General features: G+C 34.6%; 3 protein-coding genes across 6 annotated transcripts; 1 reads left to right on the forward strand and 2 right to left on the reverse strand.

Annotated features, from left to right (window-relative positions):
• Positions 1 to 15,570: 15,570 nt before the first annotated feature.
• Positions 15,571 to 55,371, reverse strand: LOC137835246 (putative leucine-rich repeat receptor-like serine/threonine-protein kinase At3g14840). Of its 2 annotated transcripts, XM_068643653.2 has the most exons (24): positions 55,094 to 55,371; positions 54,810 to 54,972; positions 48,234 to 48,305; positions 48,063 to 48,131; positions 47,206 to 47,277; positions 47,040 to 47,111; positions 46,756 to 46,827; positions 46,576 to 46,647; positions 46,426 to 46,497; positions 46,278 to 46,349; positions 46,056 to 46,127; positions 45,793 to 45,864; positions 27,064 to 27,126; positions 26,897 to 26,962; positions 26,775 to 26,810; positions 26,648 to 26,688; positions 25,426 to 25,799; positions 25,129 to 25,324; positions 24,899 to 25,042; positions 17,370 to 17,488; positions 17,073 to 17,283; positions 16,737 to 16,974; positions 16,401 to 16,551; positions 15,571 to 16,210 (listed from the first exon to the last, which is right to left on the reverse strand). In XM_068643653.2, the coding sequence occupies exons 1-24, from the start codon at positions 55,191 to 55,193 to the stop codon at positions 15,836 to 15,838; spliced, it is 2,994 nt and encodes a 997-aa protein (XP_068499754.2). In that variant the 5' UTR covers positions 55,194 to 55,371; the 3' UTR covers positions 15,571 to 15,835. The 2 variants fall into 2 exon arrangements, with proteins under 2 accessions (XP_068499754.2, XP_090158152.1); XM_090302026.1 differs by lacking the exon at positions 46,278 to 46,349 and having other exon boundaries at positions 55,094 to 55,312.
• Positions 55,372 to 68,268: 12,897 nt separating this feature from the next.
• On the forward strand, positions 68,269 to 70,704 carry LOC137834079 (uncharacterized). Its single transcript, XM_068642145.2, has 9 exons — positions 68,269 to 68,427; positions 68,522 to 68,789; positions 68,863 to 68,936; positions 69,030 to 69,170; positions 69,242 to 69,246; positions 69,404 to 69,536; positions 70,089 to 70,268; positions 70,363 to 70,440; positions 70,507 to 70,704. Exons 1-9 carry the CDS (start codon positions 68,269 to 68,271, stop codon positions 70,702 to 70,704), a joined length of 1,236 nt encoding a protein of 411 aa, XP_068498246.2.
• Positions 70,705 to 95,878: 25,174 nt separating this feature from the next.
• On the reverse strand, positions 95,879 to 139,099 carry LOC137835243 (putative leucine-rich repeat receptor-like serine/threonine-protein kinase At3g14840). 3 transcript variants are annotated; one of them, XM_068643649.2, is made up of 24 exons: positions 138,815 to 139,055; positions 138,564 to 138,723; positions 133,247 to 133,318; positions 133,078 to 133,146; positions 131,730 to 131,801; positions 131,565 to 131,636; positions 131,271 to 131,342; positions 131,091 to 131,162; positions 130,941 to 131,012; positions 130,793 to 130,864; positions 130,569 to 130,640; positions 130,306 to 130,377; positions 110,840 to 110,902; positions 110,673 to 110,738; positions 110,551 to 110,586; positions 110,424 to 110,464; positions 102,564 to 102,937; positions 102,267 to 102,462; positions 102,032 to 102,178; positions 97,633 to 97,751; positions 97,335 to 97,545; positions 96,997 to 97,234; positions 96,688 to 96,838; positions 95,879 to 96,500 (listed from the first exon to the last, which is right to left on the reverse strand). In XM_068643649.2, the coding sequence occupies exons 1-24, from the start codon at positions 138,912 to 138,914 to the stop codon at positions 96,117 to 96,119; spliced, it is 3,003 nt and encodes a 1,000-aa protein (XP_068499750.2). In that variant the 5' UTR covers positions 138,915 to 139,055; the 3' UTR covers positions 95,879 to 96,116. The 3 variants fall into 3 exon arrangements, with proteins under 3 accessions (XP_068499750.2, XP_068499752.2, XP_090158151.1); XM_068643651.2 differs by lacking the exons at positions 131,565 to 131,636; positions 131,730 to 131,801 and having other exon boundaries at positions 138,815 to 139,099; XM_090302025.1 differs by lacking the exons at positions 110,424 to 110,464; positions 110,551 to 110,586; positions 110,673 to 110,738; ... (11 more) ...; positions 138,564 to 138,723; positions 138,815 to 139,055 and adding an exon at positions 103,792 to 104,308.
• Between the last annotated feature and the right edge of the window lie 5,080 nt (positions 139,100 to 144,179).

Consider the following 144,179-nt stretch of genomic DNA (forward strand, 5'->3'; position numbering starts at 1 on the left):
TTCCAATAGTTTCCTTACTACAAGTACCAAAGAGGTCTAAAGTTTGGACTAGGGCACAAATCAATTTTGCATTATAGTACAAGAACAGAGAACATATTTAACCTTTTTCTTCAATTTTTTTGTTTTTATCTTTTTTTTCGGTTGAAATCATTTAGTTCATCTTGAACCTCCATGTATATGTTATAGGTGCTCCAATGGTTATATTCATGTGTTCTTTTGATTTTCTTGAGTCTTCTTTAAATTTGTTTGGTGAAATTTGGAGGTTTCAGCAGTAAAGTTTTGAAACCTCTAAGAGCTTTCCAAGACTTCTATTGTGGTCATTGCATCTACCCTATTTACCAAACTACATAGTGTTTCCCTCGTGGTAGATTGGGGAATGGTGAGATAAGACCACAATATTATGGGAATTTCATCGGGCCACCCACCTTTGGCTTTTTTAAGTCTCCTGCGCAGTCCCCTTAGTAGCACCCTGTTAGCCGACTTTGCCTGTTCGTCTATGAATGCTCCACTGAGGCGAAGAATTGCTGAATATCGAGCTTCTGACAAAGTTCACCCATTTTTCAACTTGCAAATAGAGTCCCATTATCTGAGACTAGATGTCGTGGTATGCCAAAGCGACACATAACATTCTTCCATACAAAGTGTTGGATCATCTGGGCCGTTATCAAATACACAAGTTTCGCTTCAATCCATTTCGTGAAGTACTCTACGACGGCGATAAGATATTTCAATTAGCAAACTGCTAAAGGAAAAGGTCCCAAGATGTCGATTCCCAACGTAAGGAAAGGCCATAGGATGGATATGGAATGCAACTCTTCCGTCGGTGGGTGATGCTAATCGACTTGCCTTTGGCATTGCTCCCACTTCCTGGTGTAGGCCATGCTATCTTCTTTTATTGACGAAAAATAATATCCTGCTCGAATTACCTTTAGGGAAAGGGCTTTTCTGAAGCTTAGACATTCTTCGCGTGCACTAATCTTTGCTTATGCAACTAAGTAGAGGATGAGAGTATTCGTGTCGAAAAAGGTGACCATCCACCAGGGTGTACGAACTTGCATTCTTTTTTATAATCTTTGACTTGATAGGTATCAGACATAAGGCATCATCCAAATGTGAATCATGGATACCTGTAGAGTTTCAAAGTTGCTTTCCTCAAACTATTCTTGTGTCCTCACTCTTGAAGTCTTTAGCGTCTCCTATATCATTGTTCTGTGTGTTCCTCCCTTTCCCGAACTGGCTAATTTGGACAGCTCGTTGGCTCGAAAGTTTTGGTCTCTGGGACATGCACAAGGTCAAAGAGAAAGAAAAATTCCATTAGAGTCTTGACATACCTAAGTTATGAGGCTAACTAAGGGTTTTTTGCTTGATATTCTTTGGATACTTGACCTGTTACGAGTAAAGCATCGCTTTATGCTAACAAACCACGTGCCCCTAGCGTTTTGGCTAAGCACATCCCAACCATCAATGATTCATATTCGACCTGGTTATTACTGGTTTTGAATGCAAAGTTGATGAACTGCTCAAGCAACATTCCATCAGGTCCTTCCAAAATGATGCATGCTCCACTTCGTTGAAGGTTGGACAATCCATCCACGGAGAGGATCCCCACAAAGTCTTCTATGTTGGCTTTACTTGACCTATTACGAGTAAAGAATCACTTTATGTTAATAAATCGCGTGCCCCTAGCGTTTTGGCTAAGCACATCCCAACCATCAATGATTCATATTTGACCTGGTTATTACTGGCTTTGAATGCAAAATTGATGAACTACTCAAGCAACACTCCATCAAGTCCTTCTGAAACGATGCATGCTCCACTTCGTTGACGGTTGGACGATCCATCCACGGAGAGGATCCCCAAAAGTCTTCTATGTTGGCTTTGAAACTATTTGGGGTAAGCTCTACGACAAAATATACCTGCCCTTTGATAGGGCCTCGTGGTTCCTAGTGGATGTCGAACTCTGATGACCATTCTCCCTTCCAAGTTTGGTTTATGAAAAACCTGCTTTTTTAGGCTGATTGACATTAATATTATAGTGCAACTTTGGAAATAATGTCGTAACTGTGGTGCTGTAAAAACCACTACTAAGACAACTTTTTCGATGGCTTGATAACGAATCTTCGCGCCTTGTAGTACTTTACTGATGAAATATACTGGTTTGTGAATCTTCTCTTCATCCTGCACAATAATTGAGCTAATACCTCGATAGGTAATCGAGAAGTACAACTAAATGGGGAGTTTTGGAGTGGACTACCTTTCACTCAGGATGAAGTTCATTTTGATAGGATGAATTTCAGTTAATTATTAGGTAACTAGATTTTTTACAACTAAATGGGAGTTTTGGAGTGGACTACCTTCCCATGCCGCTTCAACAAATCCTCAAGCGCTTCCAAGACAAGGAAGTGTTGGAGAGCTTGAGTGGCAATCTCTTCCACGACTGTGTGGCCCATGACCTCGGGGGCTTCCTAATCGCATCCAACCTTGCGCTAAGTAGGGCTCAAGAGGCGGAAGTACTCAAGGATAGGTTGGCAGAGCTGGAGGAAAAATTGTCCCTCAAGACCAAGACCTTCGCCAACTTCGAGACCGCTATGTACAACGAGCTGGCAAGCCTTCGCCAATCCGAGAAGGACATCAAGAAAACTCTTTTTGACAAGAGTTATGAGGTTGTCCAACTGGAAGCGAAGATCTTGCCTCTTCTCAACAACGTGGTCGAACTAGAGGGGCAGGTCAAGGAGATGAAAGCGAAAATGACTAAGCTGGAGGAGAGCGCCACCCAGCGCGAGGTCTTGCTGAGGCAGGTTGAGGGGGAGCTGGCCGAAAAGGTTGAGCTCTTCAAGAAGACGGAGGAGGAACTCACCAATGATGTTGCCGATGCTTACTGGGAGGGGTTCCCAGATGCCATCACTCAGTTTGCATGTGTGCATCCTGAGGTGGATCTTGCCCCTTTCAGTGAGTCCAAGTGCCTTGTTGATGGGCAACTTGTGCTGCGAGAGTGATTATTTTGTAACTTTATCTTCTTGAAGGACAATTTGCTCTTTGTGCATATAACTCTATAAATATTTATCTTCTGTTTAACTGCTTGTCTTGCGTGTTTCTACCTTTACTTGTCTTGAATTCTACTAACAGGGCCCTCGACCTAGGTTCGCCTTTTAGGTAGCACGTTCGCACGAACCCCATAGCTGGTTCGACCTCTGTTCGAGGGTACGCTCCTTTCGTTGTTCTTGATTTTCTTCTTGCAAAGTAAGGTGTCTCTGTTGATCTCATTCCTGCCTTCCTTAGATCGACATGAATGCCTTGCTGGCAATGCTGGGCAAACATACCGCTTTCAACCTTGGTCCTGCAACGCGAAGGTAGGGGTGAACTTAACTGGTGAGCCATGGTGTTCGACCCTGGAGTTACTACGCAAGAGGGAGGTCTCCTAAGTGATGAGAATCAAATAAAGGAGGCTTTTATTAATGGAGGAAGAGGACATCCACCCTCACATTTGAAGTTCTTCCTTCTAGTCTTCTCAAAATTAAAAGAAGACATAAAATAAAGATGAGGCCCAAGCCCAAAGCCCAAGCCCAAGAAGGCCAAAGCACAAAGAGCCCAAGTCCATCCCATGAGGGGCAAGGCCAAGCTTTGAAATACTCTTGTATAGTTTTAGGAGGTGTGGTTATTAAATAAAGGTGTGTGAAAATGTAAAATAAAGTCACATTGTCCATGTGACTTAGGAGAGTGGTGTAGGTGTAGTTTTTGGGAGGTGTCATAGTAGAAAAAGGTCACACCTCCCATGTGACTTGTTTTTGGTGGGAATTTCAAATGAGTTTATTTGAAATTTCCCACCTATTTTTCAGCACCTTAGGCTATAAATAGAGGTGCTTCCTTTGTAAAATTCAGATTGGAATTAATCTAAGAAAACTCTACTCAAATTTTGAGTGAACTTTGGAGAGCTTTTGGAGCCTTCTTCTCTAGTCTTATCTTGATGGATCATTGGAGTCCTCAAGTGGCGACATCACTCTCATCTAGGAGCATTCCACACTTCTAGTGGCGAGATCATCCAACATTCTTCCATCTTCATGAGCACTCTCTTCTCCTTCCTTTCTTCTCTTTCAATTGTTCATGTTGTCTTGTGTTCTTGAGTTTTGGTTTGGTGTTCTTGCTGTTTTTTTTTTATGAGTTTTGGTTCAGCAGTTTTATATTTCAGTCCATTCATCTTGTTCCTTTGCTTTTCTTACTCTTTTGTTCGGTTCAATTTGACTAAAATTGGTTCATCCAAATGAGTTTGGGATTTGGTACTAGTTTTTGGTGAGTTCTTGTCTTAGAACAATGATCCAACTCTAAGAAAAGTGCCTCTATAATGTCCAACTCAAGGTGATTCCTAAGAAGGTCAAAAACCTTTCTCTATATGGCTAGTGGAATCACATCACTAAGGAACCAGACTTCCCCTATCTTGGTGTTTCTAACTTGAGTGAACGACTCTTAGCGACCTCATCCTTGATGTACAAAGTCAAGGGACAAGTCTGAATAATTGACCGCAACCTTGCTGTAAAAGTCAAGGGACAGGTCTGAATAACTGACCGCGACCTTGCTGTAAAATTCAAGGGACAAGCCTTTAACGTTTGAACCATTCTGTTCTTAGCCTTGGTAAACTTACGTATGATGGAGGTTCACCATCGAACCATACTATTCCCGACCTTCGCGCATTACTTCAAGGGAGAGGTTCGTTAATTGGAGAATCGTACTATTCCTCGCCTTGGTGAACTTACACAAGAGGGGCTCATTGGGGAAACCAAACTACCTCTGCTCTTGGTGTATCACTTCAAGGGAGAGGTTCACTAATCTGCAACGCACACATATTTCTTAACTGAATAACTAAAATTTTATTTGGGTGACCTATCAAGACACTTTAAAATCTTTATGTTCAACTCCTCTTTGTCAAAGCTTTTTCCAAGACTCATTAGGTGATTCACAATGTGAGAAAAGCGTCTCTGCACAACAGAAATTGTTTACCCTTTCTATTTCGTTCAAATAACAATTAAAGACAAGAGATATGTGGGAAGCCTAAGTCATGAAGGATTCGTGCATGTGGTGTGTATGACGCATAAAGGCGCAACACGTGCGGATAATCCTAGGAGGCGCTAAGGCCCACTAGAGTTACGATTTTCAGGGAAGCTGCATGCATGGCATGTGAATACTTAGGTCACCCACGAAGCAGATGGCGCTAGAGATTAGGTGCACAAGTTGGTACCCAAGCGGCCACTCTGTCATTCGTTGCACTCCAGTTAAGGGAAGTTCATGTGCCAGATACGCTAAGATTCTATGAATAGCGATGCAAGGATATTCTCCAAGGAACCCTAGTCGAGGGTAACAACGCAAAGGTAAACCCTAGTTTAGCCTATATAAAGGGTGTCAAAATAGGTACACAGTTTCTAAGACTGAAGCTAATATACACACTTGTTTCTTTGCCCCAATATTGACTTGAGCGTCGGAGTGCAAACGGCCGCTAGGGTGCCCCTTTGTCTTTGCAGGGGGAGATTTCTTGATCAAGAAGACACGATTCTCAAGCAAGATCGAAGGGCCAAAGCAGCTATTGGAGTCAACCGACGAAGCAAGTCAACCGACAGGAACAAGGAATAAAAGTTCCATTTTCAATTGCTTCTCAAATTCCTTTATCTGTAGAATGCTTAAAAATCTTCATTCTAACTTTCCAAAATTGATAGTTTACACCATAGAATAAAGGTGGTCTATTAATAGAGGCTCCTTCCCCAAAAGGTAACCAGTCAGCCATTAAAACAGTTTTGAAAAAACAGAACTTGAATAAATTTCAAGAACCTAACTCTTAATGCCAATTGTTAGAATTAATGGCTTAAACAAGGGGGAGGGTGAATTGTTTGACAAAATATTTTCACAAAGATTGGCTAAGAATGAAGATTTATTAACAATCACAGAAAGAGCAATCAGGGAAGCCAAAAATCAAAGTTGTTAAAACTGTTTGCAGAAAAACAATCGGTTAAAATTTCATTTTAACCTATTGTTTATAGCAGCAGAGACAAAAATCACATCAAACAGTTGTACTGAGTGAGAGTGAGAGAGAGAGAGAGAGAGAGAGATTACACAATTAATTTATACTGGTTCACTCAACACCTGAGCTACATCCAGTCCCTAGAAAACCACTTGGTATTCCACTAGCAATCAATCAATAGACTACAAACACTCAACATCACAAAGAGGTGATCTTGACCACACAAGAACACTCACCCTCTTTGCCTTTCACACAACCACTGTCAGAACAACCTCTGACCTTACAGATTTACAAACTTACAAGTATAGAAAGGAAAACAATTACAAGAATTAAAAAGGAACAGATTACACCTTGATAAATCTTTTTCAAGAAAACCTCTCTCCTTATTTTTAATTTTTTCTTCCTCACTTCTTTTTCTTTTCTCTCTCTATCTCATCTCTCTTCCCCTCCGTCTCATATTTTTCTTCTTTTTCAGTCACTACATTAATGCAATGCTCTTTAGGATTAGGTTGGTTGTTGACTGAAAACTGGCCACTTTGTATCTCTGCAAATTGTTTGGCCATTTGTCCCATTTGAATCTTTATATTCCTAATCGTTGCCATGCTATTTTCTTATGTGATCACAAGCTTTTCCAGGGCATCTTCAAATTTACTCATTCTTTCAGGCATGGACGGATCCTCACCTTTAGGTGAATTGTTCTGATAAGTATAGTGACCATTATGGTAGAATTATACGCCTTAAACAAGACGGGGGTGAATTGTTTATGAAATATTTTCATGAATATTGAAGGTAGATTGAAAGACAATGAAGAATCAATCAATTAGAAAACAATTCAGCCAATTAGAAATCTGTTTTTAATTTGATTGTAGAAAATCAACTAGTTGATTTTGAGAAACAAACGATTGTTTATATCAGCAGTGTTGAAAATCAAAGCAAAAGCAGTTATAAAGAGGGTAAGGATACAAAGATTAACATTGAATGTTTACACTGGTTCACTCTTTACCAAGAGCTACATCCAGTCCTTAGCAACCATTGCGAATTCACTGTAATCAAACCATGATTACAAACAACACACCAAAGTGGTGATCTTGAACCCTTGAAGAACACACACCACCTTTGGCAAATACCACACAGTTTTCAAAACAACCTCTGAAACTTCACAAGACCAATTCACACAAAATTATAGTGATCAAGAAAGAAAGGAATAGAGTACACCTGGGTACAATCAAAGATTGAGTACAAAAAATACAGAGAATCATATTCCACACTTGAAGATGATCCAAAGGCTCTTTGCATTCTTAAAAACTGATTTTGATTGATCTTTCTTAGTTAGTTAATGATCAGAAGCGTAAAATAACATTTTTATACTCCAATCAGTTGGTCAAAGCATTTAATTCAAGAACCAAAAACAGTTTGAATCATTTAAAACAAATTTCCACAGCTTAACAAAATTTTGTTAAGGTTTTCAAAAAATCAATCGATTGAAATCACAAATCAACCGGTTGAATTGGCTTGACACCAAAGTCAAACAAAGTCCAGCTTTTCAAATCCTTTTCAAAATCCACTAAGTATAAAACAATCGGTTGAATTTTCACTTTCTTTAGAAAACATATCTTTTCAAAAGGATTAAGATTCATTTAACCTTGGATCATCACAAGGAGTGGATTAACAAATCCAACTACTTCTAGACACACACACAACCAGCAGCAGGGATCTTCATGCATTCCACTTGGATTTGGAGACATCAAAGAACTTTGTTCAACATATTAGGATGATCACCTCCACAAAAATCACACCCATTGATTGACTCTGGCTTTGAGATGAATGAACAACATGTAATTTTTAGGGCAATTTAGCCATTTGTGCAGTTAGTTGCTCAATATGTTGTGTCAGAATTTTATTTTGAGCCAAGACTGCATCTTCTAACAACCCTCTCTTCTGAATACCTTGTCTATCATGTTAGGCTTGATAATCGGTTGATGTCAATGCATAAATAATCCTTCTCGCTTGTTCTACATCAAGAGCCATCATTGTGTCGCTAGCTGCAGCATCTATGAGCATCTTTGTGTCAGATATGAGACCATTCAAGAATATGCTCAGTTGAGCAATTTCTTCAAACCTATGATATGGGCATTTTCTCAATATCATTTTGAATCTTTCCCATATCTCACAAAAAACTTCATGTGCTCCTTGTCTGAACATAGAGATTTTAGACTTTGCTTTGATGTTGCGAGAGATTGGAAAAAATCTTTGCAGAAAGTTTTCCTTTACATCCTCCCAACTAGTGAGGCTCTGTTTGGAAAGTAATTTTAGTCATTCTTTACCCTTACCTGCCAATGAAAAAGGAAACAAGCGCATATAACCATTTTCAATATCACCTGATTGAAAGCCCATTGTTCCCACCAGTTCATAAAATGTATCCAAATGTGAATATTGATCCTCATGATCCATTGCTGTAAATTGATGGGTACTGATGAGAGTGAGAAAAACGGGTTTTATTTCCAAGGCCTTGGCGGTAGCAGGTATCACAATACTAGAAAAATACCTTGGCCATTGGTATATGACATAATCTCCAAGTGTCCTCTTAGGAGGGTGTGCTTGTTCTTCTGCCATGTAGCTTTTTTTCCTGAAGGATATTAGTGAGGAAAAAACATAGTATATTTTTCATTTAAAAAATTAAAAAAAAATAAAATAAATTAGAAGATTAAATAAAAACAAATCTGCAAAATAAAATATACAAAAATAAAACAATAAACAAAATTAAAAACAAAACAAATATAAACAAACTCAAGAAATATAAACAAGAACTATTAACAAAAAATAAAAACAGTTAGAATATTTACCATATTTAGGAATTCATACTCAAAAATCAAAGTGTTCCCCAACAACGATGCCAAAAACTTGATGACTTTTTACGGCAAGTGCACAGCGTTGTCAGAAGTAATAATTTGTTCTTAAAGACAGATATCGATCCCATAAGGAACAATTGAATTATCAAGTACAATATTCGCTAAATATAAAACTAAACAATAAAAAGTTGGTTTGAAAATTGTTATAATGGCAAGAATTAACAAGAAAACAAATCAAAGAGTAATTGATTCAATTGGAAATATAGGGATTAAGTTTCATCTTTCTCACTCTCATGTATTTTAATTAGCATGTTAACATTAAGTTTTTTTATTGAAATTGATGCCCGTATAAAATTCATTTATATCGATCTCTCGTATATAAAATTCTTAAGAATATTTCCTAAATATCGATCTCTCGAATACTTATAAAAACAACTCAGAGTCGCACTCAGACATTAACATTTCAAGTTTATCTCTAGCACTGAAATATGATACGTATTGTTGATTAGGTCAGACCCTAAAAATACCTCTCAATCAGATTTAAGATTCTCAAACATGTCACAACTATTTATAAGCAAAACAACAATACCAATAATCAATCAAGAACAAAATATTATATCATATTTAAATATCACCTCAATGCATAAGAGTTCAGACAAATTACTGTCAATCCCAAAGGATAGAATTAGCCCTGCATACTTCTAGCATCTTCCATTCTCCCAAATGTTACAAATCACTCAATAGTATTTTCCTCTCAATCTGGCACACTAGGGTTGTGCCTCTAGCCCCCTATTTAACCTAATTTACTAGGGTTAGCTGACTTCCCGCATCACACTAATGGGCTTAATGATAAAAACATAAAATTTCCCAATTTCTCTGACGCATTCTCGCTCTAGCGAGAAAGGCGTCGATTTTTTATAACGCCACTATGGGCTCGCTTGAGCGAGAACCCCTGTTGTTGAGTTGAACTTTTTGTGCTTTTTGTGCATTTTTAGGCCTTTCAACTTTCTCCTTTTAGCTTATATTATTCCTCTTTAGCCAGTCATCTCCATTCTTTCTTAAAATCCTGAAATTAACACCAAATTTGGGAATAAAATGATTTTATTCAAATAAAGATCATAAAAATATAAAAAGGTATAAATTCATAAATAATGGATTATTTTATATGTATTTTAGAAATTAATGCTCATAAATACCTATATTTTAATATGAAATATTACTGAAATTAGGCACTTATCAATTATCCATTTCTAGTTGTCTAAAATCATGTTGTTTTCATATATGTCATAAAATCAAGTAGTCCTTTCTTTGATTTTTTGTTTCTTGTTTTTTCAATGAACATCCATGTGGTTTGAGTCTTTTCGTGTCTTTTGTGTGCTTTTCTTTTTATGTTTTTGAGTCTCTTATCTTGTTATTAGATCATTAAAAAGTTCATTAGAGTTAGGTTTCTATTATGTCTTGAGTTTTAATTCTTTTTTTCAAATCCCTTAGGTTTCTTCTTTTCCAGTTTTTGTGAATTTTTGTCTCTGTTGTGAGAATTTATTGTCGATTTTTATTTTGGTAAAAAAATCTGAAAAAATTCACAGGACCCTATTGAGATGTTTTTGGTATCCAGTTAAAACAGAAATTCCAAAAACAAAATAGAAAAAAATTTATAAACAGTAAAAGTCATGACTTTTTCAGCCGAGAATAAACTATTTCAGTGTGGTGTTGCTCTCAATATAAAATTTACTGCACCTTATTCCTAGGGCTTTTTGACCTGAAATTTGTATCACACCTTTAATGATGTGTTTTGGAGTTGGGATAAAAATTTCAGATTCAAACTCATTATAATATTTCCCCAATAAATTTTTGAATCATCTCTGATAGTGCTGAAAAACAATTTCAATCTCTGAATACTGGTACTGTAGTGTTTTATTTATTTCTCTCAGAATTTGTTTGACCTAAATTTTTATTTATTTTTATCAAATATTGTGTTGATATTCTGATATAAAAATTTCATACACAAAATATTTTGGGATGAAGTTTCACAAATTTTGGAAGTTTCAATGTCTGTTTCATTCTATAATTTTTTTTTTAAACCTATTCTAGTGTTATTCTTAGGTTCCATATTTGAGTGCTCACTGTTTTTGTTAGCTTTAATTGTTGATTTGTGTCTTAAAATACTCCTTGCAGTTTTCAAATTAATCCATTTGAGTTTAGCAATTTTAATTGAGCTTTTCTTGATTTTTTACTTGTTGGCCTCATAAGGTGAAATTCATATTGAGTGGATGTTTGGTTTTGAAGTTGTGAAGCTAATTTCTACTTGATGATTCATAGTTAAAGGCTAAAAACAGTGATTATTTGGAGAGGGAAGTAATTGAAAATAAGAATCAAGTTCATATAAAGAGAAGGAAGATTTGACAACTTGAAGAAAAGAAATTCATAAAAAAAAATATTTTTAGCTTTGTATCACGGAACCTTTGTGTACAAGTTTAATTTTTTTTGCTTTTCTTATCATGCTTATTTTAGTTGGTGGGAAAAATGCTTTCAAAGCAATTCCATGAAAAACATTGTGATAGCTAAATTCGTTAATTAGTAGTGAAAGTGTGTCAAGGGGCTTTAAGTGTCACTTGCACTTTCACATAGGACACGTCTAGTTTTCTTTGCCTTTAATTCCTTCTTGTTTAATTTCTTGCTTTCCTTTATTTTTCTAAGTCTTTGTGGTACCTAGGTGATTTCTCTCCGTTTGTAGTTGATCTTCCTTTGATCACTAGGACGCCTTGCATACATCACATTTAGGAAGAATTTGTTTTGAAGTTTCTTTTGAGGAAAAACTTTGTTAAGACTATCTGAGGTAAGCTTTAACTAAGGGAAGACTTGATATTTAAGCAGTCCTAGTGACTCGCCTCTCTTTTCTTGGAGTGAACTTGGAGACAATTTGACTTGTTGACTTTGATTGAAACTTCACCAACTCTAAAACCTATTTGTGAAAATATTTTATCACTTCTTTGAATTAATTTTTTTGTGTGAAAATCATTTCTTTTTAATTTCAAAATGAGTGATCATAATCATGCATCTAGTGTTCAAGGTAATAATAAGAACATAGAAGATGACTATGGGTGGAAAGAAGAGGCTAGGTTATTGAGAACAAAAATAGAAAAACATAGAGAAAACACCGATAGAAAAATGGATGAGATGAGAGAAATGTTTGGACAATTAGTTCTCAATCAAAACATGGGAAAAAGGCATGAGGAAGAAAGGCATAGGTGTAGAAGACATCCTGACTTTGATGAGCAATCTGAGAAAGAGATTTTGTATCAACTCCACGGAGTTCAACAAACAGATAAAGTTGCAGAAGAATATAGACAGAAAATGGAGTTACTTATGTTTAGGGTAGGAATAAGGGAAGAGCCAAGAAAAACCATTGATAGATTCAATAGTGATCTAAACCTTGAAATTCAGGATAGGGTTGAACTTTTTCCCTTCAATTACTTTAAAATGAAATAGTTCAACAATGTGTTAGGATAGAACAAGGAATTACAAGAATTCCTACCATTAGGGAAGACTATTAGAATTAGAGGCTATAAACAAGAGGGGGTGAATTGTTTAATGAAAGATTTTCGAAAATTCTGGACAAGAATGAATATAAATGCAGAATCACAAAAAAAGAAATTAGATCAGCCAATCAACAAAACTGTATCGACCAGTCCCTGGGCGTTGACTAAACCATTGGTGATGTTGGTGCCACGTAACAAGCGATTAGACGCGCGCATTTTCCAGAGTTTAAAAGCAAGCGAAGAAGCGTAAGCGACGTTAAACCCTAGTCGTTGATCAAGACACATGTAGATAGATAAGATAGGCCCGGAAAGACGTCACTTTGGCGTCGTATTTACGTCCTGTCGGACAGAGCCACATAGATCACCCAGGGCAAGGACTTAGCCTCTTCGCTGAACCACTGGTGATGTTGGTGCCACGTAAGCGGGTCCCATGAGCAGCGCGAGCCAGTACCTCGCAAAGCACGTGCGCCAAGGAGCCGAGAGTGGTCAGAAATCGGTCATCAGGATGCACCGACTTGCCACTAAACAGTGTGGAGAGGTCGGACATCGGAAACCCAAGCACTAGAGATGGGCCACGAGAAGTGGATCCCAGATCACACACCAGTTATCAGTAAGGGAGAAGCCTAAATCACGAGTGCCCATACATGTAGAGTGGACGACGCATTCAAGCGTGACACAAAGTATAAAAGCCGCTGGAAGGATATGGCCAGCAAGGGCCACGATCAGGGGCGAGCTGCATGCATGACACGTGAACAGCTAGGGCACTCTCAGAGGCGGCTGATCCCAGAGATCATGTGCACGAGGAGGCATCCAGGTGGTCATCCCATCAGAAGTTGCACTCCAGTTAGGGACCCCCACGCGCTAGGTTATCCTAAGAGTAAGATAACAACAGTGTTGGGCCCGTCCATCAGAAAGGCCCATTTCAGGTAAACAGGAAACCCTAGTTTTCAATCTATAAATAGTAAGTTAACAAACTGGGCGAGGGAGAATCCTCTTGCGTCGTTACACACACACAAGAGTAAGAGTATATAGTTTTTTGTGTTTCCTAGCCCTAGTACTGACTTGAGCGTCGGAGTGCAAACAGTCGCTAGGGCGCCCATTGTCTTTGTGTTTCAGGTGTTCATCACAGGGACAGCGTACGCGAACGCAAGGACTCTGGACGTGAGCGTGACGTAGACGTACGAAGGCGTTTCGAGTCAACCGACAGGAACAAAAACTGTTTTAATTTGATTCCAGAAAATCAATTGATTGTTTATACGAATCAATCTATTGTTTTTATCAGCACTTTGGAAAATCACAAATCAAACTGTTTTAAAAGCAGTGACTGATAGAGAGATTTAACACACAAGGATTATATTGGTTCACTCTTAACCTGAGCTACATCCAATCCCCAGAAATCCTTGGGTATTTCACTAAGCAATCAAATACAGATTACACAACACAAGCACCAAATAGGTGATCTTGAACCCTTCAAGAACACTCACCCTCTTTGAAACATAGCGACTATAGGTCAGAACACCCTCTAACTGTACACACCAGTTTCTTACACTTTTACAAAATGAATTGAAGAACAAAAAATAATAGGAAGGATCACATCTGATACAAAAACTAATACAACATAACCTACTCCACTCTTAACCAATGCAAAGCTTTTAGCAATCTTTGGAAAATCTTTTTATCTTTTGTAATATGATCTCTCTCTCTCTAATTAGAGATTCAAAAACCAGTTATATAGCCTAAAAAATAGTCGTTTCAAACTATCAATTAGGGGCCAAAATAGATTTGAAATAAGCAAAAACAGTTTTAACTGATTTAACCAATTCTGTTAAGTTTTTAAAAAAATCAACCGATTTAAAGTGTGAATCAATCGATTGAAATGGTTTTGACTGTGAGGTCAGCCAAATTCAACTTTTTCAAATCCTTTCCAAAACTACGAAGTGGAAAACAACCGATTGAAACGACAAATCAATAGGTTATTTTTCACTTTCTTTGAAAAACACTTTTCTTTAAAGAGCTTGATTGATTTAGTTTTGGATTAAGCTACTGATTGACAAATTCTAATCTACCCAGAACCCATGCCCATAAGCAACAACCTAGTCTTCAAGCAATCTTCATGGATTTGGAGACATCAAAGCTTCAAGCTCAACAAATATTATCTTAACACATCCTATTCTAGAAAAGAGTTTAAAAGGGAGGAACACCCCTCCAAATCCAGGTATGAAAGGTCACACGAGGAAGAAAGAGAAAAAAAAATAAAATGAAAAAAATAGAAAAGTCTTTGTCTTGAGATGAACCAGATATTCATAACATTTTACCTTCTGAAACAAACCTTGTGAGGATGTGCTTGAAGAAAAATTTATGTCTTGAGCTAAAACAGATATAGATATAAATTTTTCCTAAAAAAGAATACATATATGCTTGATTCAAAAGGAAGAAGAAGAGCAAACCCTCAAAGAAGAAAAGTCTCTTATGACACCCCTGCAAGCATAGTTGAGAAAGAATCCTTAACGGGGGATTGCAATACTTTGAACTCTTCTTTTCAATTATATAATGCTCATTCTTCTCCACAAAATCTCAAAAACAACACTTTGTGATGTTGTTGCCTAGCTTGAGCAATAAACAACACAAAGTGAACAAAAATATTTTTGAAAAAGGTTCTATGTTTTTCTTTAAAAAAAATTATAAAAATAAATGACCTTATTTCTGTTTTCTTTTGTTTTAATTTTATTTTAATAAAGAAAATTATCTCATGTTTGTTTGATGTCTATTGTAGAATAACATTTGATCTAGGAGGAAAATAACAAATAAATGAAGGTTGTTGTCATTGAACATCATTCAGGATCTGAGGACAGATCATTCTCAAGAGGGAGGGAATGATGAAAACTCATCCAATCTCAAAACATTTGGCTAAGAAGATTGGAAACAAAAAAAAATCTTAGAACTTATTTCAGGGAGAATCAATGTTGTCTGCTCTTCCATTTTTATCTAGTTTTATAAACATGATATAGAGTAGTATAAGCTTGTATTTGGGTCATTTTCTTGAACCATGTTTTAGGCCCATTTTCATGGGCCATGTATTGGACCAATTAGAGTAGAGTAAATAAAAAAAGAAAAGTCTAGCTAGAGTTACAATTGGACCTCTTAGGATACCACTTGTTATTATAAACGACATTCTATGAGTATAGAACCAAAAGAATATCAAAACAGGGAACGTCATACAGAAAGGTTTCGAGAGATTGAAATACAAAAGAGAGTATTTTACAGAATATCAAAAAAAGCCTACGACAACCAGAAGAAACCCACCTTATAAAAGCAATCCTTAAAAGAAATAACTAACAATAGTTATTTCAGTTATTTCTTACGTAACTAATTACAAAATATTCACAACAAAAGGATATACCTAAGTATAAAATGCATATCATCTGCTAAGTGGTGATAATTAACTAATGACTATTCTCTTGGAAAGAAGAATCCATGTTGATAGAATATAGACCTATATCAGACATAAATGTTGAAGTTTCACCCATTGAGATGCTCTCTTCTTGAGTTATATTTTTCTTTCTCATACTGTAATATTGTTGCATCTCCAACTTCTTTCCATCTAATATTTCACTTGTATCTACTACCACCTCTGGAACTTTAGTTTTTCCTTCAAGCATGCATACAACAGAAGCCATGGTGGGTCTATGCATTGGAGAAACTTGCGTACATAATAGAGCCACATTAATCATTACCACTACTTCATCTTTTCTGAAATCCTTACCCAACCTCTCATCAACAAGGTCCATTAGATCACTTTGTTTTTTCAAGAGATGCACCTAGAAAAACAAAATAGAAACAACTTAGTTCTAATATAAATTAAAATCAACATATAAACTTATGGTTGTTTTGTTCTTCAAATGGTGCACTACATTAATACTGAATGATATTTTTAATAATGAAACAAAAAAATTCTCAGATACAATCATATGGGCATGGAAGTTGGAGATCCATGAGAGTAAAACTTACCAAATGAACGAGAGAGAAACATCCTTCCTTTGGCCAATTCATGTTATTACTTTTTCCGCTAACAATTTCTAGTGCAACAATACCAAAACTATAAACATCTGCTTTATCAGTTAAATAACCATGCATTGCATATTCTGGAGCCATGTATCCACTGCAGTTGTTAAAAACTCACATTAACAGTTGAGAATGCAATTTTAAAGTCAAAATAAATTTAGCAAAAGAATTTGGTTATGCATCTAACATATTTGAAGTCATAGTACATGTAATCTTCAAATATAAAAGGATGAAATATTACTAAAATTATTCATAAAAACATACTAATATATAATAACTCACTAGGTGCCAGCTACTCTGGTAGTTATGTGTGTGTTGCCCTCTTCATCAAGTTTGGCCAAACCAAAATCAGATATCTTTGGATTGAGATCTTTGTCTAGTAACACATTAGTGGCCTTGATGTCCCTGTGAACTATCTTTAGCCTTGACTCTCCATGGAGGTAAGCCAAACCTCTAGCAATACCAACACAGATCTTTTGCCTTGTTGACCAATTCAGCTTCAATTCAGATTTTTCTGGTTCTGCATTTTTATTTGTCACAAAAAGTAGAGGACATAGTATATTGAAATTTTTAGATTATTAATAGAGTTAACAAATGTAACACAAACAAAAGAATTACCAAATAAAGCACGAGCAAGACTGTTGTTTTCCATGTATTCATATATTAGCATCAACTGATTTCCCTCCATACAACAACCATATAGTTTAACTAGACAAGGGTGTTGCAAAGCAGAAATCATGCCAATCTCATTTACAAACTCACGATTCCCTTGTTTTGATTTAGAAGAAAGTTGTTTAACTGCTATTACCGTGCCATCTGAGAGAACACCCTGCATTTTAAGCTTTGATTAAAGTATTGCTTTTTTTTAGGAAGTTATGAATAAGTCATGTACAAAATGTTGAAAATCGAGAATACCTTGTATACAGGACCAAAACCTCCTTCTCCAATCTTGAAGCTAATATCAAAGTTTTTAGTTGCAGCTTTGATTTTTCTTAAGCTAAATAAGCCAGTTTGAAAATCTACACCCATTAATTCTGTTGAGACCGAAGAAAAGCATAAATATGTTGTGACATAATTAAAACCATAATTCCTATACTACCTATATTATAAGATATTATAAGTTATGCAAGCAAATGCATAAATAGTTGGGAAAAATATTGCCAAAAAAAAGTGAAATTTATGTCACAATAGATAAACTTGCTACTTTAAATAGGCTAAGAACTAATTTCAGTTTCAAAATAAGCATTGTTTAAACCTTAATAATTAGTGTCATTCAATACTTTTTATTTTGGTAACAAGGTAAACACCATATTTTTTGTCCTTTATTAATTCTGGAGTCGGTAATAAGCAGATCAAAATGGTAATTTAGTATCAAAACTTTTTTTCTTTATTTTCTCTTAGAGATGTCAAAATACGATATTGGCGATCAAATTTATGTAATGGAACAAATTAAGGATGATCATATCTTTAAAAGAAAGTGTTAATAACAATATATATACAAACCTATTAATATATTAGAAATAGATCAAGTCTAACTAATAAAAGCTAGCCTAAGCGAGAAGGATTTGTTTAGAGAGTATTTTGGATATATTCTTGAAACATCTTAACACCTTTTTTATGCCTACGACCAAAAATTTGATGTGAAATTTATAACTAGATATTACAAAAGGTTCTATCAAGGTCCAATAAATATCCAAGGGCGCATTTCACCTACTCTAACTAGTGTATTAATTCCATGGTTTGTTTTAGTGCAATAAGGTAGATCTATAAAGGTGTAAGGTTTATTCTGTGTAGGAATGTATATAGGGCTTAAATACTGGGGACAACCACAGAAAATATTATGGTACAGTGCAAAACTTTTAAATTAGGGGATCGGTGTGGTGTTAGACATATAAAGCACAAGGAACGCTGAAGATCAAGTATCAAGGCACATTAGCTACAATCATTTGTCAAAAACTAACAGTCTGAAGCTTAAGTTTTGGTCTTGGTTAATTAGCAGTAGCAACTTTTGTGGTTGTAGGTTCACTAAAGAAGGTTTGGTGGCTACAAACATGTCTCACTACAACTTATGTTATAACTTTGTCTAATGTTGTCTTTGAAGTGAATTATTTGGGAGGGGGAAAGTGTTCTAGTGTAGGAAATAATATAGGTTTAGTAATCCCAATTTGTGGAGTACTAAAGAAAACAATAACCTTTGTAAATCTTCTTTTGCAGTTTTCGGACTTTTATGTATTGCAGCATTGTTGGCTTATTTTTTTAAAGTTGATACTTATTTTTTGTATAGTTGATACAGATTTATCAATCTTAAACTCTTCTTCTTTTATACAGGTTAAAATATCCTTTAAATACTTTAATTTTTTTGTTAATAGAAAAGATTAAAACTTTACTAGTTACCATTTCCTTATGAATAATCAAAGAAAATGTTGAATGTGTGAAACATTACTATATCAATCATCAAGTTTAAACATGTGAAGTTACTAGATAGACACAATTACCAAAAAAGTGTGAGATTTGTCAGAAATTTTTCTTGAATAAGATTAAAAAAAAAACACTCTGAAAACGTTGATCGATCCTTTTGACGAAAAAGAAATTAAGGATGTCATTTGAAATTGCGATAGTTATAAAAGCCCTGGTCCAGACAGAGTAACTTTCAATTTTATTAAAAAATACTGAGATTTACTAGAAAAGGATGTGCTAGGAGCAGTAAATCACTTTCACAGAGAGGGGAAGATCCTGAAGGGTTGTAATGCTTCATTCTTAACATTGATCTCAAAGTCTGAGAATCCTCAATCACTTGAAGTGTATAGACTCATCTCACTCGTAGGATGTTTGTACAAGATTCTGACCAAAGTGTTATCAAATAGGATTAAAAAAAGTTATTGAGAAGGTGAAAGATGGGTCACAATCGGATTTTTTGTCTAATAGAGGATTATTAGACAATGTCCTTGTAGTGAACGAGGTTTTGGAAGATTTGAAAATAAGGAGGAAAAACGAGGTGATTATGAAACTTGATTTTGAGAAGGTGTATGACTCGGTGAGTTGGGAGTTCTTATTTTACATTATGGGAAGATTAGGGTTCTAGGGAAAATGGATACAGTGGATTAGAGCATGCCTTGAATCAACTACTATCTCGATTTTAGTAAACGGTAGCCCGACAAAAGAATTCAAACCATCTAGAGGCCTTAGACAAGGGGATCTGATGGCACCGTTTTTGTTTTTGATTGTTGTACAAGGACTGGCTAGGTTAGTAAAACAAGCGACAAGAAAAAACTTGTTCTCGGAAATAAAAGTTGGGGATAAAAATGTGGATGTGAATCTACTCCAATTTGCTTATGACACCCTTTTTGTATATGAATCAAATGTGCAGAATATCATGTGCATTAAGGGTATATTAAGATGTTTTAAATTAAGCTCTGGCCTTAGAGTTAACTTCCATAAGAGCAAAATTGGTGCAATTGGAGTAGACAGGTATGAGGTGAAAAGGTATTCAGAAATACTCCATTGCAGCCTAATGGATATATCATTCACATACTTAGGCCTACATATTGGTGGTTATCCATCTAAGTGTTCCTTTTGGGAGCCTGTGTTATCGAAGATAAGAAAGAAACTTTCAGTATGGAAGGGGAGGAACCTTTCCTTCGTGGGAAGAGTTTGTCTTATAAAATTTTTCATCAATGCCATACCACTATTCTTTCTATCCTTTTTTAAAGCCTCGATTGGAGTGTTTAAGGAGATCACAAAATTACAGAGAAAGTTTTTGTGGGGATGGGGAGCGGAAGGGAGAAAAATCACTTGGACTAGCTAGGAGAACATTTGTAAAGCGAAAGATGAGGGAGGCCTAGGTATTAGGCGCATTGATTTGTTCAATAAGGCACTCTTGGAAAAATGGTTATGGAGAATGGGATCCCCATAAATTGGACTTTGGAAGGATGTCCTTGAATCAAAGTACGGTTTGCGGAGGCTGACAAACTCATCTGCACCGAAACAAAACAGGTATACATCTAGATGGTGGAATGATTTATCCAAAGTCATCCTTTCAAACCAAGGTGACAATTGGTTCAATTTGAATATGGTTTGATAAGTTGGATCTGGGGAGAAGGTCAAATTTTGGGAAGATGAATGGCTAGCCAATGGTCAACTCAAAGAAAGATATGAAAGAATATACAATAACTCTAAGCTTAAAGAAAAGTCTATTGGTAGTTTTGGAAGATGGTATACAGAAGGGTGGGAGTGAAAATTTAGTTGGAGGAGAGAATGATTTGAGTGGGAAAAAACTATGATAGACGATTTTATGGCAAGTATATCACAGGTGTCACTACACCCAAATAAAGAGGATTTACGACTATGGAAGACCCTCCATTATACACATTGTCGGTAAAATCTGCTTATAATAAGTTAGTAAATCATAGATCTAGGGGGTATCGACGGTGTTTGAATATCTTTGGAATTTAAAGGTTATGCCCTCGGCTCTGTTTTATGTGTGGAGGGCCCTTTCAAATAGGATAGCAACTAAACAAAATATTTACAAAAGGGGCGTGACATTGAGGGATACTTTATGTGTTTTATGTGGGAGGGAGGAGGAGACAACTTCACACATCCTTGTTTCATGTAAGGAATCAATTAAAATATGAAATATGTGTTTTAGCTAGATGGGGATTAGTTCGGTGAATCACAATGAGTTGATTTATCATTTCGAACAATTCTCTTGCATATGCTTTAATTAAGAAGGCAATAAGTTATAATGAGTTGATTTATCATTTCGAACAATTCTCTTGCATATGCTTTAATCAAGAAGGCAATAAGTTATGGAAAAGCCTTTGAGTCTCAGTAGTATGGTGTATATGGAAGCATAGAATTAGGGTTATTTTTAACCAAGCAAAGATATATGCAGAAGAAATTTTTACTTTGGTACAAGTACAATCATGGGTATGGATGAAACATAAAGAAAGGAAAGTCAAATTCTCTTTTTCTAATTAGATTTTATCCCCTTTAACATGCATTACATTGCAACAAAATAAATTTATAAATGTGTAATCAATCTTTTTTTCAATATTCACTGCATGTATGGTAGGGTTGTGGTAATAATTATGGGCATGTATTGTATCTTTGAACTAGTTGAGAGGTGTGGAAGGTAGTGTTTCTTGGTGCAGGTAAAGCTGGGGGAGCAGTGAATAACATATGTTAGAGGAGAATGCAGAGAGAAAGAATTTGGAAGGAGTACGCTGAACCTACTCTTGCTGGAAGGATATGGCACAGGGAGAATGTTTAAAGAGAAAAATCAAAGATAGAATGCCACTGTTTGTGCTGGTCAAAGAAGGCTGGAAGTGACTTAATGACCAACTGAGGAAGCCAATTTAAGGCTTTACCCAGAGTATTTATATAGAATTTGAATCCACAAGAGAAGGGGAAATAGAGGTGTTTTAGCAGCTGTCAATGTGAGGGACTAATGGGAGCATAGGTTTTATGAGTACCTGTAATTGGAGGGTGGGAGATGTAGGAGAAAGAGGCATGTTCTTGGATTTTTGAACTGGTGTTGTGATGGTGGCAATTGGAAGTTTGGAGGGTGGGGTTGGGATGGATTTATTGACAGCAAGTGTTATTCATTTGTATGGCGTTTAGGTGCGGCAGTTGGCCTATTCATATGGAACTTTAGAATATCAACATTGTGGCCTATTCATCCTCTACTTGCTTAAATGCAATTTCCAACACTTATCATATCAGAAACTTTTGAACCCCTATAGAGGAAGTAAACAATGTTGTTAAGGAAGCACGATAGTTGGAAACTGGTCCTAAAAGAACGCAGCTTTGGTATTTCTAAAGCTGGTATTAATTGGAGATGTTTCATTGATTTGGGGATGAAAATTGTTGCTTTGGTGTGATGACTCTTTTTTTCTGTGATACATGTTTTAATATTTCTTAGGGGCAGGGAGTTGTACTTATGTTTTTTCTGGTATGGGTACTGATGTTATCTGTTTTTGAATTTTTTTTTACTTTAGTTAGCAACATGTTATTTGTTTAAGGATCCAACATTCTTAAAATATCTCATTTTAATTCATTTTTATTTTTTGTTAAGAAAAAATAACAAAAGACAAAATTGAAATTATTTAGCCATATAATCATGTGAATAACTTATAAATGGGAGAAATAGCGTCATGCAATTTGTTTTCATCAAAATACATTCTTCTCAGGCATTTTTTTAAAGATTCTCAAGATACCAATAGTAATCACTATAGCATTTAAACATTGATTGTGCCCGACGTGTGGAATGAAGGACGAAGCCACAAATCACCTTTTTTTCACATGCAGGAAGGCTTGGGGTATTTAGAATATGTGTAATAGGTGGATAAGAGTAAATGTTTTGCATCACACTCCAAAAATGCCACTTTTGAACAATTTAATATGATAGGTCTGAACAAAAAATAGCAGGAGGTATGGAATGGAAAGTTGTGTGGATGGTAAGTTTATGGGTTTTATGGGTCATAGAAATATCATCATATTTAACAATGAGGTAAACGATAGTGTAGAGATTTTCATTGTGGTTCAGTTCAGAAGTTGGAGGTGGTAAACAAGTAAGGTATATAAAGCCAATTTCAGCTATTGGGATTGGTGCATTTGTCCTGTAACATGCCTTTTATTTTTAAGTGAACACTGATATGTAACTCTGTCATATGTAGGTGACCTAAAAAGTATGCAGTTCATTGCTTTGAGTAATAAACAATTATGTTTGGTGTGTCATGTTCTGTTGCCTTTTTGGACTAACTGTTGACCAAGAAATTAGAGTTTCGTTTCCAAGTGGATATACTTTCAAGTTCTAGGCTCCACCTCAAAGCATTGAGCTACAATCCTGTAAAGGAGACGAAGCCTTATTTTGCCCTTCCATTCTGTTGCAAATGACTTTTTCATGAAGGAAGAAGTATAAGCTAGTCTGTCTACTTTTGGTTTTGAGTTGCTGATAGTTTGCCTATTTTATGCAGCATTGACATATGCAAAGTGATGGAAGGTAGTTAGTAGAAGAACTTTTTATACTAGGATTTCCGTACAGTTTTGAACTAGTTTATTTTGTTGATGCAGCCTCATAGGTGTATTGGTATGAGGGCTGTTATTGTAGGTTAAGTATGTTGGGCGCTTTTGGTTAGTTTCAGTCCAGTAATCTTGTACGTTTAGGGGATAGGTAAAAAATGCAAGGTACGAACCTATTATGTGGTGGAGAGATTTAAGGAAGTTGGTATGAGGAATGGGGAGGGAAGTTTGAAGATCGTTTGAATTTGGAGGTCGGAAATGGGAGAGAGGTTATGTTTTGGTCAGACAATTGGATAGTCTTAGAAGACTTGAAGAGCAGATTTCTAAGGTTATATTCTTTGTCTGTTAATAAGGAGGCAGTTTTATGTGATTGTGGAATATGGGAGAACGAGACGTGGGAGTGGAACTTAAGGTGGAGAAGGGGTTTGTTTGCTTGGGAAGAGGAGCAAGAAAGTCAACTTTTAGAGTTGATCTCTAATAAGACACTAGAGATCGAAACAGTGGATAGATGGGTTTGGAAGGATAGCGATTCAACAGAGTTTTCAGTTAAGTCCACTTATGGGTTTTTAAGGGGAGAAGGTAGTGAGGAAGACTTAAGAAGATATAATTTTTTCTAGAAAATTAAGGCGCTCCCCTTAGCTCAAGTCACAACTTGGAGAGTGATTGAAAACAAGGTTGCTTATAGGGTTAATCTGAAGAGAAGAGGAATCGGGATCGAGAGTAATCTGTGTTGCTTGTGTAGGAGGTCAGAGGAGACAACAAATCATTGTTAAGGGCTAATTTTGAATCTTTGTTATAACTGGTTAGGAATAAGATCAGTCGATTGTATGGATCCTGGGTCTCATTTTGAACATTTCAAGATTCTGGATGCACCTATTTCAGTTAATCTTATTATGGGCAACTTGTGGATTGCGTTGGTTAGTGAGATATGGAGGCACGGAAATAACTATTAATTTAAAGGTGGAGTGGTTGATCATACTGAAGTTTTCTCTCTGAGATAGATTAAGGTTTGGTCCTGGATCTCATCAAAGATACCGTCAGCTAATTTCTCATTCTCTGATTGGTGTCTTGAATCCTTTGTATGTATGCATTCAGTTTACTTTTATGTAAAAGGTTGATTCTTGGGTTTCTTTTATTATTGGTAGAAATAGGATAGACACTAGGAGGTCTTTTGATTGATATGTAGATGGAAAGGTTTCTTTGGAAAAATCATTTTGCTGTATAAGGGTTGGACCACCCCTGAAGTGGCCTCATTTAATTTCATTGCTATTTAACATTCCTTCAACGCTCCACTTTTATTTTATTATTTTTTGTCTGATAAAAAAAATATTTACTCTTAAATCTATCTATTCTATGTTGGTAAAATAAGTTTATGGCAATTCTTTTTTTATAAATGATAATTATTATAACCTCTTAGTGCTTACCTTTTTCTAACGATACCTTTCTTCTTAAACATCCTCTCCACCAAGCTATGGCAAATATTATGATGATAACAAGTGCTCCAGTTATAATTGCAACAATATAATGCTTAGGTACACCATCTTTATTTTCCTCTTGGGGTGTAAAATCTGTTTCATTATGACAAAAATAAATTAGTTATATTAGATCATGAGGTGATGGGCGAGAAAAACAATGATGGAGAAGTAGCACTAACCAGGATCAACAGATATAGCAGATATGAGAGGACCATGAACTGATCCAAATGGTATACCAGTAGTCCCTTTTCCAGCCCACTGCAAGCGAATCTCTAAGGTACTGCTATTTACTGTAGCAGTGAACTTTTTTATGATTGCTTTACCAACTCCTCCTGCTTCTTTTGCAATATTGAAATCCTTCAGCACCAACTTTCTCTGCAATATTTCAATCCAAACACAAATGGCTCATGAAGAACAAAAGGAAGTTGTTAACATTAGCATGTGGTGGACAATGGTAAGATGATAAAACCATGCACCTGAACATAGATGTCAAATACACGTCTTCCCAAGCTGCTATATGTTTGATCATCAGTGAACATTATTTCTGCAAAATGAAGGCTTATTGTGTAGCTTCCATTTCCCATGCAAAATGCATAATATGTGAGAGAAAGGGGAGAAACACGTGCATCCATATATAATTCGCCATTGTTGATGTCAAGCTTTGTTGTATTAGACCAAGTATAGTAGTCCACACGACCACTATCAAAGAAATGACCAGTGTTGCTAAATACCCAATTTGATCCTGTTCGACGAAATCTTGCTGGGCCAGCTTCTTGTGAATCATCATCATATTTTATGTTTCCATTAGATATTAACTTCCCTCCACAATTTACATGGAGAGAGTATAAAGCTGGGACAACCAAAAAATGGTGAAAAACCAATGTAAGGAATCAAGCATAATAAGAAGATTGTTAGAAGAAAAATATTGAAAGCAAATTTTACTTTTTCTACTAATGTATAAAAAACTCAATTTTTTTTATTTCATCTTAAGTATGAAGGGAAAAACTAGAGAGTCTAACTGAAATATACAAGCCTGGGAATGGGAAACTAGTAATTTCTTTTTGTCAATATGACAAAGATAACATACCAAAGTTTATTTAATAGTACTTGACAATTACATCGCTTTCATGAAAAATAAAAATCGGAACATGATTAATATCTGTGATTCAAAATTGAAAAGAATAGTAAAATCTTTGTTGAGGAAAAGAATAATAAATAAAGAAAAGAATGAGACCCATCATTTGTTTTCTTTCTTTCTTTCATTTTGATGTGCTTTTGCCTATCAACCTTTTATTAAAAGGACAGTGATATGAATCACTAATTCTGGAAGTAAATATTTAGTGTACAACCATTAGTTGGAAATAATGAAAATCAAACTGGCACTTTATCGAACAAAAATACAAAACAAATGTAATCAAAATTTGCCGATGAAAGAAAGTGCAATCAAAATTGATACAAAGACCCCGTTACGTAGTTGTAATTGGGTTTGTAATTCATAGGAAATCATTGACAAATACCATCCATGATCATGACGAGTGGAATTATTCAAATGACTATAAGCATATGTTGGAAAGTGATTATCTAGGCAATATCATATCAACATACTAAGATATTTATATCATATTAAAATTGGACAAGTTCAAATAATAAAGCATTAGATAAATATTAATGTTTGAAACTTATAACATATAAACTTACTTTTAGGACAGTTAATGTGGCCTAAACATGAAACCATTCCCCTGAGAAAATAATAGACATGCTAAGTCAGTAGCATAAGATATACTTATAGATGAGATTAATTTAGCAGGAGTAATACAAATCTTACGAGTCATTTCCCTTTAAAGATGATGCAAACAAGTTCCTAAGGCACGTAGTAAACGGACAAGGCTCAGATAATATCTCAAAATTTTCTCAATAATAGAAATATGATAAGGAAAAGACTCTTACACACTTCCCTGTTGACATGTCAATTGCTCTGGGTTTTCGATGCTCAAATTGTTATATGAGAGATCGCTGTGAAAATTTATGCATGTGATCAATTCAAAACCACGGATGAAAGTAATTAATAATTTAATTTAACAAATCATATATAAGTTGCACATCGAATTACTTACGTATAATCTGGCCTGTCTATCCAGTTGGGCAGTGGTCCAGTGAAAAGATTTCCTGTTAAATATCTAAGTAAAAACAATTTAAAAAAATCAATTTACAGATTCATAAATTACTGATAAATTATCCATTTGATGAATATAAAACTTATTTCCAAATTATTTGATGTTTTCAAGAAAGATATGTATAACTTAAAAGGGTTTCATCTTATTAATATATTTTAATCTAGACAAGTCATGGAAAAAATAGTATTTACTAATCTCTCTATTTGTTCCCTTTTAAATATTTTTTGTTTTTATTTTTTATTTCCAAATTTTAATACAATATTAATTACTTTTTTTCATTTATATCCTTACAATTCACTTAAAATTTAATCAGTTTGCATAAAAATAACCATTTGGTATGTTTTATGGGTTTGGTTCCATGCAGGTCACTTATGCAGGATAAAGTAGATCACATGTTGGTAGAGGTATAGTTTCTAACTAAAGATCATAAACCATTTTGATAATTTTCTTTTCCTATTTAACATATCGATTATTTTTAATTAATAGAAAAAAAATTTGGTGAAATAGTCACATTATGTATAATATCACCATTTTCAATACTAACATACAAATATATATAATAAAATATATCATATTTAAATTAAAAATATTAAAAAATATATTTAAAATTTTGATATTATTAATTGTGAAATAATTATTTTTTGAGATATTAAAGTCTTTTCATTCAATTTAAACAAGACAAATGTTTTGTAAAAAGAAAAAAAAAATTCATAATTGCTATATTTAAGAAAGTAACATTTTCAAGAATTAACCTTCTCGAATTTTTTATATTATGATTTCAAAAAATCATTTATATACAACATATGAAAATCTATTTTTTTTCAAAATAAAATGAAAATTTAAATAATAAAAGTCATAAGTCATTATTAATAATATATTTTATCAATTCAATTATTTATTTATAAAGTTTATAATTTATGAGATTCATAATTTTCAAGCATACCTAGTATCTCTTTAAAATAATTCAGAATTTAAAACATTGAGCATGAAAGTTATAAACTGGAAAAATAGTTATATTATTCATATAGTAAAATTTAATAGTATTTACATCGTTACTTCTTTCTTGTTAGAATGTTAATAGATATTCTTTAGAAAATTCCTAAATTATTGCAAGAAGTCCACAAAATTTGACCTCGTAACTTGATTAATAAAGTACATATGCATAATAATATAAAACAATTATATGAAATATAATAAAATACTATCATTAAAAGAATCATAGAATTTATAAAAATAAAAGAAATATTAAAAAAAACAAAATGATTATATGGATTATGAATTTCACTATCATTTATACAAAAGGTTTTGTGTGCATTCATTTGTATTTGACAACCCTTTTGCAAGATTTACATTCTCTGTCGGCACCACCACAAACCTCTCTTGGCTAAATACGTTATACACAGTCAACTCTACTTCAAGAAAATTTAACCAGCCATATTTTAGGGTGTTCCTTGTTTCAACGGTCTCATCAGGAAGGTAAAATTCAACCAATAGAAGGGCTACCACTTATGTAAACATGTGAGCTTTGTGTTTTCCTATTAAGGGGTGGTACATGAGGTATGTATAAAGTGACCTCAATGGAGGAGACCAAGGTACAATTATCTAATCTCAATGTTACTGTAGTTAGCCAAAGTAAGTGGTGACCTAGGAATAGGTGGTGACCCGCTACCAACTTTCTACACAATTAATTAATTTTATAAATTTTGAGGTTTATGTTGTTCTTGTGTAGGATGGTGCAGTGCATGAGGTATGTGAAAAGTAACCCTAGTAGATGACACGAAGGTCAAGTTCTCTAATCTGACCATTAATGTAGTTAGAGATAGTCATATTAAGTGGTGACTTGTGTATAAGTGGTGACTTACTACCAAGTTTTTGCATAATTAAGTAACTTTATAAATTTTAAGCTTTATGTTGTTCTTGTGTGAGGTGGTGTTTGAGGTGTGTGTAAAGTGTGTTGAACCAAGTGGTGTTCAAGCTTTGAAGAATCCAAACCCTTTGAAGGATGTTGAAGCCTTAACTCTGCTTGTTGTTGTTGTGCTGGTTTAGTCCAGTTCTGGGGTAGTTTGAGTGTTGTAATCCACCCCTATATCGAATCTAAAGCATAGGCATTCTCAATCTTTGTGAAAGTAAAATATTTTCAAACTAAGTTAAAACAACCGATTGTTTTGTCGAAACAACCGATTGTTTATACTTAGATGTTTTAAGAAAAGATTGAAAACTGTTTTTCAAAAGGGTTGAACTGTTAGAACCAAAACAACCGATTGATTCGAGGAAACAACCGATTGTTTATTTTGGGACCATAACAGAAAAACTGTTTTATCTTTGACTGAGCTTTAAATGATTTAACTGCTTACGCTCCAGTCATTAAATGTTTTGACAAATCTTTTAATGCAATTTAAGAGTTTGTTAAGATTTGATAACAAACTACATCTTTGAATATATTCAAAAAAACATATTTGAGAATTAATCTTTGACAAGTTTTTTTTTGCTAAGAGTTTTTGAGTTTTTCAAAGAGCTGAGATTGCTAAAAGTTTGTGGAATAGGATTCTGCTTGTATTGATTTCAGATTATCTTCTGTAACAAGAGTAATCCTTGTACTTTGTGAAACAAGTTTTCGTTTATGTGTTTACTGAGATTGGCTGTGTGTTCTTGAGGGGATCAAGATCAGCAATCTTAGTGTTGGTATGTTGGCCAAGAAGAGTGTGTGTCTTGAGGTGTTCAAGGTCACTTTCTTGGTTGTGGTGTAAGTGATCAAGGTGTGATTGCTTTAGTGGAATTCCTCGGGGTTTCTAAGAAGACTGGATGTAGCTCTGGATTTGGAGTGAACTAGTATAAACATCTGTGTGAAATCTCTCTATCCCTAACTCTTTAAATTCAGTTTTGTTTGTTTTTTGCTGGTATAAACAACTGATTGTTTCTGTGAAACAACCGATTGTTTTTCTGGTACTGCTGTTTTTTATTGTTGTTTTGGCAAACTGAATTTCTTATCAATTGTTTCTTGAGATAATTTCATTCTTGTTTTAAAAGTTTGCGAAAACCCTCTTTAAACAATTCACCCCCCTCTAGTTTAAATCCATCCATTCTAACAATTGGCATCAAGAGCTTGGTTCTTGAAAGTTATTCAAGTTGATCCTAAAACTGTTTTTAAAATGGTTGATAGACTACCTTTTGGGGAAGGTGCTTCAATTAACAGACCACCTCTGTTTTGTGGTTTGAACTACCAATTTTGGAAAGTGAGAATGAAAATATTTATGGAATCACTTGACAAAGGAATTTGGGATGCAATTGAAAATGGTCCTTTTGTCCCAAAGTTTGAAAAAGATGAATCTGTAATTGAGAAGCCATGGTCTCAATGGACTGATGCAGAAAGCAAAAAGGCCAAATTCGATTGCATTGCCAAAAATATTATAACCTCTGCTTTAAATTCTGATGAGTTTTTCAGGGTCCCTCAATGCAAATCATCAAAAGAAATGTGGGACACCTTGGAAGTCACTCATGAAGGAACAAATGAGGTGAAGAGAGCTAGGAAGCATGCTCTAATTCAAGAGTATGAGATGTTCAGAATGCTTAAAGGAGAAACAATTACTGAGGTGCAGAAAAGATTCACGCATATCATCAATCATCTCATGAGTCTTGACAAGACCTTTGATAAAGAAGAGTTGAACATCAAAATCTTGAAATGTCTTGATAGAGCATGGCAACCCAAGGTAACTGCTATTTCCGAATCTAAAGATCTAACATCATTAAGTGTTGCTTCTTTGTTTGGAAAGCTTAGGGAACATGAGTTAGAGATGAATAGACTCAATGTTCAAGAGAGTGAAGACAAGCACACAAGGAGCATAGCCTTAAAAGCTTCCAAGCACAAAGGAAAACAAGAATCCACTGATGAAAGTGATGAGGAAAACCTTAGCTTGCTGTCAAGAAAGTTCAGCAAATTCCTAAAGAGAAACCGCAACAAAGACAACAACAAAGAAAGGTATGGAAACAAGAAATCCAATGATTTTAATTCCAATAACTATACTTGTTTTGGTTGTGGTGAGCAAGGTCATATAAAGGAAGATTGTCCAAACAAAGAAAGCAAGGAGAAAAAGTCTAGCTACAAGGAAAAGAAAGGCAAGACAAAAAGAGCCTAAATAGCTTGGGATGAAAATGAGGTGTCATCATCAAGTTCTTCATCAAGTGAAGATGAGAAAGCAAACATCTGCTTTGTTGCTAAAGATGATGATGAATCTTGCAGCTCAAGTGAGGTAAGTTCATGTGCTTCCTTGAATGAACAAAATTACAGTGAATTACTTGAAGCTTTTCAAGAAACTCATGATGAAGCTAATCGATTGGTTCTTTCAAACAACCCATTGAAAGATCTTAACAGCTGGCTAGAAAAGAGAGTGAAATCACTTGAAGATGAGATTGAAAAATCTAAAAATGATTTCAAAAATCTGGAAAACCATTTCAAAAATGCTTCTTGCAAGTGTGACACTCTCATTTGCGAAAATAGTGAAAATCTTGAGAAAAAGGTTCACTACCTTATTGAAACTGTGGACAAGCTTTCAAAGGGGAAATCTAACTTTGAGAATGTCTTGGCATCTCAAAGCTGTGTTTTTGGAAAGGCTGGTTTAGGTTTCAATCCACAGAACCAACAAGATAAGTTTTCAAAATTCTTTTTAAGAAAGCCAGTGAAACAACCGATTGTTAAATCGAAACAACCGGTTGTTACATGCTTTTATTGCATGAAAAAGGACCATTCGGTTAGATTCTGCAAAATAAGAAAACTCTATGTTCCTAGAGGCTACATGAAATGGATTCCGAAAGGATGTGAGGTTCCAAATGAGAAAAAGAAATCTATTGGACCCACATTTGTGAAGGGACCAAATCGTGTTGCTTGAACTCATGCTTGTGCAGGAATTCTAAAGAAGTGTGAAGGACTAAGTCATGTGATCAAGTTCTTGGAAGAAAAAGACAATCATTGAAGCTGAATCAATGTTATGCGTCTGTCTAAAGGACCTCAATAGTGAAAAGAGGCTTCTTGATCATAAAGCACATGGCTCATTGAAGAATTAACATAAGGATAAGACTTTCCTTTATTTGTTCTTAATTTGTGTTTTATAGCTCTTTCTCATGGATAAAAAAAAATCTTTTTAATATGCTTAATATCATTTGCTTTGAACTCTTTCTGCTCATGGTTAAAAATCAAAATTAGTTTTAACTGTTGCAGAAAAACAACCGATTGTTTTAGGTCTGACAGCACTGTGAAGAAATCTTTTTAATTGCTATTTTGAATTTCTATCCATTGCAGATCAATTCAAAGAGAGAATCTTGGTCAAAGAATATGTGTTGAAAGTTGATCACGTTCAGAGAGAAGTTACAACAGTCATAAAGGAATATATTCCAAAATCTTGGAAATTCAAGAGCCTTAATGACTAGTCAAAGATCACATGTGAAGACCATGTGATTTTCAGCTTTTTCTAACGTTTTCTGTGCAGGGCAGAGTCAAGTCCTCTCTCTCTGAAAAATCAGGTACCCACTAATAAAATTGAATGCTAATTGATTCTTTTTCTTCTATAAAAACTGGTGCAGCTAATCTCTTCCACAAGAACAACCAATTGCAACATCTCTTGCAAAAATCTGTGAAGTGAGCTCTTCTCTGTTTTCTTCTCTGCCATCATGGAATCAACTCCTCCCACCTTAAAGAGAGTCAAAACCAGGGTTGTAAGGTCTGGAGGAAGGCTAGAAGGCTGGTTTTCTGGAGACAATGATCTTATTGAGAGATATAGGTATGAAACAAGTATCAAAAAGATAAACAACCCCAAGGTTGTATGCTTTGATTGGCTGAAAAGTCAAAAGCTTGACAATGTAAGAAGGTTGCTCAAGGATCAATCTCTCACAAAGTTCCTGGAGATGAAGGGAAACATTTATCCAGATTTGGTAAGGGTGTTCTACACAAATTTAAAGTTTGAGGGAAACAATATAGTTTCTCATGTGAAAGGTGTAGAAATGGAGATAACTCATGAAGTATGGACTGTTGTTGCTGGTCTCAAGTTCTCTGGCCTTAGAATCAACAAGGGAAACCTTGGAGTAGTGGAGGATTTTAACAAAATCCAATACTACAAGAGTTTCTTGAAGAATCAACATGCTCAAGTGAGAACATGCTCGGTTGGAGGTCTAAAGCTTGATGAAAGATTGCTTGCTCTCATTGTGACTTGGATTTTAACTCCAAGGGGGAGTAATCATTCTGTTCTTACTGAGGAAGATCTGGTATATATCTTCTGCATCATGAAGAAAATCAAAATCAATTGGATCCACATCATCAAAGAGCACATGCAAAAGGCTATGAGGTTATGTGACTATCATTATCCATATGCTGTTTTGGTATCTAAATTTTTACTCTATTTTGAAGTGAACCTTGAGGATGAAACATCTGAGTTGGTCAAGTCAAATCAAGAGTTGAACAATGGATCACTCAGCAAAATGGGTTTTACCAAAGTAGGTGGCAAATGGATTAGCAAGGATGGTGACCTTGTTGCCTCATCTAATGGTGTTGTTGATCTGGAACAAGATGAACCTGCTGATATGGATGTTCAACATGAAGATCCACCTGAAGATTATCAAGATGCTGGACCTAGTGCTGGTGCTGGAAATCAAGAAGAAGAGATGCAAACCATGTCTCATTTTGAAAGACTCATGATGAATAGGCTTGATAGCTTTGGGGAGAATCAAAGAAACCTCCATGATCTCTGTGTTAGTAATTTCCAGAGGATTGACAACAGGTTTGACAACATGGATGCACGCTTCATGACTCTAGATGAACAAATTGAAGATGTCCAGAACCAAATCTTTGATCTTCAGTTTGCTGATGATGATGAATGAGGAAAAACAACCGGTTGATGTATCGAAACAACCGATTGTTTTTTGTGGTTATATCTGTTTTTTTTTAAATTCTCTTTCTTTCTACTGCTGCTGCTTTAATTCTGATGTAATCAAAACAATATTTTGTTTTATATCTTCTCTTTGTCTATTTGTGAAGACAAATAGGGGGAGATATATATATGCTGCTGTGTTTATATATTTTATTTTGTTAGAACAGTTTGGATGAGTAGTATTTGTTTCTGATTTAGTTCTAAAGTTTAATTTTTTTTATCTGTGCTAACCAAATATCAGAAGTTCTATGCTTTGTTCAAAATTGTATCTTGCAGGAACTGCTTCAGATTCAATCAGGTACAACACAAGCATCAGGGATTTGTCTTCATCAAATAGGGGGAGATTGTTGAACCAAGTGGTGTTCAAGCTTTGAAGAATCCAAACCCTTTGAAGGATGTTGAAGTCTTAGTTGTGCTTGTTGTTGCTGTGCAGGTTTAGTCTAGTTATGGGGTAGTTTGAGTGTTGTAATCCACCCCTTGATCGAATCTAAAGCATAGGCATTCTCAATCTTTGTGAAAGTAAAATGTTTTCAAACTAAGTTAAAAACACCGATTCTTTTGTCGAAACAACCGATTGTTTATACTTAGATGTTTTAAGAAAAGATTGAAAACCGTTTTTCAAAATGGTTGAACTGTTAGAACCAAAACAACCGATTGATTCGAGGAAACAACCGATTGTTTGTTTTGGGACCATAACAGAAAAACTGTTTTATCTTTGACTGAGCTTTAAATGATTTAACTGCTTACGCTTCAGTCATTAAATGCTTTGACCAATCTTTTAATGCAATTTAAGAGTTTGTTAAGATTTGATAACAAACTACATCTTTGAATATGTTCAGAAAAACATATTTGGGAATTAATCTTTGACAAGTTTTTTTTTTTTGCTAAGAGTTTTTGAGTTTTTCAAAGAGCTGAGATTGCTGAAAGTTTGTGATTGATCAAAGTTTGTGGAATAGGATTCTGCTTGTATTGATTTCAGATTATCTTCTGTAACAAGAGTAATCCTTGTACTCTGTGAAACAAGTTTTTGTTTATGTGTTTGCTGAGATTGGTTGTGTGTTCTTGAGGGGATCAAGATCAGCAATCTTAGTGTTGGTATGTTGGCCAAGAAGAGTGTGTGTCTTGAGGTGTTCAAGGTCACTTTCTTGGTTGTGGTGTAAGTGATCAAGGTGTGATTGCTTAGTGGAATTCCTCAGGGTTTCTGAGAAGACTGGATGTAGCTCTAGATTTGGAGTGAACTAGTATAAACATCTGTGTGCAATCTCTCTATCCCTAACTCTTTAAATTCAGTTTTGTTTGTTGTTTGCTGGTATAAACAACCGATTGTTTCTGTGAAACAACCGATTGTTTTTTTGGTACTACTGTTTTTTATTGCTGTTTTGGCAAACTGAATTTCTTATCAATTGTTTCTTGAGATAATTTCATTCTTGTTTTAAAAGTTTGCGAAAACCCTCTTTAAACAATTCACCCCCCCCCCCTCTAGTTTAAAGCGATTCATTCTAACAAAGTGACCTTAATGGAAGACACCAAGGTACAATTTGTTGATCAAGTGTGATCAAGTGCTTTTGAAGAATTCAAATCCAAGGTGTTTGATGAAAGGTTGGTGTTGCTACTGTGTTTGGGTGGGATCTGGGTAGAATAAAGTGTGATCAACTCCTTTGTTGAATCTAAAATTGATGTGAATTAAAACCTTTTTGAAATTAAGTGTTTCCAACTAAGTGAAAAACAACCTATTGTTTTGTCGAATCAACTGGTTGTTTTACTCTTAGGAGTTTTTTAAAAAGGTTGAAAGGTGTTTGGTTTGGTTGACTTAACTGTCAAGCCAAAACAATCAGTTGTTTCGTGATTTCAACCGATTGTTTTTTTCAATGGTGAATCTGTTTTAAATGTTTTCGAACTGAATACGCTCATTCATTAATTGCTTTGACCAATCTTTGGAAAATATAAATGGTTTGTTTATGTTTTCAAATAAAAAAAAAACAACTTTGAGAAATTGAGTTTGACAGATTTGATTATAAGATTTCAAGATTCACATCAAGCTTTGGATTTTCAAGAGAGAGTGGAATAGGATTGCAATTGTATTCAATTCAGATTATACTGTTATCAGGTGTAATCCTTTCTAAACCTACTTTATTTATGGTGTTGTGTTGCCAAGGAGTATTGTGTGTTCTTGAGGTGTTCAAGATCAATACTCTTGGTGTGGTTAGCCAAAGGTAGTGTGTTTCTTGAAGGGTTCAAGGTCACTAATTTGGTGGTTTGTGTTTTGTAATCTGGTCTGATTGCTTAGTGGATTACCCAGTGGTATTCTGGGGACTGGATGTAGCTCTTGGTTTAAGAGTGAACCAGTATAAGTTGTTTGTGTGATTCTCTTTTACCCTGAACTCTTTTTTAATTCTGTTTTAAGGTTAACTAATATAAAAAAACTGATTGTTTCGAAGAAACAACCAATTTTTTTTTTCTATGTATTGCTGCATAACTGCATGAGTTTTTGGCTAACTTGATTCCTCTTCTGGATTTATACAAAGAATTTCATTAAACCTGAAATTTTTTTCAAAAAACCCTTTTAAACAATTCACCCCTCTCCCTCTTGTTTAAGGTCATATATTCTAACAATTGGCATCAAGAGTTTCGAAAAATATTCTAGTTTGATCCTAAAATCTTTTTTCTATGGTTGAAAAACTACCTTTTGGGGAGGGTGCCTCAATTAACAGGCCACCTTTGTTTTTGTGGTTTGAATTATCAGTTTTGGAAGGTTAGAATGAAAATCCTTGTTGAAACCCTTGATAAAGGCATTTGGGATGCAATTGAAAATGACTCTTTTTTTCCAAAATTTGAAAAGGATGGATCTTCTATTGAAAAACCATGGTCCCAATGGACTGATGCTGAAAATAAAAAGGCCAAGTTTGATTGCATTGCCAAGAATATCATAACCTCTACGTTGAACTCTGATGAATTTTTCAGGATCTCACAATGTGCATCTGCTAAGGAAATGTGGGATACTCTAGAGGTCACCCAAGAAGGAACAAATTATGTGAAGAGAGCAAGGAAACATCTAATATAAGAGTATGAGATGTTTAGAATGTCCAAAGGAGAATCAATTGTTGAAGTACAAAAGAGATTCACTCACATTGTCAATCATCTAATGAGTCTTGGAAAAACCTTTGACAAAGAGGAGTTAAACATCAAGATTCTCAAGTTTCTTGATAGATCTTGGCAACCTAAAGTCACGGCTATCTCAGAATCAAAGGACTTGACATCTTTGACTACAGTCTCCTTGTTTGGAAGGCTTAGAGAACATGAGTTGGAGATGAATAGACTCAATGTTCAAGAAAGTGAAGACAAGCATGTAAGGGACATTGCCTTGAAAGCTGCCAAGCACAAGAATAAGCAAGACTCAAGTGATGAAAGTGAGGAAGAAACTCTTAGTTTGTTGTCCAAAAAGTTCAGCAAATTCTTGAAGAGAAACCGCAACAAGGAATCCAACAAAGAAAGGTATGGAAACAAGAAAACTAGTGATTTCAATTCTAACAATTACACTTGCTTTGGCTGTGGAGAACAAGGGCATATAAAAGTTGATTGCCCAAATAAAGAAGGCAAGGAAAAGAAGTCAAGCAATAAGGAAAAGAAAGGGAAATCAAAAAGAGCCTATATTGCTTGGGATGAAAATGAAGTTTCTTCATCAAGCTCATCATCAAGTGAAGATGAAAAAGCCAATCTGTGTTTGATGGATGAAAAAGATGATGATTCAAGCAGCTCAAGCAGTGTAAGTTCTTGTGCCTCCTTAAATGTTGAAAACTATAGTCAATTGCTTCAAGCTTTTAAAGAAACTCATGAAGAAGCAAACAGATTGGCTCTCTTAAACAAACGATTGAAAGGGTTGAATAACTGGCTTGAAAATAGAGTCAAGACTCTTGAAGAAGAATTAGAAAAGTAAAAAACTGATTTTGAAAATCTTGAAATGCATTGCAAAAAATTTTCTTACTTGTGTGACTCTAAAGTTTGTGAAAATTGTAAAACTCTTGAGAGTAAGGTCCACTATCTTGTAAGAACTATGGATAAACTTTCAAAGGGTAAATCCAACTTTAAAATTTTCTTGGCATTCTAAAAATGTGTTTTTGGAAAATATGTTTGGGGTTTAATCCTCAAAACTAGAAAAATGGGATTTCAAAGCCTTTTTCAAAAGTGTCAAAAAAACAACCGATTGAAAGATCGAAACAACCAGTTGTTACATGTTTTTACTGCATGAAGAGAGGCCACTCAGTTAGATTCTGTAAAATTAAGAAATATTTTGTTCCTAAAGGCACTATGAGTTGGATTCCCAAAGGTTCTGAAGTTTCCAGTGATAAAGTTGAATCAAAAGGATCCACATGTGTAAGGGAACCAAATCTTGTTGCTTGAATTTATTGTGTTGCATGAATACTAAAAGAAGCATGGGGTCTTGAGTTATAACATCAAGCTTTTGGAAGAAAAGGATTTTGTTTGGAATTCAATTAAGGTTCTGTACTAGCTTAAGGCATCCTGAAAGCCAAAAGAAGCATTCTTGATCATGAATAATTACTCATTGAAGGGACTCCATGACAAAAGGATAAGACTTTCTTTGTCTTTGTTTTTCTGTTATAAATTCATGCTAAAATCTTCATCTATGTGTATATGTACAATTACATTTTGATTCTTCTCTGTTTTTGTTTTAAACTCAAACTTTGTTGTTGCTTCAGAAAAACAACCGATTGTTTTCTCAAAACAACCGATTGTTTTTTCTCTGACAGCACTGCCTAAAATTGATTTAATTTCTTTATGCATTCTATCTTTTACAAATTTCTTTTTTAAAAGGATTATGAGTCAATAAAGCGGTCATGAGGTCTGATTTGGTTCAGGAGAAAGTTGCTTCTTGTCATAAAAGGAATATATTCCATATCTTGGAAATTCAAGTGCCTTTTTGACTAGTCAAATCCACATGTGTTGACCATGTGATTTTCTGGTAAGGGCTGACGTGGTTTTGTGCAAGATTGGACCATATTCTTCTTCTTGAAGACTGAAACTCACTACAACCAAAGGATCAAAGAGGATTTTTGTTTTGCTATAAAACCCTCAACAACTATTTTTCTACACAAAAACAACCCATTGGCATATCTCTTGCTTAATCTCATATCTTCCTCTGTTTTTCTGATTTCTCTCATTCTGGTTTCATGGATTCCACTCCTCCATCATAAAAAAGGATTAAAACCAGAGTTGTAAGATCAGGAGGGCGTCTTGAAGGATGATTTTCAGAAGACAATGAATAGATTGAGAAATACCACTTTGAAACAAGTAGAAAAGTGATAAACAATCCAAAAGTTGTCTCTTTTAGCTGATTGAAAAGTCAAAAGCTGGATGATGTGAGAAGACTACTCAAAGAACAACTGCTAAAGAGGTTCTTAGAGATGAAAGGAAACATCTATCCGGATCTTATTCGGGTTTCCTACAACAATTTAAAGTTTGAAGGTAACAATCTTGTTTCTCAAGTCAAGGGTGTGGATATGGAGATCACTCATGAGGTGTGGGCTGTTGTGACTGGAATAAAGTATGCTGGTTTGAGAATCAACAAAGAGAACATTGGTATGGTGGAAGATTTCAACAAAATTCAATATTACAAAAGCTGTTTGAAGAATCCTCATAAGAACTTGTTTTGTTGGAGGGTTGAAATTGAATGAAAGATTGTTGGCTCTCATTGTCACTTGGATTCTAATACCAAGAGGGAGCAACCATTTTGTTCTCACTGGGGAAGATCTTCTCTACATATACTGCATAATGATCAAAGTCAAGATCAATTGGATCCATATCATCAAGGAACACATGCAAAAATCTATGAGGTTAAGTGACTATCATTATCCTTATGCTATCTTGATTTCTATATTCTTAAACTATTTTGAAGTGAATCTTGAGAATGAAACATCTGAGTTGGTGAAATCAACACATGAAGTGAACAATGGTTCACTAAGCAAGATGGGTTTTACCAAGATTAATGGAAGATGGGTAAGTAAGGATGGTGAGCATGGTGGTTCCTCAAGTGGAATTCATGATGAACATGGTGAAGAAGATCAAAAAGTTGTTGAAGGTGCTAATATGAATGTTCAAGATGAAGAACAACCTGCTACTGACTTAGGTGTTGGACATCAAGGAAATAGGATTCCTTCAATGTCTTGTTTTGAGAGTTTCATGGTCAATAGGTTGGACAGGTTTGCTGAAAACCAATGGAATATTCATGATCTTTGTGTTACAAATTTTCAGAACTTTGACAACAGATTTCAAAGCATGGATACACGTTTTCAGACCCTTGATGAACAGATTGAAGCTGTTCAGAACCAGCTTTTTGAGCTGCAGTATGGGAAAAAAGATTGAAGCCAAAACAATTGGTTGATATCACGAAACAACCGATTGTGAATCTTGAAAGCCAAGTTTTGTTATTCTTTCTATGCTTGTATTGCTTTATTTTGGACTATTATGTTTTCATCTCTTCCTAAAGTGTATTTGTGAAGACAAATAGGGGGAGAATATGGTTTATGTGTTGTCCTACAAACTGCTATAACTTTGTTTTAGAATTCTGATGCAATCTGGTTTGTATGGTGCTGCAGTTTGGTGTGTTTTAGTTGAGTGTTTTGGCTGGTTTTTCTACTGTTATTGTTATGATTATGTAGAAAACTAGTTTATGTGCCATCATAACCTGCTATGAGAGACGCTTTGCATTGCATAGTTTTTTTGTTTTGCATGTGTTGTTTCAGATTCAATCAAGATCAACACAAGTAACCAGGGATTTGTCTTCATCAAATAGGGGGAGATTGTTGATCAAGTGTGATCAAGTGCTATGAAGAATCCAAATCCAAGGTGTTTGATGAAAGGCTGGTGTTTCTGTTGTGTTTGGGTGGGATTTGGGTAGAATAAAGTGTGATCTACTCCTTTGTTGAATCTAAAACTGATGTGAATTAAAACCTTTTTAAAATTAAGTGTTTTTCTAACTAAGTGAAAAACAACTTGTTGTTTTGTCGAATCAACCAGTTGTTTTACTCTTAGGAGTTTTTGAAAAAGGTTGAAAGGTGTTTGGTTTGGTTGACTTAACTGTCAAGCCAAAAACAATTGGTTGTTTCGTGATTTCAACCGATTGTTTCTTTGAAAATCCTAACAAAATTCAGTTTTGAATGGTGAATCTGTTTTAAATGTTTTCTAACTTAATACGCTCCTTCATTAATTGCTTTGACCAATCTTTGGAAAATATAAATGGTTTGTTTATGTTTTCAAATAAAAAAAAAACAGCTTTGAGAAATTGAGTTTGACAGATTTGATTCTAAGATTTCAAGATTCACATCAAGCTTTGGATTTTCAAGAGAGAGTGGAATAGGATTGCAATTATATTCAATTCAGATTGTATTGTGATCAGGTGTAATCCTTTCTAAACCTACTGTATTTCTGGTGTTGTGTTGCCAAGGAGTATTGTGTGTTCTTGAGGTGTTCAAGATCAATACTCTTGGTGTGGTTAGCCAAAGGTAGTGTGTTTCCTGAAAGGTGTTTGTGTGATTCTCTCTTACCCTGAACTCTTTTTAATTTTGTTTTAAGCTTAACTGATATAAACAACTGATTGTTTCATAGAAACAACCGATTGTTTTTTCTGTGTATTGTTGCATAACTGCTTGAGTTTTTGGTTAACTTGATTCCTGTTCTGGATTTATACAAAGAATTTCATTAAACCTAAAAACGTTTTCAAAAATCCCTTTTAAACAATTCACCCTCCCTCTTGTTTAAGGTCATATATTCTAACACAATTATCTAATCTCAGCGTTAATTAGTCAGAGTAAGTGGTGATCGGCTACCAAATTTCTGCACAAGGAAGTAATTTTTGAAATTTTAAGCTTTGTATTGTTCTTGGGTAGGGCGGTGCAGTGCATGAGATGTGTGTAAAGTCACCCTAGTGGAGAACACGATGTGTGTAAAGTCACCCTTGTAAAGTTCTCTAATGTCACTATTAATGTAGTTAGTCACGATCACATTAAATGGTGACCTGTGTAGGAAAAAGTGGTGGCCTATTACCAAGTTTTTGTATGGTAAAATAATTTTAGAAAATTAATTTTGTTTTGTTCTTGGACAGTGCATGACGTGTGTGTAAAGTGACCTTAGTGGAGGACACCAATGTCAAGTTCATTAATCTCAACATCAATGTAGGTAATAATAATAAGTGGTGACCTGTATAGTAATAAATGGTGACCTGCTACCATTTTTGTGTGCAGTGATGTATTTTTTAACTTTGTTTTGTTCTTGAGTGGGTTTATGCATGGGATGTATGTAAAGTGACCTCAATGGAGGACACCAAGATCAAGTTCTCTAATCTTGACGTGAATGTAGTTAGTCACAGTAAGTGGTGACTTTTTACTAAGTTTTTGCACACTAATCAAATTTTTGAAAATCTGAGCTTACTGTTGTTCTTGGGTGGGTGGTGCATGAAGTGTGTGTAAAGTGACCTCAGTGGACTACACCAAGGCCAAGTTTTGTAATCCCATGTTTTATTAGTTAGAAGCGCATTATATTCTGATTGCATTGCTTTAAACTAGTTTGAATCAGATAAAGCTTATTTATAACCAAGGGGTTCAGCAGAAGATGTACTAACTTGATATATTTTGGGTTTGAACACACCAACTTTGTCACGGGTCACCATGGGATGATTTTTTATGATAGAAGCTAAAGCAGGTGGAGAAGAAGGAGACTCCATAGATTCACAAGAAATAGGTGCAGTGGTGCAAGCAGAAGTAGGAGAATAAGCAGTGGTGCAAGCATTATCAGTAGAAGTATTAATAAGAGCATATGGTAAAGAGGTGGGTGAAGTAACAACAGTGAGGGGCACATTACACTGAGTAGAAGGTGGCAAATCAGAAACAATAGAGAAAGGGTTATTTGTAAGAGCAAAAGGAAAAACAGTTTAATTAAAAATGATATGCCGCGAGATAATGGTCTTACCAGAAGGCAATAAGCAAAGGTACCCTTTATGTTTAGAATCATATCCCAAAAACAGACATAGAGAAGCATGATATTCAAACTTATGATGATTATACGGTCTAAGCAAATGATAACAAGCACAACCAAAAACTTTAAAGAATTCATAATTGGGTTTCTTGTTAAAAAAAACTTCATAAGGGCTACGGTTGTTAAGCACATAAGATGGTAAGTGATTAATAATAGTAGTTGCAGTAAGAAAAGCTTCTCCCTAAAACTTATAAGGTAAAGATGTAGTGGATAACAAGGCTAAACCTATCTCAACAACATGTTTATGTTTCCTTTCAATTCATCCATTTTGCTCATGTGTGTGAGGACAAGTTAACCTATGTTTTATCCCATTATTATGCAGGTAAGGTGTAAGAGCAAGGAATTCCTTAACATTATCCATTTGTAAGCTTTTTAATGTGCATCCAGTTTGTTTTTCAGCAAAGAGTTTAAAACGCTGGAAAACCGAAAGAGCTTGAGATTTAGATGATATAAGATAAAGCCATGTAAAGCATGAATAAGCATCAAGAAAAGCTAAGTAATAACGAGATCCATTAGACGAATAGTATGGAGAAGGACCCCATATATCAGCAAAAACAAGTTCAAGAGGACAAGTATAAACAATTTCAGAATCATGAAAAGGTAACTGATGATGTTCATCAATAGTACATTTTTCACACAAAAAAAAGTGTTTAATACATGGAACTTTGCACAATTTCATTATTTTGGTCACAGTGTTATAGGAAGCATGACCAAGGCGATTATGCCATAGTTGAAACTTAGAACACATAGAATTAACACTAATATTGAACACAGTAGGTTTGAGTTTGTGAGTAAACGGAGGAAACACATAAAGACCATCTTTAAGTTTTCCTTGAAGAACGATCTGCTTTGTATCTTGATGTTTGACAAGGCATTAATCAAAATAGAATTCAAAAAAGACATTACTGTCTTGAGCAAACTTAAAAACACCTGTAAGATTTTTTATGATGTTTGGAACATGAAAAAGTTGATTAAGATGAATTACAGTGTTATTGTAAGGAGTAACATAAGTGGTAGAGACAATGTGAGCAATGGGAGTACCTAAACCATTACCTAACTTTACATCCTCAAAGCCATTATAATTGGATTTAGTGGTAAAAGCATTGAAGTCACTTGTGAGATGATGTGTAGCACCGTTGTCAGGATACCAGAGAGGATTGGTGACCGTAGATGGTGCTCCCAAAATAGATGGTTCAACAGATTCATTTATTGAAGTAAAAAAATCAGTAGCATTAGCATTGACCGATTTATTTGAATAAGTGGCATACCTTTGCCAACAACAGAGAGCTGAGATACCCATCTTTCCATAAATTTGGCACTGGATCTTGAAATTGGGGTTTCTGTTTCCAGTAATTCTATTTGACCCTCTAGAGAAACGATTTAGAGGTCGTCCACCACGACGACCACCTTTGTGATTTTGATTCATCCATGGTTTGGTTGATGTAGGGTTTGACGTTTGCAAAGAAGCAGTCGAAAGATGTGCTTGAACAATACTAGAATCCAACAAGCAATGTTTGTCAAAATGTTCCTCTTGAGTAAGAAGAAGAGCCTCAATGTCTTCAATCGTGTATGGATTGATGCGAGAGGTGACAAAAGTAATGAAACCATCATATGCATCAAGTAGGTCGTCCAAAATAGCTTTAATTTGATCATCAATCAAGATTGGAGCACCAACAACGACAAGGGTATCCACGATTTTCTTTTCATCCAGAAGATAGGTGGAAATGGAGGGATCTTTCTCAGGATTGCGTAACTGTACCTTGAGTTTCTTAATTTTGGCTCGAGATTGAGTTGCGTAATACGTATGCAGTTTGGTCCATTTTTGATGCGTTGTGCAAAGTCCCACCATTTTCGTCAAGATTGGCATTGTCATGGACGCAAAAAGACAGGCGACAAGAAGGTGATCTTGTTGTTGTTGCTGAAGAAAAAGAGGGTTAAGGGTGGGCGACTCTGGGTTTTCAGTAGTGAGAAATTGTGGAGGTGATGAAGAATCCTCCAAGAATCGTGAAAGATTGAGACAATGTATCGTGGCAGTGACTTGTTGTTGCCAGAGAAGAAGTTATCATCATCCAATTTCAACGAGATTGGAGTAGAGAAAGTATAAGGTGTGAAGGATGAAACATCAAAAAAAAATTAAAGATTGTTAGCGGAAGAAGAGGAAGAGGAAGACATGAGTAAGAAGAGTTTTGTATACCATGTAAAGAAGAAGAAGGCACAGGGGTAAAGGAATAAAAACAAAGTGAAGGTTTTAAGAAAGGAAAGGAATTAGGAAAAGACTAAAAGAGAAGAGATATATTATCCCTTGACAATATATATATATATATATATATATATATGTATCTTAAAAAAAATGCATTATAAATTTACAAAGTTCTTACCAACGACTTTATCTTGGTCAACTTAAATCAAACTATTTTTTTTATTTATTTTAGAAGTGTATTGGTCATTCTAATTTAGAACTAAAGTTCACATAATGATTTACTCAAGTAACAAAACTATAAAGGTTTATACCATTTTAATTGTCAAAATCCTATATTCATTATACTAATTAGAATTATTGACAGCTTCTATATGTAATATCCTAGAGAACTAGTTGGGCTATAAATCCCCATTAAAGGAATAGATAATTTTTAGTGATACCAAGTATATGCAAACTAAATGAAATTATGGTGAAATAAAAAATCAACAGGAAATATAAATTGTTACTTACAACATATTTATATCATTTAGGTCACCTAAGGTTTTTGGAATCGGCCCAGTTAATTTGTTAAAGCTGAGATCTCTGGAAAAGGGATAATAATGGTGTTAAAAGAAAATCACGAAAATGTTTAGTGCCTACAATGCAATAAAACAACATAATGAACAAGTATGAAGTTCAACAATTATATGTAAAGAGTTCAAAATTCATAAATCAAGCTAAAAATGTTTGAACATTAACAAATGTATGTAGAAAAGAAATCAAACATCACTTACAATGATCGTAAACTAGTCACTTTTCCAAGGTATTCAGGAACCATTCCTATAAGATTGCAACTCCTCAGTACTCTGGGAAACCATCTAACAATATGTAAATATGTAGTAGCAGAAAGGAAATAAAATCGTTTATTCATATTTTTAATTATCAGAGCATTACATTTTGAGGCATCATAACATAATGGAAATGAGAAATTATAATATTAATCCAAGTATACTGACAATGTTTGCAAAATTGTTAAGTTTTTAAGTTGGGGAAATTGAGAATTTGGTCCTTTCAAGTCACTAATCCTCCTGCATCACATCTTAAACATGGTGAGGATAAAGAAGAATAAAATAAATTTTGAAACTTTGGTTGCAACATACTTACAAATCAGTGAGGTTGTTCAAAAATGAAATTCCAAAAGGAATTGGCCCACTAAAACCACTCCCGTACATCACCCTATTACAGTTAAAAACAATTGATCTATTAAATCAATAGATAAATAAATTTAAATTGCACAAGAAGAAAGGTTCATACAGCCTTTCTAAACTTGTCCATCTCTGAATGAAATCAGGTAAAGTTCCAGAGAATTGATTGTCGCCAAGTCGACTGCATAATAATAGTGTATGCATGAAATAAATGTTCATTTTGCATTGAAACAAAATACAGTTAATGCAATTGAGAAGGATAAAAATATAATAAAAGAATGACACTTACATATGCTTTAGTGTAGTGAGTCTAGCAAATGTTGCAGGCAAATTTCCAGTAAAATAGTTGGATGTAAGAAGCCTATATAAGTCATTGAACTTTAGAACATAAGGCATAAAGAGTACAATGCAACTCAGTGAATTTGGAAATAATTTTCTCATAATTATTACCTAAGCACATTGAAGAAGACAAATCAAAGACATGTGAACAAAATTTTATCAATGAACATAAGTACTATTTAATTTTTCAGTGGTAAAAATTAATGAAGCCAGAAAAATCAACAAATGGCTTACAATCTTTCAAGTTGAGGGAGATTTCCAAGCTCGAGAGGAAGCTCTCCAGATAATTGATTGAACTCCAGGGCTCTATGAATTTCAAGTTTAAGACAAATTGAGTTGCCAAATACTTTCATAAAACTGAAAAGGAAATATTATTGTATGTAAATGACCACAAACTTACAAACTTTTCAGTGTGGTGATGTTTCCTAATTCTTTTGGTATTGGACCTGTTACCCGATTTCCAAGAATAGATCTATCATAATTAAGAAACATGCATAATTGGTTAAGTTAAATGTTTAAGAAATTAATTAGTATAACATTTTTAAAAAATATAAAAAAGTAAATGTGTTAATTATTCTTATGAATAAATGTTCTCTTTCACCAAAAAAAAAAAATCCTCTCCATTTAAAAAAAATGTGCTTTTGTAGATTGGAGTAAAATCATGTTAGGTCAAGCTAGGTTTTACTATGCTTGAACCCATCCTTGTTGGTTATAAGTGTTTTGACTAAGTTGGTTTGTTTAGAGTCTAAATTAGTGTAGTTATTAGTAGTTTCTAAATTGGTAAATAATTAGCTACCTAAATTTTAACTAAATTTTTTTATATTCTAAAGTTGGTATCTAAAACCTTTGTAACTAATTAGATACTAATTTAGAAACTAAGTTTATAAATTTTATTAATAATAGAAACTATTTTAGTACCAATAATTTTTTCTAGTCTATAAAATAATATTTAATTTAGTTAATATAGTAACTAAATATTTTGTCTTTAAAATTAATTTCTATTTAATAATTTATTTGTAGTGTATATTTTCATACAAACTAAAAAAAATCAATTATAATCAATTATTTTTAGTTACTCATATCTAACTCATACAAATCATATTCCTCTCACACTAAAAAATAAGCATAAAAGAAAGTCATTTTCCAATTATTTATACTTATAAATTATCTTGGGAGAGAATTTAAAAAAAAACATTTCACTATTTTTCATATAGAAACAACTAACAGTAGAAAAATCAAAAGGAAATGAGAGAGTACATGTTGACAAGCTTCATGAAGCCCCATTGTGGAGGAATTGTACCATTAAGGTAGTTTCGAGAGAGGTGACTGTGCCACATTTGAAGTGAAAGAATGAAAGTATTGTGGCAAAGTAAAGTATTATTATGGCAAAGAGAAGCATCTTTAGAATTTAGGTTTAGAATTACATACATTTTTTGGAGGTATGGCAATCTCACTAATTCACTTGGAAGTGTACCCGAAAGATTTTGTGACTTCAGAATACTGCAAGATAATCATCATACATATTGATCAAAAAATGAAATCATAAGTAAAATAATAATAATAATAATAATAGCTTGGCTTAATTATAATTTTGATTCTTTAATTATAGATGGTTTTTAGTTTGTTTTATCGTTAATTATGTAAACTAAATCCCAGAAATATTATAAATGTATGGTTTAATTTTATTTTATATATATAAACGAGAGAAAAATAACACAAGAGTTACATAATAAATTATCTTACAAAATCCAATCAACTAAATACAAAAATGGTCAATTTTATGATTGTGTAAGATGGTAAGTTCACAACAAGAAATTTATTAAATAACAATTAAATTTAGAGATAAAAAATATTTAGTCACTATATTAACTATATTAACTAAATTAGATATTATTTTTTAGAATAAAAAATTATTACTATCTAAATTAATTTTTATTATTAATAAAAAATTATAAAATAATTTTTAAATTGGTATCTAAATTAATTATCAAGATTTTAGTTACTAATATTTTATATTTTAAATTGGTCTTAATTCGTCTTTTAAAGACTAATTTAGAATCTAAGATATTAGTAGATAAAATCTTGATAACTAATGGTTAGATGACAATTTAAAAATTATTTTAGATACCAATAAATTTTAGTCTCTAAAATGGTTTCTAATTTAACCTAATAATAATTAATTATTTTGATCCTAAAATTAATTGCAAATTTGATAAATTTTTTAATGGTTTGGGTTCTAATTGTATCAATAACATAACTTAACATCACAATTTTATTATTTTAGCTTTCTATTCGTGTTAATTAGTCAAAGACCCGTAAAGAAATTTGAATTAACATTTCATAATTACAATATTTGAAATAGTTGTACATAATTCAAAATATGAACTTGTTTATCATATTTAAGAATCTAATTTGAGCAATTAGAATATGAAAAAAAAATACTATTATAATATTTAAGGGATTAAAAGTGTAAGTAGATCTCATAAGTTTGTCTATTATATGAAAACATTTCTTTTTTATTTTATTATGTTGGCTTAAATTTCTTGTTTGACTTTAATAATTTGAACTGTTTTAAGTATTTTTTAATTTTTGTTTAATTCCATCCTTCATTTTTTTATAATTCCATGCTAATTTTTTAACAAGATTTTAACTCTTAAAAATATATATCCAAAATCTTCACATGCAACACCCTTATCTTATCTACTCATTAACTTCACCTATCAAAAGAAGACAATGTACTTAAACTAACCCAACTCATCAATAATGTAATTTCCATTCACAATTACATCAAAACCAAAAATATAAGCAAACTAAAGGAGAAGAAACACTAGTTTTCAACAGAATACCAAAAAAAAAAAACAAAGTTCCTCTTTCTTTTCTATTGTATTTAAATTTCAAATTTTACGATCTTCAAAAAAATTTAATATCCTGAATTTGTATTTTTCTTATTACATTTTTTTATTTTTACAATATTTTACTTAAATAAGGTAATTCAAATTTATTGAATTCAAATTTTATTTAGTATTTCAATTATCAATTGAATACAAAATTATTATTTCAGACTAGACAAAAAGTAATCATTCTAAACTTTAATCGAGAAAAATTAGTTAATATTTATTCAATAATAATTTTATTAATATTGATTGAGAAAAGCTTACAAACATCAATCTGAAAATAACTTTGACCTATATGGTGAATAAGTAATCTTGACAAATAATTTCTTTATATCAATGCGACTAAAATCTTCTAACTCACATAAAATGAAAATTAGTCTCATTGATTTTGATAAAAATAAATTAGTTGATATTTGTTGTAGAATAATCGCCATTGAAAAAACTCTAAATAATGTTTGTCCAGAAATATCTCTAACATACCTTGTAATCGGTATTGATTAAAAACAATCTCATATAATATTAATTGAAAATAATATATTTTTTTATATTAGCGGAAAAAAAAACATATTTGACATCAATCAAAAGACAATGTTTAGAGAAAAAATCTAATTAACCTTAGCTAAAAAATGACATTGACTTATTTTAACAACAAAAAAGATATAATCCCGTTAATGATGACAAAAAAATAATCAGAATCAACTTTAACTTTAAAACATTTCCATCAACATTTATCTTAAAAATAATTTGTCTTAAAAACAATATTAAGTTGATAGATAATGATTGAAGCCATCTCAACCATATCTTAACTAAGTTTAATTTGAATAAAAGATACATGGAGCTACTACTATTTTGATTAAAGTTGTCTCAACCATGTCTTAACCAAGTTTAATTTAAATAAAAGATACATGAATTTTTTGAGATAGGAAAGAGTACAAACAATTTTAAATTTTTACTTTTTAAATGAAATTTAAATTATCTAATTTCAAATAATCAAATTATTCTTATAAAATTTTAATACATTTTAAAATTATCTATACAAACAACATATTTATTATAAATTATTTTAAATTGTATACAAAATGTATTATTCTCTGAAAATTTCAAATTTTAAATGCAAAGTAAACATATATTTTAAAATAAAGAAAGTGTTAAAAAAATAAAAAGATATTTTTTTAGATTGTTTGGTATGATAAATAAATAAATAAAATATTTCTTCTTTGATTATTTAATTTTTTTTAAAATGTTTGAAATAACCCAAATACTTTAATTAAAAAATAAAATTTAATATAAATAAAAATATTTTTGATTTTTTATTTATATCATTATATAAAAGAATATTTTTTTTACATTATTTAGTTAGATTATTTTATCGTTTACTAAATAAAATAATTTTATAATTTGATAAAAATACGGTACGTAACTGCAGAACTTTTTCTTATTTAGGAGTAGACAGGGTTGTTTCAAATTATCAAATATTTTTATTTAAACAGTGTTTTAAACTTATCCTTTTAAAAAAAAAATTAAATTATATTAATTTAATATAATAGAAATGTTACCTTTCTTCGCATGTGTTTTCCCTAATAAAGCGAAAAGGCTTTCTTCTCCTTTTTTTGTTGTTGTCTAAAACGAAACTATTTATAAACTTAAACTTTCTGTGAGATCACTATAAAAATAAATTGAATCTTCTATTTTAATTAGTCTATATTCAATGTTTATATTTTTTTCATGGGATTTTATATCAAATATAAAGACATTTTTCTCTAAATGACACACTTTTGGAAATTAATTTCTTGGATAACACAATTTTCGTTCACCAAACCAAATTCTCACATTTGTTTTTTATTTTTGTAAAAAAAAATCTCAAAATTTGGTTTTCGGAGGAAGCTCTATGTTTAGATCTTCTTACCAGAGCAAACTTTAACAACAATCTTGCAATTTTGAAAACTTCTTTAAAAAACTAATCTCTCTTTAATCTCAAATTTGTATCAAAACTTGTTGTGTTTGCTGTCATTTGCTTTGAAAGAAGTGTTATATTTATAACACTTGAAATCTAGTCGTTTTAGGCCATTTTAGTCAACTAATCCAGTTAAAACAAGTTTTCAAAACACCAAATGTAAAACAACCGATTGAATCGTAGAAACAACATGTTGAAGAAACAGATTTCTTTAAAAATCTTGATTGTTTTAGCTTTAAATATGACCAAGAGTGATTTAACAAATTCTTGAAAAAAAAAACAGAACAAAAGCTCCCACAAGCAGAAACCAGCTCAAAATTTGGGAGTATTTTTTGTTGACAATGAATAGGAATGAAAAAAGGTCATTGGATGAGTCATGAAAATTTGATTTTTTCAAAATATAATTATGACTTATAGTTTTCGATTTTGGCTTGTGAATTCTGAGACATGAAAATAATCCTTAAAATTGGTTCCTGATGGGCCAGATTTTGGGGTGATTTTGAATTTTTTATTTCTTATTTTTGGTAACTTGTATGAACTTAATTTTGTTTTATTTTCAAAATGGAGTTGTATGAAGTAAATAATCATAATTGAATATCTATTTTTTTAATTTTATTTTAGTATCTAAAATTTCATCTAGAATGAACTTTGTGGTGGACGGATTTCCTGGAATTAAAAAAAATTGTACGTAAAAAATGTTTTAAAATTTTAATTAAAAATAGGAAAAATAAATTTTAAATGAGAGAATTTTTTATTTTATTTAATTATATAAGACTGAATATAATTTTGTTTGATAGAATATTAAAGTATTTTAAAATTCGAAAATAGAAGTATATAAACCTTGAAAGTTAAAAATTAAAATAATTAAAATTTGAAATAATTTTAAAAACTGTAATTGGAAATATTAATAAATTAAAAATAATTGATAATTTTGATGTATTAAAAAATAAATGTATTGGTTGTCAAAAATTGAAATATTTGTAATGGTTAAAAAAATTAGAGATATGTATATTGAAGGAAGAAATGAATTTTTACAAAAATAATAAATTAAAAATACTTAGTTTTAAATTTAATTTGTTTGTAAGAATGAAAAAAATAAAAATAAAAACTATTAATTTTATTATTGAAAAATAATAATAATTATTATTATTATTATTGAAACTAAACTAACATAGGAATTTAAAAAACTACAATAACATAAAGTTAAATTTATAACATAAATTAAGGATAAAAAGTGTTGTATGAAACTGAAATTAAAATAATATATATATATATATATTACAAAAAATTAGGTGTTTAAAATGTAAAGTTAATATAAATAGGTGTTTTAATATTTTTTATTATTATTTATCATCTAATTATGTTAATTTAAAGTAAAAAAAGATAATATATAATTATAAAAAAGTAAAGTTAATTAATATTAATTAGTAACGCACAATGAAAAGTTGGACTTTAGAATTCGTTATCCTGAAAAGTAAATTTTGAGAAATTTTTTTATGAAAATAAGAAATAAAGGTGAGAATTCAATTTTTATAATTCTCGACTTTTTTTCTCTTTTGTTAATTAATTTTTTGGATAACACTATTTCTTTTTAATTCCTTAGATAGCACATTTTTTATTCACGGTAAAAACCGAATTCTCACATTTATTTCTTATTTAAAAAAAAAAGTTCTGAGAATTTGGCTTTTTAGGATTTCAATTCTGAGAATTTTTATTTCTCCGATAATGAATAAAAGTGGAGAAAGGAGTTCAACTCTAGAATTTTTATTTTCCCTATAATGAATAGAAGTGAAGAAAGTTCGTTCGGTAGATCATTGAAATCTGATTTTTGAAAAATATAATTTCCACTTCCACTTTTCAATTATCGTATATGAATGTTTATCTAGAATTATTTATGTGGTAACAGAAATTTTGGGATGAGGTTTTGGAATTTATTTTGCTTTGTCAGAGTGAATGGAAAAAAAATTTAAGATAAAAGAAAAAAAAAGAAAATAATTTTTTAATTTTTTTTTTGTAAGTCAGGAATGTTGAAAATTTTAATTAAAAATTGAGAGAATAAATTTTAAAAGAGTGGAAAAAGTTATTAAATTATGTAAGATTAAATTATTAATTTTTTTAAAATGAATTTAAATATTTATAAAATTGAAATAAAAAGAAATATAAAATTTTGTTTTGTACTTTGTTTTCAAACCAAATACCTTTATCAAGTCATTATTCCCCTTTTTTTTCATTTTATTTCCCTTCAACCTAATATCTTTCCACTCTATCTGTTATATTTTCTTCTCTATTCATTCTTATCCTTACACTTCTTCCCCTGTACCAAATAAAGACTTGACATAATTGTAGTAAAACTGTAAAAAAGAAAACATAAAGAAATCCAAAAAAAAAAAATCAGTGGAGTGAACATGCTCTTAGTAAAGTAATTTTGGCATAAATATTTATAACAAAAAACAAAAATTACATTTTACACAAACTTAATTTTTTTCAAAGTTAGTTTAAAAACTGTAGAAACCAATTTTAATTCATAAAAAATATAATTTCACTTTTTTTGTCTTATAAATACTCTTACAAAAAATCATCTACACACATCACAGTCTTCTGAACTTTTCACTACATTTATTCTAGTAAACTTGAAAAGATAAAGTAAAGCCACCCATCATTATCATAGAAGACTTTTGGGACAGATTTGACATCAGTCTCCTCTGTATCCTTCTCAATACATTTATTATAGTAACTTCATAATACCAAAACTAATCTACCAATGATTATTGTTAAGAATACTCGTGGGACTAATAATTTAACAGAGAATATTGTAACTTCAGTCAATGGGTCTCCATCTATTCCTATCATCTACTGAGGAGAAACACTGTCTTCTTCGTAATGAGTGTAAACAAAACTCATTCACTTTATGAGTCTCCCTCGGTTTACAAGATGTGTTTTTGAAGATAGGGACTGAATTCAACTTTCTTTAGAGGAAAAGTTATTGTCCAGTCTAACATTTATAACTTTTTTTAAGTAAAAAATAAAAATATTTCAATATTACTAATCTCATAAACCGATTCAGATCTAGTTTTATAGTTGGTCGAACAGATCAAAATTGGGGAAAATATCTCCAAATTTCACAGGAAAGGAAATGCATTAAATAAAGAAACTTACATTGAAACAACATGGCAGAAGGTGTCAGTGGGGATAGAACAATTGCAGCTGACATTGTTTATCTCCGGAGTCACACTCCAGGGAGGTTGATTACTGCATGGATCTATATCTGTGTCCCAATTCTTGTTACCAAGGGTCTTGCCTATATCTTTCAGAGCTTTCACTGTACATAGGCAATTTTCAAAGGACCTCTTAGTTATCTTCCAAACTTACACACATCTTAATATTTATATCTATATATATATATATATATATATATATATATATATATATATACACAGTACCTTCTTCTGGGTGAGTGGTATTTTGTCCAAAGGCAAGGGATGTGAAGCATAGCAGAAGGAGTGAAAGGAAGAGAAATTGAGAGGGAGTGATGTTCTTCATGCTGACTGAGAATAGAAATAGTGAGAGTGAAAAAGAAAGCTCAGATGGGTTGCAAATGAAAATTTTTAAGGTATTTGTGTTTGCAATTTTAGTGAGAACGTAGTTTCATTGTAATTTCGGCAATGAAAGGGAAAGGAAGGAATAATTAAAGAAGACCACGTAAGGTCAAACTACTCTTGCAGTCGTCTATATTGGTGTTGTGGAAAAAAAAAGTGAAAATATAAAAAAAGAAAAGTGAACAAAAATAAAATTGAATTTTTAGTCGAAGAAAAATTGATAAAATTAGAGTACATAATTTTATAATAGTAGACCATGAGAGATTAAGCTGCGGTTTTAGATAGTAAAAAAGGAGAACTTTGAAAAAGGTCCAGAAAAAAAAAAGGGAAAAGGATTTAAATATAATTTTAAATAAATTTCTTTATAGACTATTATAAAAATAAAAACAATTATAAATTAAAACTATTTTTACATAATGTTTTCTATTCAATTATTAAAGTACCTTTATTTGATTGTCTTTTTCATTTGCGTTTTTAAAAAATAATTAAAATAATAATATTTATTAGATGGGGGTGGTTATGGAGAATATTTATTTAAAATAATAAAATAATAATACAACTATCAAATAAATATTAATTTTTTCATTCAATTATTGAAGTGCCTTTATTTGATGGGGGTGGCTATGGAGAACGTTAAAAAGAAGCCAAAAAAGACTTTTCCAGCAATTACCTTTTTCATCGATCAATGTGCTACACCTATTTATGTATGTACGATAAAAATTTCTTTGACATGCTAAAAAGAAAATACTATAAACAGTAAAAAAACATATATATTTCACATGATTTATAATAATATAATATTTTTTAAATTAAAAACAAATAAAATATTAATTTATTAAAATATGAAGTGTATTTTTTACTATAGTATTAATATATCATCGCTCTGTAAACTCAAAAAACAAGAAGAATCAGAGAGAAAGGTTACTGGTTTCTTGAGTGGCTCGTTGGATGTCGTGAGAGAGTATGTAACTTCCTATTTTTTAAACAAAAACTAACACATGTTGTTTATTTAACTTAATTAAATCTTGTGGTCAGATTTAGAGAATAAAATATAATTATTTTATAAAAACAAAATAAGTTGATATACAGAAAAAGAACAAAAATTAATAGTGAGTTTAACTTACTTTTTAAAAGTTTAACTTTAAGTTATTTATAAATGTATAAATAAAAATTAAATTTTTTTATTTCATTTTACACTTAGTCTTTCATGCCCGAGAAATTTTGTACGAAAATGGATAAATAAGAAAAAGTGAGAGTAAAAGATGATGTTTTATGTATGAATATTTGGATTATTTTTTTAAGTTAAGAATAAATAATTACTATTATTCTATTTGAGTCTAATCTCGTAATTTTAATCTACTTCATATATAATTGTATTTAGAAACAAGAATGTACTGGTGAGGTTAAGACTGAATGAGTCACGTCATTTGATATCATTGACCGATCAATTAGATCATTAACTACATTAAAGAATAAATTAAAATAAATGATAAGTAAGAAAAAATCCTATAAATTAAGATAATTTTCCTATGATTCGATCACATTCAGTTATATTTGGGTAACACAAAAATTAGTTTTAGTAACAAAAAGTGAGTGATAAATATAAAATTTGTCACTACTTATATAAGTGACAAAAAAATTATTAAATTTATATTATTTTATATTTGAATTTATGATCTTCCTTTTTATAAGTAAACATTATTTTTATTTTGTGATAATGTAATTAATAGTGATATATATAAAATTTGTCACTATTTGTATATTAGTTGTGAGTATATTTTAATTTGTCACTATTTGTATATTAGTTGTGCATATTTTTAATCTGACACTATTTATATATTAGTTGTAGCTAATTTTTTAATTTGTTACTATTTGTATATTAGTTGTGACTATTTTTAATTTGTCACAAATTTTTTATTAAAAATAAAAAAATATACATGTCACAAATAATTATTCATTGATATAAAATATCATATGATAAATTTATTTTTCTTTTAATAAGAATATAATTAATAAAGATTTATTTAATGTTTATAAAATAATAATGAGTATATAGTATAAAAAATTATATAATATTAATTTTCATTATTATTATATCTAGTAATGGTTAAAAAAACATTAAATTTTGTCCAAATTTAGACTCATAATCTTTTATTTAAGAGACAACTTTATTTTAATTATGTCACTTTACATTTACAATATTTATTTTAATACCTTTATCCATCCATTCGTACCTTTATACCTTTATCCATCCATTCGTACCTAAAGCAGACTATAAAAGGGGATTGAGACCCCTAGTAAAGTACACCGTTTCTAAGACTGAAACTGCTTACTTACTTATTGTTTTTATAAGCTCTGAACTAACTTGGTCGTCAGAGTGCAATCAAGAGGTAGGGCCCCCTGTGTTTCATCGAAGCCGCCTTCCAACATCCAAAAGGAAGCACGTAATCCACCAGAAATAGTAGGAGCCACTGCTTGCCTTTAAAGTCAATCGGCGACAAGGTCAACTGGCAAGAACATTTGGCGCCCATCGTGAGGCTCGATAAAACTAGGTCCCACCCACAGTTGCATGAGAAATACAAAACAAGGTTCATCCATATCGAAGAAGGCAACATCGTCACCATGCAACAACTCATGGAGACTATCTGCGCTCTTCAGGAAACGGTAGCGGCAACCAAGACAGACCAGGATAGGATTATGGTTGAGGTTCGGGCTGAGCAGGCAGCCAGTCAAGACCAATTCCAGGTCAATTTGGATGCGTCACGAACAGACAACGAAGACTTGCGCAAGGCCAATGAGGAACTGCGCAGAGACCTGCAACGCATGAGGGAGCGTGCAACAAGGGAACGAACCCCGCCCATTCCAGTTAGGACACGCCCCATGCCATTCTCCCAGGCGATCATAAGCGCCGTAATACCCACCAACTTCATGACTCCGAAAATCACTTTCACAAGTACTGAAGACTCAGAGGCCCACATCACGACTTTCCACACCCAGATGATGATCTCGGGGGGAACCGAAGCCATGCACTGCAAATTTTTCATGGGAACATTCTCAGGCACAACCTTAGATTGGCTCATCAGTCTTCTCGATGGACACATCACCTTGTTTGATCAGTTCTCGACATTGTTCAGGAAGCAGTTCATTGTCAACCGAGCTCCACCCCTCAACTCTTTCGACCTCTTTGATATGAAACAATACCAGGGAGAGCCCCTGAAAGACTTCCTGAATCAGTTCGGGGCACTAGTGGTAAAAGTGCACACCAAGGATGAAGCCATGATGGTGCACGCCTTCAGACGGAGGACCCTTTAGTGATTCCTTTATAAGGTTTCGTCCGAAAACATTTGGCGAGATCTGTCGCCGAGTTGTAACCCACATCAGCGCAGAGGAAGAGGTAACGAAAAAATGCAGAAGCATTGGACTAACAAGACCTCGGGGAAACGGTCGACCTCAACCCATGAGGGTGCATGAGGCAACGACAGGGAAGAAATCCCCGACTAGTCAGGCACCCTACGAGCCGAAAAGGCATCAGACCAGGGCGCGGGAAGGAGTGCCCATTAGGCACAAGTTCATAATAAATCTTAAGAAGCTGATCGACATCCTTGACGTTGTTGGCAAACTGAAACCGCCCCCAAAGACTGGAAGAAGATTGGGGCCGAACAAGGACACTTGGTGCGAGTTCCACCAGGCCTTTAGGCACGACTAGCGCAACTGCTTGGCCCTCGGACACCAATTGAATGAGTTGGTGAGGGATATATTTCTAAAGGAATACCTAGAGGAAGGTGAGGAAGCCCCAACAACAATAGGCCCGACAGAAGATCTTGTGGTCATATCATTGAATTTTTTTAAGGTATTTATCTTTGCAATTTGAGAGAGAACGTAGTTTCATTGTAATTTCGGCAATGAAAGGGAAAGGAAGGAAATGGCGTTGGATTAATAGTAGGAATAATTAAAGAAGACCACGTAAGATCAAACTACTGTTGCAGTCATCAATATTGGTGTTGTGAAAAAAAAGTGTGAAAATATAAAAAAAGGAAAGTGACCAAAAATTAAATTAAATTTTTAGTCGAAGAAAAATGGATAAAATTAGAGTACATAATGTTATAATAGTAGACCATGAGAGATCAAGCAGCGGTTTTAGATAGTGTAAAGAAGGAGAACTTTGAAAAAGGTCCAGAAAAAAAAATAAAAGGGAAAAGGATTTAAATATAATTTTAAATAAACTTCTTTATAGACAATTATAAAAATAAAAACACTTATAAATTAAAAATATTTTTACATAATGTTTTCCATTCAATTATTAAAGGGCCATTTAATTGTCTTTTTCATTTGAGTTTTGTAAAAATAATTAAAATAATAATAATATTTATTGAATTGTAGAATAGAATATAAGTATCAAATAAACATTAATTGTTTCATTCAATTATTGAGGTTGAAGTGCCTTTATTTGATGGGGGTGGCTATGGAGAATGTTAAAAAGAAGCCAACAAAGACTTTTCCACAAGCACTTACCTTTTTCATCGATCACTATGATACACCTATTTATGTATGTACGATAAAAATTTCTTTGACATGCTAAAAAGAAAATACTATAAACAGTAAAAAAACATATATATTTAACATGATTTATAATAATATAATAATTTTTAAATTAAAAACAAATAAAATATTAATTTATTAAAATATGAAGTGTATGTTTTACTATAGTATTAATGTAATGAACCAGAGCGCGTAGAGCTCAGTTCTCGGAGATCGGACATGGCGTCTACAACAAGCAGGTCAGCTCGGCCGTTACGTGGCTGGGTTCAAGTATGTGAAAGTGTGTTAAACGGGCCTAGGGGTGCATGTAGTGCATTTGGGTCTATAAAAAGTAAAAGGTATTCTATCAGCTTAAGCCCAAAGTGTGATAGGGCTTGATAGAGTATTTGCATGCTAATACATAATGACATATGTATGGTACTGTGATACACAAAGCATGTGAATGTACTTGAAAACAGATTTGATCCTGGGGGAATGGTACCCAAGTGGGTATCCAGGAGGTTATTCTGTTAAGATTTGATACACTCCAAGGAGATAAAATTCTGTGCAGCTGTGCTGTTAAGATTACACACACTGAAGTGTGATCTTCTCTCATTGAATACGTCCTTACTCGAGATAAGATTCTCGTAACAGAAGTTGTTACCGCAAGAGGTAACCTAGCGCCACTCTTAAAAGGGACTCAAGATCCTTGGTTATGGTTCGCAGTTTCTAAGACTGAAGTTAACATACACTCTTGGTGTTTCTTTGCCCTAATACTGACTTGAGCGTCGGAGTGCAAACGGCCGCTAGGGCACCCCTTTGTCTTTACAGGTGAGAGGTTTCTTGATGAAGTACGATTCTCAGGCGGAGATAGAAGGGCTAAGGGCTACCGTTGGAGTCAACCGACGAAGCGAGTCAACCGGCAGGAACATTTGGCGCCCACCGTGGGGCCCGTTAAAACTAGGTCCCATCCACATTCGTGATTGAAGCCAATGAGCAGCATGAGGACAGCTAGGCAAGGTCCCACAGGATCAGAAGGAGGCAACGATCTCACTATACAACAACTCATGGAGAACTTCACCGCTCTCCAAGAGTCGGTGGCGACATTTAGGGCTGAAAAGGCTCAGAGGGAAGAACAGTGCAGGATCGAGCTGGATGCTTCGCATGTCACCAATGATGAGTTGCGCAAAATCAACGAGGAGTTGCGTAGGGATTTGCAACGTTTGGGAGAACGCTCTATGGGAGAGCAGATCCAGCCTGCCCGAGCTAGGGCCCGTACAATGCCCTTCTTGCAGACAATCATCGAGACCATGGTCCCAGCGAACTTCGTGACTCCTAAAATTACGTTCACAGGTAAACGAAGAAGCCAAGGCTGACCAGTTAAGGTCATTCCTCGAGCGTGGAATGTGGCAAACCTCAAGTTGTATTTCAGCTAAGATATTCTTGCTTTGTTGTTGTGGCTCGAGCACTTGAACAGGTACATTGCGACTCAGATGCGTTGACCCTTGGCTTATAGACAATCTGGACATGGGCACCCTTGATTGCAGCTCGCCACCGTTGTGGTTCGAGCCTTTGATCGGGTACATTGTGACTCAGGTGCGCCACCCTTGGCAAAGAGACAATCTGGACATGGGCACCCCTGATCGCAGCTCGCCACCTTTGTGGCTCAAGCACTCGAACAAGTACATAGCTACTCTCAAGTCGCAGCTCGCCACCGTTGTGGTTTGAGCTATTGAACAGGTGCATAGAACCTTAGTCTCTTCACTAGAACATGTTCAGCTTGAGACTGGGGGGCTTGTGTAATGGACCAGAGCGCGTAGAGCTCAGTTCTCGGAGATTGGACATCGGCGCCTACAACAAGCAGGTCAACTCGACCATTACATGGCTGGGCTCAGGTATGTGCATATTAATTCTCATCCATGCATTGGTATAATCTTTCGCATATAATCCACACTGCTATCCGTGCAACAGACTAAGAGGTCCTCGTCTGCGAAATCTTCTGCAATGTTGACTTGTTTATCATTTGTACATTGATTCCTGAAATGCCTCTTTGCAGTTCCAACATGTTACACTTGAGCAATTTTGAGTCTTTGACTGACTCCTTCTTCTGATCTTGCTCCCACTACCTCTGATATTTCTCTTACCTCTGATGACATTCAGTGATTCACTAGATAATTCCCCAAAACTCCTTCTTCTGACGTCCTCGCCAAGAACGAGATCACGAATCTTCTAAAAAGTGAATCCATTAGATCCCGCTGAACTAGTAACTGTTGTAACCGTTCTGGACCAACTGTCAGGTAATGATGATATTAGTAGTAAAGCTTGAACTTCATCATCGAACTTAATGCCCACTGACGTAAGTGTGGCGAAGATCGAATTCATTTTATTGATGTGCTCAGTAACTGAACTAGGAAATCCTCAATTTGCATTTTCCACCAATTGAAATTCGTACCACCAAATTTTTCAATTCAGAACTTCCCGTCTTCTGCCATCTCAAGTGACTAGTCGAGATACTCGGTACAACTAATTTCTGATCTTGGCAATTTTTTTTTAAAAAAAAATCAAGAACACAAAAATTGCACCAACCAAAATCATCACTAACAGACCTGGTCGCAGTCCCCACTACACTAGCGCTCCATCGCACTGGACCGCAACTGCTAAGATGCGCACCGCCGTTGTTCGCGCTCCGCACCGCACTGGCGCGCTCCGCACCACCACCGTCGCTGGTCACTGCCATCGCATTGCACTTTGTGTCGTCTCATACCAGGACACAACCCTAACTTTGGGACGCCCCTGCCGCCCCTGCGAAACCCTAGCTTTGGGATGCCACTGTCTCCCTTACGAAACCCTAGCTTTGGGATGCCGCTGCGAAACCCTAGCTTTGGGACGCCACTGCCGCCGTTGCGAAACCTAGCTTTGGGATGCCGCTACCGCCCCTGTGAAACCCTAGCTTTGGGATGTCGTTGTCGCCCCTGCGAAACCCTAGCTTTGGGACGGCGCTGAAGCCGCAATTTTCATGTCTTGTCGATTAATTTCTGTTGATCGGATCTCTAGTGTGTAAACCAACCAAGCTCTGATGCCACTTGATGGGAAAAACGCACGTGGAACTAACACACACAATCACAAATTAACTGTAGAAAATAAACAACACAGGATTTAACGTGGTTCGATTGCCAATCTGCAACCTACATCCACAGACAACTAATTAGGTTTTCATTCTGTTTGTTACAATTTTATTACAAGCACAAAGATCTCTTAAATAGATATCATAGAGGGGACACAATAATTAAGTCCACTCACTAAAACAAGGTGTCTAGTTAGCCCAATCTAATTGGTCCTAGCTTCACACTCAACAGTCACATCACTTGGTATCATTGACCAATCAATCAAGGCATCTATACATAATACAAATGGAGAGGACTCTCAGAGTAAGTTTAAACACGTGTCCTCTCCAAAAAAATTTGAAAAAAAAATCAAAAAGATTTAATACTAAAAGTAGTAAAACTTCCACCAATCAACACAACACACCTGGGCAAACCAAAACGTGACACGTGCCACGTTTTAAAACTCACTTTGTTGTTTGGTTTCCCCATTCTCCCTCATTTTGCTTTCTCTGTTCTCTTTCTTTAACACTCTTTTTCTCTCTCATCCTATTTTTCTCTGAAACCCTAAACTCCTCTCAATCTTTTGCCCCTTACTCTCCTTTTTTCCTTTACTCTTTTCACCATTTCGGCAAATGCAGAGCTGCTCTATTGGAAAGTAGTTTTGCCTAAAAACACCATTACCCATCTTCAGAAATGGCGCCTTCTTTTGAAATTTGAAATGGTAATGACGATTTTTTTTCACTATCTATTGTGTTGTATCCAACGCTTTTTCATTTCTGTTCATTCTCCATGGACCAGGTAATGCTTTATATCTTTTTGTTCGTCTCATTATCACATATATGTTATGCTTTTAGGGTTTTCTGATTAAAAGATATTTCCTTTTTACGGTTAATTTTTATTTTGCTGCAAATCCACCGTATATTCATTCACCGATTGAAGATTTTTTTCTTTTTTGCATTCTAGGGTTTTCGAGGGTTTCATTGTTAATGGCGTTGTTGTTTTTTCAATATATGGTTTTATGGTTGAAAACGTCAAGATTAACAGAGCACATAAAAGGTAATGATTTTGACCTCCTCTTTTGGATGCATTTGATAATTGTTTGTTGCTTCCTCTTCTTATTCCATGGTTCATTAAAAAATATCTCCTTTTTACGGTTATATTCAGTCACCGATTGAAGATTTTTGTCCTTTTTTGCATTCTAGGGTTTTCGAGGGTTTAATTGTAAAAGGTACTGAGTTTTTACCTTTTCTTTGGATGCATTTGATAATTGTTTGTTGCGTCCTCTTCTGATTCCATGGTTCATTAAAAGATATCTCCTTTTTACGGTTATATTCAGCACCGATTGAAGATTTTTGTCCTTTTTTGCATTCTAGGGTTTTCGAGGGTTTAATCGTAAAAGGTACTGAGTTTTTACCTCCTCTTTGGATGCATTTGATATTCATGTTCATCCCATTTAATTGTTTATTGCATACTATTTTCATTTTGATTTTGTCCTCTTTCATATTGATGTTCATCAACATTTTTTGGTAAACTCTAATATTTATGCCAAGGCATTTTTTGTTTATTTGTTTCTAGGCTTCTCGGTTCAAATTTTCTAGGTTTGTTTCCTGCTATTCTGATTCCATTGTTCATTTAATTCATATTAATGTTCATTCTGATTTTGTTCTCTTTCATATTGATGTTGATATTGATTATGGTAAGAGTGTTACATGCTTATGGGATGTGAATTTCTTTTTTGCTTACTTGATGCATTCAACTACTTCCATAGTCTTTGTAATCTGTTTCTTATTATTTTTTCAGTTTTGTTGATATGAAGGTTTCTTAGATAGGAGTTTTTCTTAGACATTTACAACATCTTCATTTCTTCTTCTCTTCCAGATTTCTCAGATATTTACTTCAGCAAGTAATCATTATCATGTATTATTATTATTATTAATAATTATATTGTGGATGTTCTGTACTCTTTATACACTGCCTTCAACATATTAATTTATTTTTTCAATTCGATTTTTTTATATATTTCTTGCTGTAAGTAATCATTATGAGAACATTAAAGAATTGAGATTATGAGAAATTTAAAATTTTTATATATTATTTTATATTGAGCCTGTTTTGTATTCTTTATTCTTTGTCAAATAATCATTATCATATAGTAGTATTATTATTAATTATATTGTGGATAGTTCTCTTTTCTTTATACATTGCCTTCAGCATATTAATTTATTTTTTCAATGCTGATTTTTTAGATATTTGTTGCAACAAGTAATCAGTATGAGAACATTAAAGTATTAGGATTATGAGAATTTTTTAATTTTTATATATTATTTTATATTGTGCCCGTTTTGCTTTTCCCATATATTGTGACAGTACTCTGCTTTATACACTACTTTCAAGATCATTATTTCTTCTTTCCAAATTTATTGCAGCAAGTAATCATTATATATTATATTATATACTGTAGCCTTTTTCTATTCTTTAAACCCTGATTTAAACACATTCATTTATTATTCAGAGTCCTACTTTCTTTCCCACTTCCTTACTTCTGTTGTTCTATTATTCATTGCCATGGCGCCCACTGCTGAAGAAATTGTTAAACTTGACACATGAGGTCTGTTTTGTTCAATGAACATCCGCGGTGAAGTATGTATTTTTTGTGTGTATTTTCTTAACTTTATACTTTTATACCATTTCTATACCATTTCTATTGAAGGATGTTGAATGCAAGGTTTTAAAAGGAAGGTTTCCTTATAGAACCATCAAAATTGGTAGCGGTTGGAAGAATTTTTGTCGTCGTCATTCTTTTCGTCCAGGTCAGAAAATTATCTTTGAATGCGATAGCAGGAACCCATCTTCTCATATCAGGGTTTTGCTTTTGATGACAAGTTTTGAGGACAATTTTTTTATGTTAACAAGTCTTTAAGTTTTTTGTTATGCTTTTAGGCTAATCCTTTCCCGTCGTTGTTTTTAAACAAAGACAAATATTTAATTTTGGTTGTTATTTGTTAACTATTACTTAATTTTTGTTAATTTACTTTATTTTTCGTTGTATTTCGTTCCCTACAGTATGCATAGATAACGTCTTAGATTATTCATTCATTATCTGAAACAGTTTAAACACATGTCATCTTTAAAACAAATGTACAATATTCCCAAATTTTTTCATCAGAACGCGTAAGAGTCAAATATTATAAATTACATGTTTAAATCAAATAATTCAGAGCTATATTTTTCATTTCTAAAATATGTATAGATTTTATCATTTCTTTACTTAAAAATAATACAAATTGAAAATATTTTTTCTAAGAACTTTGAAAATAGCAAGGATTCATTTTTTGAAATAATGTAAAATTAAGTATAAGAATATTAAGATATTAATATTAATATTGAAAATGAATTCAAATACAAAAGATTTTTTTTGTACTTTATTTAAAAAAATACAAATTGCAAAATTTGAAAAGCATAAAATAATAATTTATCAATTTTAAAAATGGCAAGATTCCATTTTTTTAATATTTAAAATAGTGAAAATTGAAGTATAATAATATAATAATATCAAATAATATCAACATAAAGAATATTAAACTTGAAAATGAATTCAAATAGAAAAGATTGAAAAATAAGACAAATTGAAAAATGTTTAATAGTATAAAATAATTATTTATCAACATTGAAAATAACAAGAATCCATTTTTTAAATTAATGAAAATATTAAACTTGAAAATGAATTCAAATACAAAAAAATTATAATGTAATTGTAATGCTATTTAAACAAATGAAGGATTAGGCCTGTAAAGTTAATGTCAAATCAATTTTGTCTAAAAGTCCATCAACAATCAAGTTTGAGGAGGGAGGAGGGAGGAGGGAGGAGGGAGGAGGGAGGGAGTGTTTTTTCTGTTTGTTTCCATGGTTTTGAGAGTGGGGGAGTGAATGGGGAAGAGGGTGGAGGGTTTTTTTCATTCTTCACAAAGGGCATGTTTTTTTCATTTTTAAATTATTTTATAATAAATTATTTTATAATATTTTAAAATTTATTATTTATCAAATTTCTAAACTTACATTTTATACATTTTAAAAAATTCAAAAAATCTTTCCTAAATATTAAAGAAATTCTTTTTATTCCAGCTGATACAAGGCTTTTCTTAAAAGATGCATTTACTTTCCTGCCTTCTTAGGGATTTGACTATTGTTGCAGAGTCCTTACTCTGTCACATCTGCCAATTTGTACTCTATCTAAACTTACACCTAAACTCACCGCCTCTCTTCCATTTTGTGTTATTTGTTCAACACATTTGCTCTGCCCCAACCACCGCTACTTTCATAGGTTTTCCTTTTTTTCCACGTCTGTGAATTTGAATCCACGGTATATCAACCCCAAGGTACGATTTTTTCGTTCTTTTGTATGCATGGGAAAGCAATACTGTATCATGAAATGAAATTGGTAAGAACTTCGACATTTCCCCCCACATTATCTTTTGTTGGAAGTTTGACTGTGAATGTTTTGCTTAGCATAGTGATTTTTTCCCAAACTGTGTTAAACCTTTTCATAGGTTTCCCTTTTTTTCCATGTTTGTGAAACTGATTGCACGATATATGAATCCCCAGGTATGATTTTTTCGTTCTTTTGTACGATTATGTATAGATTTATGACATTTTACCTTTTTTCATGAAACTTACATTCCTTAATCTTCTTAGTATCAAGTTTGTAAGCTTTCAATCTGGGTTTTATAGATAGGTTTTCAAAGCAAGGATTCCTTTTTTTTGTAAAGCAGAAACGGTCTTTTGCAAATTTGCAAAAAAACGCATGTCAAGTTTATATTTTTGGAATATCTTTTTGTAAATTAACCAATTTTTGAACTTTGGTTTTCATCTCTTTTATATATTGCATGTACGTCAGTTTGTATAACATCATTTTTTATAGATAGATGTCTGTGAAAGTCTCTTCGCAACATTTTTCTCTTTCTAAAGTCAAACAACATTTTCATTAATGTTAATGCTTAAAGTAGAATGATGTTCTTTGGAGTGAAAAAGCAATTTTGTTTCCAGGATCTAAAAGTTAAGAATTTTATGACAATGTTAACGTTACCGTATGTATTAGACCATTTTATGGTTTGATTCTTTCAAAAATCTTTTCCTTTTCATGAAACATTGTATAAATCAATCATCATTTATTGTTAATGATTTTCTTTATTTAGTACTTCTTTATGTCACAATAGTCATTGTTTTTCTTACTATTCGTACTCATTTTGAAATCTAGATTTTAATTATTTTTTACTTTTTCAAAATAAATAAGCACCAATTCTTCTATATAAATAGATGCGTGGTATGTTATTTGGAATCTCATTTAGCATCAGCATTTGCAGTATGCACTTTCCTTTTACTTAAAAGTAATATCTTACAATGTCTTTGTTAAGACAAAATACAAATTCAATCAAAGATATCAATCCAGAGAATGAAAATTGGATTCTGATAGCAAGAGTAATTCGATTGTGGTTTGTGTCGGACTTCAAGAAAAGCAAGTTTCCATTCTCAATGGAAATGGTGATTCAAGATAAAGAGGTGAACTATTTTATCATTTCCTTTCTTATTGTTTTGTACTAAATATTAATATCAATTATTCTAATCATGGTTAATTTTGATTCTTCTTTTCCAGGGTGATAGAATTCATGTTTTTGTTAGAAAAACACTAATTTATAAATTTCAAAATCATATTTTTGAGGATAAGGTTTATTCCTTCAATTTCTTTAGTGTGGCAACTAATTCAGGATCTTATAGAACAACCCGTCACAAGTACAAGATTAATTTCCAGTTTGGAACTAAGGTAACCTGTGTAGGTAATGATCTGGTATCATGTGCAATACCTCAGTACACCCCAATGTCTGTGATAAGAGCCCCTGGTTTTGATACTGATTATTTAGTTGGTAAGTTTACTTATAATGGTTTTGGTTCAACATATTTGTTTCCATATGTGCTTACATAATTTTCTTCTTCCAGATGTTATTGGTTTACTGACTGGTGTAGGCACTGAGAGGGATATTAATAGAACAGGCTCATCAACTAAGTTAAATGTGATTTCTATTGAAGCTGATGGGTCAGCTAAAATTTTGTAGTTCAACCATTCAAAAATTTGTTTTAAACAATTCAAATTTTATTTACAACAGCTTGCGCATGGATTGTACATTATTGGCAATTACGTTGATGAGCTCAACGCATTTTTGTCATCTGGAGAGTTGCAAAATGTGGTCATCAGTGTGCAGTTTGCTAAAGTCAAGATTTTCCAGGGTATGTTTACTCATGAAACTGTAACTTATTTTTTTATTATTCTACTTAAATTTATGTACTTATAACCTAATGTATTTTATTTTGATTGTAGACAAGGTTTGTCTACAAAAATGCTTGGATTGTACGAAATTAAAATATAACTTACAGTCTAAAGAGGCTAACGAACTTAAGAAAATGTTACTTCAATACGTACTTTTGTCATCGAGTACTTGAAAATTATGACACGTTCTAACTACAAATTTAACATTTGTAGGATGATGGAAAATATAGATTCTCCTACTCAAGGACTAAGTCAGTTGTGTGATTCTGGAAAACAGAATGTTGATGATGAATTTATCCACTTCATTCTAAGAAACACTATTCAAGGCCTGAAAGATTGCAAGGAGGTATAATTATATATTTTTAGCAAAATTTAATTAAATCAATTATGTATGCTTAACTGCAGAACCTGTTTTTGTTTTCAGGAAAGCACTTTTGTTGTTTTAGCTACTATAAAACATATTGTAGCTAATGATGAATGGTGGTACACGACTTGCTTATGCAATAAAGCCGTTTACCCAGATTCGAAGATGTTTTTTTTGTGAAAAATGTAATAAGCATGTTATGAAAGTGCAACCAAGGTATTCTTTGTAAACACCATAATTTTTGTTTTTCATTACTTTCTATATTAGTAAAATCTATTATATTTTATTTCTTAACCTTTTCTTTATATTTTATATTTCAAGTATAAGCTGAAGGTGCGAGTAATGGATGAAACAGACTCCACCACTTTTGTTCTTTTTGACAGAGATGCAACTACACTGATCAATAAATTTTGTGCCTAATTATTTGAAAGTAATGACAAGGTAATTTTCCAATAATGCATATGTCTATTGATGCATATATGAAAATGTTATTGTATAAATTAATATACTAATATTTTTTTTTTTAATTTCTAGAACTCTGACTCTGGTGTACTACCCAAAGAATTTGGTCTTTTGATAGAAAAAATTGTGTTGTTTAAAGTTGGTTGTGTTAAAGATCAATCTAACAGGTTTGACCAATCATTCTGTGTCAAAAAAAATTGTACTGATGACAGTATTATCCAAATATTTTTTAATGGTGGTTCTGAAAATGTGGTATGTATTTTTATTTTATTTTATTATATTTTGTGTTGCATTTTATTGTAAATTAATTATTTATATCTTTTAATTTAATTTTTATGTTGTCAAGGAACTTCATACTCAGAAGAAAAGACTGTGCAGTATTAAAGATGTCGAACAAGACGATTCCTTTGTAGAAGTTCCTCAGGTATTTTATATTTAAATAATTAGTTAAAAAACTAAATCTTACTAATATTTGTACTTGATGTTGCAGGATTTGTTTAAAAAATTTGCCAATAAAGTTGTTGAATTGCATTCTGAAACTGTTGACTTAGCGAGTGACAGTCAGTTAAGTGCTGAAGTGGTTCCTCCAAAACTTAAAAGAGATTTTGCTTCACCATCACACACAACCGATGATGATGTTCCATTAAGGGTATTAAGGAAAAATATCAAGATCGAAAAGGGAGTTTGATGAATGATGATTTTTGATGTATTTCTGTCACTGATAGACATTTTTAGTTTGTATTTGTAATTTTGTTGACTCTTTTTAATTTCTATTCACAATATTTTATGATGTATCAATACATTTTTAGTCTGTTTATTTAATATTGTTGATTTCATCATTGGACGTTATCCTTCTGGTACGTAATTATGTTATAGTTAATTTTGGCCTTCTACTTAAGAATGTTACATAGTTTTTGTGTAATTAATATAATGGCTTATTTTTGGGAAAAATGTTGGGCACAAAACTTACAGGTTTGTGAATTATGTTATAATGTTATAATTATTCCAGATATTACTTATCAACTTCTATAGCATATATGTTCTTCCATTTTTTTAAGCTTATTACAATAATATTTTGTTTTCAGAGGATGTATTATTACATGTATGTATATTTCTTTAAAACAATTTTTTATATATGTGTTTTTAATTTTTTTTTGGAGAGAAGTCATATCATTTTAGGTTTTTAAATCCATATAATATATTTCTCATTGTACTCAACTAAATTTGTTTAAACTAACTTATTTTTAATTAATAAGGTGCATTAAATAGCTGTTAGAATTGTGGTCGTTCTCTATCCGTTATACACTCTTTTCAATGTCGTCCTTTAATCTTCCTAGGTATTTCTCTTAGATATGGCAGCAAGTAATATTTCAATGTAATATATAATATTATAATATATAATATATATAACATATATAATATATATAGTGTAATATATGTAATATATATAGATAAAGTAGGTAAAAATTATAAGTCTTTTTGTTTTATTATTAAATTCTTAATTATTAATTATTATTATTAATTGTACTAATCATTTAATTATTTTTTAATAAGATACTTGAACGCAAAAATTCCTGTTGTATAAGGCAGTGGAAAATTGAAAGGTCATAAAATAGAATGGAGTACAATTAATTACAGGTAAGCTTTTTTATCTTCTATTCATGATTGAGTATTTTATTATTTTTTCATTTCTAAATAATCAATTTTTTATTATTATTTGGTATTATTATTCATTATTAATTATTAATTCTCTATTCCTCCCCTTATTATTGAATATTGTATTTGAACTAAAAGGTTATGTTGTTTGAGACAATGAATATCAAAGGGTCAGCACTGATATTTGGCTATAAATACATCAGACACTTGGCTTTTGTTCACTCAGAATCCTACTCTTTTGTTCTTTCTATGTTCCTATATTACTATTCCCTACTTCCTTCATTGTCCATTATCCATTATTCACTTTGATGGATTTTAGTGCTGAAGAAATTCTGAAACTTTATACACGAGGTCTTTTTTCATCAATGTACATCCGCGGGGAAGTAAGAAGTTCATTTTTTTTCTTCAATACCTACTTTTTTCATCAATGCATTTTTATTGACTTTTATTTTTCATAATGGATAGAATGGTTATGTTGATCGTGCATTCGCTGCTGAGTTTCAAGGAGAACTTGCTAAGGAGTGGACTCTCGCAGATAGTGCAGGGAACGTCCATAAAGTATATTATAACCAAGATATACTGTCTCCCCAAATTTTGGATGGATGGTCGACTTTGAGTTCTTTTTATGGCTTTAAAGGCGACCACTCCATAGTCTTCCGTTATGGCGGTGTAAGTTGTTTCCACATAACTGTTTTTATGGGTGATGTCGGTGAAGATTGTGTTAAAACTTATTTGAAGGAAGTTAAAGGGAGGGAACTGCTGACCAAGGGTCCCTTTGAACATTTTTACATGGAGTTGTCTTCTTTTCAGATCAAAATAAATTATCTGGTTAGTTTAAGAATATTTTATTTTAAATGTTTTGTTTTATATTGTATTGCTTTTCTTCAATACTGACTCTCATGTTGTTGAGGGATTTGCGTGGTGGATTTGCGGAATATCTTCGCCAAACGAGATTCAAATACGTTACGCTACATGAACCACTACACGATGTTAAATGCAAAGTCCTAAGAGGAAGGTTTCCTTCCACAAACATCAAGCTTGGCATGAGCTGGAAATTTTTTTATAGTCTTCATTCCTTTCGTAAAGATGACAAAATTATATTTGAATGTCATATGATGATGACTCTTTCTGATATTAGGGTTCTGCTACTCATGAAATGTCACTACACAAGACAGGCCACACTCTATAATTAGATTTGTTAATGTTTTGGGATACTCCTTTCTGTTGTTTTGAAAGGATAAGAACTATTTACTTTTTGTTGTTTAGTTAACATTTTTACTTTTTATCTTTCCCAATTGATTTTAAGGTTTATCATTGTTGGAAACCAGAACAATTTATTGTTATTAATGTTTATGTTTATTTGAATGTTATTATGTTTAAGGTTTATCTTATTTGTTTCATTTTATTTGTTTTATTCTTTACTTTAAACTTTCATTCATTATCAGGCTGGTGTATAATGTGTTAGCATTGTTACATATGCTTAACACTAAAATAGTTGCCAGTACATTAAACTCATAAAACTTTCATTATTTTTTTACATGTTATTCATTTTTTTAATATATTATGGAATGGTGATTGTTATTATATTGTTCATTATTAATGATTCAGTGATGTATTAATTCCTTTAATTGTTTTGAACTGTCTGCGCATACATTTTGACTTCTGTTATATGGTTTTTTAAATTTATTTTTCTATCTATAAACACTATCTCATTGTATTAATATTTTGTCATTATATATTTCATATATTTGATTTCAATTTATATCAAAGAAGGTGGTTGCATAATTTAATATATTTTTCACCTAAAACATGTTTTTGTTAAGAAACACACATTTCCCTTTTATCAGTTTTACTTTAAATGTATTTCTATTTCTATTTCTATTATGTCATTAATTATACTTTTTACATATTTTTTTTTACTTGCAGAAAGTAATGCAAGATCTTTTAATTGAAGATGTACCTACATGGTGAAGTTTGTGGCAACAATCCAATTTACATATATCATTTTTATTGGAATCTCAAATTAGGAAATTACTGTAATGTAAATGTTATATGGGGATAATTAATTAGTTCCTTTTTTTCTTTTATAATTCTTGTACTCTTTACATTGTAAGCTAATGTAGTCTAATCATCAATTGTTTAATGTTTATGTACTATATTTAATTTGAATTTGAATATTCACATTTGAAGTCAAATTGTCTTTATCAATCATTTCTAATTTATCTTAATTTTAATTGTTATTATGATTATTAAATATAGTAAATTGTGTATGAAATGTTATGGTTTAAATCTTGATTTTTATCTACTATTTATAAAATTTTATATACCATCAAATTATTGTCTGAAATTTGAATTTGAATTAGATGAAGAAATTAGTTTTTAAATTTATTTTTAAAAATTATAATAATATTACATACACTCTAAAAATTATCAAAACTAACCATCAACATCAAATCAAAATTAATATAATTTTCAAATTTACAAATTAAAATAAAATTAATCTCTAACTTATTTCACTTAAAATAAGAATAATAAAAAAAAGTTAAGACCTCGGAACTCTGGAACTCTCTGAAAACACTAAATAAACTGAGGGTAGGTCTTCTAAGCCTACTTCCCAATTCATTGTTCACTTTTCATCTCTTCGAATGTCATTATTCAATGCAAAGTTATGTTTTTTTCCAACAGAGAAAGACCCTTAGTTGCAAACATATGTGCTTTCATCATTTTCTTCTGATTGCTTTACTTTCTTTCTCCATTTTAGCAGAATTTGGTGGGTTTTGTTTTTTTCATATGTACTTTCTTATTTCTTTATTCTTGAGCTCTAGAACATAAGAACTCTATTTCTCTTTTTATTTTCACATGAGAATAAGAAATTTAGTATTCATACCTACTTTAGAGGCATCCAAGTAATTTTCCTTCTTTGTTGATTATGCCCATAAATCATAATTAAAGTTATGTTTTTTACATGCATTTAGTTCACAGATTTCAAGTTAAAGCATTTTATTAAAAAAATCTTCTATATTTTATTTACGATTTACTTATCAATGATTTTTGTTTGTTCATATCTCTTTTCTGGAATTAGTCATTACAGACAATGAATGCACATTTATGGAAACCGACAATGTAAGTAAAAGGTGAGCTTTTTGTGGATCGTTGACAAATTTTAGGGTTTCTTGCACGACTTCCTTTTTTTGGTTAAATAGAAAAACTATTTTTAAATTGTACAGAACAAACATGCGTAAAGTTTTCATTTTTTTGCTTACTACAATTCTCAAAATAATGTATCCATGTTTAAAATGTTGTGGTTTCATCTTTTTGACAACTAACTTGGACATTCTTTAAGGTTATTCTTTACAAATAATTGCCTCTTTACTATATTTAATTGCAGGTGGTTTCTTTCTAAAGTCAAACAAGAATTTCATTAATGGCAATGCTTAAAATAGAAAAACATTCTTTTCAATACAAAAGCAAATTTGTTGGCACAATTTAAAAGTTAAGTTCCCATTTTGGATATCGACTTCTATTCACGCATTGCATTCTCATCATTTAAAACTTATACTGCCTAAATTGCTAATTCAATTTCTTTTTCTTCTTATTATTTTATAATTAGGTTATATTTGGAAATGATGGACAAGAATACAACTGGTTTCCCTGGTGAAAGGTACCTTTTTTTAATAATTATAACAATATAGGATTTGTATGCCCGAAAATAGTTTGTTCTGAGTACAATACTCTCTGAAGTTATGGAGGAAGTGATGCCAAAGGTTACTGCAAGAAACGAATTTGGTTCTCATTCTCATGAAAACGGTAGTGTATCAGGAAATTCAACTACATTTATATTTATGGTTCTTCATTAGCTTTCTGAACATGCACATCAATGTAGTTCTTATTCGTAAATATTATTTGTTAGCCACAATAATGAACAAACAGTTTATGATACAAAATACTTGAAACATTCTTATATGTTTTTGTTTTGTTTTCCCCAAATAAATCCAACTTTTTTTAATTATAACATCAAAAATTGTACTTCTGTTGTTATTTCCACTACATGTCATTCCAAATGGAATACCATTAATTCGGATAACCATTTCAGCTTGAAAAGGGAGTACTATGAAAGATGAATTTTGATGTATTTCTGTCACTCTTGGACATTTTTAGTTTGTATTTGTAATTTTGTTAACTCTTTCTAATTTCTATTCACAACATTTTATGATTTATCAGTACAATTACTTTTAAAGTCTGTTTATTTAATATTGTTTATTTCATCATTGTACCTTATCTTTAAGGTACGTAATTACTTTATAGTTAATTTTGCCTTCTACTTAAGAATTTCACTTAGTTTGTGTGTAATTAATATAATGGCTTATTTTTTGGAAGAATGTTAAGCAGATAATCTTATAGGTTTGTCAATTATGTTATAATGTTATAATTATTCAAGATATTACTTATCAAATTCTATATCTTATCTGTTCTTCCATTTCTTTTTAAGATTATTACAATAATATTTTGCTTTCAGAGGAGGTATTATTACAGGTATGTATATTGACTTACAACAGTTATTTATTTATACATAGTTCAAAATTATTGTTCCCATTCAATTATTTTTCACATTTATGTTTGATATGTGTTTTTAATCATTTTTTTTTGGGATAAGTCATAATGATTTTACTGTTTTTAATCCTTATTTTATATTTCTGATTGTACTCACCTTTTTGTGCAAACTAATTTATTTTTAATTAATAATGTGCATTAAATAGATGTCAGAACTGTGGCCGTTCTCTATCCCTTATACACTCCTCTCAATGTAGACTTTTAGTCTTCCTAGGTATTTCTCTTATATATGGCAGCAAGTAATCATTTCAATATATACATAAAGTAGGTAAATATTATAAGTCTATTCATTTTACTATTAAATTATTAGATTAAAAATTATATAGATATATTATTATTTTCATATAAATACTAATTATTAGTAAATAAAATTATATTATTTACTAATATTATTATCATTTGTTATAAAAATTAGAAAATTGTAATAATTATTATTTCATTATTGTTTAATAAGATACTTGAAAGACAAGTATTCTGTTGTATAATGCAGTGGAAAATTGAAAGGTCATCAAATACAATGGTGTAGCAATAATTACAGTTAACATACTTATCTTATCTTCTATTCATGATTGACTATTTTATTATTTATAAATATTTAAATAATAATTTTTTTTATTTACTCTTACTATTCATTATTAATTATTAATTATGTATTGATTTTCTTGAACTGAAACGACATGTTGTTTGAGACAATGAATATGAAAGGGTGACGACTCATATTTGGCTATAAATACGTAAGAAACTTGCCTTTTCATTACTCAGAATCCTACTCTTTTCTTCTATCTACGTTTCTATATTACCGTTTCCTAATTCATTCAATCTCCATTGTTTATTATTAACTTAGATGGCTTATTCTGCTCAAGAAATTCATGAACTTGATACACGAGGTCTTTTTTGTTCAATGTACATTCGCGGGCAAGTATATAGTTTATTTTATTTTTCTTCAATACCTACTTTTTTCATCAATGCATTTGGTTTACTTCTTTTATTTTTCACAATGTATAGAATGGTTATGTTGATCGTGCCTTCGCTGTTGAGTTTCAAGGAGAACTTTCTAAGGAGTGGACCCTCGCAGACAGTGCAGGGAACGTCCATACAATATATTATAACCAAGATGTATTGTCTCCCCAAATTTTGGATGGATGGTTGACTTTGAGTTCCATTTATGGCTTTAAAGGTGACCACTTTATACTCTTCCGTTACGGCAGTCAAAGTTGTTTCAAAATAACTGTTTTTATGGGAGGGATCTGTGAAATTGGTGTTAATCGTTATTTGAAGGAAGTTCAAGGAAGTGAACCGCTGACCAAGGGTCCCTTTGAACATTTTGACATTACGTTGTCTTCTTTTCATATCAAAAGAAATTATCTGGTAACTTTAAGAATCCTTTTTCTTTTAAATGCTTTGGTTTATATTCTATTATTTTTCTTCAATACTTACTCTTATTTTGTTGAAGGATCTCCGCGGTGCATTTGCGGAATATCTTTTGAAAACGATATTCAGAAATGTTACGCTACATGGACTGCTACATGATGTTCAATGCAAAGTGTTAAGAGGAAGGTTTCCTTCCACAAGCATCAAGCTTGGGAGTGGCTGGAAAATTTTTTATAGTCTTCATTCCTTCCGTGAAGACGACAAAATTATATTTGAATGTCATATGATGATGCATTCTTCTTATATCAGGGTTCTGCTACTAATGAAAAGTAACTATAAAAGACAGGCCAAACTCTATAATTAGATTTCTTAATGTTTTTTGGATAATCCTTTCTATTGTTTTGAAAGAAGAAAAAAGTTTATTTTTTGTGGTTTACTTAAGTTTCCCTTTGTTGGAAACCAGAATAGTTTATTATTATTAATGTTTATGTTTATTTTATTGTTATTATGTTTAATGTTTATCTGAATATATTTGCTTTTATTTTTTCTAGGCTTTACTTCAAACTTTCATTCATTATCAGGCGTGTTTATAATGTGTTAGCATTGTTACATATGCTTAACACTATAACACTTGCCAGTACATTAAACTCAGAAATCTTTCTTTATTTTTCATTATTTTTTATCTGGTATTCAATAGGTTTTAATATATTCTGCAATAGTGTTTGTTATTATATTGTTCATTATTAATCACTCAGTAATGTATTACATTTTGATTTTTTTTCACGTGTTTTGGCATACAATTAGACTTCTGTTATATGAACTTTTAAATTTCTTTTGTTTGTATGAGCACTATATGTTTTTATTAATATTTCATCCTTTGTCATTATATATTTCATATATTTGATTTCAATTTCTAGCAAAGAAGGTGGTCGCATAATTCAATATGCTTTTTACCTAAAATATGTTCTGTTAAGGAACAAACATATTCTTTTATACGATTTAGTTTAAATGTGTTTCTATAATATAATTAATTATACTTTTTACATAATTTTTTTTAATTGCATATATTAGTCCAAGATCTTTTTGGAGATGTACTTACATGATGAAGTTAGTGGCCAACAATCAAATTTACCTATATTATTTTTATTGGAATCTCAAAAACTTTGGAATGACCATCATTGTAATTGTAATTTAAATGTTTTGGGGACAATTAATTAGTTCCTCTTTTTCTTTTATAATACCTGTACTATTTACAATGTAAACTAATGTAATTTGCTCATGAATTCTTTAATGTTTATCTACTATATTTAATATTTATTTTGAATTATTTACATTTGAAGTAAATTTGTCTTTATTAACAATTTGTAATTTATATTAATTATTATAATTATAATTATAATAATGTTAATTAAATATAGTAAATTGTCTATGAAATTTTAGGTTAATTTTTTTATCTATGAAATTTTATATACCATCAAGTATTTTCCGAAATTTCGAATTATTTGAAAAAATTACTTTGTAAATTTATTTGCCAAAATTAAAATAATATTACAGACACTTTAAAAAGTAAAAAAATTAATCATCAAAGTCAAACTGAATAAAATTTCCAAATTTTCAAATTAAAATAAAATCAATTTCAAAAGTATTTTACGTAAAATAATAATGATAAATGCATGGTTTCTAAAGTGAAAGTAAATTTCTTTGTTTGTTGATTATGCATACAAATTTTAATGAAAGTTCTATTTTTTACATGCATTTAGTTCACAGATTCAAGGTTAAAGCATTTCATTCAAAAATCAACCCTATTTTATTAACAATTTACTTATCCATGATTTTTGTTTGTTCATTTATCTTTTCATGGAATTAGGCATTACAACACATTGAAACCGACAATGTAAGAAAAGGGGAGCTTTTTTGGGTCGTTGACAAATTTTAGGATTTCTTGCAAGGGTTCCTTTTTTGGGTTAAATAGAAGAGCGCTTTTTGAATTGTGCAGAACAAACATACATAAAGTTTTCATTTTTTTGCTTACTATGATTCTCAAAATAATTCTATCCATGTTTAAAATGTTGTGCTTTCATCTTTTTGACCGCTAACTTAGACATTCTTTAATGTTATTCTTTACAAATAATTGCCACTTTAAATCTGTTCTGTATTCAACCTGACAAATATATTTACTTGCAGGTGGTTTCTTTCTAAAGTCAAATAAGAATTTCATTAATGACAATGCTTAAAATAGAAAGACATTCTTTTGAATATAAAACCAAATTTGTTTCCACATTTAAAAAGTTAAGATCCCATTTTGGATATCCACTTGGATTTATGCATTCCATTCTCTTCATTGAAAACTTATATGGCCTAAATTGCTAATTCAGTTTATTGTTGTGATTATAATTTTTTAATTAGGTTATATTTCCAAATGATGGATAAGAGTATAACTCGATTCCTTGGTGAAAGGTAACTTTTTTAATTTAACAACATCAACAATTAAATATAGTTATATTAAAACTATATATCCTTTTTAAAGAAGTTGTCTAAGGTAACTTTTTTAATTTAACAACATCAACAATTAAATATAGTTATATTAAAACCATATATCCTTTTTAAAGAAGTTGTCTGTTGAAACTTTTTTTATTAATGATCAATTAAATCAAATATTATATTTGACTTTAGGTATTACTTATACTCAATTAAATGTTTAATTGATTTTTGTTTTTAACTTTATATCCTTTAAAAATTTATTAACTTCTTACTTTGACATGTATATATTTTTCACAGTAACAAATCAGATAAGTATTTTTATTAAATGTATTATGGCAAAAGTAATGAGACATAAGGAACTAATGTTCCTCTAAATCTCTCAAAAATTTTGGCGGCAAAAGAAAGATAAGAAAGATAGTGTAGACACTAAGTAATTATAACAATAGGATTTGTATACCTGAAAATAGTTATTTCTGAGTACAAAACTCTCTAAAGTTATGGAGGAACTGAGGCCAAAGTTTACTACAACAAATGGAGTTGGTTTCCATTCTCAGGAAAACGGTAATGAATCATGGAATACAACTACATCTATATTTACGTTTCTTGAGTCATATATGTTCTTCATTGTTTTTCTGAACATGCACATCAGTGTAGTTTGAATTCGTAAATATTATTTGTTAGCGAAAATAATGAGAAAACATTCTTATATGTTTTTTTTCTGTCTCCGCCAAATAAATCTAGTTTTTTTTTAATTATAGCATCAGAAATTGTAAATGGAATAACATTAACTCAGATAAGGATTTCAACTTGAATTGAATTTATGCTATTTTATTTCATATTCACATATATCTATATAATATAATTTATTGTTATTTGCAGAACAAGTCATTCCCAACAGAGAACCGTTAATTGAGATAAGTAGTGGTAGTTGATTTTATTTTTTGTTTTGCTTTAAATGACAAATCTTAGTGTAAATTTTTTTACTTTATTTTCTAATTTATTTTGTTTAGTTTGTCATCCTGAAAATGCAAGAAATGGAAGAACAACAAAATCTGATCATCAAAGTCAGAAAACAATATCCTTATCTGGGAGAAGCCATGGTAAACTTAATTTTATCTGTTTTTTTACTTCAAACTACCGTATGTTATGTATATATATATATATATATATATATTTTTTTTTTTACTAATTACTTTTGTTTTAGTTTTGGATCCTGATGATGCAAACTCTGCCACAAGAAAAAGAAAAAATATACAGTTTGAATTGCCCAATACAAATATCAAAAGAATAGGTACTCTACCTCTCTCTATATTCCAGTTACAGTTAAAATCATTGTTCAACTAAATTGAATTTTGTAAAAGAACAATTAATTTAAACCATAGAATCAATTCATTTGTAACAATGACATTTCGTTTTTTTGTTTAACTAACACACTATGTCATTGAATGTAATTAGCTCCTAAGTTTGTTAATTACATTATGTTCTTACAATGAATTGTGTACTAATTATATTATTACAGTACTGAAGATAATTCAAATAACTGATTTGAAATTATTTTTTGTAGGTCAAAATACTGTCAAATCAATTCAATATGTTTCTTCTCAATCATCGGTTATTACAGGAAGAGATTATGCAGTTTCTGAAAACATGACTGCAAACAAAGAAGTCAACACCATGCATTCAACTACAAAAGTAGTGTCATCAATGGGAACAATTACTAATGGACAAAGTAGCCTTACAGAATACCTTGATGGTGAGTTCACAACTCCTCATGTAATTAGGTTCATTAAAATTGATACTGATAATACAGAGTAAAATATATCACTAGCGCAGAAATGTTAATCATGTGCGACTATTTTACATTTACAAATGCGGCTATAGACCCGCATTTGATCAGCACGCATTCGTAAATCAGAGAGATACAAATGCGGCTATATAGCCGCATTTGTAAATACTATTTATAAGTGCGGTTATTTCAAATAGCCACATTTGTATATTCTTCTGAATGAGGTGAGGGGTTTAGGGTTTACAAATGTGACTTTGGTAATAGCCGCATTCGTAAATCATGTTTTTTTATTTACAAATGCGGCTTTGGTAAATAACCGCACTTGTAAATAGTGTTTTTTTTAGTGCAATTTGTATTGTCCCTAAACCATATAAATTAACCTGCATATTGATCAAAATTTTCCCAGCTAGACAAATACATAAATATAGAGATAAATTGAGAGAATCAAAATGTACATTACAAGTAATCAAATTACATATAAAACCTACACTATTGATCAGCTATCGTAGAGTTATAAAAATTTATGAAATATGTGGACCAAAAATCTCTGACATATAACATGACTTCCGAATTCATTGGTATTTCTTCCGTGAATAACGGCATTGCAAAATATAGTTGACATAAATTAGTTTTTAGATATATATATATATATATATATATATATATATATATATATATATGCTCAAGAATTATAAAAATGATTTAAAATATCATGTTATTACCTCTTTTCAACCAGTTTTAACACCTAGTCTTATAATGGTAATCATCCATTGCATAATGTAATAGCCACACTCATAGCTTCCTGGTTGTTTATTACACTATAATTCAATAAAAAGTAAAAGTTAGTATATTGATAAACAATGATAAGAGAAAGAAAAAAATTACAAACCTTTATTTTTATCCAGTTCAAATTATTTGAACTGGATCGACCTTTTAGGATGTTATATCCACGCCATGAATTGGTTAATACAAAAAACCTCGTTAGTAGATGGTTAATTAGTAACATACAAAGTTAAGTTTATACTGTACTTACGTATCAATGATATCCTTAAATTTTGTGGGTATCTTCTTGTGTAGGGAACAGAACCACACATCATTCTTATCAACCATTGATAAGACAAGTAACTGCCAATGATGCCTATATCATCCATGAAAAGAGTTAGTAAATATTTAAAACATGAAATAGTAATAATTGATGACATATAATTAAACTTACTCAATATAAGGGCATAAATAAATTTGTTTTCCCTCTTTTTTCAGGGTGTTAGTGATGTATGTTTGAGTCTCATATGACCTTGGTCCAACGGGATTAGTATATGCAGGATCTAAGAATCCATACACATTTTGCTTCCCCTCAGTGAGACAGACTCCATGCAAAAACCTACAAGTTATTAGTTAAAGCATAATCAATAATAATTTAACATAAAGTAAATTGAATAATAGGTAAAGATACTTACATCATAAAAAATTGAATTATATTTATATTCAGCTCCTGATTTCCAGATACAAATTCTAATAAATCTGTGTTGTACATCATCAGTAGCAGTTCAGTGTTTATTTGAAAAAATGTATCATCCCACGGAACTGCAAAAGGTTCATTACCAATCTGACTAGCAATGAGACCTAAGGAAGCTATAGGATTGTCAATTGGAACCTCACGCTTCTTCTCCGGACTTGGTTTCCGAAAAAGGTTTATACAAGATAAAGAACATTTGTATTAAATTATATGTAATATATAAATATAAATAAAAATTAATATAATGAAATGAAATTATTACATGAGGTTGGGGCATAAATCAAATGAGGTCTCTAGGCCAGGCAACGAATGTCTGAAATGCATCGATCACAGTGGTTACCTCATCTGAAGGTAGTGGAACACGAACATCAGGTAATCGTACTTTTTCAACTGTTACCTTCGCCACATCAGGGGAGAGAGGAACGTTATGTAAGGTGGTAGCATCTTCATAGACTTTTCCAAGGGCCACCACCCGAGGAAGTTTGCCGCCCACTACCAGTAACTCACAATCCTTCGTCTGCCCAATGATATCATTCCCTGATGTTGTAGGAGCCGCACAACTCCCCTTTGTGTTCTTGGGAGTGGGACTAACAAAGGGTTGAATCGGCTCAGCACAAAGTTGTTGCGATAGAAACTCTTGTTGCATTCGATCATTCTCCTTTTTCATCTCTAACCGCATCAAATCAGTCTCCTTTCTCATCACCTCCATTAATTCTTCACGTATCTTAGTCTTCATTTGAGTTTCGTTCTCTTTGGAGGAGGAGGATGACTGTCGTTCTGAACTCCAAAATATAGTTTAATTCCAACCCCTTGTCCAGCTGCACGAACACGACCACAATGCTCAGGTCGTTCGATTGCTTCAACCAGGATATCGTGACGACCTTCAGCAACAAATTTACCGTCGGATTACAAGGAATCCTGCAAGAGTAGACAAAAATCGTATCAGTTTTTAATATTATTAATGCTTTAAAATAAATGAAAATAACAAAAATAGCTTACAATTTTTTCGATGATAACCCCGAATTGCTCAGAACTTGGTGCACCCGAGTTTTTAATTCGGGCCCTCTTCCATTTTACATGGCGAAAAGGTGGTGATGGAGGAGAAGTGACCCCTATTTCCACATTCTCAGACAACGTCCCCTGTTTAGATTGCTCCTTTTCCACCATCAGTGCTTCCTCAAGTTTTCGATACCCCGAACGAGACATTACGTGCGGGGTAACATTCTTCAAAGCTATCTCTTGAGCTTTTTTCCGACGATCCTGTCATAATTGAAATAAACAAAGTGAAGTAAATAAGATAAACTAATTAATGTTATATAAACAAAAAAAGTTAAGTTACTTCACTTACCATCCAAGCCTCATTTTGACGGCTTTTTTTAAAAAGATGCCATGTCTCTTCATCAATATGTTTGTACTTTAAACATGGATTTTCGTCTTTAAGCTCGCCAAAAACGTATCTCGAAGTCAGTCTTGACTTAAAGGTACGAAATTTAAGTCTGATATTGGATATAATCTTTGATCGAAGTGGTTCCACATCAGGAATTTCAAAGTTTTCCTAGAAAATAACATCACCAAATTAAAATTAATCAATGAATATTTAAAATCATTATATCAAAATGTAAAGCTTACCAGAACATCCTCCCAGATCATGTTCCGGTCGACCTCTGACACCTCATCCCATGAATTAATCAAAATGGAGAGCCTCTCACGAGAAACAACTCCAAGATAGCTCATAAACTCATCTGCTTTAGGTCCAAAAGCCACTCCAGTGTTGACGTCAATGTCAACACGTGTCTTCTCACCAGCAGCACGTCTCAATGCGAGACGCTTCAATCTAGTAGGTCTTCTGTTGCCTCGTCCGGATCGAGGTTTGAGTGGGGTCTGATCGTCATCCATGTCTCTATTAAAAAAATTAGGTAACAAACATTAGTTAATCTGCATCGAATTAAAATCATATAAAAATAATACATAAAATTCTAAATGCTTATTTACAGGTTGCATATGGGTTGAAAGTGTTAGAATATATGGCCTTAAACGAGAGGGGGAGAGGGTGAATTGTTTAAGATGGATTTTCGCAAACTTTGAAGGTATAATGAAAATCAATGCTGAATTACAGAGAAAACAATCAATGAAAGAAAAACCCAAAACTGTTTTAAGATGATATAAGAAAAACAATCGGTTGTTTTTTCGAAACAATCGGTTGTTTTTATCAGCAGTTAATAAAAACAACTTAAAACAGATATATTTGAGATAAGGGAAAGAGAGAATCACACAAACAAATTTATACTGGTTCACTCTTACACCAAGAGCTACATCCAGTCCCCAGAAACCACTGGGTAATCCACTATGCAATCAAAACCAGATTACACACATCACACACCAAAGTAGTGACCTTGAACCCCTCAAGAAACACACTACCTTTGGCAAACCACACCAAGAATGTTGATCTTGAACTCCTCAAGAACACACAACACTCATTGGCAACACAACTACAAAAATACAGTAATCAAGGAAGAAGGGAATATAATACACCTAGGTATTACAAAGCTTAAAGTTCAGAATTACAACCCAATCCTATTCCATACACTTAAGAATGATCCAAAGCTCTTTCAAATCTTGGAAAAACTGTTTTGATAAACTTTTTCTCTTACTCCTAGATTAGGAGCGTAAAACCACCTTTATATAGACCCACCAAGTGGTCAAAAGCATTTAATAAAGGAGTCAAGTTAGTTAGGATAATTTAAAACATATTAAAACCACTTAACAGAATTCTATTAAGGTTTTAAAGAAAACAATCGATTGTTTTGTCGAAACAATTGATTGATTTGGTTTGACAGCAAAGTCAACCAAGTCAAACAACTTTCAACCTTTTTCAAAAACTACTAAGGTAAAACAACCTGTTAAAATTTTGACAGCTTTTTAGAAAACACATCTTTTCAAAAGGTTAAAGATTCAAATGAACTTGGATCATCTTAAGGAGAGAATTAACAAGTTTCAAACAACTAGACAACACACACAACCAACAACAAGGTCTTCAAGCTTTCCTCTTGGATTTGGAGACATCAAAGCATCTTGTTCAACAATCTCCCCCTATTTGATGAAGACAAATCCCTGGTTTGTTTGTGTTGTTGTTTTTGAACTTGAAAGGTCCTGCAAAACAGAATTTGTGCATATACAAAGCAAGTGTACCAGCAGGATACCAAGGCACACAAAACCAGTTTTCTGCATAAGCCTTTAAGCAGAAAAACCAGCCAAATAGCCATAAAAACCAGTGCCAAAATGAGACTTGTGTGGAGCAGAACTATGGTGAATAAGAGCATGGCAGCAACAGAATTTAAACCATGATAAAACCAGATAACACCATAGTGTAGCAGTAGCAACACAACACATAAAACCACACCATTCTCCCCCTATTTGTCTTCTCAAATAGAATGAAAGAAGGGATACAATCAGGATTAAGAAAAACCAGAAAACCCGTATGTGTAGCAGCACCATTGCAGCAACAAACCTTTGATACCATATCAGAATTGCAGCAAAATCTATGGTGTATCAGAGCTATGACAACACTAGAATCAAAGAACCATAGACCCCATAAATTTCAGCAAGGAGACCACAATTTCTCCCCCTATCTTTTCTTCATCCAGCAATTCAAGTTGGTCAAATGATTACTCAAGAGGTGGATTTGGTAGAAATATTCTTTCTTTTGTTAAGAGCAAACCTTCTAGACATTCCAAAGATACATTTACAAATATTCATCAACCCCATGACCACCAATGTGGTTGCTATTCATAAAAAGCTTTGAATTTCAAGGAACACAAAGAATATCTCTTTATGATCTAATTCAGAGGCATAAAGAATGCATATATGACTCATAATGGGTTATGAAAGAAAAGAAACAGTTGTAATCATGCATAAGAAATCATAACAACTTTGTTCAAATGTGCCAGAGGTAAAACAATCGGTTGTTTCGTGAAAACAATCGGTTGTTTTTCTGAGACAACAAGAAAATGCAATTTTTCAAAGCAAATTATCTTTCAAAGTGATGGGAAATGCATAATGAAATACATTCATACCTTTGCATTACCTCAAGCATGTTTAGAATCTCATTTGATCTTATGAAGCCAAAAGCATAGGATGAACATATACAACTTACTTTACAAAGGATGAACATATACAAGTTACTAAGCCTCTCATACCACACTGCCTTGGAGCTTGCTTAAGCCCATACAAGGTCTTTTTCAGCTTGTATACATGGTTAGGATGTTGATGATCTTCAACGTCCGGTGGTTGTTCAACATAGACCTCATCATTGATGATTCCATTGAGGAAAGCACTCTTAACATCCATTTGAAACAATTTGAATCCACTCAAACAAGCAAAGGCCAGCAACAACCTTACAACTTCTAATCTTGCAACTAGAGCAAAGGTTTCACCATAATCTATGCCTTCTTCTTGATTATAACCTTTAGCCACAAGCCTTGCCTTGTTCCTTGTAATTACTCCAGATTCATCCAACTTGTTTCTGAAAACCCATTTGCATCCAATGATGTTCTCCACTGAAAGATCCCTTGGAATTCTCAATTGCTTTGGTAACTCTTCATGTTGTAGAATTTCAACCGGTTGTTTCGCAGAATCAATTGGTTGTTTTTCTGGACAGGATCCCAGCTTCTCCAAGGTGATGTTATGCTCATCTTCTTCTGCATAAACCTTTGTAGAACCCTGATCACTATGAATGATTTCATCAAACACCACATGGACATAATCCTCCACAGTTATAAGCCATCAACAACATCAGATCAGACTCTTTATTCTTGAAGTTTCTTTACATAGGTAATGAATTTTAACTTGTCAAGAATATGAGTAAGGTGTATATGCTCTTGAACCATAAGCATTACTTTGATCATTCTTCATCATAGCACCTGTACTTGAAAGGTCCTGTAACATAGAATTGATGCATATACAAAGCAAGTATAGCACTAAGATAACAAGACACACACAAACCAGTTTTCTGCATATACAACAATAGCAGAAAAAACCAAAAAAAATTGAAGTAATCCAGTGCTTTCAAGTGCAGAGAAGCAACAACATAATGCATCATTTTTTAAAGCTATCTTATACAACCAAATCAAGCATAAACAGCTCCCCCTATTTGCTCTCACAAATAGACAACGAGAAGGGTTGTACAAAGCAGAAATCAGAATGATAATATAGTAGACCAGCAGTACAAACAATGTTCACATTTCAAGGATAGAAAATGATATAGAGCTTTCAAGAAAACAAGTGGATATAAACTTTTATTATCAGATTCTGAGGCACATTCAATGTATATTTGTCCAAAAGAAAGATTTGAAAAAGAGGAATGGTTTAATCATGCATAAGAAAACATGGCAGCATTATACAGAGGTTCCAGAGGAAAAACAATCGGCTATTTCGTGAAAACAATCAGTTGTTTTTCTGTCACAACAATTTAAGCATTTCACAGATTCAGAATTGATAGGTAAAGATGAATCAGAAGGATAAACTTCATATTCACATTACATAGGTGAAAGATAAAGACATCAATCAATATTTTTCATACTACAGAATTAAAGAAAAATTCAAGAGAAGAAAATAAAAACAAGGAAAGTCTTATCCTTTTGACAATGAAGTTTTTTCAATGAGTCATTGTCCATAATGAAGTAACTTCTCTTGGCCTTCAAGAAAACTAGGCTTTGTACTCAATAATAATTGGAAGTCTAGAAAGAATCTTTTCCCTTTAGCAGTCATTCTTCAAGTCCAAAGATGATTCTTGGCTGCCAAAGATCCCTACAAGAAAAGATTAAGAAGCAAGATTTGGTCCCCTTATGAATTTGGATCCTATGAAGTAGGAGTCTTAGAAACCTTAGAAACCCATTTCAAAATACCTTTAGGAAAAGAAAACCTTCTTACTCTGCAGAATCTAATAGTGTGGCCCCTTTTCATGCAGTAATGACAAATTTCAACCGGTTGTTTTGATAAAACAATAGGTTGTTTTTTAAAGAAACTTGAAAAGGGTTTTGAAACAGATTTGTTCTTGTTGTTAGGATTAAACCCCAACCCAGCCTTGCCAAAAACACATTTTTGAGAAGCAAGAACAGTTTCAAGGTTGGATTGGCCTTTGGAAAACTTGTCCATGGTTTTTAAAAGATAGTGAACCTTCTTTTGAAGAGATTCACAATTTTCACAAAAGCTAGAATCACACTTGCAAGAAGAGTTTGTGTAAATCTGTTTTTGAATGGTTCAACTCTTCTTCCAAAGTCTTGACTCGATTTTCCAACCAGTTGTTTAAACCTTTCAACCGATTGTTCAAAAGGGCCAACCTATTAGCTTCTTCATGAGTCTCACTGAAGGCCTCAATAAGTTGGCTATAATTTTCAACATTAATGGAAGAGCTTGAACTTACACTGCTTGTGTCACTTTCTTGTCTTGTCATTTGACATAAATTTGCTTCTTCTTCATCACTTGAAGAGGAGCTTGATGAGTCATTGCTCTTTTTGATTTTCCTTTCTTCTCATGCTTCTTGAAGTTTTTCCTCTTTTTGTTGGGACATTCAGTTTTAATATGACCCTGTTCACCACATCCAAAGCATGTATATTTGTTAGTGTTAAACTCAGTAGGTTTCTTGTTATCATACCTGTTGAATGAGTCACTTTTGTTGTTTCTCTTCTTTAGGAACTTGCTGAATTTCTTAAACAGCAACCTAAATGTTTCCTTTTCACTCTCATCACTTGAGTCTTGACAGTTTTTGTTTCCAGCAGCTTGACTTGATCCAGATTCTTCTTTTGTCATAAAACAAACCTTCTTTCTGGATTCTGAAGAGAAAGATTCAGAAGAAGATTCTTCTTTGTCTATCAAGGCACTCCTTGGATTCTTGTGATACTCTTCAAGGGTATTCCACATTTCTTTGGCAGAACTACATTCTGAAACCTTGAGCAATTCATTAGAATCAAGTGCAGATACAATGATGTTCATAGCTACACAATCAAGATGTTCTATTTCAAAAGAAACATTTTCACATATAGGCAAGAGATAGCTATTTATAATAACATTCCAGATTTTTCTATCTATAGATTCAACAAAGAATTTCATTCTAACCTTCCATAATTGATAATTCAGTCCACAAAACAAAGGTGGCCTGTTAATTGAGGCACCCTCCCCAAAAGGTAGTTTTTCAGTCATAGAAAAAAGATTTAGGATCGAAAACTTGAATAACTTTCAAGAACTTAGCTCTTGATGCCAATTGTTAGAATATATGGCCTTAAACGAGAGGGGGGGGGGTGAATTGTTTAAGAGGGATTTTCGCAAACTTTGAAGGTATAATGAAAATCAATGCTGAATTACAGAGAAAAGAATCAAGGAAACAAAAACCCAAAACTGTTTTAAGATGATATCAGAAAAACAATCGGTTGTTTTTGTCAGCAGTTAATAAAAACAACTTAAAACAGATATATGTGAGATCAAGGAAAGAGAGAATCACACAAACAAATTTATACTGGTTCACTCTTACACCAAGAGCTACATCCAGTCCCCAGAAACCACTAGGTAATCCACTATGCAATCAAAACCAGATTACACACATCACACACCAAAGTGACCTTGAACCCCTCAAGAAACACACTACCTTTGGCAAACCACACCAAGAATGTTGATCTTGAACTCCTCAAAAACACACAACTACAGAAATACAATAATCAAGGAAGAAGGGAATAGAATACAGCTGGGTATTACAAAGCTTAAAGTTCAGAATTACAACCCAATCCTATTCCACACACTTAAGAATGATCCAAAGCTCTTTCAAATCTAGGAAAAACTGTTTTGATAAACTCTTTCTCTTACTCCTAGACCAGGAGCATAAAACCACCTTTATATAGACCCACCAAGTGGTCAAAAGCATTTAATAAAAGAGTCAAGTTAGTTAGGATCATTTAAAACATATTAAAACCACTTAACAGAATATTGTTAAGGTTTTTAGGAAAACAATCGATTGTTTTGTCGAAACAATCGATTGATTTTGTTTGACAACAAAGTCAACCAAGTCAAACAGTTTTCAACCTTTTTCAAAAACTACTAAGGTAAAACAACCTATTGTTTCGAAAAACAACCTGATGAAATTTTGTCAGCTTTTTAGAAAACACATCTTTTCAAAAGGTTAAAGATTCAAATGAACTTGGATCATCTTAAGGAGTGAATTAACAAGTTTCAAACAACTAGACAACACACACACAACCAACAGCAAGGTCTTCAAGCTTTCCTCTTGGATTTGGAGACATCAAAGCATCTTGTTCAACAGAAAGTTCATATGTAAATTCCTTCACTGTGGTCTTTACGGGTTGCATGTACATCATCAAGTACATCGTCATCTTTATTAATTATCATTGGTGAACGAGGGTCACCATTTTCAATATCATCTATGGCCTCCCCTTCTTTTTTCCCGTGTAAAACGACATACCAATGTTCTGACATAGGATCTTTCACATAGAAAACTTGAGATGCTTGTTGAACCATTATTAATGGCTCATCTCGATACCCTATCTTTCGAAAGTCCACTAGTGTGAATCCTGATTCATCAATTTTAACCCCACTTTTATTGTCAACTCATTTACACTTGAAAACTGGAACGGAAAACTTAGTGTAGTCAACCTCCCATATCTCTTCTATAAACCCATAGTATGCCATTGATCCAAGTACTGGATTTGTATCTTTCAAAGTCGAAAACTGCATTGACTCGGCTTCAAGAGTAACACCAGAATTTTGAATTGTACTCTTTTCATCCATGGACTTCGTGTAAAATATACAATTATTCACTTCGTACGATGTACATGAGATGACATCAAACTTCAATCCAGCAGCCAACCAGGTCAAGGTCTCTGATGTCGTTGAATCCTTGAACACCTCGTCTTTAAACCAAGGCATGAAAGTTCTATTATGTTCCATCAAGACCCATTTCTCTGCTTGCCTTGGGTTATTTGCCTTCACAATGGCTTTATGAGCTTCTATGTAAGGTATAACTTCATCTGCGTTATTCAATATGTACAAATGTGCTTGCAAGACTTCTGATCGAGATTTGCTTAGAATATTCACACCACGTAAACATTTACTTGTAGAACGCCTGTGGTGCCATGAATTAGCTGGAAGACCTATTGAATTTGCTTTTGTCATGTACTCTGAACAAAATTCAATACTTTATTCAGCTATGTACCTTTCAATCATTGAAGCCTCTGGAGATAATGATTTTTAACATAACCTTTCAAAATTTTCTTATACCGCTCAACAGGATACATCCATCTTAAGTACACTGGTCCACACAATATAACCTTTCTTACCAGATGCACCACTAGATGAACCATGATGTCAAAAAAAGACGGAGGAAAAAACATCTCCAATTCACACAAGATAACAACAATTTCATTTTGAAGTTCATCTAGTTTTGATGGATCAATGACTTTACAACAGATGGAAGAGAAGAATGAGCACAAACGGGTTATGGTATGTCTAACATTTTTTGGTAAGATCCCACGCATAGCTATCAGCAACAACTGTTGCATCAAGATGTGACAATCATGAGACTTCAACCCAATTAACTTCAAATCTTGCATTGACACTAGGCTCTTTACATTTGAGGAATGTCCTTGTGGCATTTTCACACCCTTTAGACATTGACAAAAACTAATTTTTTCATCTTTTGACATTGTGTAACAGGCTGGGGGCAAATATGTACGCTTACCCATTTCTATGGGTGCCAACTCGTCGCGTATGTTCATCTCAATCAAATATAAACGAGCATTTAGACAATCCTTCGTCTTCTCGTTAATGTTAAGAAGTGTACCAATTAAGCTATCACACACATTCTTCTCAACATACATTACATTTATACAATGTCTGACTTATAACCTCGACCAGTACGGAAGTTACCATATGCCGGAAAGTCATTGATGGTGCAAAATAACATGGCTTGAAGCTTGAAAGTTTCATTAGCAAATCCGTCAAATACTTCAACACCCTGGTCCCACATTAACTTCAAATCTTCAATTAGAGGACTTAGATATACATCAATATCATTCCTTGGCTGTTTCGGACCGGATATCATCATAGACAACATCATGTATTTTAGGAGGTAAGTTGTAAATAACTAGTAAAACAGGCCATGAACTATGATTTGTACTCATATTACCAAACAGATTCATTCCGTCTGTAGCTAAACCAAGTCGGATATTTCTTGATTCTTTACCAAACTCTAAAAACTCATCATCAAATTTCTTCCACTGAATAGAATCAGCTGGATGTCGGTACATGCCATCACATTTCCTCTCATCTACATGCCATCTAAGATTCTTAGCATCGTTTGGGTTTGCAAACAAACGCTTCATCCTTGGAATGATGGGAAGATACCACATAACCTTCATTGGGGGTCCATGCTTTTCTATATCTTCAATAGTATCATCATCTTTTTGTTTCAACTTATGACGTGATAACCCACATCTCGGACAACTTTTCAACAATTCAAAATCTTTCCGCTATAATATACAATCATTAGGACATGCATGTATCTTTTTATACTTCATACCCATTGGACAAAGAATCTTGTTGGCCTCATAATTACGATTAGATAGAATATTTCCCTCTGGAAGCATATCCTTCAACGATTGAAGCAATTCCGTGAAGCTTTTATCAGTCCATCCATTTATTGCCTTCAAATTCATCAATCTTAACACCGTCGACAACCGTGTGAAGTTAGTTGATCCAGGATACAATGGAGTCTCTGCATCGCTTGACATACTTCCATATCCATGCGCTTTTGAAAAAGACTCAGCTCCTACATCACGAATCATGTCCTCCAATTGATCATCATCTACATCATCGTGTACTGCTTCATCCATGGTGGACCCCACGTATTCTTCAGTTACGGAAACACGTGATAAATTTAATAATTCACCATGCCATGTCCAAGTTGTATAAGATCGAAGAAACCCATCACATAGCAAATTTAATAAGTTCATTCTTCTTCAAGATTGTCTTCGTAGTCTTCATTGTCTTCAAGCTGCAAAAAATACATAAATATATACTAATTAAATCTAATTCAAACAAAATAAATATAGCAACTACCAAAATATAATTGTATAAATAACTCAACACCATTAATATACTCTTTACTAAACCTTGGAAATTTAGTTCACTCTTTGTCCACCATCTTTAATCCAATAGATAAAAAAAAAATCATCATATATTATAAGTTTCTAAAATATAATTAATAAGTTTGAACAATAATAAGAATAAAATAAAATAAATACTTGTTCTCTTCCAATTTAATGAGTTAATCACAAGTTAAGTTAAGAACTTGATCTAGGTCCATGAATCCAAATATTTTCAACACACTTATAACCATTAAATAAACAAATGAGCTAGCAATTTGGGCAGCATTTCATTATCAATTCAAATCTAAAAATTATATGTCTAAGCACCTTTAATTATAGCCTAAAATGGTGCCAAAATTCTGATTATACTCTCCACTTAAATCTTGACAAATGTCACTCTATAATTGGAGCAAATCCTCTCCTTTCATAGTGAGACAAGTGACAATTTGTAAGTGGAGAGATACTCAATACACTCTTGATGAAAAACATTTTTTAATAATCTTTATTTCTTAGTCTTTTGAGAAGAACATCAAACAGCCTTTATAAAGACTTAAGCAAGTGGTCAAAGTTGTTAGATCAGAAATCAAAGTCAGTTGGAAGCATTCTAAAACAGTTTAAAATATAACAAAATTATGTTATAAAAACAAGTTGTTTTCCAAAACAATAGATTGAAATAAATTTTTTGTTAAGGTTTTCGTAAAAACAACCAGTTGTTTTATCGAAATATCCTATTGTTTCTATTTGACAGCAAAGACAAAATTAACCAAAGCTTTTCCAAATCTTTGAAAACTACTAAGTGTAAAACAACAGGTTGTTTTGACAATTCAACAGGTTGAAAAACTTGCCTTAGCCTCAATTCCTTGAGTAGCAACTTTTCAACTCGTTGATTTGAAAAATAACTGAATAAAAATTTCTCAGTTTTTAAGAAACATTTCTTTCAAAAGAGATAACGATTCAAATGAGCTTGGATCATTTCAAGGAGTGAATTAACAAGTTAAAAACTATTAGACAACACACACATCATCAAAGTCTTCAAAGCTTTCTACACAGATTTGGAGGCATCAAAGCATCTTGTCCAACAATGAGGACTTGTTTATTAACCATAATTTCACCTTTTTTACTAAGCCATTGTAATGTCTCAAGTCTAGTGGTAACATGCTCTTCTAATTATTTTAAGTGTTGTAAGGTTGTGGGTTGCATCCACCAAAACCAAGAACCGGATTGGCTGATACTTGTTATTATAAACGACATTCTATGAGTATAGAACCTGAAGAATATCAACAACCGGGAATGTCATACAGAAAGGTTTCGATAGATTGAATTGAATACAAGAGAGAAAGTATTTTACAGAATATCAAAAAAAGCCTACGTACCACCAGAAGAAACCCACCTTCTAAAAGCAATCCTTAAAAGAAATAACTAACATTAGTTATTTCAGTTATTTTTTACGTAACGAATTACAAAATATTCACAACAAAAGGATATAACAAGTATAGAATACATATCATCTACTAAGTGGTGATAATTATCTAATGACTCTTCTCTTGGAAAGAAGAATCCATGTTGATAGAATATAGACCTATATCAGACATAGATGCTGAAGTTTCACCCATTGAGATGCTCTCTTCTTGAGTTTCATGAGTTATATTTTTCTCTCTCATACGGTAATATTGTTGCATCTCCAACTTCTTTCCATCTAATACTTCACTTGTATCTAATACCACCTCTGGAACATTAGTTTTTCCTTCAAGCATGCATACAACTGAAGTCATGGTGGGTCTATGCATTGAAGAAACTTGCGTACATAATAGAGCCACATTAATCATTACCACTACTTCATCTTTTCTGAAATCCTTACCCAACCTCTCATCAACTAGGTCCATTAGATCACTTTGTTTTTTCAAGAGATGGACCTTGAAAAACAAAATAGAAACAGCTTAGTTCTAATAAACTAAAATCAACATATAGACTTGTGGTTTTTTGTTCTTCAAATGCTGCACTACATTAATATTGAATGATATTTTTAATAATGAAACAAAAAATTTCTTAGATACAATCATATGGGTATGGAAGTTGGAGATCCATGAGAGTAAAACTTACCAAATCAACGAGAGAGAAACATTCTTCCTTTGACCAATTCATGTTATTACTTTTTCCGCTAACAATTTCTAGTGCAACAATACCAAAACTATACACATCTGCTTTATCAGTTAAATAACCATGCATCGCATATTCTGGAGCCATGTATCCACTGCAGTGTTAAAAACTCACATTAACAGTTGAGAATGCAATTTTAAAGTCAAATTAAATTTACCAAAAGAATTTCATAGCGCATGTAATCTTTATATATAAAACGATAAAATATTACTAAAAACATTAATAAAAACATACTAATATATAATAACTCACTAGGTGCCAGCTACTCGGGTAGTTATGTGTGTGTAGCCCTCTTCATCAAGTTTGGCCAAACCAAAATCAGATATCTTTGGGTTGAGATCTTTGTCTAGTAACACATTAGTGGCTTTGATGTCCCTGTGAACTATCTTCAGCCTTGACTCTCCATGGAGGTAAGCCAAACCTCTAGCAATACCAACACAGATCTTTTGCCTTGTTGACCAATTCAGCTTCAATCCAAATTTTTCTGGTTCTGCATTTTCATTAGTCACAAAAAGTAGAGGACATAGTATATTGAAATTTGTAGATTATTAATAGAGTTAACAAACTTAACATAAACAAAAGAAAATTACCAAATAAAGCACGAGCAAGACTGTTGTTTTCCATGTATTCATATATTAGCATCAACTGATTTCCCTCCATACAACAACCATAAAGTTTAACTAGACAAGGGTGTTGCAAAGAAGAAATCATGCCAATTTCATTTATAAACTCACGATTCCCTTGTTTTGATTTAGAAGAAAGTTGTTTAACTGCTATTACCGTGCCATCTGAGAGAACACCCTGCATTTTCAGCTTTGATTAAAGTATTGCTTTATGTTTGGAAAGTTATTAATAAGTCATATACAAAATGTTGAAAATCGAGAATACCTTGTATACAGGACCAAAACCTCCTTCTCCAATCTTGAAGCTAATATCAAAGTTTTTAGTTGCAGCTTTGATTTTTCTTAAGCTAAATAAGCCAGTTTGGAAATCTACACCCATTAGTTCTGTTGAGACAGAAAAAAAGCATAAATATGTTGTGACATAATTAAAACCATAATTTGTATACTACCTATAGTAGTTTATAAGATATTATAAGTTATGCAAGCAAATGCATAAATAGTTGGGAAAAATATTGCCAAAAAAAAGTGAAATTTATGTCACAATAGATAAACTTACTACTTTAAATAGGCTAAGAACTAATTTCAGTTTCAAAATAAGCATTGTTTAAACCTTAATAATCAGTGTCATTCAATACTTTATATTTTGGTAACAAGGTAAACACCATATTTTTTTTCCTTTATTAATTCTTGAGTCGGTAATAAACAGATCAAAATGGTAATTTAGTATCAAAACTTTTTTCTTTATTTTCTCTTAGAGATGTCAAAATACGATATTGGCGATCAAATTTATGTAATGGAACAAATTAAGGATGATCATATCTTTAAAAGAAAGTGTTAATAACAATATATATACAAACCTATTAATATATTAGAAATAGATCAAGTCTAACTAATAAAAGCTAGCCTAAGTGAGAAGGATTATTTAAAGAGTATTTTGGATATATTCTTGAAACATCTTATGTGAAATTTGATGCGCATTTAACTTACTCTAAGTGTGTATTAATTCCATGGTTTGTTTAAGTACACTAAGGTAAATCAGTATAAAGGTGAGACTCGAAGCCAAGTTCCTTGAAAAATGTTCATAGAAGCTTTAACCATTATACCAGTCAAGTTTTGTTGTCATGTTATGATTATTATTATACTTAAAAGTATGATTATCAATATTAATATAATTAATAAAATAAAAATTAACAACATTATTCATATATTTAATATTATTATTATTAATATTATTAATATTGTTAAATATTATGAATATTGTTAAATATTATGAATAATTATTATGATAATAGTTGGTAGGTAATAGAGATTCGTGGGTGATAGTTCGTAGGTAATAGAGATTTGTGGGTAATAGTTGGTAGGTAATAGAGATTCGTAGGTAAAAGTTGTACATAATAAGATCTGTGGGTAATAGTTGGTAGATAATGTTGAATTTACTTACGGATTCAGAATTTGTGGGTAATGTTTGTAAGTAATGTTGTCTGTGGGTAATATCCGTAAGTAATGTTGAATTTACCTACGAATTCAGATTCGTGGGTGGATATCCGTAGATAATACTGATTTTTTTTGTATTGTGTATATACGGCTTAAATACTGGGGACAACCACAGGGGATATTATGGTACAGTGCAAAACTTTTAAATTAGGAGATCGATGTGGTGTTAGACATAGAAAGCACAAGGAACGCTGAAATGATCAAGTATCAAGGCACATTAGCTACAATCATTTGTCAAAAACTAATTGAAGCTCAAGTTTTGGTCTTGGTTAATTAGCAATAGCAAATTTTGTGGTTGTAGGTTCACTAAAGAAGGTTTGGTGGCTACAAACTATGAACAGAGAATAAAACTGATGACGGCTTTGAGTTTAATGCTAACAAATTCCTCCCTTAAACTCAAACCTTTCATATTCTTCATTCAGATTGTTTTTCTGATCGTCATCACCCACATTTCCAATATTTTCCCAACAGTCACCACACTGTTTTGGATTAGAAGCAACTTTGGTCTTCTTCACTGCACCAACCCATGCAAAGTTCTGGATTGAAATAATTTTAGTCTCCCAAACAAAATCTTTTGCACTTTCACCCTCTGAATTAAAAGGATTTAAGAAAGATTGTGGCTTCAATTAGCTTGGACATAATTATTAGACCATATATCCCTTTCAGATGATGCCTTGAAAGCATTCCATTTATTGTCTTTTCCCAAATCAAAACCATTATTGTCACAAAGAACTTTACTGCACCTTGCAGTCATACTATCTGAAGTATTATTTCTTACACTCTCATCAACAATAACAAAAGATGGAAGATACTTTTCATTGACCTTTGGTTCTGCCCTTAGCTTCTTGATAGCTTCAAGGGATTGTAATTATAATGGCCTTCTAATTTGGATTGTAATTCATTCACCTTTTCTTTTTGTGCCAAAAGTAACAAATGGAGTTCTTCAACTTGATTGACTCTACTTTCTTTGTCTTTCTCCATATCAACATATTTTTCTTCCAACTTTGTAAACCTTCTTTCCAGGTTATCAAATTTTGCTTCAACACCTCCAATTGAGATATCATGACACTCCTTTCATTTAGGAGATTGTGCGTTTCATTATTCAGTAAATTGCACAATTCTTCCAAGCTACTTGATTTTTCCCTTAAACCTTCAAGCTCAATTTTTTCATCACAAAGGGACTTCTCCAACAATGTACTCTTTAAGTTGAGTTTGAACATTTGATTCTTTGTCATCTCCACATTTGCAAGAACACGTTCATTTTTTGTCCTTCAAGTGCAAAATTTGGTCTTTCATAAAAACCGAATAGCCTTTCTCTAGTAATTGTCCCATACTGAGAATGTTATTCTTCAAATCAGGTACATAATAAACATCCTTCATAGTGCCTTGTTTTCCATCCTTTTGAGAAAAACATATTTTTCCCCGACCTTTGATGGGAACCTTTGTTGAGTCTCTAAAAGACACATGTCCATCTTCTAGCTCTTCTATATCAAGAAATAGGTGTTTGTGCCCACACATATGATTACTAGCACCAGTGTCTAGATACAATATCATGTCACTATCTAGAGTGACATCTTCATTGGCCATCATGAGAATTCCTTCCTCTTTTGTCTCATCTTCCTCCACTAAATTTGAATTTTCTTCCACTCTCTTCTTGGCATAGCACTCCTTTGCATAGTGTTTATATTTGTCACAATTGTAACATTCAACATTTGAACGATGTGAACGACCACCACGATCACGACCTCGTCCACACCAGTTTTGTTGGTTCATTTGTCCCTTTTTGTTTCCATGACCACGACCTCCGTTGTGATCAAAACCTCAACCTCCACGTCCATGTCCTCTTCCTCGGTTATGTTGCGCGTACATCACCTTGTCTTCCTCGGTTATGTTGCATCTTTGTTTGTAAGGCTTCCTCCAAGACTTCTTGCTTCTTTCTCTTTCGTTGTTCATGTGATTCAAGAGAACTAGAGAGATCATCAATGGTCATCTCTTCCAAGTTTCTTGACTCCTCAATTGCACATACAACATTTTCAAAGACCGAAGAATTTTCTCCACAACCATTGCATCCGTGAGAGTCTCTCCATTACGTTTGAGTTGATTGGCTACCGTTTTCACACGAGTGATGTAACTAGATACATCTTCTGAATCCTTCATCTTCATGGCCTCCAACTCACCTTGTAGAGTTTGAAGACGAATTGGTTTAACTCAGACTACACCCTTTAACACCTTTTCCAAGATGTCCCATGCTTCCTTTGAAGTGGATGCACCAACAATCTTCTCAAACATTGCCTCATCAATGTTGCCTTATCTTTTGATCGTGTCTCTTTCAACCTTTTGTTTTGGGCCGCCGAGTAACCAGTGGTATCCCATAAGAGCTTTCATTTCGATGCTTCAATTATCATAATTGGCCATCTTTGTTAACTGAGGAAGGGACATATTATTGGTTACTGACCATAGCTCTTATACCAATTTGTGAACAGAGAATATAACTTTTATTTCACTACTACTTTTCATATAAGAATACAGTCTCTATAAATAGTCTTACAATAGAATTTTCAAATTCTACATTCTCTCTCATCAAAGCTATACTATAAATTACATTTAAAATCACAATATAAATGACATTCAAAACTAAGATTAAATCTAATAATTATTGACCATTCAAATTTTTAAATAAAGCTGATGACGGCTTTGAGTTTAATGCTAACACAAACATGTCTCACTACAACTTATGTTATAACTCCTAATGTTGTCTTGGAAGTGAATTATTTGGGAGGGGGAAAGTGATCTAGTGTAGGAAACAACGTAGGTGTAGTAATCCCAATTTGTGGAGTACTAAAGAAAACAATAACCTTTGGAAATCTTCTTTTGCAATTTTCGGACTTTTTGCATTGTTGGCTTATTTTTTAAAAGTTTATACTTATTTTTTGTAAAGTTTATACAGGTTTATCCGTCTTAAACTCTTCTTATTGTATAAAGGTTAAAATATCCTTTAAATACTCAAATTTATCTTTTTAGTATTTTTTATATGGGTTACAACATTCCTTCTATGCTCTTTTTATTTTATTATTTTTTGTCTGATAAAAAAATTCTTTACTTTTAAATCTATTTATTTTATGCTGGTAAAATAAGTTTATGGCAAAACAAATTTATAAATGATAATTTACCTTTTTCTAACGATACCTTTCTTTTTAAACATCCTTTCCACCAAGCTATGGCAAATATTATGATGATAACAAGTGCTCCAGTAACTATAATTGCAACAATATAATGCATAGGTACACCATCTTTATTTTTCTCTTGGGGTGTAAAATCTGTTTCATTATGACAAAAATAAATTAGTTATATTAGATCATATGAGGTGATGGGCGAGAAAAACAATGATGGAGAAGTAGCACTAACCAGGATCAACAGATATAGCAGATATGAGAGGACCATGAACTGATCCAAATGGTATACCAGTAGTCCCTTTTCCAGCCCACTGCAAGCGAATCTCTAAGGTACTGCTATTTACTGTAGCAGTGAACTTTTTTATGATTGATTTACCAACTCCTCCTGCTTCTTTTGCAATATTGAAATCCTTCAGCACCAACTTTCTCTGCAATATTTCAATCCAAACACAAATGGCTCATGAAGAACAAAAGGAAGTTGTTAACATTAGCATGTGGTGGACAATGGTAAGATGATAAAACCATGCACCTGAACATAGATGTCAAATACACGTCTTCCCAAGCTGCTATATGTTTGATCATCAGTGAACATTATTTCTGCAAAATGAAGGCTTATTGTGTAGCTTCCATTTCCCATGCAAAATGCATAATATGTGAGAGAAAGGGGAGAAACACGTGCATCCATATATAATTCGCCATTGTTGATGTCAAGCTTTGTTGTATTAGACCAAGTATAGTAGTCCACACGACCACTATCAAAGAAATGACCAGTGTTGCTAAATACCCAATTTGATCCTGTTCGACGAAATCTTGCTGGGCCAGCTTCTTGTGAATCATCATCATATTTTATGTTTCCATTAGATATTAACTTCCCTCCACAATTTACATGAAGAGAATACCAAGCTGGGACAACCAAAAAATGGTGAAAAACTAATGTAAGGAATCAAGCATAATAAGAAGATTGTTATAAGAAAAATATTAAAAGCAAATTTTTCATACTTACGTATATAAAACTCAATTTTTTGTTTCATCTTAAATATGAAGGGAAAAAATAGAGAGTCTAACTGAATTATACAAGCCTGGGAATGGGAAACTGGTAATTTCTAATTGTCAATATATATGACAAAGATAACATACCAAAGATAAGAGTACTTGACAAGTACATCGCTTTCATGAAAAATAAAAATGAGAACATGATTAATATCTGTGATTCAAAATTGAAAAGAATAGTAAAATCTTTGTTGAGTAAAAGAAAAAAGAAATAAAGAAAAGAATGAGACCCATTATTTGTTTTCTTTCTTTCTTTGATTTTGATGTGTTTTTTCCCATCAACCTTTTGTTAAAAGGACAGTGATATGAATCACTAATTCTGGAAGTAAATATTTAGTCTACAACCAATAGTTGGAAATAATGAAAAACAAACTGGCACTTTATAGAACAAAAATAAGCACAAAAATACCAATCAAGTGTAATCAAAATTTGCCGATAAAATAAAGTGCAATCAAAATTGATACAAAGACCCCGGTACGTAGTTGTAACTAGGTTTGTAATTCATAGGAAATCATTGACAAATACCATCCATGATCATAACGAGTGGAATTATTCAAATGACTATAAGCATATGTTGGAAAGTGATTATCTAGGCAATATCATATCAACATACTAAGATATTTATATCATACTAAAATTGGACAAGTTCAAATAATAAAGCATTAGATAAATATTATGTTGATCTCATCATCGATTAATCAACTCACCTCAATAATACTCTTTAGCGCGGATTTTTTACACTAACGAAAACTTTGCCTAGGACGTGGAGGTATGGAGGCTAGTTTCTTCTTCTCCAACTTTCCTCATGTTCACAATTAAAGGGATATGTGGAATATTTTTCAGCGGTGGGGACGGATTAAAGATATCTTCATTTCAAGCAGATTGAATATTAAAAGACAGAAGTTTGGCTTTTGTAAGATTTCAAGAGGTGGTAGATGTTGATGTGCTTGAAAGAAGACTAAATGTCATATGGATTGGGACTTTGAAGTTAAGGGTGAACAAACCAAAATATAGGAGGTCATAGGGGACAAGGAAGGAGTGGAATGAAAGCCATGGACCAACTCAACAAAAGAAGGAATGGAAACAGAAGGAATACCGTCAAACTTATGCACAGGTGGTGGGTAAGGAAAGTCGTCATACGCTCAATTAGTCAGTGAGAAAGGAGACCGATAGGAATGTTCAAGTAGTCAAGGAACAAAGTAGGATTCATATCAGAGTTGAAATGGAAGATACAAAATGGTTGAAGAACAGTTATATTGGAAAAGTGGCGGATGTTGGGAAGGTGCAAAAGGTTTTTTTTTTATCAGCAATAAAAAATAAATAAAAGGGGACCACTTCAGGGGTGGTCCAACCCTTTTACAAGAACACCTAGAATCTAACTCCTAACTTGGCACCCAAAATTGTCGGACAACGGACCAACCAAACCAAGCGCTAACTAGCTTTACCGAATCAGCCGTATACATGCCAAAGGATCCATAACCCAACAGGGGTAGGAAAACTAAACTTCGCGGGACTTTGCAGCAATCCAAGACCATACCTTTACTTGCGCAGAGGCAAAAACTTCTAACACATCTGCCACTCCTCCATTAAAGACGATCGAGTTCCTATGCTTCCAAATTTCACTCACAATTCCAACCCAAATTGCCCCCCAAACATCATTAACTGAAACTGATGCCTGACTCATCCTGAATTGGATAAAATTTTGCATAGGATCCAAATGGATTACGAACGACACTCCAAGCCACTCAAAGCAAAGACACCAGATCCTCCAAGAAAAGTCACAAACGGAGAACAAGTGACTCGACGACTCTTGAACCTTCCCACACAAGCAGCAAACAGGGTTTTCAACCACCACCCCGCGCCTTACCAAATTAATGAAGGAGAGCTTTTTTATGGAGGGGTTCAAATTTATCAGGGTGAGGAGGTATCTATGGGGGCTTTATGTGCTGCTGTCTGGAGAATCGGTAAAGGTCCTGCAAAAATCTCTTGAAGAAAATAAGGATTTGTTCGCTGAAATCTTTGAATCGGTAGTGCTATGGGAGGATAAATGTGAAGTTTTAGAAAAGATTGTGTGGGTCAGATGTAGAGTAATACCTCTCAGGTTTTGGAACAAGTTGTGTTTTGAACAAGTCGTCGCTCAAATAGGGTCATTGGTAGAGATCGACGCTGCTACATTAGAACAAGTGTGTTTGGATTGGGGAGTGGATTTAGAGTGATTTGAGAGGAAAGTGTAAAGAAAGTGAGGTTGTTTGGATTAGGGTATATTAGAGTGGATTTGTGAGGAAAGTTTATTGAAGTTTGTGTGTGATAAGATGGTTGTAAAGAGATTTTTATCTTTTTTAAATTGTATAAAATGTAAGTTTACAAATTTACCCTTTTCTTAAAAAAATATTTTCACAAATCAAATAAAAATTAAAATTAATTTTTATTTTTATTTTTGTTAATATTATTATTTAATAAATTTATTTTAATTATTATTAAATATTTAATTTATATTTATTGTTAATAATTTATTATTATTATTATAATATATATTTTTGTTAAATATTATTGATCAAATATTTCATTTAAAAAAATATAAATGTATTTAAAATTATTTCTATATTATATAATATTATTATTTTTTATATTTAATACTGTTATTATATAAATTATCCTTTGTTATAAATAATTATATTTATTAATATAATTTTATTATTATAATTAATTATTATTAATAATATTATTAAATACTTTTATAACATCAAGGGTAATATGGTTAATTCACATAATCTTTGCGACTTTCTTGGCAAATCTTTGGGCACCCGTGAAGATGAAAAAATGTGTTTTAGCACCTTTCTTCGCTCGCCAATACACGGAAATCAGTAAAAACAAACGCACATAATCTGTGCCTTTCTTTCTTCGTATACAGTGAACAACTAAAAACAAACAAAGTCTAAGTGTATGCCAGGGTAGAAGGAGGCTAGAGTAAGTAAAAAGGTGTCAACGGCTAGTGGGAGAGAGAAAGATTTTAACCTAATAGTAGATGGATCAATTAAGTCTCAATCACATGAGGGGAGTGCTTTTAGTGTTTTTTTGGGTCTGGGCCTAATGGAGGTGGAAGTAGAACAGACAGGGGGTGTCACAAGTAGCAACTTCACAGGGCACATCTAACGGCGTCGAGGATGACGGCGGTTTCGGGACTATGAAGGGCCACTCAGCATACCAGAAGGGGAAGTCAGTTGAGGGTAATCCTGGTGGTGACACTCAAAGTCATATCAACCGCTTATCTGATAGTGTGGTTGAGAACTATAATAGGTTGTTTTGGATGAATAATGAGCACTCTGAAGCTTTTAGAATCTGAAATATTGGAAAGGAGTTGGGTTTCTCTTTCTCGGGAGAAGATGATGTTGTTATAGGTCAATTACATGCGTTGGAGGTTAGAGATAAATCAGCTATTAGGAGGGTGAGCACAAGCAGGGTGTTGAAAAGTTTGTCTGATGATGAAGATAATTAGTATGAATATAAGAGGAGTAGAGGGTAAGAATAAAAAGAAATATTTGTGTGAGCTTATTCTTAAAGAACAAGTGGATGTGGTGTGTTTACAGGAGACAAAAAGTAAGGAGTTGAGAATGGAAGGAATTTACAAAATGTGGGGTACAAACGAGGTAGAATGGGTAGAGAACGGAAACGTTAATAACGCTAGAAGGGTGATTACAATGTGGAGGGAAAACTGCTTTATGTTTTGTAAGGTATTTAACGGGCATAATTACAGTATAATCGAAGGATAGTGGAGGTTATGAGAGGCTTTTCAGGTTACTTTTGTTATGTATAACTCTGGTTCTCTGTCAGACAAAATAGTGGTGTGGGATGAGGTTCAAGAGAGGAGAAGGAAGTCAAATACAAAGGCATGGTGCGTGGTCGGGGATTTTAACTCTATCAGGAGGGTTGGAGAAAGAAGGAATGTGGGTTTGGATGGTGACCACCGTAGGGAGATGAAAAGGTTTAATGATTTTATTGAAGGTTCAGAGTTGTTTGATATTCTGATGGCGAGAAGAAAATATACGTGGTACAAGCCAAATGGCATGATAAAGAGTAGAATAGATCGGATTTTAGTGTCAAAGGAATGGTTGGATAAGTGGCCAGACAATAGGTATCAGGTCGCAGACAGGTCAATGTCTGATCATTGTGCCTTGGTTTTGAATAGGACCAACACAGACTAGGGTCCGAAACGTTCAGGAGTTTGGATGTTTGGCTTAAGGAAACAAGTTTAAGGTTTTTGTTCGTAATAAATGGGCTAGTTATGAAGTGTAAAGAAGTGGGATCTTCGTTTTTAAAGAGAAGCTGAAGAAGTTGAAATCTGATTTAAAAGTTTGGAATAGAGAGGTCTTCGACAATGTTTTCTAGTAGAGCGGATATTTAGAGGAGAATTCAAGAGCTTGATGCAAGGGATGGTGAAAGTGAGTTGGATGAGGTAGGAAGGGAGGAGAGAATGTGGCTTTTATCATAGCAAAGACGTAATAATCACAGTAAAGAAGTTATTCTTCAGCAGAAAGCTCATTTTAGATGGTTCAAGCAGGGGGACTCGAATACAAAGTACTTTCATTCGGTCATTAAATGGAGAAGAGTAAGGAATGGTTTGTGCGGGCTGAGAAACAAGGGTCAATGGTATGAGGAGAAGGTCAGAGAGTACTACAAAGAAAGGTTTTCTAGGGAAGTATGCCAAAGAGTCAAGTTAGATAAGGTAGGGTTCAATAGAATTACAGACGAAGACAATGTTTTGTTGGTAGGAAGGATATCTGAAGAGGAAGTTAAGAGGGCAGTTTGGAGCTATGATAGTGACAAAAGCCCAGGGCCTGATGGATTCAATTTCGGGTTCATTAAGTTTCGTTGATAAGAGATTAAGGATGACATCATAAGAGCAGTTCATAGTTTTGAGGATGACAGAGATGGCCAAGGGGGACAAATGCGTCTTTTATTTCTTTGATTCCTAAAGTTGATAATCCATAACATCTGAAGGATTTTAGACCAATTTCTCTGGTTGGATGCTTATGTAAAATTGTGGCAAAAATTTTATCCCTGAGGATGAAGAAAGTGTTACACAAGGTTATTGACACTAGACAGTCTGCATTCTTGAAGGGTAGCGGGATACTGGATAGCGTTCTAGTAGCAAATGAAGTGCCAGAAGAAGTCAAGAGGAGAAAGAGCAGTTGTGTTTTCTTCAAAGTCAACTACGAGAAGGCGTACGACTCAGTTGTTTGGGAGTTTATCTATTACATGTTGGAGAGGCTAGGTTTCTGTGGCAAGTGGATTGGTTGGATAAGAGTTTGTCTTGAGTCATCATCGGTGTCTGTGTTAGTTAATGGGAGCCCTACTAAGGAGTTTAAACCAAGGAAGGGGTTGAGATAAAGAGATCCCCTAGCTCTGTTTCTTCTCCTCACAACGATCGAAGGTTTAGCAGGAGCTATAAGGAAGGCGGTTGAGATAGAATTGCTAGAAAGTGTGGAGATCAGAGGTAAGTCTATAAAGGTTAATATGCTTCAGTATGTGGACAACACTTTTTTCTGTAAGGCGAAAGCTCAAAGTGTATTTGTTATCAAGGCTATTCTAAATTGCTTCTAATTAGCCTTAAGTTTAAAGGTTAATTTTCAAAAGAGCAATGTTAGAGGGATCGGATGCAGCTCCCTATTGGTACAACAGTTTGCGACTATTTTGAATTGTGAGACGATGAAGACTCTGTTTAAATATTTGGGCTTGCCGGTAGGTGGTTGTCATAAAAGAAGTAAGTTTTGGGAAGAAGTGGTGGAAAAAGTGAGGAAAAGATTAAGCAGATGGAAAGGTAAGTTTATATCTATAGCAGATAGACTATGCTTGATTAAATCAGTGTTGTCTGCTCTTCCTTTGTTTTTCTTGTCCTTGTATAAAATGCCGGTTGTGGTGATGAAGGAATTAGTGAGGTTACAAAGGAAATTTTTATGCAGATGGGGTTCGAAAGCAGGAAAATAGCGTGGGCATCGTGGAAAAAGGTTTGTGAGCCTAAAGAGGTGGGAGGGCTTGGCATGATCGATATAAGACAGTTCAATATTGCTTTGCTAGGAAAGTGGATATGGAGGTTGGGCTATGAAAAGACGGATTTTTGGAAAGAAGTTCTAAATTCAAAATATGGAGAATGGAGGGAACTTCAGAGTCATAAAAGAAGTAGTTCCGACTCTCTATGGTGGAGGAATTTGAAGGAGGTTTGGTATCTTGATGAATGGAAAGATAATTTTGAGGATACTTTTTCTTGGGAGGTTGGGAACGAGAGGGAGGTAAGGCTGTGGGAGGATAGATGGGTCGGCAATACGAATCTCAAAGATGCCTTTCCGAGACTGTTTACCATTTGCTTTACCAAGGAGTCTTCCATTTGGCACGCAGGAGAGAGGTCAGAAAATTCAGAGGTGACCTGAAAGATAGAGTGGAGAAGGAATCTATTTGAATGGGAACGGGATTTGGAACAACAGTTGATGCAAATTTTGGGAGCTCAGAGGGTTATGATGGATAAGGAGGATCCTTGGGCTTGAAAAGGCAAAGAGTCAGTTGGGTTCACGGTTAAATCCGCGTACAAAATTCTTGAAGAAGATGTTTGGGGCGGAGAGGGAGTTGTACAGGGATTTTTGGAGGTTGAATGCATAACCATCTTCACATCTCACAGCATGGAGGGTTCTGGAAGACAAAATAGCGTCTAACACAAATTTGGCTAGAAGGGGGATTTGTATGACTACTAATGTGTGTTGTTTGTGCGGGTAGGAAGAGGAAACCACGTCTCACATTTTTTGTACTTCTAGAGTCGCTTGGTTCGTGTGGTCCAAGTGTTATGAGTGGATGGAGTTGGTATCGACAGATCATAGGGAGCTAAAAAAACATTTCAGAAGCTTCAGGATGAGCGGTGTCAAGGATAATGTTAATCAGATACGGGGAAGTGTGTGGATAGCAGTTGTAGAAGAGTTGTGGTTACATAGGAATAAGCGGATTTTCAGAGGTGGCAGAATATATTACATTGAAATCTTCACTTCGGCACAGATGAAGGCTTTGACATGGGTAACGACTAAAGCGCATGGTGTAAGTTTTTCGTATTTTGATTGGTGCCTTGAGCCTTTAATTTGTATGATGTCAGTCAATTTTTCTAGGAGACAGTTAGCATGAGTAACAGGTATTTGCTTTTAGGTTTTTAGTTGCTGCAAGGAGGTTTAATATTTAAAGCATCAGGTAGGTCTTTTGTATAAAGGTTGAGATATCTCTGAAATACCTCCTATTTATTCATTTGTTTCTTGCCGATAAAAAAAATATATTAATATTTGAAACTTATAACATATAAACTTACTTTTAGGGCATTTATTGTTGTCTAAACATGAAACCATTCCCCTGAGAAAATAATAGACATGCTAAGTCAGTAGCATAAGATATACTTATAGATGAGATTAATTTAGCAGGAGTAATACAAATCTTACGAGTCATTTCCCTTCAAAGATGATGCAAACAAGTTCCTAAGGCACGTAGTAAATGGATAAGGCTCAGATAATATCTCAAAATTTTCAAAATAATAGAAATATGATAAGGAAAAGACTCTTACACACTTCCCTGTTGACATGTCAATTGCTCTGGATTTTCGATGCTCAAATTGTTATATGAGAGATCGCTGTGTCAATTTATGCATGTGATCAATTTAGAACCACAGATGAAACTAATTAATAATTTAATTTAACAAATCATATATAAGTTGCACTTCGAATTACTTACGTATAATCTGGCCTATCTATCCAGTTGGGTAGTGGTCCAGTGAAAAGATTTCCAGTTAAATATCTAAGTAAAACAAATTTTAAAAAATCAATTTACAGATTCATAAATTAGTGATAAATTATCCATTTGATGAATATAAAACTTATTTCCAAATTATTTGATGTTTCCAAGAAAAATATGTATAACTTAAAAAAGTTTCATCTTATTAATATATTTTTTAATCTAAACTAGTCATGGGATAATTACACTAGAAAAAAAATAATCCTACAAGAAAATAATGACATAGAAACCAATTTTAAAAACAAAAAATAATTAGTTGCTATAGTGAATAGATTAGATACCATTATAGAAACTAAAAAAAACTTTTGGTTTCTAAATTCATTTTTATTATTGTTAAATGGTTTCTAAATTGGTATCTAATTAGCTACCAAACTTTTTGCTACCAAATTTAGAATCTAAATAATTGGTAGTCAAAACCTTGGTAGCTAATTAGATACCAATTTAGAAACTATTTAACAATAATATAAACTAATTTAGAAACCAAATCTTTTTTAATCTCTAAAATGGTCTATAATTTAATCACTATAGCAACTAATTATTCTTGATCTTTAAAATTGATTTTTATTTCATGATTTTCTTGTAGTGAGTATTTACTAATCTCTCTATTTGTTCCCTTTTAAATAATTTTTGTTTTTATTTGTTATTTTCAAATTTTAATATATAAAATATTAATTACTTTTTTTTCATTTATATCCTTACCATTCACTTAAAATTTAATGAGTTTACATAAAAATAACCATTTGGTATGTTTTATGGGTTTGGTTCCATGCAGGTCACTTATGCAGGATAAAGTATAGATCACATGTTGGTAGAGGTCTAGTTTCTAACTAAAGATCATAAACCATTGGACCTGGTGAAGGAGAAGTAAAAGTGGATCGTGTTATGAAAAATACAAAGAAGGAGAAAACAAGTAGTTAAAATTTAAATCATCACATAATTATTTTTCAGGCTTCTCTTGCTACACTTTTTGGGCCTATTATGTTGTAATAATAGGGATTTGATATATACGCTCCCTTCTATACGAGGAGGAGGGCTCTCTTTTTTTATATGCTCAGAGGTATTTGCCTCTAACATTCTTTTGATATACATATACAGATTATAATATCTTTAATTGTAAATCAATATTCTTTATCAATAAAAAATATAAAAATAATCACAAGTTTAACGTTTCTTTTTATATATCTCATATCATTTATCTCAATCCATATATTCAAAGTTTAAAATCTTTCTAAAATTCTTTAATATTATTGTCCACTATAAAAAGGTTCCTAAAATTGTATACTTCCTTTGGAAAAAAAACTAAATACACTATGTTTAACTCCATTGAGGAGTTTAAAATCCTAAAATTATTTAATATTAACGTCCAGTGTAAAAATACTCGTTAAAAAGTCCTTTGGAAAAGACCAATTATAGTTTATATCAAATGTGATACTCACGATGCTATTAGGGGTTGTCAAGATCTTTTTACCACGTATCTTTAAACGTAGAAGTGGTGAATTTATGAGTGTTTTTACTATTTTTAACAAAATTACTAATACTATTTTAGTTAAGTTTATTGTGGTGTGATACTTATTGAACTCACATCCTTAAAAGGTTGGAATTCTCTTTGGCTGGAAAGTAAATAAAGTTTTTCCTGTCAGATGTGAGGTGGTGGTTAAAGTTTTTAGTGTTAGAAAATCAAAAGCAAATATAATAAATACATATCTTAAAATTTTTAATTTCTTATATTCTTAGAAGAGGGAACAAAAGTAACAGGTAGGATTTTACTTGGTAAGATTACTTACTTTCATGTATTTTAGGAGCTCTTTTCTAGAAATACTTTTGGTTATAGATAGGGATGGCAAAGCGGGGCGGGCCATGCGGGCTGGTCCGCGGCCCGCAGGTAAAAAACGCGGGGCGGGCTAACTTTTTCAACCCGCTAACCCGCATTAGCCTGCCCCGCATTAGCCCGCGACCCGCACGGGCCAGCAGCGGGGCGGGGCGGGCTGGCCCGCTAACCCGCAAGAAAAAAAAATGTCATTGTTTTAATGTGTGCAGATGATGGGGAAGATTATAATTATGAAAAAATGGATGAAAGTTCTTCTAAGGCGACATCCAATGTTATTGAAATGGAAGAATGTCAATAATGTTTATGTTTAATGTTTTTTAATTAATGTTTATGTTTATGTTTAATGTTTTGGAATTAGGTATGTTTAATGTGTTGGAAGTGGAAGAATAGTGATATTTGATATTTATCTTAATGTTTAATTTTTTGATATTTGACTATGTTTGAAAAGGAAGAAAAAAAAATTGGATTTGATAGTAACAAATATATAGGTTTAATTTGACAATTTTTTAAGAATAAAATGTAAAAAAAAAATATTTAATTTAAAAAAAAAAAAAAAAACGCGGGCTGGCCCGCAAACCCGCGGACCAACTCTTATGCGGAGTGGGTCGGAAATTCTAACCCGCAATAACTTTGCGGGACGGGCCAACCCGCTCCATATTTTTGCGGGCCAATGCGGGGCTCTAATTATAGAATTGATAAGTCATAACTAGTGATATAGTGATATTTTATATAAAAAGATAAGTATTTATAAATTTTAGTTATTAATAAAATTACAATTCAACTTTTAATTTGGAAATTTATTTATTTTTATATATTTTTAGAATATGAGATAAATAAAAAATATATGAATTTGAGCTAGATTTGTTTGTATTTAAATTTTCTTTTTTATGTTATGACATGGCAGAGATTATTATGGTTGGTGAGTGGGTAGACTATCGCTGGTGATTGTTGATATGTTAATACTTATAATGATGAAAAAATAACTTTTTATAATAAAATAATCTATTTTATGAGTAGAAATGAAAAAAAATTGATTTTTTTATAATATTATGTTAAAGTAAACTAAATTTATTACTGCTACTCTTTCGTTCAAAGTGTACACTGATTACAAAAGATTTTTTTGGTGGTGTGTATGCACTACATCCGTCAGCGGTAAACACATACATCATAAAGTAAGAGAGAGAGTGGCAATATGTGAAGAGGAGAGGGTATGATATAAAGAAACCTGTAGTTTTTTAGTACGAGGAATGCACCGGATATTTCAGTGATAAAAGAACAACGAAACAAGTTTTTTAGTTATATTATCATTTTTATTATACTTATTAATATTATTGTTAATATTATTATTAATATTATTATTATTATTAATATTATTATTAATATTATTATTATTATTAATATTATTATTATTATTATATTAATATTATTATTAATATTAATATTATTATTAATGTTGTTATTAATGTTATTAATATTGTTATTAATGTTATTAATATTGTTATTAATGTTATTTATATTGTTAATATTGTTAATATTATTATTAATAATAAGTATAATAGAAATCATAATAATACTAAGGAATGTGTTCCGTCCAGTTGACCGGGACGTCTTCGTGCGCGACCTCAACCGTCAGCTAGGGACTCCTTCTCACTGATTACCTGTGGATTCCTGCAAAAGAGAGTACAAAGAGGCGCCCTAGCGGCTGTTTGCACTCCGACGCTCAAGTCAGCTAGCAAGAAACACCAAAATTGTTCACCTCCGTCTCTGAGCACCGCGTATGGCACTCTAAAGGTGGTAAAAAATAACTATGTATTGTGTGTCTGTGTTCTCTCTCTCAGGCAAAGATATTCCCCAGTCCCTTGTTCGTAACCTTGAAGCACGAGCAAGCAACTTAGAGAGTTCTGGTAAATTTGCCAAAAGTTCGAACCCCCTTTCCAACATTCTCAGCGCTATTTAAACTACCCAAGCATTAAAAGCGCCTTAAAGCGCCTTTAATTACAAATGTAACGCACTCAATCAGCGTATCTAATTAGAAAACGTAGCGCATTTAAGACGTTGAAACGCTTGGGAGCCATTATAGTACCTGAATGCTCGAAACGGAAACTGTATTGAATGACTTTAATTACCTGACACCTGACTAAAGGGTGTTTCTATTCTGACATGGCTGTCGTACACGTGGAGGGCCTCACGACGCCGTGACCCCATCTGGGGGCGTTTCTGCCCATCTGGGGACGTTTCTACGTGTGAGTCCTCCTGCTTGGGAGTGCTACTGCGCTAGGAGTGACTTTCTGGGTGCCAACTCATGCCCCCAGTCATCTAGTCACTTACTTTGAGAGCGTATCTACCTTCCTCTCGTACCCTGCACCCGGCTACCCTGGGCGTGACCTTCCTCTTGAGTCGTATCTGTCCCAAAGGCGTCTCTGGGGCGGCAGGGGTACTTTCCGAGTCAGGCTGCCCTATACTGGTGCTGTTACTATGGCCTTGAAGCCACCTTTCTCTCCCCTTTATTACTGTTCCCTGGTTATACAGGGTTTGGGGCCTTCCCACGGCGTCGCCCCCTCCATGGTCTTTCCTACCCATGGGTATCGGGGAGTCGCGCCGTGATTGCCTTGACTTAATGATGTTTGATCTTGGCGACGCCCTGGTTGGGCAACGCCTTCACCTAGGCGACGCCTTGCCTTGGCGACGCTTCCTCTTGGCGATGCCGGCACTTGGCGTCTCTCCACCTAGGCGACGCCCTACGTTGACTTTGACCTTGACTTAGTCAACGCCCGGATACGGGACGGTACACAAGCCCCCCAGTCTTAAGCCGAAGACTTGTCTTCAGCGCAAAGACTAAGGCCTCGCCCACGCCATCCACGTGCCATCCTGATGACGTGTCATTCCCTGCTGACTCAACAATTCTTCGAATTACTGACGTGACACTTTCTGAACCACAGTGGTGTTCTTAATGGCTGATTGGACATCCTCTGAAGCGGGAAAAATAATGCCCTTTAGAGGGCTACACTTAATTGCGTGCCACGTGGTTCATCGTGCGGTCATCTTTAAGAACCTCTTGCGCTCCCCTTGAGCGCTTAATCCTGCAACACGTGGCATCATCACACGGTCATCATTCGTTGTCCCTCGCGCTTCTCGTAACGTTTAAGTTACCCAAACCCCGCGCTTGCAACCACTGTTACATCCACTTTCTCTGCCCTTCCTCACTGTTCATCTTCTCTGAATCCCTTCTCTCGCGACCCCTGCTCATTCGTGCTTCCGCTCTCCACGCCCTTCTGCCCCCAAAGGTACGGTTTTCCCCCTCCTTGATGATTCTCTTCACTGTATGAACTGCCTGGGACTGTCCATATTACTGCGTTTCTTTGGATATCGTTTGTATGCTTCTTCGTTCCTCTCGTTCCCCTTTGCTCTCGTATGGGTAGGGCTCTCCTAGGATTCTTCCATTTTTTTCCCTTTTCTTCTCCCAACCCCTTTTCTCTGAACCCTTTCTTTCTCTTTTGATCTTCAGCTTTGGCATCGATGGCGAAAACTAAGACCGCCGCGCCTCCCCCGCTCCTCCCCCGCTCCCTAAGTCTTATTATAAGGGCGAATACGACTGGGCCCCCGACGATCTTCTCGACGAATGCTCCCTCCTAAACTCTGTTGAGGACGTGGAGGCTCACAGGGGGGACCCTGCGCTTTATAATTTCAACGCCTTTCACAAAAATCACGACTCCCAGGTCCTGGTATGCCGGGTGCGACCTGGGATGCCCGTTTGTGCGGACTCAAGAGACACTGGGGGAAGCCCCTTCTTCTTCCTTTATCAAATGGTACTCAAGAGAGAGGGTGCTGATAGTAGATTCTGACAGCGAAGACTCGGGTACTGCCCTGGTTTCCCATAAGAGGAGGGCTACGGGCCTCCCTGCCTCACCCGCCGCGCCCCCCGGTGATGGGAACTCTCTCAGGGACGATCCTCCTAGTGCCACATCACCGCCACCTCCGCCAGCCCACGAGGAACGAGAGGAAAGGATTGACTTGGTTCCCTCGCCTTCGCCGTTGCCGCACCGTGACGCAGTTGAGGCCTCGGGCTTCGCCCCTCCTGTATCAGTCCCTGGCTCGACTTCTCGCAAACCCCGGATTCCTCGCCCCATTCATAGGGAGTTGACGCAGGGCTTCACTGAAGGAATGTCGCCGACTGATCCTCAAAAGGGGGGAGGCATGCCTTATTATATGGGGGCATTCCTGGCGGTGGCAATCAAGTGGCGCACTCAGGCTCGAAATGCTATCAAAGGGAGGGAGGCCCTCCGCAAGCTGAGACAAGAGGTGGGGGCGTTGAAGGAGGAGAAACAGAACTGGGGACTCAAGGAGGAAGCTTCCCAATCTCTACTAAAACTGGCCCATGAGGGCAGGGAGGGAGCTGAGGCGTACGCGCGAGAACTGGAACAGGCGCATGCCGCTCAACTAGCCCAGCTCACCTCCTGCCAAATCCAGAACATTAGCCTCCAGGAGGCGGCTCTTACATCCGAAGTGCAGCGAAGAAAACTTGAAGAGCTGGATGCTGCTTGGAGGCAGAAGCTAGGAGAGAGAGAGGACGCCTTGGCTGCGAAGGTTGAAGCTTTGAGCCTTCTCCAAGCCGAGGCTAACAAGCTCCGCGTGGAGAAGGAATTTCTGGAGAAGCAATTGACATCCAAGGACTCTAGGATTACGGAACTAGAGGGAGAGGTCCAAGAACTGACTGGGGAGATGGCGGGGGCGTTTGAAGAGGGCTTCCAAGAGGCTCTGACCCAGGCGTCCTGCGAGAACCCTGGCATCAATATTTCAAACTGCGACCCCACACACCATGTCGTCGACGGGAAGGTCGTGCCCATGGACTTGGATGACTGAACCGCTGTCTCTCACCCGCCACCTTTACCATCAAGCTTAATTCCTTTATACTTTACCTTTGCTTTTGACTCTCTCTGTTAAACTTGTAATTCTTTGAACCATTTGTACTCTTGTTACAAATCTGGGTGTTCGTATGATTGCTTTTGTGCCTTCGCGATATAGAATCCTGCCTGTGCACTCTCACTCTCATTCTTTGCCTTCGCGCGCTTCGGTTATTTTATTTGTCTTTTGCCCGTTTCTTTCACTTTGTCAGGCGGCCCGGTAGGCCTGGGAAAGGTCACGCGCCGATGCCCACGCCCACGGAGAGGCTCACCTAATGGAACCGTATCGTCCGCGGGGTGCTTCTAACACCCAAACGGTCCTTCCCTTGATCCCTAGCACCCGACGCCCACGCCTAAGGAGAGGCCTGCTACAGCAGCGCCGTATCGTCCTCGGGTGTTTGAAACGCCGAATGTTCTGAGAGGGGGTCGTTCCCTCCATGGTCTTTCCTTCCCATAGGTATCAGGGAACACCCTGTCAGCGATTCGCTGGCGTTTTGGCGGTCCCACCTCCCTCCACAGTCTTTCCTACCTGTGGGTCTCAGGGATGCGACGCTAGTAACTAACTTCACATTCTTCGACTTCGTCTCCCTCCACAGTCTTTCCGACCTGTGGGTATCGGGGAGGCGAACTCGCTGATATTTTGGTGGGCGACGCCCGCGACGTCTCATGCTAGCGTCGTCCTTTATGTCATTCCAGGCGACGCCTTGGGCGTCTCATGCCAGCGTCGCCTTGGGCGTCGTCCCTACCTTGACATTGACTTTGACCTTGGGCTTGGTCGACGCCTGGGGACAGCGAAGAGCTCCAGGCCCTTCCCATATCTTCCACGAGGCGCTTCTTGTATAGCTGATGGGACGTTCTGTCATTCAACTTGATCCACGTGGCGCTTCTTGTATGGCTGATGGGACGTTCAGTCATTCCACTGAGTTCTGACTCCTGCTGTGGCCCTGACCCACTTTCGACGGCGCATCGTACCGCTGGGTATTCTGTTGATACGACGTTCTCTGAGTTTAACCAGCGGTGCCAGGGTCATCCTTTCATCTTCTGCCACGTGGCTTGATCGTGCGGTGCATTCATTCGCGTCGTTTGGCGCTCTAACCGCTTTATTTAACTCTTCAAACTCTGAAACTATCCTCATCATTTTCCCACTCTTCATAACCTACTTATGTTCTCTCTTCTTGCACCCTTCCTTCTTGCACCCTTTCTTTTCTCACGAAGGGTTGTTCCAGCATTCGCTCCCCTCGCTCAACTCTTGCATTTCCGGCAGTCCCTACACCCTTGATAATCCTTGATCTTGTTAAAGAATGTCTTCTCATGCTGCTTCCTCCAGGGCCAATCCCAAGGACTTGTATCCTTGGGCTTCGAGTGAACTTCTTGATGAGTGTTCATGCTTACTCACTACCAGGGCCATAAGGGAGCACAAAGGGGATTCGTGTTCTTATGACCACCGGGCCTTCGCGAGGAGGCATGACGACGACATCGCTGTGCTCCCTTGCACTCTAGGGGAGCCAGTATGTGGAGACGAACGGGCCAACGAAGGGGTCCCTTTCTTTTACTTTTACCAGGTGGTGTTCAAGACCATCGGAGTGCGCCTACCCTTCTCCTGGTTCGAGAAGGAACTGCTGACGGAGATCAACGTTGCTCCGGCTCAGTTATACCCCAACAGCTGGGCCTTTGTCAAAGCCTTCGACATTCTCTTCGGGTTTCTGGGTTGTGCACCCTCGGTTGATCTCTTTCTTCACTTCTTTGAGGTGAAGAGGCAGAGACACAACCTCTGGGTAACTCTCAGTAATGTACCCGGGAGAGTCCTCTTCACACCCTTCCAAAACTCGTTCACCGGGTGGAAAGGCCAGTTCTTCAAGATCTGCTGCACTGACCTTGTTCCCGACGCCCTGGACGGGTTTCCGATGTACTGGGTGAGAGAAGCGAGGGCCCTCAAAACCAAACCCTTCAAGAGACTGGCTCCAAGTGATCAAATAGCTTGCCGGATTCTTGCTGAGGCGGGAGGTTTTGACTCTGCCACCTTGATCAGCCTGGAGTTCAACGCTGGGACTCTCGAAAAGTACATATGTAAGAGTCACTGCCCTAGGAACTTTGGCCTTTATCGCTTTCCAAATGTGCATGTCTTGCTTCATGGTATCTCTGACACATTTATCTCCCTTGGTGCAGGTTCGAAAATAAGCCAAGAAAAGAGGACACGACTTACTCGAGCTCTGCGGGCGGGGATCAGGGCTTCGTCCTCTTCCAGTGCTGACTCTGATGGCCACTGAAAAGTGGCTCTTTTGTGACTTGCATGAGTTGTAATATTCGCCCCATTTGGGCTACTTCCATTGTATTGAACATTGCTTGTAACACCAACTTTTTCTATATCATAATTGATTTTTGCAACGTCACTTTACTCTGCATACATTTCGCATATTGTGCGCTTTCCTTCGCCATGTTCATCAACGGCGCCCGCCTCCAACCAGGCGTCGCCTTCTGTCTGGACGACGCCTTGACCTAGGTGACGCCTTCTTTCTTGACGACGCCTTGACCTAGGCGATGCCTTCTTTCTTGGCGACGCCTTCTTTCTTGGCGACGCCTTCTCTTACTTCAAACGGAGAAAGATAAAGGCTAAAAACCAAGGCACTTCTTTTTCTCAAACTGGTTTTACCTTTTATTAGGGTGACCTCATTAAAAAACCCCCGAGGGAAAAAGAGCGTCCCCTTCAACTAAATTGTTACATAACTGCTTACATAAGACAACTGAAATAAAATTTTAAGTTGGTTGCATTCCAACTGCGCCGGATAGGACCTCCTTCCAAGGTCTCTAGGTTGTATGAACCGTTGCCCTTAGCCTCAGTAATTCTGAAGGGTCCGGTCCACTTAGGAGACAGTTTATTCTCCAACTCGTATGGGTGAGCTTTCCTCATCACTAGGTCGCCAATCTGAAACTTCCGCGGCTTTACCTTAGAGCTGTATTGTCGCTCTACTCTTCTCTTTACTGCTTCCGCTTTGATTCTAGCTTCTTCTCTGGCCTCATCTAGTAGATCCAGGTTTACCCGCCTCTCTTCATTGGATTCCTCCGCCACAAAGTTTTGAAAACGTGGCGAGCTCTCATGTATTTCTACCGGAATCATCGCGTCCGACCCGTACACCAAATTGAAAGGCGTCTCCATAGTAGAGGATTGGGGCGTGGTGTGATATGCCCATACGATCCTTGGTACCTCTTCCGCCCACGCCCCTTTGGCTTTTTCTAACCTTCTTTTTAACCCCCTCAACAGAACTCTGTTTGCCGACTCCACTTGTCCGTTGGTCTGGGGGTGTTCGACCGATGCGAACACTTGTTTGATTCCTACCTCAGCACACAGGTTTCTCAGCTGCTGACTGGCAAACTGGGTCCCGTTATCAGATATTAGGCGCCTAGGTACGCCAAAACGGCACACAATGTTTTTCCACACAAAATGTTGTACCTTGTGCGCAGTGATCTGTGCAACGGGCTCTGCCTCTATCCATTTGGTGAAGTATTCGATGGCGACGATCAAATACTTCATCTGCCTGATTGCCAGTGGGAACGAGCCCAGGATGTCGATTCCCCATGTATGGAAAGGCCACGGGCTGTATATGGATCGCAATTCTTCCGGCGGCGCCTTATGCCAGTCGGCGTGCTTTTGGCATTGTCTGCACCGCTGGGCGTGTCGTGCGCAGTCCTCTTTCACTGTTGGCCAGAAGAAACCTGCGTGTATTACTTTGGAGGCTAGGGACCTTCCCCCTACGTGGCTCCTGCAGATGCCTTCATGTAGTTCTGCCATTATCCTGGTGCACTCGTCGCCACTTACACATGTTAGGATAGGGTGAGTGAAACCGTGCCTGAACAACACCCCATCCACCAGGGTGTATCTTGCGGCGTTTCTTTTGACCTTTTTACCCTCTTCAGGCTCTACTGGGAGAGTCTCGTCCGCCAGGTATCGCTTGTAGGGCGTCATCCAGGTGTCTCCCTGGGTCAAAACGCATACCTGCATCTGCCCTTCTTCGGGCACGTCAGCGTATGTGCTGATGCGGGGCGCCCTCTGCGTATCCTGGGTCAAAGAGCAATGACTCCTTGGCCTTCCCCTTGATGTATAAATCTGGAGGACATCCACCCTGTTGTCTTCCACGAACCTACGCGGAGCTTTGAGAGTCTCTTGGATCACTGTCCTCTGTCTACCCCCCTTGCCTGAGCTGGCCAGCTTTGCAAGCAGGTCAGCTCTGGCATTCTTCTCCCTCGGGACATATATCAGCTCAAGAGCGTTGAATGCTCCCTTCAACAACTGGACGTATTTCAAATACGCCGCCATCTGTGGGTCCTTCGCCTGGAACTCACCCGATACCTGCCCCGTAATTAGCTGGGAGTCGCTTTTCACCAGGAGGTTCTACGCACCCATCTCCTTGGCCAGGAGCATTCCTGCTATCAGGGCTTCATATTCTGCCTGATTATTACTTGCCTTGAAGGCGAAACGCAGGGCCTGCTCGATCAGTATGCCATCGGGTCCCTCCAAGACTATTCCCGCACCGCCCCCTTGTTGGTTGGAAGAGCCATCAAGCGAGAGCAGCCACTGCGAACCCACTTTCACCTCTTGCTCACCTCCGGGCAAAAGTTCCGCTATAAAATCTGCGTACACCTGCCCTTTGATGGATCCTCTAGGCTCATACTGGATGTCGAATTCTGACAGTTCTACCGCCCAGCGCACCATTCTTCCCGCTACATCGGGCTTCTGCAGCACTTTCTGTATGGGGAGGTTGGTCATCACCACCACCGTGAAGCTGTGGAAGTAATGACGGAGCCTCCTGGCAGAAAATACTACCGCTAGCGCCGCCTTCTCTAGCGCTTGGTACCTCGTCTCAGCTCCCTATAATGCCTTGCTTACAAAATAGATGGGCTTCTGACTCTGGTTCTGCTCCTGGACTAACACAGAACTGATGGCCCGCTCCGTTACAGTAAAATATAACCGGAGGGGCACGCCCGCTACCGGCTTGCAGAGGACCGGTGGCATCGCCAGGTACTCCTTCAACTTAATGAAAGCCGCTTCACATTCATCAGTCCATGCAAAGCGACTGTTTCTCTTGAGGCACTGGAAATATGGGTGCCCCTTCTCCCCTCCGGCGGAAACAAACCTCGAGAGCGCCGCCATCCGCCCTGTCAGCTGTTGCACCTCCTTTACCGACGTCGGGCTCCGCATGGCGATAATCGCCGCGCATTTGTCGGGGTTCGCCTCTATCCCCCTCTCTGTGAGCATATAACCCAAGAACTTACCGGCCTCTACCCCGAAAACACACTTCTCAGGGTTTAACTTGAGGCGGTACTTGGATATTGTGACGAACAACTCCTCCAGGTCTGCCATGTGCTGCGCCCTATTCTGCGACGCCACCACCATGTCGTCTACATAGGCGTACACATTCCTCCCGAGCATTGGCGCCAGGACCTTGTCCATTAACCTTTGGTACGTGGCGCCCGCATTTTTCAGCCCAAAAGGCATCACCTTATAGCAGTAACTGCAGGTCTCAGTCATGAATGCAGTCTTGCTCTCGTCTCTTGGGTGCATCTTGATTTGGTTGTACCCTGAAAAGGCGTCCAGGAAACTCAGCACCTTGCTGCCGGACGCACTGTCTACCAAGGCGTCGATGCTGGGCAGTGGATACGAGTCCTTTGGGCATGCTTTGTTCAGGTCCGTGAAATCAACACACATCCTCCACTTTCCGTTCGCCTTTTTTACCAAGACGACGTTGGCAAGCCACTCAGGGTATTGAATCTCCCTGATGTGGCCAGCACTCAACAGCTTCTGCGTTTCGTCTTTCACCACCTGTTGTCGTTCCTCATTGAACTTTCTCCTTCTCTGACGCACGGGACGGACCGTGGCGTCCATGCTGAGGTGGTGACACAGGAAATCGGGATCGATGCCTGGCATATCCGAGGCGGACCATGCGAAGGCATCCAGGTGGCGTGAAATCACTTCTACCACCCCTTCCTGTTCTTCTGGGCTCAGCGAACTTCCTAACTTGAAAGTCTTGCCGCCAATCTCCCTTTCTACGGCGTTAGCCGCGGGTCGTTCCCTGCTATCATCTTCGACGGGCGCCGCCTCTTCCACGGGCGCCGCGTCGTCAGGGCCTTCCTCCATAGGCGCATCTGCTTCGGGCATCACCCTCTCTGCTACGGCCTCTTTAGGCGTCAACCCAGCGGGCGTCGCCTCAATCATCGTCGTGTCCACGCTCGGCGGACGTTCATACACCATGAACACGCCTCTCTTCGTTTTCAGGCTGTTCTCATAGCATTTCCTTGCCTCCTCCTGGTCTGACCTGATGACTATCACCTGGCCATTGAGGTCCGGCAGCTTCATCTTCATGTGGCGTGTGGAGGACACCGCGTTCAGACGGTTTAACGCCGGTCTGCCCAGCAAGATATTGTAGGCAGAGTTGGCGTTCACGACCAGGTACCAGATGCTTTCGGTACGGGAGGCCTCCCCGTCTGTGAACGTAGTCCTCAACTCCAGGTACCCCCGGACTTCCACCTGGTTATCCCCGAACCCATACAGGCACCTCGTATAGGGACTCAACAGATCGGGGGACAGCCGTAACTTATTAAAGGTCGACAGAAACATGACGTCTGCCGAACTTCCTTGGTCGACAAGCACTCTGTGCACCTTCCTTCCGGCTGTGACGACTGAGATGACAACGGGGTCGTTGTCGTGGGGTACCACATCTCGAAGGTCTCTTCTTGTGAACACGAGATCCGACTCCCATGGCTCCCTCGAGAGCCTCTCTTCGATTGAATTTACCCCCCTCGCGTATTTCTTCCGCTGGGAGGTGGTGGGTCCTCCGCCGGAAAAACCTCCAGCAATGGTGTGGACCTCACCAAGCACAGGCATCTCGTGTGCTGGTTCTTCTGCCGGCGGCTGCAAGGTGGCGGTCGTTGTGGGCTCTGCGACATAGTCCTTCAAAAACCCAGTCCTCACCAGCTCATCTAGCTGGTAGCCCAACGACAGGCAATTATCAATGTGGTGCCCGAAAGCCTCGTGGAATTCGCACCAGGAGTCTTTACGAGGCCCTAACACCTTGTCGGTCTTCGCCGGTCGCCTCAGCCTCTCAGCTATGTTAGGCACGGCGATCAAATCCTTCAACTCAACCACGAAGTTGTACCTTGCCGGTCTCGCTCTTTCTCTGGCTGGGCGATCGCCTCCTGCTGGACCCCGGGGCTGGGGCTTTCTAGCCTCGTAGGGGCGTCTCGCCTCTGCCTTCTTTCTTCCCGTCGTGGTCTCATTGACCCTGACGGGTTGAGCTCGCACCGGTCCCCTCGGGCGTGGGGGCACGACGCTGGTGCGCTTCACACACACCTTCCCTTCAGAAGCAATATGTTCTACCGCCCTACGCCGTAGTTCAGCGAAAGTCCTAGGGCGGTTGTGGATGATGGATTCTCGAAAAGGACCGGGGCATACGCCTTTCACAAATGCGTACACGATCATAGGCTCCTCGGTCGTACCAACCTTCACGACCTGGGCCCCGAAGCGATTGATATACTCCTTCAGGGTCTCCCCTTGATACTGCTTCACATCAAACAGATCGTAAGAGACCGGCGGCGGGGCCTTGTTTGCTAAGTATTGTTCCCTGAACAATCGTGACAATTGGCGGAAAGAGGTGATATGACCATCTGGAAGGCTGATGAACCAGTCCATAGCCATCCCGGTCAGGGTGCTCATAAAGAGCTTGCACTTGGCAGCGTCAGAACCGCCTACCCGGACCATCTGTGTGTGAAATGCAGCAAGGTGCGTCTCTGGGTCCTCCATCCCGGTGAAGATCACCTTTGGCCCCGCGAACGTGTTCGGGATCACTGCATCTAGGATCTCTTGCGAGAAAGGGGTGGAAAACTCCCTTGGTGGGGAATGGTTCTCCATCTCGTCATGTCTAGGCCGCCTCCGATCATTTCTCAGGCCCTAGCGCAACTCCTCATTTACATGGTGGAGCTCTTCATTTCACTCATGCGAGGCATCGAGATCCGCCTGCATGCGTTCCTGTTCCATTTTCGACTCCGCCATGTCCTGCTGCAGCCCCCTCATTATCTCCAGGACCTGTTGCATGGATAGTTTTGTTGGGGCTGCGCGTGCTGTACTTCGTCTGGTGGGGGCCATTGTCACTCCAACCTCCTCCAACGTTACTGCGACTTAGTAGATTTCCTCGAACTTGTGATGGGATTGATGTTTTATATCGGCCCCACGGTGGGCGCCAAATGTTCCGTCCGGTTGACCGGGACGTCTTCGTGCGCGACCTCAACCGACAGCTAGGGACTCCTTCCCACTGATTACCTGTGGATTCCTGCAAAAAAGAGGACAAAGAGGCGCCCTAACGGCCGTTTGCACTCCGACGCTCAAGTCAGCCAGCAAGAAACACCAAAACTGTTCACCTCCGTCTCTGAGCACCGCGTATGGCACTCTGAAGGTGGTAAAAAATAACTGTGTATTGTGTGTCTGTGTTCTCTCTCTCAGGCAAAGATATTCCCAAGTCCCTTGTTCGTAACCTTGAAGCACGAGCAAGCAACTTAGAGAATTCTGGTAAATTTGCCAAAAGTTCGAACCCCCTTTCCAACATTCTCAGCGCTATTTAAACTACCCAAGCATTAAAAGCGCCTTAAAGCGCCTTTAATTACAAATTTAACGCACTCAATCAGCGTATCTAATTAGAAAACGTAGCGCATTTAAGACGTTGAAACGCTTGGGAGCCATTATAGTACCTGAATGCTCGAAACGGAAACTGTATTGAATGACTTTAATTACCTGACACCTGACTAAAGGGTGTTTCTATTCTGACATGGCTGTCGTACACGTGGAGGGCCTCACGACGCCGTGACCCCATCTAGGGGCGTTTCTGCCCATCTGGGGACGTTTCTACGTGTGAGTCCTCCTGCTTGGGAGTGCTACTGCGCTAGGAGTGACTTTCTGGGTGCCAACTCATGCCCCCAGTCATCTAGTCACTTACTTTGAGAGCGTATCTACCTTCCTCTCGTACCCTGCACCCGGCTACCCTGGGCGTGACCTTCCTCTTGAGTCGTATCTGTCCGAAAGGCGTCTCTGGGGCGGCAGGGGTACTTTCCGAGTCAGGCTGCCCTATACTGGTGCTGTTACTATGGCCTTGAAGCCACCTTTCTCTCCCCTTTATTACTGTTCCCTGGTTATACAGGGTTTGGGGCCTTCCCACGGCGTCGCCCCCTCCATGGTCTTTCCTACCCATGGGTATCGGGGAGCCGCGCCGTGATTGCCTTGACTTAATGATGTTTGATCTTGGCGACGCCCTGGTTGGGCAACGCCTTCACCTAGGCGACGCCTTGCCTTGGCGACGCTTCCTCTTGGCGATGCCGACACTTGGCGTCTCTCCACCTAGGCGACGCCCTGCGTTGACTTTGACCTTGACTTAGTCAACGCCCGGATACGGGACGGTACATAATGTGTTTGGGGTAGTGGTTAAATTTTCTCTGCTCCTCGTGATCCTCTGGGGCAAACTGGGTGTTGAGGTAGTGGTTGGAGAATCCTGACCGGGCCCTATGTCTTGAGGCATGCTCCTAGTCTTCCTCCTCAGAGGTTGGGCCTGGTCAATAGGCGCTCTCTCTCCTAGGTCTTCATCAAAGAGTGTGCTTTTAAAGGTGGACTACGAGAAGGCTTATGATTTGGTTAGGTGGGAGTTCTTGTTTTATATGTTAGGAATAATGAGGTTTTGTGAAAAGTGGATTGAATGGATAAAGAATTGCCTTTAATCATCTTTGATTGGTGTTGGTAAATGGTAGTCCAATTGTTGAATTCAATCCAAAAAAGGGCCTAAGGCAAGGGGATCCATTAGCATCATTCCTCTTTCTAATTGTAGTCGAGGGGTTGGCAGGGGTGGTTAGACAGGTGGAAGAGAAGAAGTTTTTGGAGTGCGTCAAGGTTGGTGTAAGGCGGATAAATGTGAATATGATGCAGTATGCAGATGACACTCTCTTTTCTATAAAGCTAATATTCAGAGTGTTATGAATTTTAAAACGATTTTGAAGTGTTTTGAACTTGCTTTTGGACTTCAAGTTAATCATTCTAAGAGTAAGGTTGGAGGAGTGGGTGTGAGCGTTAATCAGATTATGGGTTTTACAACAATTTTTAATTGTGGAATTATAAAGGTACCTTTTACTTATTAGGGAATTATGGTATGAGGGATCATAAGAGATGTGCCTTTTTGGGAAGGGATGCTTGGTAAGTTACGGAGTATATTGGGCATTTGGAAAGGTAAATTCCTATCTCTGGCTGGAAGCTTATGTCTTATAAAATTTGTCCTTACCTCCTTACTACTATTCTACATGTATGTCTTTTGTATGCTGGTTACTGTGGTGAAGGAAGTGGAAAGGATACAAAAGAATTTTTTATAGGGTTAGGGGTCAGAGGGAAGGAAAATTGCTTGGGTGACGTGAAATAAGGTATGTGAACCGAAGGAAAAAGGAGGTTTAGGGGTCATAAGAAGGTTTAACTATGCTCTCTTGGGTAAGTGGATTTGGAGACTTATGTCTTAATAGAGTGGTTTTTGGAAGGAGATTTTAGATTCAAAGTATGGTAGTTTGAGGAATTTAAGGTCCCAGGCTTGTACCAATAAGGAATCAATATGGGGGAGGGACCTTAGGAAAGTCAGAAGCTTAGTGGAATGGGGCAATGATTTCGAAGACAAAGGAAGGTGGGTAGTAGGAGATGGGAAAGAAATTAAGTTCTGGGAGGATAAGTGGGTGGATAATGAATCCCCAAAGAAAAAGTTTCCTAGGTTGTGGAAGCTGGGATGGAGAAGGGCTCTCTTTGTGTGGGAATCTAGTCAAGTTGATCAACTCTCACAGTTGTAGGATAATAAGAGGTTAGTAGAAGAGGGTGAAGGCATGGCTGATAAGTGGATTTGGAGGGATACAATGTCGACAATTTACATGGTGAAGGCAGCTTATAATCATGTAAAGGTGTTGAGCAAGGTGGTGTTGGGGATTTTCTTGCGGAGTTTTGAAAGTTAAAGACTCCCCTTTCAATGCAAGTTACAACTTAGAGGGTGCTGACTAATACAATTTCTACTAAGGACAACCTTTTGAGACATGTCTTAGTTTTGGTAAGTAATCTTTGTCCATTATGTGGTGAGGAAATGGAGAAGGTAAATCATCTATTCTTTGAGTGTAAGGTTTCTTGGAGAATTTAGTGTCTTTGTTTTGAGTGGCTTGGGCTTTACTTGTTTCATTTTGATGCACAAATAAATTTCATGTTGTTTAAGCCTGTAGATATGAAGGAAGTTGTCAATAGATGCTAGGGGGATTTGGGTAGCAATTGTATGTGAAATTTGGAATCATAGGAATAAATGTATTTTTAAGAATGGGAGAGTAGATCCTTTGGAGGTTTTTACTATGGCTTAAAGGAAATCTTGGTCTTGGTTACAACCAAGGAAAGATTGGCAGACTTCTTTTATTTGGATTGGTGCTTGGATTCCTTGTGTTGTATGAAGTATTTGAAAAAAATGATGTTTTGCAAATTATTCTAACTATTTGCCCATGATAGTTGGATTTTTTTGTGCAGGCTCTTGTTTTACTGTTGGTGTGGTTATGAAAAAAGAATGTGGCTCCCGATCAGGTTTGTTGGATTTTTGTGTAGGTTCTTGTTGTATATAGTTGTTTAGGCTATGAACAGGTATTGCGACTCTCGGACAGGTTAGTAAGATGGTAAAGTTTCTTTAGGTTTTGAAGAAAACGGGTTCAATTTGGAGTGGTTTTTGTGGTATTTGTTTATGGGAGTGGGATTTTGTTTTGTAAATGTGTTTGTGGGCTTTTAGTTGTATTATGGGATGTTTTGTGTGTATTGTTTTGACTAAAGACTGGTTATAAGGATCTTTATAGGGTAGATGATGATTTTTGTTGATGTGGCTTACCATGCCTTTCATTTGATGATTGGTTTGGTGGTTTGTAGAGTCTGAAATATGTTTGTAGATGATTATTTATGTTGATGTGGCTTACCATGCCTTTCATTTGATGATTGCTTTGATGGTTTGTAGAGTCTGAAGTATGTTTGTAGCTCAGGTGTTGGGCAGGTTGGCCTTGGTCACTTTCTGTATAAGGGTTTGGACACCCCTAAAATATTTGTATAAGGGTTGGGACACCCTTGAAGTGTCTTACTTTAATTTATTTATTCTTTGCTAATAAAAAAAATGCTCTACATCCACAATAATTGTATTTATCTTTTTGTTAACTGGTTGGTACACTTAATCACCATTATTGTGTCTTAGTTTTTGTAAGCATATATATCTTAAAAACAATGCATTATAAATTTACAAAGTTCTTACCAACAATCTTATCTTGGTCAACTTAAATCAAACTATTTTTTATTTATTTTAAAAGTGTATTGGTAATTCTAACCTAAAATGGTTTATCCAAGTAACAAAACTATAAAGATTTAGTTTATTGATTCAAACTCTGAATTATCATTCTTATTGTCAAAATCCTATATTCATTATTCTAGTTATAATTATTGATAATTATTGACGACTTCTATATGTAGTATCTTAGAGAACCAGTTAGGCTATAAATTCCCACTAAACTAAAGGAATGAATCATTTTTAGTGAGACCACCCAACTACATGCAAAATAAATGAAAATATGGTGAAATAATAAATCAACATGAAATATAAAATGTTACTTACAATAAATTTATATCCTTTAGGCCACCCAAGGTTCCTGGAATCGGCCCAGTTAATTTGTTAAAGCTGAGATCTCTAGAAAAGGATAATAATGGTGTCAAAAAAAGAATCACAAAAATGTTTAATGCCTACAATGCAATAAAACAACATAATGAACAAGTATGAAATGCAACAATTATATGTAAAGAGTTTGAAATTCATAAATAATCCTAAAAATGTTTGAACATTAACAAATGAATATAGAAAAAAAATCAAACATCACTTACAATGATCGTAAGCTAGTCACATTTCCAAGGTATTCAGGAACCATTCCTTTAAGATTGCAACTCCTCAGTACTCTGGGAAACAATCTAACAATATGTAAATATATGTAGCAGGAGAAAGAAAATAAAATTGTTTATTCATATTTTTTATTCTCAGAGCATTTCATTTCGAGACATCATAACACAAAAGAAATGAAAAATTATAATAGTAATCCAAGTATACTGACAGTGTTTGCAAAATTGTTAAGTTTTTAAGTTGGGGAAATTGAGAATCTGGTCCTTTCAAGTCACTAATTCTCCTGCATCACATCTTAAACATGGTGAGGATAAAGAAGAATAAAATAAATTTTGAAACCTTGATTGCAACATACTTACAAATTAGTGAGCTTGTTCAAAAAAGAAATTCCAGAAGGAATTGGCCCACTAAAACCACTCCCATGAATCACCCTATTACAGTTAAAAGAAATTGATCTAATACATCAATAAATAAATACATTTAAATTCCACAAGAAGAAAGGTTCATACAGCCTATCTAGACTTGTCCATCTCTGAATGAAATCAGGTAAAGTTCCAGAGAATTGATTGTCACCAAGTCGACTGCATAATAATAGTGTATGCATGAAAAAAATGTTCATTTTGCAGTGAAACTAAATACAATTAATGCAATTGAGAATGATAAAAATATAATAAAAGAATGACACTTACATGTACTTTAGTGTAGTGAGTCTAGCAAATGTTGCAGGTAAATTTCCAGTAAAATAGTTTGATGTAAGAAGCCTATATGAGTCATTGAACTTTAGAACATAAGACATAAAGAGTATAAAGAGTACAATGGAACTTAGTGAATTTGGAAATAATTTCCTCATAATTATTATTTAAGCACATTGAAGAAGACAAATCGAAGACATGTGAACAAAATTTTATCAATGAACACAAGTACTATTTAATTTTTCAGTGGTAAAAATTAATGAAGCATAGTAAATTCAACAAATGGCTTACAATCTTTCAAGTCGAGGGAGATTTCCAAGCTCTAGAGGAAGCTCTCCAGATAATTGATTGAACTCCAAGACTCTATGCATTTCAAGTTTAAGATAAAACGAGTTGCCAGATACTTTCATAAAACTTAAAGGAAAAACTAATGTATGTGAATGACCACAAATTTACAAACTTTTCAATGTGGTGATGTTTCCTAATTCTTTTGGTATTGGACCTGTTACCCGATTTCCAAGAATGGATCTATCATAATTAAGAAACATGCATAACAAGTTAAATTTTTAAGAGAATATAAAAAATCAATTTTTTTAATTCTTGTTATGAATAAATATATTTTTCAGCCAAAAAAAAATCCTCTCCATTTTTACAAATGTGATTTTGTAGATTTGAGTAAAATTATGTTATGTTAAATTAGGTTTTACTAGGCTTTGCATGACGTATAAAACTGTTTAAGGATTTACTTTGTAATTTAATATCAAGATAAATGTGAAAATTTTAAAAATATACATATAGAATTTATAAAAAAAAAATCAAATACAATCTAGTTATCTAGTTATATGATATAGACACATTTTAAAGTCTAATTTGACATTTATGACAACCTATTTAAAAATACATTTTGTAGTTAGACCTTTAAACTACACATATAAGTTTATGTTTAAACTTAATTATAAGTTTAAGTTTAACTTTTCTATTTAGGCACATGTTTAATATTTTATAAAATAAATAAATTCAAAGTTTTAATACGTTATCTTAAAAAATATACTTTAATAAAAAAAAATCGTTGCACTTCTTTTCAGGATATCTAACTCATAAAATCATTTTCCTCTCACACTAAAAAATAAGCATAAAAGAAATTCATTTTTCACAAAACTATCTTGGGAGTATGGGTGGCAAAACGGGTTAGTCTGTTTCATTTTGGTCTGATCCATCACTAGCTCGTCAAAATAGAGACGGGACGGGACGGGATGAGTTTGTCAAGGTTATACGGAATCAAATTGATAACCCGTTTTGTTATATGATGGGTTGACATGCTTGTCCGTCACTTTTTAAAAAAAAAAACTCTTTTTTTATTTTTTAATTCTTTTTTTGGATATATTTATTGATTGTAGTTGTTGATATCACTTTTTGGGTCAAAAAAAATACAAGGAATGATAATAAAATTGAATCAAAATTTAATATTTTAATCAAAAAATGTTTAAAATCTAACAAAATAAAGTAAATGTCAACGATAATTCAATTAATGAAATGAGGTATAAAGAAATCATGTAAATAAAATTTTATATACAACAATAACGACTACCAATTTTAGTTCTAAAAGCATGAGATTACTCTTAAAAATTGTAAACAAATAAAAATGGATTGACGGATGATCTACCAAATCCGATCCCTTTATCATCCCTACTTGAAAGAAAACATAAAAGAAAATATTTGACTATTTTTCATAATAACACTAATAGAAACAACTAACAGGAAAAAATCAAAGGAAATGAAGGAAAGGACAAGAGAGGGAGAGTACATGTTGACAAGTTTCATGGAGCCCCATTGTGGAGGAATTGTACCATTAAGGTAGTTTAGGGAGAGATCACTGCCACATTTGAAGTGAAAGAATGAAAGTATTGTGGCAAAGTAAAGTATTATTATGGCAAAGAGATGCATCTTTAGAATTTAGGTTTAGAATTACATACATTTCTTGGAGGTATGGCAATCTCACTAATTCACTTGGAAGTGTACCCGAAAGATTTTGTGACTTCAGAACACTGCAAGATAATCATTATATATATTGATAAAAAATGAAACCATAAGTAAAATAATATAAAAATAATAATAATAATTTGGCTTAATTACAATTTTGATTCTTTAATTATATATGGTTTTTAGTTTGTTTTATAGTTAATTATGTCAACTAAATATCAGAAATATTATAAATGTATGGTTTAATTTTTTTTTATCAAAAAAAGAATTGATTTAATAAATAAATAATTGGAGTATTTTAATCATATATATATATATAACGAGAGAAAAATAGCACAAGAGCTACATAATAGAACTTGTTTTTTTTCATATAAATTAAACACTTTAATTTTTAATTATTTATAATTTTATTTTATTTTTAATTATTCATTATTATTTTCTTTGGACGTGAAATGTGAGATTATAAATGTTACTATCAAATATAATTTGATATATAGAATTAAAAATTAAGAATAAAAATTGAAAAAATTAAAAAAATTTAAGCCTATTATTTCCAGGAATTTGCTTCATTTATGTGAATTTCTCCTCAAAATTTTATGCACTATTCTGCATTGCGCTTAAGGCACAAAGTCTCGGCACTTAACGGGCCTTAATAAAAACAAACAACGTTACGAGAGAGACAAAGTTTGTTTGACTTTAATAATTTGTACTGTTTTAAGTATTTTTAATTTGATTTTTTTTATTATTTAATTCCATCCTTCATTTTTTTATTATTCCATGCTAATTTTTTAACAAGATTTTAACTCTTAAAAATATATATCCAAAATCTTCACATGCAACACCCTTATCTTATTTACTCATTAAATTCACCTATCAAAAGAAGACAATGTACTAAACTAACCTAACTCATCGATAATGTAGTTTCCATTCACAATTACATCAAAACCAAAAATATAAGAAAACTAAAGGAGAAGAAACACTAGTTTTCAACAGAATACCAACAACAACAAAAAAACAAAGTTCCTCTTTCTTTTTTTATTGTATTTAAATTTGAAATTTTACGATCTTCAAAAAAATATTAATATGTTGAATTTGATTTTTTTTATTAATAAGACAGTTCAAATTTATTAAATTCTAATTTTGTTTAATATTTCAATTATCGATTAAATACAAAATTATTATTTCACACTAGACAAAAAGTAATCATTCTAAACTTTAATCAAGAAAAATCAGTTAATATTTATTAAATAATAATTTTATTAATATTGATTGAGAAAATCTTAACAAACATCAATCTAAAAATAACTACGTATACGGTGAATAAGTAATCTTGACACTATGAATTAGAAAATAATTTCTTTATATCAATGCGACTAAAAGCTTCTAACTCACATAAATTGATAAAAAAAAAAGTTCATACTTTTTGTAAAATAATCCTGTCAATATTATTGAAAAAACTATAAATAATGTTTGTTCAGAAATATCTCTAGTAATCGACATTAGTTAAAAACAATCTCATATAATATTAACTGAAAATAATATTTGTTTATATTAGCCAAAAAAAAACATATTTGACATCAATTAAAAAGATAATGTTAGAGAAAAAACCTAATTAACCTTAGCTAAAAAATGACATTGACCTATTTAAAAAAAATATATAAGCGTGTCAATAATAACAAAAAAATAATCAAGATCAACTTTAACTTTAAAAATATTTCCATTAATATTTGTCTTAAAAACAATATTAAGTTGATAATGTCTCGACTTCAACCTAGCTATTACTATTTTGATTGAAGTCATCTCAACCATATCTTAATCAAGTTTAATTTGAATAAAAGATACATGGAGCTACTATTGTTTTGATTAAAGTTGTCTCAACCATATCTTAACCAAGTTTAATTTGAATAAAAGACTCATGAATTTGAGATAGGAAAGAGTACAAACAATTTTAAGTTTTTACTTTTTAAATGAAATTTAAATTATCTAATTTCAAATAATCAAATTATTCTTATAAAATTTTAAAATTATCTATACAAACAACATATTTATTATAAATTATTTTTAATTGTACACAATGTATTATTCTCTGAAAATTCCAAATTTAAATGCAAAGTAAAAATATATTTAAAAATAAAGAAAGTGTTAAAAAATAAAAGGAGATTTTTTTTAATTGTTTGGTATGATAAATAAATAAAAAAGTTTCTTTCTTCTTTGATTATCTATTTTTTTTAAATGTGTAAAATAACCCAAACACTTTAATTAAAAAATGAAATTTAATATAAATAAAAAGATTTTTTTTTTATTTTTTTATATAATTATATAAAAGAATACCTTATCAAATTTTTTTTTTTATTTATACTAAATAAAAATAATTTTATAATTTGATAAAAATACAAATGGATAACTCCAGAATTTTTTTATTTAGGAGTAGACAGGTTTCTTTCAAGTTATCAAATATTTTTATTTTTCCAAAACAGTGTTTTAAGCTTATCCTTTTATTAAATTTAAAATTATATTATTTTAATATAATAGAAATGTTACCTTTCTTCCCATGTGTTTTCCCTAATAAAAGGAAAAAGCTTTCTTCTCCGTGTTTGTTTTTTCTTGTCTAAAACGAAACTATAAACTTAAAGTTTGTGTGAGATCACTGTAAAAATGAAATTTAATCTTCTATTTTAATTAGTCGATATTAATCTTTATATTGTTTTTTCATGGGATTTTATATCAAATATAAATATTTTTTCCTCTAAATAACACGTTTTTGGGAATTAATTTTCTGGGTAGCGTCATTTTTTGTTCACGATGAGAATTTTGTTATCAGAAACTAAATTCTCAAATTTGTTTCTTATTTACGCAAAAAAAAGCTTTTCAGAATTTGATTTGCAGGGAGTTAAATTTTGGAGGTATTTTTTTTTATAATGAACAGAAGAGAAAAGATCGTTGGTAATTGAAATCTGATTTCTTAAAAATATAATTATGACTTCTAGTATTTTATTTTAGCTTATAAATTCTGGAACATGAAAATGACTCTAGAAATTGGGTTTTTATGGGCTAGATTCTGTTGCGATTTTCAATTTTTATTTTTTATTTTTGGTGTTGGAGTGAAAAAGATGTGAGTTTTTAGTGGTGTGTAACTTAATTTGTTTTATTTCAAACATTAGATAGTAGAGTAGTATGAGTGGAAGTAATCATAATTGAATATCTATTTTATTTATTTATTTTGGTGTTTAAAACTTTATCTAAAATGAACTTTGTGGTAGAAGAATTATCTGGAATTAAAAAAACATGTACGTAACAAAATGTTTCCAAAAATTTAATTAAAAATAGGAAAAGTAAATTTTAAATGAGAGAAAAAATTATTTAATTGTATAAGGTTGGATATAATTTTTTTTGATAGAGTATTAAAATATTTTAAAATTCAAAAATAGAAGTATATACTATAAACCTTGAAAGTTAAAAAATTAAAAATAATTAAAATTTAAAATAATTTTAAAAAATGCAATTGGAGATATTAAATAATTATAAAGAATTGATAATTTTAATTTTGATGCAATAAAAAATAAATGTATTGGTTGTAAAAAAATTGAAATATTTGTAATGGTTAAAAAGGTTAGAGGTATATATAAGAAATGAGTTTTTAAAAAATAAATATAAAATAATAAATTGAAAATGTTTAGTTTAAAATTAATTTGTTATATGAAAATGAAATTAAAAAAATTATATATATATATATATATAAAAAAAAATTAAGTGTTTAAAATGTAAAATTAATGTAAATAAGTGTTAATAATATTTTTTTATCATTTATAATTTGAAATAAAAAATATAATATATAATTGTAAAAAGGTAAAGTTAATTAATATTAATTAATAATAAACACACAAATAATATTTTGGAAAGAAAAGTTAGCCCAGAATTCGGTATCCTATCCAATAAATTTAAGAACCTTTTCTTTGTGAAAATAAGAAACAAAGGTGAGAATTCAATTTTTTGGGAACCAAATTTTTGAATTATTTTTTTCTGAAATGGCATGTTTTGGGAATTAATTATAACACCATTTTCTTTTTAATTCCCTAAATAGCACATTTTTTATTGACGGAGAAACTGAATTCTTAGCTTTGTTCTTATTTTAAAAAAAAGTTATGAGAATTTGGTTTTTTGAGTCGAATTCTAAGAGTATTTTTTTCCTTGATAATAAATAGAAGTGGAGAAAGATGCTTCGGGGATCATCGAAATTCGATTTCTGAAAAATATAATTTTGAAAAATGTTCATCCAGAATTAGTTATACATTAACCAAATTTTGGGATGGTGTTTTGTTTTTTTTTTCTTTATAAAAAATAATATGAAAAAAAGGAAGGAAATATAAAATAAAATAAAATAAATTTAAGACAAAATAAAATAGAATAAAATAATTTTTAAAAACTTATATGTAAAGTCAGAAATGTTGAAAATATTAATTAAAATTTCAGAGAATAAATTTAAAATGAGAGGAGAAAGTATTAAATTATTCTTTTTATAGTGAATTTAAATATTTATAAAATTAAAATAGAAAGAAATCCAAAAAATGAGTGAAGTAAACATGCTCTTACTAAAGTAAGTTTTGCATAAATATTTATAACAAAAAACAAAAATTACATTTTACATTCAAAGTTAGTTTAAAAACTGTAGAAACCAATTTTAATTCATAAAAATTATAATTTCACTTTTTTTGTCTTAAAAATACTTTTACAAAAAATCATCTACACATATCACAGTCTTCTGAACTTTTCACAACATTTATTCTAGTATACTTGAAAAGATAAAGCTAAACCACCCATCATTATCTTAGAAGACTTTTGGGACTGATTTGACATCAGTCTCCTCTGTATCCTCTGTAATCTACCAATAATTATTGTTAAGAATACTCTTGGAACTACTATGGGATATCAATTTATCATCACTTATTTAACAGAGAATATTGTAACTTCAGTTAATGGGTCTCCATCTATTCCTATTATCTATTGAGGAGAAACTTCTCCTTCGTAATGAGTGTAAACAAAAATCATTCACCTTATGAGTCTCACTCAGTTTAGAAGATAAGCTTCTAAAGAAGGACTGGATTCAACTTTTTAAAGGAAAAGTTGTTATCCAAACTAACATGAGATGCTCCAGAACTATTTATAGTTTTTTAAATAAAAAACAAGAAATTTTCAATATTACTAATCACATAAACCATAGATCTAGTTTCATTGTTGGTCTAAAAGATCAAAATTGGGGAAAATATCTCCAAATTTCACAGGAAAGGGAATGCATTAAATAAAGAAACTTACATTGAAACGACATGGCAGAAGGTGTCAGTGGGGATAGAACAATTGCAGCTGACATTTATCTCCGGAGTCACACTCCAGGGAGGTTGATTACTGCATGGATCTATATCTGTGTCCCAATTCTTATTACCAAGGGTCTTGCCTATATCTTTCAGAGCTTTCACTGTACATAGGCAATTTTCAAAGGACCTCTTAGTTATCTTCCAAACTTACGCACATCTTAATATTTATATATATATATATATACACAGTACCTTCTTCTGGGTGAGTGGTATTTTGTCCAAAGGCAAGGGATGTGAAGCATAGCAGAAGGAGTGAAAGGAAGAGAAATTGAAAGGGAGTGATGTTCTTCATGCTGACTGAGAATTGAATTAGGAAGAGTGAAAAAGAAAGCTCAGATGGGTTGCAAATGAAATTTTTTAAGGTATTTGTGTTTGCAATTTGAGAGAGAACGTAGTTTCATTGTAATTTCAGCAATGAAAGGGAAAGGAAGGAAATGGCGTTGGATTAATAGTAGGAATAATTAAAGAAGACCACGTAAGATCAAACTACTCTTGCAGTCATCTATATTGGTGTTGTGAAAAAAAAAAGAGTGAAAATTAAAAAAAGGAAAGTGACAAAAAATAAAATTGAATTTTTAGTCGAAGAAAAATGGATAAAATTAGAGTACATAATTTTATAATAGTAGACCATGAGAGATCAAGCTGCGGTTTTAGATAGTGTAAAGAAGGAGAACTTTGAAAAAGGTCCAGAAAAAAAAATATAAAAGGGAAAAGGATTTAAATATAATTTTAAATAAACTTCTTTATAGACAATTATAAAAATAAAAACAATTATAAATTAAAAATATTTTTACATAAATTAAATTTTAAGAAAATATACATATTTATTTTTGAAGTGTTTGTTAAGAAAAATATGAAAACTGATTTATAAAATGTCAAAGTCTCCCTTGTCCGGCTAATGTTTTTCATTCAATTATTGAAGTGCATTTATTTGATGTAGTAGCGATGGAGAAAGTTAAAAAGAAGCTCACAAAACTCTTCCACAAGCAATTAATTACCTTTTTCATCAATCACTGTCACACACCTTCTTATGTAAACTCAAAAAACAAGAATCAGAGAAAAACATAGGCATATTGAGAAAGTGAGAGGAGAGAGAGAGGTTGGTGGTTTCTTGAGTGGTTCGTTGGATGTCGTGAGAGAGTATCTAACTTCCTATTTTTTAAACAAAAACTAACAAACTATGTTGTTTATTTAACTTAATTAAATCTTGTGGTCGGATTTAGAGAATAAAATATAATTATTTTATAAAAACAAAATAAGTTGATATACAGAAAGAGAACAAAAATTAATAGTGAGTTTAACTTACTTTTTAAAAGTTTAACTTTAAGTTATTTATAAATGTATAAATAAGAATTTTTTATTTTATTTCGTTCTACACTTAGTCTTTTATGCCCGAGATTTTGCACGAAAAAGGATAAATAAGAAAAAGTGAAAGAGTAAAAGATGATGTTTTATGTATGAATATTTGGATTATTTTTTTATGTTAAGAATAAATTATTACGGTGTATACTATTTGAGTGAAATCTCATTTATCTAATCGTTATCTACTTCATATCATATATATTTGTATTTAGAAATAAGAATGTAATTTGAATAAGTTACGTTACTCGGTATTATTGAACAAGTAATTAGGTGATCAACTACATTAAAGAATAAATTGACTATAAGTAAGAAAATATCCTATAAATTAGGATAATTTTTCTATAATCCGGCCACACCCCACTAAATTTCGGTGACACACCGAAAAATTAGCTAATACTGATTTATTGAAGATATGCGCTAGATATAATCCATGAATCAAATAGTCCATTACAAAAAACTATAAATAAGCCTTCTACAAATGAGTAAGGTATGCTTTTATCTTTTTTACATCATACACTCTTGTACCGCCCTGGTGGTCGGGAGTGATGACGTGGCATCCTGCTACAGTATAGGCGTGTTGGCAAGGCGCCAGGTTGGCAAAAGGAAAGGAAGTCGGGGGGCTCGTGTAGTCGCCAGTTGTTATATTGGCGTGTTCCGATTTCCAGCTTACCAGAATCGGCGATCACCAGGTTAAAGATGAAGTCGCCAGATGTAGATTCAGGCGACCTAGTCATCGGAGATCGCCAGAGCAAGCACATCGCCAAAGATGAAGGAGAAGCAGATTATGAAGGCGGCCGGCGAGACCACAGGGAAGGTGTATGAAGGCCCCTAACTCGCCAGTTCCAGTAGAGATCGCACTCCCAAGTTAGCTATGCACTAGGCAGTACCATGCATAAGTAACTTAGCCAAAATGAGAGTAGAAGCAGCGCCAAGTCAAGGAGGCTCCAGATGATGGCACGTGTACGACTGGATGCGAGCCACGTGTCCAGGTCTGTAACTGCCAGGAGAGAGAAAACAACCAGGTATATAAGAGTTCTCAACGAACTTTCTAAGGTATGCACGTTCAGATTATACTCTTTACGCTTGCGAGTTATAGAGCTTACTGTGAGAGAGGATTTGCACGGTTCTTGTTCTCTTAGTATTTGGTGATACCGTCACTGACTTGGGCGTTGGAGTGCGATCGGCCGCAGCGGCGCCGCTCTGTTTCTTTGCAGGTTCTTGAGGTGGATCTCGAAGAGGAACGGAGGTTCGAAGCGGTGCACACGTCGATCCTTTGACGAGGCAGTTTCCAGCGTTCTGGTCAATAGGCAGGATCATCAGGCGCCCACCGTGGGGCCGTGTAAAACTTGCTCCCATCCACAACGTGAGTTCTTGGAGGTTTTCGAAGTTTTCTGCGTGGTTGTGTGCTGGTGCAACCATCGCTCGCTGTTTGCTTGAGTTTCGTTCGGTGAGTTCGCGTTTTATACCGTTCGTTTGGGTTTTCGATCGGTGAGGTGAGGTTTTACTGCTGTTTGCGCGTAATTTGTTTGGTGGAGTTCGAAGTTCTTTCGCTCGTTGGTTGTCCGTGGGGAAGCGCTGGTTTCTGGTGAAGTTGTGGTTTTCTTTGAAGGTTTACGGTGTTCTTGAGTTCTCTTGCGCAGTTTCGCACAGTTTCCTCCGACTGATCGCTGAATCGATCGTGGTTGAGGTGTCGTTCGCTGCATTCTGTGATTCGCTGAGTTTCATGAGAAAAATGAGAAGCAATCGCTCAAGTCCAGTTGCGCCCGTCGCTGCAGAAGGCGCCGCTGCCATGACCATGGCGCAGATGGCAGAGATGATGCGTTCGTTGTAGGCAACTGTGGAAGCCTCACGCGTAGAGCAGGCGAGAATGCATGAGGACCTGGTCGCCTCTCACGCCAGGAACGAGGAGCTCAGCAAGGTGACTGAGGAGCTGCGTCAAGCTCTTCAGGAGCAGCAAGGGCGTTCTTCTGCTGAAGAGGTGGCGCCGTCATCGCCACCTCGTGTTTTCCCTATGCCTTTTGTTCAGGCGATTACTGACACGCCTATTCCCACGAGCGTGGTTCCGGTTAAGGCTGTCTTTACCGGCGTGGAGGATCCAGAGGCTCATCTAACCACGTTCCATACGCAGATGATGCTATCGGGAGGGTCAGACGCCGTCTACTGCAAGATGTTCGTGAGTACGCTCTAGGGAACGGCGATGGAGTGGTTTGTGAGCCTGCCTAACGGCCACATAACCAATTTTCAACAGTTCTCGAAGATTTTTGTCGAGCAGTACATCGTGAATAAGGCACCGCCTGGGTGTCTTATGATCTGTTCGATATAAGGCAGTACCAGGGAGAGTCCCTCAGAGATTACCTGAATCGCTTTGGGGCGCAGATGGTCAGATCGCCGGCCAAGGATGAAGAAATGCTGGTTTATGCCTTCAAGAAGGGCATGCTGCCAGGACCATTCTGCGAGGCCTTGATCAGGGCTCACCCCGCGACGTTTGCTGAAGTCAGGCGACTTGCGGTGGCTCACATCGCCGATGAAAGTGAGGTCGCTGAGAAGAGAGGGAGCATGGCTCCCGCTAGGCCACGCGCCCAGACCAGAATCCAGCCGCAAAGGGTGCTGGAAACAGCGGCGGCGGCCAGGAAGGACCAGAGGACTCGCCATCCTTATGATAGGAGGAACAAGGGAAGGAGCCAAGCACGCCAGCAACCAGCACGCCGAGAATACAATCGCCCGCCTAAGCACAAGTTTGTCATGGGACTGGCGGATCTGATCGCCATTCCTAACATATCTGCTAGGCTGAAAGCGCCTGAGAAGGTGGGCGACAAGGTGCTGGGGTCAAAGCCAGATGCCTGGTGTGAGTTTCACCAGGGCTTTGGCCACACTTTGGACTCGTGTTTGTCTTTGGGATATCAGCTCGACGATCTGGTTAAGAGCGGGTTCCTAAATGACTATCTGCTGGACAGGAGGACGGGGGGAGCGTCGAGTTCCCAGCCAGCAGGTGGAGAAGCCCAGCAACACGAGATGCCTATCCACGGGGAGATCCACACCATTGCAGGGGGCTTCTCAGGTGGTGGATGCACCGCATCGCAGAGGAAGAAGTACGCGCGATCGGTGATGGCAGTGGATATGTTTGAAGATCACTCGCCGGAAGTGGACATTACGTTCACCAAGCAGGATCTTCGGGACGTTGTGCCTCATGACAACGATCCCATAGTCATTTCGTTGGTTACGGCGGGAAGGAAGGTCCACAGAGTTCTGGTGGACCAAGGGAGCTCGGCAGACGTGATGTTCTGGCCGACTTTCACGCAGCTGGAGTTGCCCCTTGACCAGCTAAGGCCCTATAGAGGGTGCCTATATGGGTTCGCTGGTGACCAGGTGGAGGTCAGGGGGTACATTGAGCTGAGAACCACGTTTACAGATGAGGCTGGGTCGAGGACGGAGAAAATCAAGTACCTCATTGTGAACGCTCCTTCAGCCTACAACATCCTGTTGGGAAGGCCCACGCTTAACAGGATAGGCGCAATCCCGTCGACCCGGCACATGAAGGTAAAGTTGCCGTCTATGGAGGGGGTGGTGATCACGATCAAGTCTGATCAGAAAGAAGCGAAAAAGTGCTATGAGAATAGCCTGAAAAACAAGAAGTCGGTGAGTTATGTAACAACCACCCCACCTCCCGGTGGGAAGCCCAGATCGACGGTAACAGAGGAGGCCGCCGGAAGAGATGTGGAGATGGTGGACGCTGAGCTGGGGGAGAAGAATGCTGGTCTAGAGGAGGAAGAGGAGCGAAATCGCCCTGAGGAAGCGAGGGAGCAGGGAATCGCCAGGGCGGTGATCGCTAGAGAATCCAGGCCAAAACCTGTCGAGCAGTGGCTCGAAAAGGAGATCGGAGGAAAGATCTTCAAGCTGGGAAGATCTCTGGAGGTCGAGCTCCAGGACCAGATCGCCAAGGTGATTGAGCGGCATCTGGACGCGTTTGCATGGTCCGCTTCGGACATGCCCGGGATTGATCCCGACTTCTTGTGCCATCATCTGGCGATGGACAACTTGGTGAAACCAGTGCGACAAAGGAGAAGAAAATCCAACGAGGAGAGGAGGCAGGCGATCAGGGACGAAACACAGAAACTCCTCGCTGCAGGCCACATCAGGGAAGTCCAGTACCCTGAGTGGCTGGCAAATGTCGTGCTGGTAAAGAAGAGTAACCGGA

The sequence above is a fragment of the Phaseolus vulgaris genome, chromosome 5 (assembly GCF_051622355.1).
Source record: "Phaseolus vulgaris cultivar YP4 chromosome 5, ASM5162235v1, whole genome shotgun sequence".
Classification (NCBI taxonomy): Eukaryota; Viridiplantae; Streptophyta; class Magnoliopsida; order Fabales; family Fabaceae; genus Phaseolus; species Phaseolus vulgaris.

What these genes read in the sequence shown, in the direction of transcription:
- LOC137835246 (XM_068643653.2), bottom strand. Translation starts at nt 55,193, where the DNA reads ATGAAGAACATCACTCCCTCTCAATTTCTCTTCCTTTCACTCCTTCTG. An exon ending in ATAGACAGGCCAGATTATAC is followed by an intron (nt 26,963 to 27,063) that starts GTAAGTAATTCG and finishes AAATTTTCACAG; the next exon opens with CGATCTCTCATATAACAATT. An exon ending in TATTTGACATCTATGTTCAG is followed by an intron (nt 25,325 to 25,425) that starts GTGCATGGTTTT and finishes GAAATATTGCAG; the next exon opens with AGAAAGTTGGTGCTGAAGGA.
- LOC137834079 (XM_068642145.2), top strand. Translation starts at nt 68,269, where the DNA reads ATGTCTTTGTTAAGACAAAATACAAATTCAATCAAAGATATCAATCCA. An exon ending in GCTCATCAACTAAGTTAAAT is followed by an intron (nt 68,937 to 69,029) that starts GTGATTTCTATT and finishes TATTTACAACAG; the next exon opens with CTTGCGCATGGATTGTACAT. An exon ending in CCTTTGTAGAAGTTCCTCAG is followed by an intron (nt 70,441 to 70,506) that starts GTATTTTATATT and finishes TTGATGTTGCAG; the next exon opens with GATTTGTTTAAAAAATTTGC.
- LOC137835243 (XM_068643649.2), bottom strand. Translation starts at nt 138,914, where the DNA reads ATGAAGAACATCACTCCCTTTCAATTTCTCTTCCTTTCACTCCTTCTG. An exon ending in TTGAACAAGCTCACTAATTT is followed by an intron (nt 130,865 to 130,940) that starts GTAAGTATGTTG and finishes GATGTGATGCAG; the next exon opens with GAGAATTAGTGACTTGAAAG. An exon ending in ATAGATAGGCCAGATTATAC is followed by an intron (nt 110,739 to 110,839) that starts GTAAGTAATTCG and finishes AAATTGACACAG; the next exon opens with CGATCTCTCATATAACAATT.